Raw genomic sequence first — 144,179 nt, 5'->3', positions numbered from 1 at the left:
GCCAAAATCAAAATATTGTTGACTCCTTTTTCTCCCTTCTTCATTTCCTCGAAAGCTGCTTGCATGCTACTACAATGCCCTGTTTTCTCTTATATTATTTATGAGGCATTTTGGTCGTACCAGTAACAACATATCGGCCGTAGGACGTTCACTGTTGGGCATAGGCCTCCTCAATATACCTCCAGTTGCTACGATTGGAAGGGACCTGCATCTACCGCCCCTCTGCAACAAAATTATTCTTTATTTAAAACAAGTTGAGGATAGATGCCCATAGGGGCATCTATGGCAATTAAAAAACGGGGCAACTATACTTTTCGCAGAGGAGAAGTAATGATAAAATCAGAAAAAAAAACATATTAATCCATGTAGCTTAAGCTTCAGTACTACCAAATCAATAAATGAAAGACAGAAATTATAAGCGAGTCAAAAGTTATTCTAATACAAATACTTACGAATATAATTTCCACGCTCTCTGAGGTCCCGCCGCGGAAGGTTTTGGCACTTTATGACAAAACGCGTGCGCTCTTGCTCCCGATGGCAGCAGCACCGAGGTTTGCGGATAAGGCGCTTGCTATATTATGTGGTGGAATTTTAGTTCTGCTATTGGCCGAAATTAAAATCGAGGCATCTATCCTGGAATTACCCAGTCAATGGTGTTAACTAGGCAATAGTTATTTGTGCAACAAGAGAGTAAAGTGGTTTTTTGTTGCGAGTGTTGATTTTGAATCCTGAGTTAGCGAAGGATTCTAGGTTAGAATCATGAGAGCAGCAAGGGATTCAAACACATGAGATGCAAAAAAACTTTGGTCTCGTGTGACACATACAAAGAGTTGGAGCGTTGTAGTAGCATGCAAGCAACTTTCGAGGAAATGAAGAAGGGAGAAAAAGGAGTAAACAATATTTTGATTTTGGCTATCGCCATAACATAATTTTTTTTTTACCTCAGCAGCGAGGACATAATTTAAATGTAGCATAAGAATAAAACCACATAAACCTACCTGTTTACAAAACAAACACAATTTTTTAAACTAAATCCGATTATTAAGAAACAATAATAATCACATTTAAAACCTTACTCGAAAATGATACGTACATCGTACATCTTTAAAAAGTCACCAGAAAGTTAAGAATGCTAAACATTGTTCAAAAGCGTGAAGTAGAGAGGTTTTGAATTCGGAACGAAAAAGTGTCCAGTAAGTAAGTACAATACAAATCTCATACTAGTCATAACATACATTGTAATTTGAACTTAGAACTATTACTTGAAAATTATGTCATACCTATTTATTTTTCAATCCGACCGCAAAAAACCTCATCTTTGGGTCATTAAAAAGGTTGAACAATAAACGTATAATTTATTATAAATATTATTAAACCTTTAAATATGATTTTATTAAGAATTCTATTACATAAACATAAATAGATTTGTTTTAAATTCATTCAATTTGACAAATATTTGATTTATTCCAACTGTAGAGGCAGTAAGTATACGGAATTGTTGTAAAAAAACAAGAGAAGCGGCTTTCGTGCAACGAGGTTGCATACTTTATTAAAAGAGCGGGAAAATTTACATTTTGGAAATATTTCGTTGTCATATACCTTAAATTACCTTAAATACACATTTGATCCTAGTACTTATAGTAAAGTGACAGGTCAAAGTAAATTTCAACTATTTGGAATACGTGAGTAGACTCAACACTGTTCTCAGCATTGAATAAGTTACTTTGTCTCACGGAGTGAGCAAAATGCGCTTTTGCTCACTGATTTCTCATAGCAAAACTGGCTGTTTGAGGTGCTGAGACGAGAAAAGAGACGCTAAACGAGATAAAACAAGCACTAGGAAATAGAAAGTACAAATCCATACCTACCTATTAAAATTTGACATAATGTAATAAATTATTAATTAATACGTAGTTAGAATAATTTTGAATCACACTGTTTAAACGTAATAAAATTATTTGACCCTTTTATGAGTAATAAATAAATTTAATGATCTCGGGTATCATTGCGATGATTGACATATATCGCAAACCTTCGGACTTTAATTATAATTAATAGTTATTCAGTTTCAGTCTTCGTCTCAATAGGTTTGTAATTTATAATTTCATATACAAGGGACAAAGGTAGATAGGTACATAAATAAAAAAAATCGGTCAAGTGCGAGTGCGAGCGACTCGCGCATGAAGGGTTCCGAACCTCCGTACAATGTTTTAAAAACAAATAGTTCAGTAATATTTTTTTGTAAAAAAATGTAATACAAGCTTTTTGTTGGCGGTACTTTTAGCCTCTGAGCCTAGCCTTCGAGATTCGCAGTAGCCCTGCAGGCCATTTTTGCTTTTATTTAGGCGGGTATTAGATAAATTTAATATAAACCCCCAAAACGCTTTTACGCCAGTAACGTGTACCGCTTTAAAAGTCCGAATTTAATTTGATTAAAACCGTGAGCACGGGAAGATCATCAATGAGCTCCTGTTTAACGGTTCGTTGCTAATTAGTACCTTTAATCGGTGACTTTCATTTTTTAAATTAATCGAGCGAGTGGCATCCGATTAGGTTATTATGCGTCTTAATTAAATATTTTATTTCCATTAAGTTGCTACAGGAATTGTTGTTGGAGTCGTCCCACAGCGACAGCAGTGAAATAATAAAAAAAATATTAAAATATCATCTTATAAACTTCAGGGCAAGCGCTTTAATTTAAGTTCCTTCGTGTTTTTATTGTGAATATGAGACATTTAAAGATTTATCCTGCTAATGTGAAATCTACACTATATATCAAATTCTCAGGTCACAGTGTTTGTGACCAAATTCCTCCGAAACGGCTTGACTGACTTTTATGAATTTTTTTGTGTATTCGGTAGGTCTGAGAAGAGGACGTTAAAAAAATGCGGGTAGTTGTGCGCCGCTGTTAGTTTCGTCGGGCAGTCGCGCGAACAGAGCGGTGGCGCGTAGTATGCGTGTTGCGGCAGCCGCCGAGTCGCGTGCTCCTGAGAAGAAGGGCTACGAAATAGCCCGAAACATGTCGAGCTAAACTCGGTTTAAGACGTGAGTTATCCGTTACAATATCATTTAATAGGAGTGAGTCTCGGGCGACAGGGAAATTAACTGCTGGGCTACTACGCAACTCGAAAATCTAACTTCGTGTCGTGCGGTCCCTCTTGCTCTCGTATTAAATAGTATAAGTATCAGAGGGACCGCACGACCGAACTTCGAGTTTCGTAGTAGCCATGCTGCATCGCTATTTCGTACCACGACGTTACTTTTGCGATTCAGTTCAAGTGCTGGTTGCGCCGTATTGCCATGTGCAAGGAGGTGGACAAGCCTAGGCAACGCTGGCCAAACCTCTGATGCCATGCGGTATTCTTTCATTGTCATCTTGTCGTCTGTCTGTCATATATAAACAAATCATTCCGCTTGACACGCATAATAAAGAAGTTATCCTCAATAATCTGTTAGGATTGAGTGATAATACAGACAACGACGTGCACGACCTTCAAAATCATCATCGCAAACCCGTGGCCAGTCAGAAGGACGGCGGCGAACTTGGGTAAGTCCACCTTCCTTCGCCAATTTGGCACGGGCCGCATCAAGTGCGGTTCAAAGACAGCGATACAGACATTTTTAACCGACTTCAAAAAAAAGAGGAGGTTATCTATTCGGTTGTACTTTTTTTATGTTTGTTACCTCAGAACTCCGTCATTTATGAACCGATATGAATAATTTTTTTTTCGTTCGTATAGGAATGTCTTCAATTAGGTCCCATAAGCACCAAATCAGGATCCGATAATTGGGTCTTAAGCAATTCGAGGGAACTCTTCAAATGTTGTAGGGACACCTATAGTAAATTCGATATATTTAGCAGTAACTCGTGCATTTGCTCTTGAAAATCATCATTTGGTGAAGTGGAACTGATGATGAAGACCACAGTTGACCATCGGAGTTACTACTCAATTACAAGTATTTCTCGGGTTGAGTTTTAATTACTTTGACACAGTTGCTAAGCAACTTATGCTCCTCGTAATGCATATGGTAAAACGGGTGGTGAAGCATCAGGACTCCTTAATAATGAACGTCTCAGCATCGGTAAAAGCAATCTTTCGTAAAAGGTGACGAGCAGAGCAGTTAATATTAAAAAAATATACTAAAGAACGTAAAAAAAATATTATAACAATAAATTTAACCGACTACAAAAAAACATGAAAATAATTTTCTAACAGTCTGAAGTCGGTCGGTGCCTCAGCACGAGCCAGCAGAAGTGATTGAAGCCCAATATAAAGTGCGTAGGCGAGGTAGATGACTATATAGGTCCACTCCTGCTGGCTCGTGGTGAGGCCCCGACCGACTTCAGACTGGTAAAAAAATACTTTCATGTTTTTTTGTAGTCGGTAAAATTTTTGTTATAATTTTTTTTACGCTTTTTAGTACAGCACCAATATCTGACACAACAAGCGTGTATAAATATCTGATACGACTCTATTTGTAGGGCCGGAAGGACGTGTCAGATATTTTTGCACGCTCCGCTGTGGCAGATAATAATGCTGGTGACTGTACCAATTTCGACGATTCAGTTTAGTTGCCTTGCGTTTGGATCGTTTATGAAAAAATCGTGGTAGGCCCAGCTAATAATAATATATGTAAATACGAAAGTTTCGATATTTAGATAGTTTAAAATGTTATTTACATCATCTCATCACGCATAGGTAAACGGCTCAACAAATTTGGGTGAATCTTGGCTCAGTGATAGTTTATAAGCTGAATTAACACAAGATAATTTTGTACCTACCCCGGAAAATTGCTTAGGTAAGTATAGTTGAACGCGTCGCGAGATAAACGAATTTGTCGCAGATGAAGTCATAGGCAGTCGGGCAATAGCTAGAGCATAAAAAATATTATTTGAATTATTATAAAAATTGAAATGTATTTAAAATACCTTTTCTCAAAAATGTCCGTAAAAGTTGACATTATTCTTTACATATCAGAAGGTGAAGTGCATAGTTAATGGTCAGCGAAAAATTAAAAAGTTAAAAAGATTGCAGGCGCGCTAGCTCGACAATAATGAATTAGCGCGCCTGCAATCAGTCACTTTTTTTTTAAGTTAAAAAGGCCATGGAAATGTTGGCATAAGTCGTATACAGCCAAGTCTAATGACCGGTATCAGTTATTTGTTGGAACTACGGACTTTTTCTATTGGGTCTGAAATAGCTTGTGGTGTTTTCGGTGGAAAAATACACCCGCAGTTTATTTTTAATGAAAAAAGGCGGGAAAGCATAAGAAAAATATTGGATTAAATTTAAATTTTATAATATATTTTGAGAAAAAGGTTATTCTATTTCAGAATTATTCACCATTTTTGAGAAAAGCTTTATATTAGTCTCGGCTGGAATAGCAATTGCCTTCTTCCAGGCCACGACAATAATCTACTAATAAAGCCTGGCCATTATAGTACATTTTTTTGTGTTTATTGCCATTATAACTATACCTACAACAAACTTATTACAAGCACAAATACTTAAGTACGTAGGTACAATAACCAGCACCAATATCTGACACGTCCAAGCGTGCATAAATATCTGATACGACTTTATTTCTAGGGCCGGAAGGACGTGTCAGAAATTTTCGTACGCTCCGCTGTGGCAGATATTATTGCAGGTGACTGTACCTATCTACTCTATATATGTCATACTAATTGTTGTTTATTAAGTGTTTTTATTTATATGTTATATAGGTAAGTACTTACCTATTCCTTTCTTCTCACTGTGCATAAATTACTGTTCGCCTATCTTTAAGGTTAGCTTGCAAAGATCCCTTTTAGGGATAAGTTCACCTTTGTACTCTTTTGTTTTGTTGTTTTCTTTTTGTATTATTTTTGTGTTTTATGTACAATAAAGTATTTACATACATACTCTCGCATTGAACCTTTACATATGTTAAGGATACCTAATAAAATAAGATAGATAAGTAGGAAATAAAACTTACGAAATTGATGACTTACTATTTATTATAAGTACACAATATTTTAACATCATTACATTTACAGTCTTATAAAAAATAATGTCATTTTAACTAGGCCGAGTAGCTAATTAGGCAACCAGGAGGCTCGAAACATTAATAAATTCAACCATTTGTCTTTTTCGACTCGGTCATAAAGATCCAAAATGGCAATTTTAAGCCGGCACAAGTTTGGGTTCCGTAGTTTCTGCGCACTCGGGGTCAGGGTGAAACGTGGCTTGAAAACGGTAGCGGTCGCGCCAGCACCTCACCTGGTCACAGAAAACATAAAAACTAGGCACTTGCCTATCCAACAAAAAAAAAATGCTAAGTACAAAGTCTAGCGCAAAAGTGGGTCTTTACATACGCTTTCATCATGCTTACCTACCTGCTGATCTGGCAACGTTGCATTTTTGATAGTTCTCTCGATTATTCCATAAAAATTGAATGAACATTAAAAATGTGGTCTGATAGCACTCTTCTTAATATATAAGTTAATGTGTCTACTCGAATAATTATTCGAAACCAACAAATGTTTATTAACGGGTTTTAAAGAAAATAAAAGTCTATCACGAATAATTATTGGAGTAGACACATTAACTTATATATTAAGAAGAGTTCTATCAGACCACATTTTTAATTTTCATTAAATTTTTATGGAATAATCGAGAAGAACTAACAAATATGCAACGTTGCCAGCTCAGCAGGTATAAACGCTCTTTCATTTGATATGAGGAATCTGTTAGTAGGTAGCTATAGCTAGGTGTACCTATGCTGTTACTGTGCTATATAAGTATGCGACAGCTGCATGGTAAGTAGGTACATTTTTTTCATCAGGATAGCAACTTCAGTTGCATGGTATGTAGCAAAATTACACAGACTGACTCCACAAAATCGACACATGATTCGCGTGTTTCTGCCATAACCCCCCCCCCCCACCCCCTACCCCTGGCATTGCAGATATTTATGGGCGGTGGTGATCTCTTACCATCAGGAGACCCACCTGCTCGTTTGCAATCCAGTTGAATAAAAAAAAAAACTTTATCACATAAGTTAAGTACCTAGGTATAGGATAGCTACCTATAGATATGATCGGACTACCGGCAAACCACGCTTGCTTAGCTAGGTACTTAATATGTTATGTACTCTGTTGCGTATCTAGCATATATAAACGATTTGACGGTTGATCCAACCGTCTGGCCATCTTCAAAACCCCTTTTGAGTTTTGAGACTTATTACAGTGGACTATTAGGTTTAAACCTAATTGATGTCGTAATGACACGACTTAAAAGTTTCAGGAATATGTTGTCAACGTTTTGTACCTACACAACTAAACAAGGCACATTTAGGTATGTATGTATGTGTTTTGAACATGAACATGAAACTACCGTGAAACTCACTCATATTAAATGATATTGTAATGGATAACGGAGCACGCCCCTGAGAAGAAGGGCTACGAAATAGCCCGAAACATGTCGAGCTAAACTCGGTTTAAGACGTGACTTATCCGTTACAATATCATTTAAAATGTATGTATGTGCCTAACGGTTGCTCTTTGTCCAACTAACTACACTGAGCACGTGAACTTTAACTTAATTACCTGCGTACTACTCAGTAAAAGCTTTTAATTTCCTACCGCGTAGGTGGATTGCTAGTTTCAAGAGAAAGAGAGGAATGAAGCCAGGTTTTTAAAATCAATATTAAACCAAAATCTCTTTTCACCGTAGCTTTTCACCGGGGGGGGGGGGATTATTTAGTGTGCGGTAAAACCTTTGCTTTATAAAAAGGCATACTTAAAGATACGAGTATCTAATGTGTTGTGTCTTTTTATCTTGTTTCTTACATAAGCTATGGGGTAGGTATGAATGAGTGACACAAGATAAGCCTTACTTGGTTGCGAATGCGGGAGACATCAGCGGCGTAGGTGCGGCAACAGCCACCAACGTAGCGAACGCCCAGGTCCAACCATTCCTGGACGAACACTTCAACCGCTTCGCACTTGTCACGATCTATCCAGCTGTAATAGTACACTGTGTCTTAAGGGCGGTAAATAAGGAATTACGAACGAGAGTCTATTAGAAGCCCGAAGTCGAAGACTGAGGGCTTTAATGAGTCGATGTTCGTAATTCTAGTACCGCCCGTGCGACATACCTACAATGTTTTTCATCACATTTGCGAGTAAAATTTTATATTTGTTAAAGAAAAAATATAATTCTTCCAAATATTGGCGATACCTTAGGCTGTGCTCTTGGTAGCGCCGCCCTCTACCTCCCTCAGCATGCGCCGCAACGTGCGTGTGCATGTGGTCCTGCAGCAGGAGCGCGCGCACGGGCGCGGCGCAGCGCCATCAGTACGGGCACTGACTCATTGACCGACCTTGGGCTTCATGACAAGAAAATGTGTACGCGCAATGACTCATTTACCGACCACGGGTTTCATGAAAAGCACATTAAGGTCGAGGGTTTTATTTGGGGGGTTGCAACCAAGGTAGCCTGCATGTTATGACACTGTTTACGAGCAAGTGTGATGAAAAAAAAAACGGGTCTAAGCAGAGAAGGATCATAAAACTATATAGTCCGGTAAAAATATTGAGGTAAGCAACAGCCGAGAATATGTAAAAACTGGTTGTAAAACGATCTTAATTCAAACTTCAGTATTTACTTGGTACCTATTTACATATTTATATTAGCCTTGTTACACTCAAACACTGCAGTTAATATTAGTATGATATGATGACGCTCAATGATTCAGCTGAGCGATGGTACATATTATGAATTTTACCAATTTTTATCGGTGGACTTCTACTGCTGGCTGGGTGAGAGAATTACATCACTTAAATGTGTAGGTATAGCTGAGGTATAGATATTTTTCACGTCTTGGTAACATATGTATATTTATGCTTTTTTCAGTACCTACCTAATAATAATCTGTAAAAACCTTTTATTAAAAAAAATACAAGACTTATATGCATAAGCGCATTAGTGCGCAGCTACGGCAAAACGTTTTGAAATCACTGAACTGATTTATTATTTTCTCTTTGTGACCTAAATCGGCTGTGTTTACCTAAATCGCTAAATATTTACTCAGACGACCGGATGGCTAAGTGGTTAGAGAACCTGACTACGAAGTTTGAGGTCCTGGGTTCGAGATATTTGTGTGAATAACACGAATGTTTGTTCTCGGGTCTTGGACGTTTAATATGTATTTAAGTATGTATTTATCTATATAAGTATGTTTATCCGTTGCCTAGTATCCATAGTACAAGCTTTGCTTAGTTTGGGACTAGGTCAATTGGTGTCAAATGTCCCATGATATTTATTTATTTATTTACTGACTTTGCTGTAGGTAGTTCTGATAACGAAACATATATAAACCTACTTTTATTTTAAAAATACTGACTACTCGTATCGATTTGAAATAGTACAGACCTATATTTATATCAGTACTCAAACTCTAGGTTGAATACGAGAAGCATAGTGGACTTGAGCACCTTTTCAGAAATGATCTGAAAGACACTTAAAATCAAATTCCAAGGCATTTAGCCCCGCAAGCCCAAGGAAAAGGGAGGGTGACGAAAAATCTGAAGGGGTCGAATGGAAAGAAAACTACAGCCCATAATAATACAGTTTAACTGCCCATATGCGTCAAGTCATAAACCTGGAGAACCCTTGCTTTGTACGTAGACACCTACTTAACACGTAGGTAGGTACCAAAGTGTTGAGCACTTAAATGGAATAGGTACAGTCAGCTTGAAACGTGATCTATCACTATTACGACGTCCGTTCGCTTGATAAAGGAATTCCGTTCCCCAGATTAAATGTAAATATACAGTACCAATTTTCGTTTTAAATTTAACGTACGTACCTACTCACGGAACAGAAAAAACAATACCTACACTAAAAATATTTTGACGTAAAGTGAGTTACAGGAAAGCCTAGTAAGAGTGGAACTCGCGCCCGGGAGTCTACCATTAAAAAAAAATATAGCAAAAAATTGAGCCGACTACAAAAAACCATGAAAATAATTTTTCATCTCTCCTGTTCGCAAAGTTTAATTTTCATGGGTAGATAGCCGGGTGGAAAATTGCGTTTTCATATTATCTAGGGTGGAAAGTTTTTTTTTTTAATTTTTCGATTAGCCGAATTCGACGAATTTCGATTTCGAAGATAATTGAGTTACGTCAATGTCAACTTTTTTTCACGTTTCGGCATGGCCATCTAGATACACGTCGTGAGCAAGGAGCTTAATATACAACACTGGAGGCTGAACGCCGAACATCCGTTTGAAACAAGAAATTTGATCTTATCACGTCACGAGCATATTACATCTCTTTCTTTAGTTAGGTTAAGAAAGAGATGGAAGTTATTCGTGAAATGTGAAAGAAAGAGATGGAATATATAAATAAGTAATAAAGGTCAAACTTCTTCGTTCGGCGTTCAACCTTCAGTTTTGTATATAAGCTCCTTGGTCTTGACCAACTCGATTTTTTTTATAGTCGGCCATGGCAGGTGGCCATTCGAAAAGGTACCGTTGGAGGTTGGATATAAGTAAATTCAATTTATTATTATTCTCATATTTTTTTTAGTATTTTACTTTCCTCATAGTCGAAATGAAAAGTAGAGTGTAACTCGGATGAAATTACCCATTCCCCCTCGAAATATTGGCGCTCTCACTTCGTTCGAGCGCTAGAAACAACTCTGGTGAAATGGGTCACTTTCCTCCCTTGGTTATCAATCTACTATTATATCAGTCTGAAGTCGGTGCCTCAGCACGAGCCAGCAGGAGTTAAGCTATAGTCGTCTACCTACAAACATTGGGCTTCAATCACTCCTGCTGGCTCGTGTTGAGGCACCGACTTCAGACTGGTAGAAAATAATTTTCATGGTTTTTGTAGTCGGTAATTTTTTTTGTTATAGATTTTTTTTCACGATTTTTAGTGTAAATAATCTAAGATAAATAGTTTTACGTCAACTGCTCGTTACCTTTTGAGAAAGATTGCTTTTCCCTCTACAGAGTGGTTCGTTATTATTCGTTCGTTCTGGTGCTTGAATACCCATTCCATTTCACCATATGCATTACAAGGAACATAAATTGCTTAGCAACTGTGTTAAAGTAATTGAAATTCAACTCGTGAAGTATTTGTTACTGAGTTGTAGCTCCGGTGCTCAAATGTGGTCTTCATCATCAGATCCACTTCATCAAATGATGATTTTCAAGAGCAAATGCACAAGTTACTACTAAATATATCGAAATTACCATAGGTGTCCCTACAATATTTGAAGAGTTCCCTCGGTTTCCCTAGGACCCAATCATTAGATCCTGATTTGGTGCTTATGGGACCTAACTGAAGGCATTCCTACACGAAAGAAAAAAAAACAAATTGGTTTATAAATGACGGAGTTCTGAGGTAACAAACATTAAAAAAAACCTTTCCTGAGAAACCCTTTGGTTTTGACCCTAGATCTTGGCGGACAGACGAACTAAATACACAGCGATTCTTAAAGATTTATTGCTATTATCAGGTAGGTTACGGAACTCTAAAAATAGTTCAAGTTTAGATAACAGATGTTATTGAAAATACGAGACTGATGGAATTCCAATAATAGGTCTTATCATAACATGGCCCGCTTAAGGTCAAATGGGCCATGACTGAGACCGAGAATAATAGTTAAACCCTGTTCAAACCAATACGTCTCAGATGCCTCTCTAGCAAACCAATACGTTTTGATACGTTAATGCAATTGTCGGTAACGAGTCAGAAATAGCCTGCCTAGATTTCTATCGTCGGGAGTAGAGGTACCTACTAAATACGTCCTCCACTATCGGCATTTTTTCACGTCGCTACAATCAACCCGCCGTCCGGAGCGTAACCCGTTTCTGCCCCAAGCTAGCTGTGTCACTGATTCGCAATTCACAGTCGCACTGCTTTGGACAGATCTTAGCCTTATCAAACAGCAAAATCTTACCCGATTTCAGGGTTGTACTTTTCCCCGGAATTGGGGTAAACGATAAGTGGAATGGGGTCGTGTGGTCGGTCGTCGTTGAAGCCTTTGAAGAGATTCGTGACGTAGGAAGGAGCGCAGCAGTTGACACCGACTGCTACCAGCTGCTCAGGATTAGATTCCCAACACTTCTTCGCCACTTTCTGGAAACTTTCGCCGTGAGCTATGCTTTGATTATCCTGTAAATAATACGTTTTTTATGTCGGTATTTTTAAAATAAAATTTAACGATTGTTATTCTGAAGCTGTATCAAGTGTGTGTGTTAGTAATGTTAGTTTTTATTCGCTGCTGAGAAAATAACTCAGAAAACAATGGTAAATGAAGCTGATGCCAAAATAAAAATTTGTTGTGAAGATGTACCTACAGCAGAAAGTAAATAAAAACCTTGCAAGTGAAGACAAGCCACGCCTTCATGTGAGGATAGTCCCGGAGCAGTTCGCACAGCATCTCGGCTTCCTCCTGGCAAGGGATCGTTTCCAGAGCCAGCAAGTCAACTCCCGCTTCCACTAGTGCCTGGATACGCGGCCGGTGCCATTCCCTCATAGTCTGCAATTAACAACTCAATTATTTTCGACTCCGTGGCTAAGCATAAAAATTAAAAAATTAAATACTTTCCCCCCTAGAGATGAACATTGTGTCTTAAGGGCGGTAAATAAAGAATTACGAACGAGAGTCTATTAGAACTTAGGCTTTAATGAGTCGATGTTCATAATTCTAGTACCGCCCGTGCGACATACAATGTTTTTCATCACATTTGCGAGTAAAATTTTATATTTGTAAAAGAAAAAATATAATTCTTCCAAATATTGGCGATACCTTAGGCTGTGCTCTTGGTAGCGCCGCCCTCTACCCCAACCCCCCCCCCATCCCGCAGCATGCGCCTGACGTGCGTGTGCATGTGGTCCTGCACGTGCACCCGACTTTGGGCTTCATGACAAGCGAATTTATACGCGCAATGACTCATTTACCGACCACGGGTTTCATGACCAGCACATTAAGGTAGCCTGCATGTTACGACACTGTTTACGAGCAAGTGTGATGAAAACACAATATTTTCTACCCGGCTATCTAACCATGAAAATTAATACACTTTCCGAACAGGCTCTCCTATTGTATAAAAAATAAAATAAAATGTATGAAAAATAAATTTAAGAAAATATTCAAATAACAAATGAAATAAAAACACATCTTAAAGTGGTTGGTTAAAATTAGTTTTTCGGCGTTTAAATTTTCCACCATGGTACTGTACTGTCGATGCAAAGGTCCATTTAAAACGAGACATGTTCGAAACTTTAATGGGTCATAAAAATAAATTAAAGTTGTAAACATTTTCGCTACATCATGTTTGTTACTGATGTTCGTTGGTTCTATCTTAGTACCTATCGTTAATTAACTGTCCGCCCCAGTCAAACGCCGGTCCGGTTCAAAAAAAGAGAGAAATGGAGAGGGACTTTTTCATATTGCCGATGTAAATTTTAATTTGCCGGCAACTTTACGGCCCTCTTTACGATTTAGCTGACGCTTTCAACCTTTATTAGGCTATGCATTCATGGCCCTGGGGGTTCTGTAGAAACGATCTCAAGAATCTCCGCTCTCGTTGACAATAAAGTTAATCGTGGCCCTGTTTATGCAGGACGTTGTTGTTGGATGAAAATAAGTAGTGTTTTAGTAAATAATGATGTGCTTTGACCAGACAGAATTACTTGTACTTACCTCATTAAATAATTTTTGAAATCAACTCGATCCAGGGTAGTTTTAGAAGCAGTGGAATCAACTATAGTGTTACGCGAGGCACAACTGTATTGGTATAATAACTTAATGTAAGCAAACTTCAGCTGCCAGATTTGGTACATTCAAGGATTTTAAACATTTTACTTATCTATCATTGTAATCCAAACTAGACTAGTGTAGATAGTTTAATGGGGGGGATTTCAATATTTAATGCACCATTTGACGTTGTTTTGTTTAGGTTAGTTAAATACCTATCCAAACCAAGTATAGATACATGTAGTCATCTTGCGAGACTTGCGACTCTAGCCAGGCAGATCAAAGTAGAGAAGATCGGGGAAGGTATAGAGTAGCTACATCTTTCGGTAGTATTATAGTAGCATGGTATTTAATTATTAGCAAGGATTAAAAATAAATGAAAAGCATCAATCAAAATTCAAGAAAGTAATGAAAGCAGTATACTTGTAACGCCAACTATTCATCTAGCACGGGAACATAGTGCCACGATGTAGTGAGCTCTTCTTAATCAATCTATCTATCTATCTAATACATTTAAACGAGCAATTCTTATAAATATATTTCGGGGATCTCGGAAACGGCTCCAACGATTTCGATTAAATTTGGTATGTAGGGGTTTCGGGGATGATCAATCGATCTAACTTGGTCTTATCTCTGGAAAAACGCTTATTAACGAGTTTTAGCCCGAGCAAAGCTCGGTTGCCCAGGTACTTAATTATATACGTTAAAGGACGAGAAATTTTATACTCAATCATATATGATCATTATGAACGTCGAGCATGCAGGGCGAAAATAACGACGCTAGAAAAATCGAAAAAGTTGATTTAAAACCTAAGTAATATTCAGGTGATACTTGTAGGTATTAGGTACACATTTTTTTAACTGTTGTTAGTTAGATAATAATGCTTGAATCATCTGTGACAGAAGCAAAAGCCTTTGATTGATCGATTGATTGTTAGTGAAGTTTAAAAAATTTTTTTATCGAGAATTGTTATTCGACGCTTTATCGCCACACCCATCTTCGTTGTAGAGTAGAGCTGCTACGCGCACATTACTAGGACGCATTTTGTGTAGTTTAAAAAATGATGTCGGGTGCCATAAGTAACTACAATTCTGATGATACCCACAAACAACATTGCTTCCATGGAATCCTAAAATGTTACATCGTAACTTAAGTACTATATAAAAATACTCATTAAGAATTTACAACTTTTAGTCGGTGAAATTCACCTATAACATTTAGGTATATAAAAGCTATTTCCCGATCGCAGTGCCGCGGTCCTAAAAGCATTCTATGACGTATACGGGCTGAAATAGGCCATGTGCACTAATGAGCCGGTGTTGCGGTGAAGTTCATCTATTATTAATACTTGACCTGCTAGTTTACTGATTGTAGAATGGTGGTATTTTCAATCCTTCCAGAAAAGGAGAGGTATTGTTGTATTCGAGTAGTAATTTCAATTAGATCAAAGAGAAATGAAAACTAGTAGGTACGCGGCTCAGTTTTTAGGGTTTCGTTTTCTTCCAAGGAACCCTTGTAGTTCCGCCATGTCCATCTGTCTGTCCGCTACTTAGCTTAGAGATTGTTACTGCATATTATGCATGGATGTAATATATACTAAGCTCACGGGCAAAGTGGTAAAATAAAATTGTAAGTAAATAAATATTTTTAGGGCCTATGATATGAGGACCTATATAGCCGTCTGCCTCACCTACAACTTATACTATCTATTGGGCTTTTTTCATTCCTGCTAGCTCGTACTGAGGCACTTTAAACTGGTTGAAAATTATTTACATTATTTCATGGAGTCGGTTAAATTTTTTGCTAAATATTTTTTGTCGGAGCCAATAGGTACTGCTCTTTGTGCTAGCGGTACGCCAAAAAAAAGCTGCACATGGTGTTAAAAGCATGAAAATTGGAACGATTGATCTTTAGGCCATGCGAATCAATTTGACCCGTAACACGAAAAAGAACAAAAGGAGAGAAGTTATAACGTCATCTGTTTTTTGCATGGATTTTTTTATGTGTTCTGTAACCTATCGTGTGTGGTATAATGAAACGGCTTACTAAGCTGATTCTAAAAATATATCACATCATTATGTTTCAGTCACTTTTTTCAAATTAAAATAAAAATCATTTTCAAAACATATCTACCAAGTTTGGGCTCCTCTAAATATGATACGGTTGAATCATTATTTGTAAAATATACCTAAAATTATATTTAATAGCCTCATATCCAACCCTAAGAAAGCAATTTCGAAAATATTTACATTTAGCGCGTGAGTGACTGAGTGCGCCGCCGGCCGCCGAGCGAGCAAGAAAGGGAAGCAGGCAGGGAGCGGAGGCGGGGTATACATGTACCATGTGACAAACATTTGAATCAAAAGCAAACCAATAATAATAAATGGTAATAATGAGCAAATAACTTTTTATACCTGTTTCAACTAATTTTGATTTAATCCATTTTGTAATATAAAAAAAAATACTAAATGTAAATATTTTCGAAATTACTTTCTTGGGGTTGGATATGAGGCTATTTCATATCATTTTAGGTATATTTTACAAATAATGATTCAACTGTATCATATCTGGAGGATCTCAAACTTGATATGTTTTGAAAATGATTTTTATTTTAATTTAAAACAAGTGATTGAAATATAATGATGTGATATATTTTTAGAATGGGCTTAGTAAGCCCTTTTATTAGATACCATACACGATAGGTATCAGAACAAAAAAAAATCCCATAATAAAAAAAGATGACGTCATAACTTCTCTCCTCTTTTTTTTCGTGCTACGGGTCAAATTGATTCTTATGGCCTAAAGATTAATCGTTCCGATTTTCATGCTTTTAACACCATGCAGCTTTTTGCTGAATTTCGGGGTGTTCCGCTAGCACTCTACAAGAAAAACGGTTAGCTTGAAAAATGTGAAGAAACATGTCAATACAGTACTACGAGTATATACTTAGGTGTAATAACGAATTTAAAGGGAAAACTATCATACTTAGCTTAGGAGGCTTTGCAAATTAAAGAGTAATTAATTTTTTGACGACCAGATGGCCTAGTGGTTAGAGAACCTGACTACGAAGCTTGAGGTCCCAGGTTCGATTCCCGTGTCGGGGCAGATATTTGTATGAAAAATACGAATGTTTGTTCTCGGGTCTTGGGTGTTTACTATGTATTTAAGTATGTATCTATCTATATAATTATATTTATCCGGTGCTTAGTACCCATAACACAAGCTTTGCTAAGCTTACTTTGGGACTAGGTCAATTGGTGTGAATTGTCCCGTGATATTTATTTATTATTATTATTATTTAATTAAAGTACCTATATTTAAATGGCGATCAAAACTTTGTACTACATGTACCAGGCAATGGGTAAACACACTTAAATATAGGTACTTTTTTTTCAAAAAGCTGCATGGTGTTATATATATATTTAAATACGTAACGTACCTAAACACATAGGTATTATGGGTACGTAATCAATACAAATATTCTTATTTTTCATATAAAGTTCTGCTACGACTTGGGATCGAACCCGGCACCTCAAACTTTCTAGTCAGGTTCTCTAATCACTAGCTGGTTATCTGGCCGAGAAACGTCTTCCACGCGCGTATTTGCAATAAGGTATTTATTCTCTAGTTTTAAATAATTTTTGGTACTTGAAGGAGACGATTGAAAATAAGTTTCTGTTAAAATTTTCATTTTTAAATTGCTGTTTAGCTGACTATACTTTTTGTTGGCTGTACTTGCATTGTCATTCGACTTACGTATGTATACCAAATTTCGAGTCATTCCGAGAACAGGAAGTATGTCAAAATGAACTTGCAATATTTGACCCGAACAGAACAAACAGTAGGGCAAGTTAAATAAAAGCTTATATATAAAAACTCACTTCAACTGGCGTAGTGTCGGCGTAGCTACCATCATACTCTGAGCCATCATGGAGATGCGCTCCGTAAGGTCCCACAGACCCTACCACCAGCGGCACGTGATCTAAATCAACAAGTTATTATGCCATTGTCCAACATTCACCAAACACAATATGTGTCAACGGCTACACTATGTTTCAAAGGCAACTTGCCAAATGTCGTGACCCTTGCAAAACGTAATTAAGGCATGCTTGCACCCGTCCCTTATGGGATTTTGTCCCGAAAACCTTTGTTTAGAGTTAAATTCTTGTAATTTAATTGTCACGTTTTTGTGATAAATGATAAATACAAGGGCTGGGGTGATAAATAGCTTCTCTCTTCGTGTCGCCCAGAGATATTTTTTGCCCTAAATTAGATACATAAATATTTCAACGTTTCAGCACCATTTGTATAGTTTTCCTTGATGTCCCATTGAATTGATTACTTAATGTTGTGGTTCACGGTCCTGTAATTGTGTTGGGACACAATGTTTTTGGTTCATTTAATTTACACTTGGTCATCTTGTGTAGGCCTAGCCTGTTTCATTCGTCGCTACGTCAATATATGTGCAGTCACAACACGGCACGGGATTGTTAAACCACTTGCCACTGGTCGTAATTTGGCCGTGTAATGCTAATGGGTTTATTAATGACAATAATTACGACGAGTATGTATTACTCGGCTAAATTATGAACAGTACACCTACCTGCAGGTGGCTTAACATTCCCGTGTTGTAACTGTACTTGTATCGTTACATTATCGCTGTTACGCTTACTGAATGTTACAATTTTAATAGTCCAGGTAAATTTGCATTTCATAATAATATTTTTTGATATACTTTATTCAGAAGTTGTCTAATGCCCTGATTACAAATATTAGGCAAATATTCGAAATGGTTTAAGTGGACATCGACCGTTTATTGTGATGTAAAAATTATATTACCATTTTGCACCAAATGCTGAAACTCTTCTAGGTATAGTGTGCGCGCGCGCTTGGCGAGCTCGACGGCGCGCGTGATCAGTTTGTAGCCTTGCTCCGCAGTGACCCCTAAATGGTCCACGAAACCCCCCAGCGAGGCCTGATAGGTGTTCGTGATTATCAGCTCTGCTCCAGCTGTAATTAGATGCAATTGTTTAAATCAGATTTTTGGGTCTCATACATACATATCTATATAAATCTATATAAATCGTAAAATGTGTTGCTAAGTGCAAAACTCGGGAACCACTGGTCCGATTTCGCTAACTCTTTTTTTTTGTGTTCGTTACTGTCTGGAGAAGGTTTTTATCGAAGAAAATACAGAAAAAATACAACGGGGGCGAAGCCGCGGGCAACAGCTAGTATAATATATATATAATATCTACCAGTCAATAATAGCTATAGATATATGTATTTTAACCTACCCAAATAATTGTGCCTAAGTATCGACTGCCATAGTTTTTGATTTGATTTGTCCTTTTAAACCTAACTTTCTGGATTTTTATACGCAAAACTCAATTAATCTAACTTACTGTTTTCCATCAGAATTCTTTTAAAAATATTTAGAAAACCACACACACGTATATTTTAAATATTTTATGACAAACTTTATTTTAGAACTATGAAAAATGATGAACAGTAGGTAAGCTAATATTTACACAAGATTGACGACCGAATAGCCACGTGGCTAGAAAACCCGGCTATGAAGCTTGAGATCTCGTGTTCGATCCCCGGTTGGGGCAGATATTTTACGAATTCCCAAAAATATATCATAACTGTGCCAAAGTAGATATAGAATATAATATTTCCAAAAAATCAAAATAGGTAGGTAATTAGATACGTTTCAGAATAAGATTAGAATCAACCTAGATATTTGTTACCATCATATACAATGCGAAACAATAAGTCATTTAACAACTATGGGATACAACGGGTCGTGTTAAGTTATCGCCCCCGGTTTAGTCGCCATGTACGAGTAAGTACATACCCAATTCTTACCCATATTCAGAATAGGGAATTAAAAGCTTGAATCCTGTTAATTGGTGAGCTTGTCCGGCTTGTCCGGTCCATCCTTGAATGCAACTTGCTTGAATACGTACCGCAATTTAATTAATAGAAATGAAAACCGACATTAATCTACATATCCACATATCTACTCCGCCTCTTGTCTAAAATAACCATACCGTATAAGTTTATATTAGTAAACTAACCCGATAAATATGAAACTTCCACGACCTGCTAGTATTAACTGGGAGCAGGGTGCGGCTAAAAGGCGTAAACAGTTAATATTATTAAAACTTAGCAATGGTAGAGGGTCGAGTAGTTCAGTAATAAACTGTTTGGCAAAAGGAGCCAATACTGGCAAGAAAATAATTATGTAAATAGAAGACGGCGCACGGCTTGCGAATGAAAACGTATTAGACAGACAAGGTGATTAATGGCGGCTTGTAGCCCGGCTCACCAGCAGCTACGAAGCTCGGCTGCGGGGCGTTACTCTGCAAGCCCTATAGGTAGCTACGATTCACCACTCGGCTTTTCTCTCACTACTCTAACAGTATGCAAATGAGAGGCAGTTAGCGAATGTGGGAGAAAACAGCGGCAAGTCTTGGCAACTGTAGGAAGCGTCAATCATAATAATCACTTGAAAACAGCTGGGTATTACAACACAAAGTGAGCTTTAAGAAAACCCTTGCTAATTAACTGTGTTATACTTTTCTCGCTTTTTCGCTAGGCTCATTCATTACTATTATTCAGGCAAAACTGAAGTTTTGAGGAATTAACGATTAGGTACCTGCGAGCCGAGGGTTGTGGTTGGGAAATGTAAAAACATTAGGTACCTACCAAATGTGGAAATAAAAATTCTCAAGTTACTTAAATCTTAAAATTTCGCAGAATAAGAGGCCCATTTCGTGTCTTTTTCATAATGATTACTACTATAACGCAGCAAAGCGAGGCAGTAGGCTGTCTCCCTCTTGGGAGTTATTTGCATGGAGACACTTTTCAGCTTTTCCTTATGAAAAGAAACGGTCCGTTTTGTGGCGAAGAAAAGCGCTTTCAGAGGACGATGACACGACGCGAGGTCGCACTCTCGCTGTTAGCTGCAAGGAATGACGAGCTAAAAGCGACCTAACGTGTAATTCGTCAAAACAAGCATAGGTTCTTATGTATGCGAAAGCTTAGTTGTTTGCGGGCTCAGTGCGGAGTACGAATTCATTCAAACTTTGCCTTTGGAATGGAGAACAACGCAATTACTTTCCAGTTCAAAGGGGTTAGTTGTGCGTGTCAGTGTCACGTTCACGTTCAGTATTGATACGTGATGTGATCGAATTTGACGAGATTGGTGCGAATACTACCTACGTAGTTCGTCTGCAATTACGCCTTTGTACTTTGAAATCTTTTGTTCTATGTTCAGATACGTGTTTCAGTCTAGATTGAGTTTGTAACATAGATTTAAGTGTTTCATTAAAACAGATACTTAAGGAATTTATTGAATCAGGCGTTACTTTGCGGAGGTCCATATCAATGAACTAAAAGAATTTCCTTGCTCACCCGCGACCTTACGATAGCTTAGCTTACCTATGCAAAATATGCGTGTGCATGCAGTTCCTCAACCTCCACACTGTAAGAACACACACAAATCACACAAACCCATCTATCACCACCACCACACTACACTGACACGTTTCGAACTCAACCAGAGCTCATCTTCAGAGTGTCACAACCGTACCAACTCTGAAGATGAGCTCGAAAACGCGTCAGTGTAGTGTGGTGGTGGTGATAGATGGGTTTGTGTGATTTGTGTGTGTTCTTACAGTGTGGAGGTGGAGGAACTGCATGAACACGCATATTTTGCATAAGCTTAGCTATCGTAAGGTCGCGGGTGAGCAAGGAATTTCTTTTAGTTCAAAGATACTTAAGGAGCAAAGTTTTTGTTTTCTTTTGTCACACATGCTACTGAATTAGTAAACATTTAGGTAGATACCTACATTTTGTCACAGTGGACAAAAGAAATAAATAAATAGATACCTATGCCCAGACCCATGAAAACCGGCCACGCCCAGTGTAGGATTCCGTACTAAAATGCGACAAATATTCAATATTATTAAGTTAATATCAATAAATAAATAAATATCATGGGACACTTGACACCAATTGACCTAGTCCCAAACTAAGCAAGGCTTGTACAATGGATTCTAGGCAACGGATAAAAATACTTATATAGATAAATACATACTTAAATACATATTAACGGTTTGCGATTTTAATGATGTTTTATAAAAGCTTCGATAATATAATATAGTGACTGTCTGATATTGTGGTTTACTTATTCGTTTTTGTGCAAAATTAATAAAGCAATTTGTGAACCATAAACCTCAATGGAGCCAACTTTGATAAAACTCTCGCCAAATCCACACCGTACTATTACTATGTTTACCGTAGATGTTTACCTATTGTTTTTTTACACTAAAAAAAACATACTAAGTATTTAACACTATTTACAAGGTTTATAATACCTACAGTTTCAAATTTATTCACACTTTATTATTTAATTACACAACATACGAAGTCCGCCGAATTTCCCGCGAATGAACCGCGCTGACAGCCATTTTTTTTTCAATGGTTCAGATGCAAATAGCCAGAACCAAAGAGGATGAGAATTCAAATTGTTTTTTATTCGAAATACTTGCACAAAAGTGCTTACATTTCGGCGATATTTTTAGAAGCTTTTATTTAGCTTGCCCTGTTTGTTTATTTATTTATTGTTTGTTTGGGTCAAATCTTGGAAGCTAAATTTGACCCACTTCCAGTGGTCCGATCGACTTGAAATTTGGCATACTTATGTAAATTTGGTGACAATACAATAATCTGGTAGTGACATTTTGGTGGTCCTGCCACGATCGTCTCTGCAGGAGGGAACTCCTCAATAGTTAATTAATAGTACCTACCGACTTGAAACTTGGTACAGATATGTAGTTTAGATGACAATGCAAGTACAGTCAAATTAAATTTTGACCAAAACTTATTACAAGCATTATATATTTATTTGCAGTGTACTATGTAACTATGTTTGCTCGGGTGGAATCTTTCAACTCAAATTTGAAGTGGATATCTTCAACCAATTGAGCTAAAATTTAACACGCGTGTATAAATCCGATGACAATGCAATATTATTATAACATGGAGTTGATCTGATGATAAAGCTAGCGGGTGACCATAGGAACTCTGTGATAAACGACACGACCGCATCGAGTTTGGGACTCGTTAGATTCGTCTTGACTTTGGTAACCAGGGGCATAAAGTACAGTCAGCAAAAAAACTTATATTAGAAGAATTTTAAGAAAAACTTTTACTGAACTGTTTACGGAACCCTTCATGTACGAGTCCGACTCGCACTTGACCAATTTTTATTACATTTTTAACGCCAACGGTTTAGCTTGTAGGGGGAAACTTGATTCATAAAAAATAGCGTAATTCTTAAAACCCGACCAGGAACTAAAAATCTTCGCCATATTGCGGAACACTACTGGAACTAATTTCTTCATCTGGCAACAGTAAATACCTAAAGACGTCATTAACGCCTAAAATATCTGTCAATTGCTGTCAAAGCTAAGTATGGATTGTGCATGGTCTATTTCTTGGATATTGTGAGTTATTTCTGCGATGAAATGCCAAAACTATTAAAAGTTACTTAAGAAAAGTTTTTTTACAATATGACGAAGTATTTTTCGGACAGATATAGGTAGAGTCATTCACGATGACGCCTGCGAGTACTGCCTTTTCGCAACGTAACGTTTGGCAACCTGTTTCATTTCGCAACTTTTCATTTCGCAAACTTTAAAACTGTAAATATTTCAGGATTTATTTCAGGGCCATCGTGTAGAACCCTTTAGGTTAGGTTAGGTTAGTTTTATAAAAATCCTGAAATATTTACAGTTTCAGTAATATTAAACAGTTGGGAAATGAAAAGTTGCGAAATGAAACAGGTTGCCAAACGTTATTCGCCGAAACATTAGTAAACCTGACGCGTGCCGTAGTTCTTATTACAATGTCATTAATGTCTAATTTTGACAAAATCACGCGTCTTCGTGGACGGCACTAGGTATAGTCTGAAGGATTAACTCTATTTCCTCTAAATAACATCACCGACCTTGTTGTACAACATGACTTTATAAGTACATCATATAGTGTGTATAGTAGTATAGTGGAAATTGGCTAATGTGTGAATAAATTGGTAAAAGTAACAGTATTTATTATTTTATTTGAGGTATATCTCGATCTTCCGTATTAATTAAAATACCAAGAGCGCATCAGACGTCGCCTAAAAAATATAAATATATAAATAATGTAAGCATTACTTACCTAATGTAAGCAGCAGTGATAGAAAACATCTAGATTTATAACTGACAAAGAGTTCGATATATTTGTTACTGAACCAGCCAGTAGGTACAATCTGATCATGGGTTAGTAGCAAAACGAAACGCAACAGGTCCACGGCATCAACGCGCCTAAAAATCATCTGGCTAAATTCACAGTTAGTCGAATACACAAGACAAGGAATTAATATATTTATAGGCAGATATTTGTATGAAAAATACGAATGTTTGTTCTCGGGTCTTGGATGTTTAACATGCACTTAAGTATGTATCTACTTATATCTATAAAATTATATTTATCCGTTGCTTAGTAGGTACCCATAACACAAGCTTTGCTAAGCTTACTTTGGGACTAGGTCAATTGGTGTGAATTGTCCCGTGATATTTATTTATTTTTAATGTTAGTAAATAATAATAAATAATTAATATTTGAATGGAAAATTAGTGGTTTTATTTATTTATCTTATTGTATGTATTAAAACCGGACTATAGGTAGTTTAACTGCAATGAAAAATATTTTCATTATAATTTTAAACATGTATGTAGACGTTGTAAATTAAACTTTATTTTATTTCATCAATAATCTTATAATTCCCTACTCTGAGCCAAAACTGAGCTAAAACCGAAACTGAAACCGAAACTTGTATAAACGTGATTAAAACGTTGAATAAAATGCCAGTGGGTCGTTCTTTCCATCTATATCATTTACATATTCTGCAGATATAATGCATAATGAAACATCTCGCTGACCTATAGGTAATATTACAGGGTTCTATGTTTCTCTTTTACTGAATTGAAATTTTAACATTGTCGTAGTGACACTGGGTCTAAATTAATCTACCCTAAAAAGTACGATATATGAATATAGATTTATCTACACCCATATCATATAGTAAATCCTCCGTTATGCGTTCAAAAACCATATATAATGACCAGCATTACGACATTGGATTCTTATCGTAATGGTCATTACACTCGTGTTTTAAAGACCCATTACGATACAGTTGCATGAATAACTATTGCAATCACCCCTAAAAGTTTAAATAGCGTACTCTTTCTAAATTAATTACCTGTTATCTAGAAACCCTAAGTCGTTTCAACTAAAGGTAGGCTCACACTGAGTGTACTTTGTCCGTTGTCATACCTCTTAAGAAGTCCAAATGAGCGTTGACGACCTCGTCAGGGTGCGTGTGAAGGAAACGGGCGCTCCACAGGGGATCTCCGTCGATAACGTGACCCACGTGGCATGACAGCTGCGATGAGAAGCCTCCATCTAAGATCACCACACGAGGAGGCTCCATCGCCTCACCATTTGTTGGAGTCATGGCTAAGATTCACACGAATTAAGACTGGAAGAAAGGAGAACGTAAATTAAATAAAATATACGCCGTTTTAACACATCATTGGTTCGGCTAAATGCGCCAAAATTTGACAGATTGTATTGATCTACGAGTATAAGTATTTTTCATCTAACAAGAGAACATGATCTAGCTAGGTAAACTCGTCAACGTTTTGAATTCAAGCTTCTGTTTACTTCAATCGGGGAAAAACAATGGACATGTTTTATTCCACAATTATTCGACAAATTTTGACATCCTGACAAGTAACTATTATAAATCATCCTCTTGGTAAATAAAGTAGGTACTCAAAGAAGCGAGGAAATTATTACTATATACCCAGTAATGTTAGCGTAACTAGTTGTGCCTAAATATTTTGTGCCAGAACGGATATTCATCACTAGTCAGCCACCCCATACGTATGGAACGATAAAAAGCGTTAAAGAGTAGTTTCCTGGTATTTTCTCGCGCCAGCAGGGCTACTACGAAACACGAGACTCCCGATCCCTCTGACACATACTATTTAATACGAGAGCGAGAGGGACGGTACAATACGAACTTCGAGTTTCGAGTTTCGTAGTAGCCCTGCAGGCACGACCGCCGGGGAAAGTGAGTGGAGATCTAGAACTGGACATAGAAATGGCGGTAAACCACTCACCCGATGGCCCGATGATCTGGTCAAAATTGCGGAAAGGAGTGGATCAAGAAGACAAAGCAGGGCTACTACGAAACTCGATACTCGAAGTTTGTATCGTACCATCCCTCTCGCTCTCGTGTTAAATAGTATAAGTGTAAGAAAGACCGCACGACACTAACTTTGAGTTTCGTAGTAGCCCTGCTGGACTGAGAGAAATGACGTGCAGTGCTGGAGACCTACGAGTACACTCAGCATTGGGTGCAAAGGGGCTGAAGAAGAGATTTTGTTGAATAAAATTGACCATTGTTATTGCAGTTTCATTCTAACAGACTCGTAAAGCTGAAAAGTAGATCTATATCTAGGTGAAGAAATTAATAAAATCAGGGGAAAAAATCCGTGTAGTTTTGAAAATTGGTACAGTTGTTATACCTTGCAGTATCCAGATGAACATACTAAAAGTTCTCAAGGGTGGGGGGTGTGCTAAGGGTGTAAGGGGGGGTTGAAGGTACCTTTTTTAGATTTTTGCTGATATCTCTAATATTAGTACGAATAGCATTATGATTACTTTGGACAAAAGTTTCTACATAAAATTTCCTACAAATTTAGTCGTATTCATTTTTGCTCTACGATCAATACTTTTGGAGATACAGGGTGTTTATGTTAACAAAGAGATAAAAAATGCACACTTTAAGAAATTAGTAACGAAGTGGGTTTTAAAAAAATATTTCAAAATAGAAAAAGCAAATTATTTCATCTTTATTATGTTACTCATCGTTTTCTACATCGACATTACCATCTTCTCCTTATATGACATCTACGGGTACACCATTTGTACATGAGCCCAATACCGGCTTTACGATTTCCTACTATAAATAGTCTCGGAGATTGAACCATCCTGCTCATTTGCTCACAACAAACAACAGAATATAAATGTTACCTTTACAAACACTGGATTGATTGGTTATCATTTGTCTAGGACAGCCAGAAGGTACCTACTTTCGCTAATGGTCATTGTCCTTTATATCTCTTAGTAGTCGATTTGTCGTTACAGGGAGTCCCTGATGAAATAAATGTGCCCACCTTTTCTCTCAAAGCGTAATGCGCACAATATCATTAGGGTTCGGAAATGTAAAGGAAGGAAGCCCGGCGTTATTGACAACGGTAGAGAATAATTTAATGTAACGTAGCTATCGCTCACCTATATACTATAGTACGTTTACTTATAGAATGATGTTCAGTTTAAATTACACGGTTCACAAAACTTCCAATATCCCGGTAATATTTTAGTAGATAAGTATTAGAGATAGCTTTTAAATATAAGTAGCTCTACATTCTACTTGTTTTAAGTTTTCTTAAGAATGTCTCAGGCTAGAAGTTAATGTCAGTTAAGTAGATGACAACGATTAGATTAGATTTTTAGACAAATATGTCTCTGTCCATTGTAGGACAATTTTGCCAGTGTCTAGTAGGTTTTGCCGTTGTACGGAAAAAAAAATCTAGAAAACGAAATATGCGACGTAATGGTTGATGAACGGTGACATTTTTGATCTAGATGACAAAAAAAAGCTATACTTAATAATAATAATAAGTAGGTGACAACTCTTTTTTCTCAAAGTTTGTTCATTGTATTTTGTTTCTTTTCTTTTCTACAATAAAGAGTTTACATACATACATACTTTTATTGTCATCTGTGTAGATAGATTTCTTGCCGTGGTGGCCTAGTGGTTTGACCTATCGCCTCTAAGATAAATAAAACATCCCTTAACAGTAGGTAAAACAGGAAACCAAAGTACATTGTATTTTTTAAAGTATTAACCTTAGCGGTCCCCTGACACCGATGACGCTTAGATAAAAAAATATTACTAGATACTTCTCGTAAATTAACTTTGCGAATTTTGCGAGAAATCAGCAGAATCCCCGCGGGATAGGGATAAGCGAATTCTTCGCAGATGAAGATGCGGGCACCAGCTAGGTAGTGCATAAGTAATTATTTTTTACTTTTTAGTTGTCTTTTTCAGCGGCGTTTTTTTTCTTTTTGCTGGCGTTTTTTTATGTCGGGGGTTTTTAAAATGTTTAATTTAATTTTTTTTATTTCATGTTTTTAAACTGATATTTTTTTTGAAGTGTACTAGTGTGTTGGATATCCTGGCTGCAGCATCACCACTGCATGCATTGTATGTAGAATCAATTACTGATCAAAACGAATCCAAACACGACATATGTGCTATTATTTTTTATAGAGTGTATTAGTGCGCTGGATATCCTGGCTGCAGCATCAGCTCATCCTGTTGCCACCATTGCATTGTATGTAGAAACAAATACTGATCGAAACGAATCCAAACACGATATATCTGCTATGGTTTTATCAAGACTTTACCTACTAGTGTTCTGGATATCCTGGCTGCAGCATCAGGCCGAGAATTCCATAATCTTGCATAGTTATATAGCATATACTCGTATGGGTGTTTCAAATTTAAGGTCCCAAATATTTTTGGAAGTAAAGTAAATACCCGTTATGCGTCTTAGATTCCTACCGCAGCGAACAAAAGAGCTGATGATCTTGAAACGGCTGAACCGATTTTGATAAAACATGTCTAAGAACCATCGCTAGAAAACCTGCTTTCAAATAAAAAAAATCTGCATTCAAATCGGTCCACCCGCTTAAGAGCTACGGTGCCACAGACAGACACACAGACAGACAAACTTATAACACCCCTCTTTTTGCGTGGGGGGTTAAAAAGACTCATGAAGATTGTTTACCCTTTTTCTAACGCAAAAAAACGAAGTTTAGTATTAGGTAAAGATGACTGACGGCTGCTCTTTTACATAGATTTCGAGTACATATTTCAAATAAAAATTTGCTTGGATACCTATTATGGTATTTTTTTTAGAGATTCCTATAAGTACATAGGTACTTGAAATCTGCGATGGCCAAGAGCGTGAAAAGTAAAAAATAAAATACAATCTGTACCTAATTTCTTTTATTTCGTAATTACAAAATTTCACACAAGTTTTTCAGTACAAATTATGCTTTCATGCATAGAAAAATAAAATAAAATGCACTATCGTAATTTCCACCATTACTTAATTATTTTATATTTCGTTTATTCGGGTCTCCGCCAGAGTACATATACTTACGTTATGTCAATCCAATTTAAGGAAAGTGTAAACAAACCGATTTCATCAAAATTCTTATATAAACACCCACTGGATCGAATCAATAACACATTTATCTATAATTCGTGTCTTTTAACTTTTAACTAGACGTCTTCTCTTCAGCCACAGAATATATAATAGTACTGACGTACTGCTTCAGCTCTACGTTCCGCTTCGCTCCCGCCTTAGCCTTCTGAACCTAACCTATCCGAGTCGCTTCTGCTCCGAACCGTCTTTCTTGCTCGCTTCGCTCGCTCGTACATACGCCTTGCCTACACCTACACCTACACCTTGACTTTACTACATGACTTGTTGCGGTATTCTGAATGCAGCACGCTCATTGGCGGAGCCGGCCTGTTCCCGCGCAGTGCACCACGAGGTGTGTTACTAATTTTCATTAAAAAGAAAACGAATAAATACTTAATTTAGTTGCTAAGTCGTTATTTCTGATGCTCTTCATTGGGGGTTGATGTTGATTAAATTAGTAGACAGATAAGGAAGCTCAAAAAAAAAGTAGCTGACTTACAATATTAGCCGTCAAGTCATCAATTTTGGAGATAATATATTTATTGGTAAGCCGAGTTACATTAATAGTTGTTTGTTTGTTGCTCGATTTTGTATAATTTGTGATATTGTAAAGATGGCATATTAGTTTAATAGAAGCCATTCTATTAACCCGTTGCTTACTACAAACAAATAATAAGTCAGGAATTGTAACTGCGTCATAAAAATGAAAACTGTGTCCTAAGTGTGTCTTGCGCTAAGGTGCGCATGCGCGTCATTTAATTTTGACTGCCATTTATTTTGCAAGTTTAGTGAGCTCACGTCAAATTTTCGCATTTTTGATTGTGAACAGCTCTAAATTATCATGTCAACGTGTGTTATGAAGTGGTGCAAAATTAAAATGTCCAGGGATCACTTTCCCCACTCGTAAGTAGTCGCAAAATTATATTTATATTCAAAAATGTTCCAATACATTATCAGTTGGAAATGGTCAGTAAGTATTATGCAAAATCAAGTCTGTGGTCTATGGCTCACATAATGTAATGATAGTTTCCTCACCCCTCTTCATACTTTCTTCTTTCCTGTATCGCCTAAACAATAGGTACAAACAGTCTTTGTATTTATTACGATTTTTAGCGTGAATAATATAAGATACTTACAATAGTTTAATGTCAACTGCTCATCACCTTTTACGAAAGATTGTTTTTTAGGGTTTCGTACCTCAAAAGAAAAAAACGGAACCCTTCTAGGATCACTTTTTGTCCGTCTGTCTGTCTGTCTGTCAAGACCCTTTTTCTCGGGAACGCATGGAGGTATCAAGCTGAAATTTATATCAAATACTGAGGTCTACTGTCCCTTAGAGTTGTGAAAAAATCAAACTTCTAAGCCAACGTAATCAAAAAATGCAGCCGTTTATGCTGCAAATTTCCGCAAATTTTCGAAACTCGCAAGGGAATCAAAACCTACAGGGTAGTTCCCGTGAACTCAGAATCTTGAAATTTGGTATGAAGCTAGCAATTATAACACAACCAACTAGAAAAGTGAAAACATGTTGATTTTTATGTCTGTCCGTAATATCATGACCAATATAATCTGACCCCACACTGCGTACATTTTGCGTAAGAGTAGGGCTCTGCATACACTGGATATGTTAAATCACTCGGAAAAAGCGAGACATCTTCAAGACATGATTCCCGTTTACTTACATACCACATACCTATAAATGTGTACGGGACCCTCGGTGCGCGAGTCCGACTCGCACTTGCCCGGTTTTTTCCGATGCAGAGACGTTCATTATTCAAGAGTCCTGGTACTTCACCACCTGTTCCATTTCACCATATACATTACGACGAGCATAAATTGCTTAGCAACTGTGTTAAAAGAATTGAAATTAAACCCGTGAAATACTTGTTATTGAGTAGTACAGTCACCAGCATTAATATAATATTTGCTGACTTGCTTGATTGCTTGCATCTTTGAAATGTTTATGGTTCAGGCGAGCAAAGCCACGGGTAAAAGCTAGTAGGGTTATATTTGTAATTTAATTTGGATTGCAGTCAGCAAACAGAATAATTTCTACTAAATTATTACCGAACCTGGATGAGGATACTTCATCACTTTTGGGAAGTGCTTCAATCGTATATGTATATGTAAACGCATGATTGTATAAATGTAAAGAAAGAGACACAAGTGACAAACATTGAGATACATGTAAAAGCAAACTTATCCCTGTAAAGTGAGTGATCCCTACCAGTGAGTAGAGAAAACACAGGCGTCATATTTTTTAAATTCGTGTATATGTATTGCGCCCGCGGGAACTATACATATTTCTGGGATAAAAACTATCTTATCTCCTTCTCAGGGTCTCAAGCAGCGTTTCCACCAACAATGTGCGAGGATGTGCTGCGAGGGATGTGTTTTTCATTAACCAATAGAAACGCTTCATTTTCACATCCTCGCACAGCACATCTCCGGTGGCGAGCCGAGGTAAATGAAGCGTTTCTATTGGTTAATGAAAAACGTATTCTTCGCAACACATCCACGCACATATCTGATGGAAACGCTGCTTTAAACTAACTCCATACGAAATATTATCACGACCGATTGAGTGTGAAAGCGTAGTAAATAAATAACTTTCGGATTTATAATGTTGGAGGTAGTAAGGATAGTATTATCTAAGTAAATATTAATACATTTTGTTTTCCAGACGTGCATAAGTTTACCTACGGCATATATAAAGAATGATAAATCTTTCTGACCTATGAGAAACGTGACCTGGCGACGAGAGGGGGTCAGGATGATGATCCAAGAATATTATTATCATATTCTTATTATCAGACACAATTAACTCGTAATAAATCGGTATCTTGCACTTACAATGTTACCATAGTGTAATAGTTTATAGGAATTGCAATATTAATAATGTAATAATCTCTATTAATTTCGTTCTTCAGGGATAAAGTGCGTTGGTTAATGAACGGTGAGGTGCGAGTGGTGCGATGGCATTTAACACAGTTTTTGTTAATTTCTGTCATTTCTTTCCTACTTTTCTTTACTTTATATTACTCTAGCTTTAGAATATTGTTAAGAATAATTAAAAAAATGATATGTAATAATGATATTATTATTACCAATAAAGGAGTATGACTATGAGTATTCCTAACTCAATAGTTGCTAAAAACATGGACAAACAACCTTTATGGCAAACAAGAGATAAATAAGTAGGTAGTAATATTTTTTACATAGGTAACTTTTATGATACCTACTATTAATAAAATGTTTTTTTTTACATTTTCAAATTACTTTTGCGTAAATGGATAACTTTAGAATTCTGCATATTCGATACCTTGGGGCTCAAAGAGCGTAAAGCACAAAACAACTTTTCAGGAGAAGCAAAAAAACTGGAAAAAAATAGTTCTGTTGTTTCTAACGTTACATAAAATTCTCAAATTGACGAAAAGCTTAGAATTTCTTGTAGTTTTTATTAATATATATGCTAACTGTATGGTTATAGAATATGGAGATACGTGTGTCGTTCGTGTCGTGCGTCTGACACTTATACTATTTAATACGAGAGCGAGAGGGACGGTACGATACGAACTTCGAGTTTAGAGTTTCGTAGTAGTCCTGCTGGTGCGCTATAACACAAGTATTGAATCAGATGTCCTTTAAGACCTAGTAAACCTGGCTTATTTTGGTTCACAAGAATGTAAACAAATTTTGCTTTCACTGGATCGTATAGGAAAGTTCAACTTATTTTTATGTTATTAAATTAGGCCGTTTCAAAGATTTAAAAAATCGTATCATTCCATACTTTTGGTTATAATAGGCTGCGGTCTTAAGAAATCAAATTTGACGGTGCAATATTTGGTAGTCGTAAAAGGACAGTTGAATAAATTACAGTTTTTAAGCCGTATGTCTTACATTTTTTTCGAGGCAATAAAGGTACTGTAAAAATATGTGTCGCTTTAATACCGGTGTTTTTTAACATACTAAGTATAAACTTACTGCCTTGATGATTATACAATGTTATTTTTTTGTTCTTTGGATATAAATATCCATTTTTTTTTTTAAATAAATGTGATTAGGGACTAAAATAGCACAGACCGTAAAGGAAATTTTTTGAGCGAATTCCCTTACGTGGATTATACTGATCGATAGAAAAAAAAACTGTTAACATGCCATAGAGAGTGCCTTTACGCCCAAATGTCCTTTACGCCCTTTGAGCCTCAAGGTATCGAGTAATCGTACGCTAATAATCTTGCTATCATAGTAATTTCCCAAAGCCAATGAAATCTTCTTTTTCTGGAATGTACAAGACTACTGCACGAAACAAAAGCAATGCATACCTATTGCAGTAGGTAGGTATGTTAGGACGACGAATCATCAAGTACGATTCGACATCAACGTCTTTAATTTAATTAAAGAATAAAGAATCGATAGGTGAATTATTATTATGGTGGGCAATGGTTTTACATGCTTTTGAATCGGAAAATTTATTCCGGGCAAGTGTTATGAATAGGCAGTAATTTTTCGCGAAGCCAGATTATTCTACAGTCGCCGCGAGAACTTCTTAAATTGGGGAGTAGCGAATGACACAAAAATGTGAAGGACACTCTAATTAAACATAAATCACTACACGAAAAAGTTGGGGAACTCGCTGCAAAAGACGTCGAGACGTTTTTACTGCTTAAGAAATATTGTTTTCGTTGATAACGATATTTTAAGCGGCTCGACATCCCACCTGAGCGCTAGGATGTTAAAATGAGTTACCGTTCACGTCGAACCCGAACACAATGGCTGTTTTACGCAACTAGGACAGCAGATTATCCTACATGTAACAATATAAGCCTCCACATGGTTCCGGAAATCAACTGCGAGTCAATGAATTTTGGTTCCAGACGCGTCGGCAATCTATCTCCTATCAAAAGTGTTTATTGTTATTAATTGAATGCTGTATCTTGTTGGAATTGAACAATTTTTAATGATAAAATATATGTTTATATTAATCTAGGTTGTAAAATTTCCTCAGAATCCGTTCAGTAGTTTCGTGTAACAGAGTAACACACATCCGAATATGGATGTGTGTTACTATCTGTAACATAAATGTGAGTTTTAATTATCTTTATCTATATACCTATGGTAGTTACTCCGGACACATTGATACGTGTACATATAATAGGTACTGTCTAAGTCTCAAATATACGCCGCATCAATCATGTTTTTGTGACTTTTAGACACAGGCTACATCTACCTAACCTAGGTACCTACACCTTTATTATACCACTTTATTATATAATTGCGCTCTCTATTGAGCAGTGCGATTACAATTTTGTCAAAGATCAATATTCTGACAAAAATGAATGTCATTCAAAATCAAAATATATTTTTTAGTCTTTTTAGTTTTTCTAAGGATTTTGTTAATAAATTACGTATTTATTTTGTACAAAGAGTTTGCATACAAGCAAAAGCTTTTATAATTATAGCTTTTATATTTTATCTCATTGTTTATTAATTTGGTGTTTATTTATTTTAATGCGTAATAAGTCGTTAGTTAACTGTTTTACGAGTTTACGAGTATCTTTGCCAAAAATCCATCATAAGTACCTAATTTACTTAATTACCTGTGTCGTTCCGAATTTAACTTCCGCAGGTTGAAGTTAATACGGTATTTGACTATTTTGTATATGTCTTATAAATTAAAACTACACAATGCCTGTTATCGAATAGAAAAACAATTTTTAAGTTACCTTTACAAATAACAAAGTTATAAAGGTTTGAAATTCAAGATTAGACAGAGAAAGACATACTGGCATGTGACGTCACACGCCAATACCGCCATACTTGCTGCATAGAGAAAAGCGTTTGAGAAAGAGACAGGTATATAGATTTTTCAAAAAATCACTATAAACCCAATTTTCAACCGATTTAAATTTTCTCTTCGCTTAACACTATCTGTATATCTATATTTTCATAATGGCAAAATCAGGAGTTGTCAAATACCGTATTCTGTCATAAAAACTACGACCAATGTACGAAGCTACGAGTATAAGTCACAATCCTACAAGTGAAAAGTGGTTCCATTAATCATCTTGACCCCTACAGAAAAAGAGGGGTGGTAAGTTTGTAACCTTGGTCTGCCGGTCTGTATTTTATGTCGGTCTCTGTTTCTCGTACGACATCGTAGAGTTCAAACGGATGTCACTATCAATGTTTTTTATTAACAAACTTAATAGCAATGTAAACAATTATTTCAACTAGACTTTTATCCCCTTCTAGTATTGCGATTTACCTGAAATGTGGTAGGTCGAGCTCCAATAGCACTCCGATGACAATTTAATAACGAGTACCGTCAATAAAAATTCAAAAAGTTTTTCTTTTCAGAGAAACTTGGTAATTTAAAAAGCGAACTTGAGTTATAGCTGGAATAAAACTATTCTACGACCTTCCCAGAGTATCAAACTATCCCCATACAAAAATTTATTTGCATCGGTTCAGCGGTTAAACCGTCAATAGGTAACAGAAGGACAGACAGAAGTTAACGGAAATAAAAAACAGGGTTTATATTATATACATTTACACCAATTTAAACCACTTTGGAATAGTATCTTCGCGGATATGATTCTTAAAATTGCTTCCTTGTTCTACTATTAAACACATTCAATTATACCAATTCGATGAGTTACAGTAAAATTTACAATTGTGTTGAATTTAACACAATACTCAAAACTATTTAAAACTAACTAAACTAAAACGAGAGTCATTAAACTATTTGGATTCCTCTATTTATAAACTGGTTTATAACAATAAACCTGGTATCTTTGCACGTAGGTATTTATATTTGGCTACTAAAGAAAGCAAGAATAAATTTATTTACTAAAATTCGAAATACTAAACACGCTGTTGGATAATAATAACATTTATTATTTTAACCGAATAGTTTAACAGTAATTCTAGCATATTAAATCAACGATAGAATTAGGAGCTATTGGCACATCTATGTAAATATTTGAGATGCCAAGTGTTAATTAACCAAGTGACAGATAACTAAATAAGTTAATGCGGTAACACCAGCACGGATAGCTGATAATTAAGATGAAGTGGCGTGAGAGCGAGCAACCAATGTAATACTTGGTACATACACAGTAGGTACTTATTTACTATAAGAACCCAAGTAATTCAGTGCCATCGATTTGATTTGAGATAATATTTAAAAATAGTTATTTGTGCAACAAGAGAGCAAAGTTGTTTTTTGCTGCGAGTGTTGATTTTGAATCCCGAGTAAGCGAAGGATTCTATAATTGAATCACGAGCGTCAGCGAGTGATACTAGGTTAGAATCCTGAGAGCAGCAAGGGCTTCAAATACACGAGATGCAAAAAAAAATTGGTCTCGTGTGACACATACAATTTTTCACCTCAGCAGCGAGAAAATCATTTAAATGAACCGCATATACCTAAAAACTACATATACCTACCTGTTTACAAAACAAACACAATTTTTTTAAATATAATCCGATTATTAAGAAACAAATATAATACTTAATCACATTTAAAACCATAAAAAAGTTTCCAATAGATACAATACAAATCTCATACTCATAAAAGTCCATGCATTGATTGAACTTAGAACTTCTTGTGCTATATGTCACACTTATTTTTTAATACTGCAAAAAGCCTCATCTTGGGGTCACGTATAATTTATTATAAATGTTATTAACCTTTAAATATGAATTTAATTAAGATTTCTATTACATAAACATAAATAGATTTGTTAAAAATTCATTCAATTTAACAAATATTTATTCTAACTGTAGAGGCAGTATACGGAATTATTTCATAAAAAAAAAACAAGAGAAGCGGCTTTCGTGCAACGAGGTTGCGTACTTTATTAAAAGATCGGGAAATTTTACATTTTGGAAATATTTCGTTGTCATGTAATTTATTAGGTATCGATATATTTTTAAACTCAAAAATTTAATTTAAGATTGTAATCAACACATTTGATCCTATCTCTCGCTTTTTTCGTGTAAAAGTGTTCAAATATTTGGAATTCAGTGAGTAGACCCAACACTGTACCCAGCATTTTAAAAAAATAATTAAAAAGTTACTTGTCTCACGGAGTGAGCAAAATGCGATTTTGCTCACTGATTTCTCATAGCAAAAGCTGCCTGTTTGAGGTGCTGAGGTGAAAAATATTTTAAGCACCTTTTATTTATAGGTATCTATATAACATACTTAGTTCAAGCAAAAACGTTATAATCTACAAATTAGTAATTGATTGAGTGGTACTTACATAAACACTGATAACGTTTTTAATTTGTCTATGAAGCTTCACGGAACTATTTTTAAAATACGAATATAAATGTTTGCTAGAGACCCAACATAGTATAGCGGCGGACAAACAAATACTATCGCGAACACGCGCGTATCGCAGGATTGTGCACAGTGGGATCGCACACAAGGTTAATCTATGAATATTTCTGTCCAAAAAATCAACATTATTTAACTAGTCGCTCGCTCGACCGCATAGTTCGACGATCAATAAAAGATTGAACATGAAACAAATGTGCTCCGTTAATACAAAACAGTAGGTGCTAGTATTAGCATGTAATGAATAAATAATGATCAAAGTCTGGATTGCTGTCAACAAACACCAATCTTCCGAAGCAACAAGTTTATTAATAGGTAGCATATTACGAACGAATAAGGAACCCAATTTAGCAACATGATTAAAGTTCAATTGTTTATGAAAAATTCAGGATTGAAATAATATGAAATGCAAATATATGTGCGTGTTTGTGCGTGCATGTGTGCGTGCGTGTGTGCATGTGTGTGTGTCTGTATACTATACATGCGTGCTACGCACTTTTTGACCAAACCACTTTTTGCATGCAATATTATAACTTTACTGGCATTATTAAAGGTCAAATTGCAAAATTCCCACTCTTGAGGAATGACATTGACGTGAAACATTAGAAGGACGTAGAAAAACTCACTTTATGTGATAAACTGTGTGAATTAAAAACATTTCAGTTACAAACTTTAAAAAATAGTAATAAATTAACACCTACCACATAATAAGTAATAGTACAAGTACTTCTACACAATTTTAGTGCGTATAATGTTCGGATTTCTAAACCTTTTCCCGCGCAGAGAAGAAAAAGCGTTTTCCACGCAGATTTCGGAGGAAAAAGACAGTTTTTGAGTTAATGAGGTGAAATGATCAATAATCTTACTAAAATATAATTATACACTCAGAACAATATTGTTTATTCGGATTGCTGTTGTGCCGAAGGCACAACCTTTTTTAAGTGAATTTATGTTTTTATACTTTTTTTACCAATTTTGAATAATTTTGTATGTTCTATTTGGCAGTCTGATTAAAGATACGTACGAGTTAACACGTGTTTTGTATGTAGTAGGCTCGCAGACCCTTAAGGCCCAGTTTTAGCCCTTAAGGCACCAGACCGTAACATTTGGTCCTTCAGCTAAAGTGAGTGAACTAGTGAATCAACAAGCCCACCTTTCGGACGAAGAAACAGGGAGTACACACGAATAAAATTTATTTGGTGAGTAAAAATGGTCGTAGAAACGCGCGCTAGCGCTAAGAAGCTCGCTGCAGCCCCGGAAGGTTCGTCGAGTGCGGAGAGGGAGGATCAGCCGTCCGCACCTAGCGGCCCTCTCGCCATGTCGGCGACCGCACGGCGACCTAGCGGCCCTCTCGCCCGTCCGCATCTAGCGGCGATGTCGGCGACCGCACCGGCGACCTCCCGGCCCGCGAGCACGACCACGTCCCGCTCTTCTACGGAGGTACTAGTACAACCGTCCGCATCTAGCGGACCTGTTGCCATGTCGGCGACTGCGCCCCGGGCGACCTCCCGGTCCCGGGCCGCGAGTGCGGCCACGTCCCGCTCTTCTGCTACAGTGGTGGCCAGGCGGTTGGCCGCGGAGGCGCATCACGCGCGCCGCCTTGCCGACTTCGAGGCGCAACAGGCGCAACGTCAGGCCGACTTGGAGGCGCAACAGGCGCAACGCCAGGCCGACTTGGAGGCGCAACAGGCGCAACGCCAGATCCAGCAAGCACGCCGCCAGGCCGACCTAGAGCGTGAGGCTGCGGAGGCCGAGTTGCGCGCAGAGCTCGCTGCTATAGACGCAGATGAAAGCCGGCGCGGCTCAGTTTTTTCCAGCCGCATATCAGTTCAAGATTGGGTCGACAACAGCGTAGGTCATCGTGAACGTGGGGAAAATCTCGGCCATGATTCTGATTTCAGATTTGCAGACCCTGAAATCGGGCAAGATGAGCTCCATAGTGCCATGTTCGTGCCTAAACGAGACCCGCTCGTGCAGGCCGCCGGCTCTACGCCGCCCCACAAATTCCTAGTAAACGCTGCACCACCCGGCGGAGGAAGCTCCGCGGCCCCCGCCGTGGCTGCCGCCGCGGAAATGACGCAGCCCCCATCGGACGTACCGCAGCTTATAAAATCGTTGGATATTTTAATTTCAAATGTAAATAAAGTTGTACGTCCTGATAAAGCTTGTATAAAACTGCCTCAATTTGACGGCAAGTCACATTTAGACTGGTTGACTTTTAAGCGTGTTTATGATTCTACCGCGAGCGCTTATAGCCCGGTCGAGAATCTAGCGCGCCTAGGTGCTGCGCTGCAGGGCGCGGCGCGCTCGGCCGTGGGCGCGCTGCTGGTGTCGGCGCGCGAGCCCGGCGCCGTGCTGCGCGCGCTGGCGACGCGCTTCGGTCGGCCCGAGCTCGTGGTGCTGCGCGAGGTAGCCGCGGTGCGCGCGCTGCCAAAAGTCAGCGATGAAGGTAAGGATTTCGCTATGTTTGCCTGCCGCGTCCGTAACTGTATAGAAGTAGTACGTTTGCTCGAGCAGCAAGATTATTTGCGCTCGCCTGAACTTTTTCAAGCGCTGATTACTAAAATTACACCACTGTTACGGACGCGGTGGATTCAGTACGCTGCATATCATGATGCCAATGGCGTTAGTAAACTAGAACTTTTTGCAGATTTTCTAGAGTACGAAGTAGATTTGCAGTCAAGGTACGGCGTTATTTTTGAGCCGTCTGCAGTCCCGACTGTGGCGCACGCCGCAGATAACAGGCGGCCCAAAGATCAAATTCATGCTGTTGTTGAAGGCCAGCGCGCTAAGTCCGCGTCATCAAGTAAGGACCAGCCTTCAACGGCAGCATCGAACAACGTTTCTTGCTGCATTTTATGCAGTCAATTGCATAGTTTAGTTGACTGTAATAAATTTAAGCATATGTCAATCGATGACAGATGGCAGTTCGTCAAAAAGAATAGAGTCTGTCATCGTTGCTTAAAGTTAGGTTGGCATAGATTAAATTTTTGCAAGGCGAAAAGTCAATGTAGCATTGACGGCTGCACTTTCCGTCATCACGTATTGCTGCACAACCCGAATCTCGAGCGAGCCGCAGCTGCACATGTCGGGGTGGAGGACGACGACGAGCCGTCATCGTTGGCGGCCGCGCGCCGCGCCGAGCCCGCCGCCGCGCCTGTCGTTGTCGAGTCTTCTGCCGCGCCCTACAGCGCCAAACCTCAGTGTGATGAAGTGCTCACACATACGTCAACTTCCTATACCTCCAGCGCTCCTTCTGATTTGCGACAGTTTTCACCTAGGCCGTTGCTGAAAGTAGTCGCGGTTACTGTGTCCGGCCCGTCTGGCAGCGTAGACACCTACGCCCTATTAGATGACGGTGCCACAGCCACTTTCATTGACACAGAAATCGCGGCCAAATTAGGTGTCACCGGTCCTCAGAAGACCATTCATTTGGACTGCGTGGGTGGCTTACGAAAGGAGACGACGGCGCAGTACGTCGATTTTCATGTGAAAGGTCGCAGCTCAAACGAGATTCATTTCGTTCGCAGGGCTAGGGCAATCGCAGGTCTAGGTGCTGCCGGTCAGTGTGTTCGACAGCAGAGCGTAGCCAAATACCCTTACCTTTCCGACATTGCCGATGAGTTTTGTTATGGTGACGTAAAGCCTACTATTATTATCGGTATCGATAACTGGTACCTCACTGTGGCAAAGGCTATACGAAATGGTAGCAAAACTCAGCCGGTCGCTATTCGCACGGCTCTAGGTTGGGTTTTATTCGGTTTTGGCTGTAGTACGACCGCACCGGTTGACTTTGTCAACCACACTTCTCTTTGCGAAACCGAGCTCGGGCAATCGTGCGATCGTTCAGAGTTAGAGCTGTTAATTCGAGAGCAATATAAACTCGACTCTATCGGCATCTCCAAGCATGAAATTCGCTGCGCTAACGACGACCGCGCCGTTGAGATTGTCGAACGCTCAGCTAGCCGGTTGCACGACGGTCGGTTTCAAGTAGGGTTGCTTTGGAAGTCTGACAAATTATTAGTACCTGACAGTTACAAACTTGCTTTCTCTAGGTTTTTAAATTTAGAGAGAAAGATGACCAAAGACCCTGCCTATGCGCAAAGGTACCGACAGAACATACACGACATGCTTCGGAAGGACTATGCTGAACTGTGCACGGAAGTGTACAACGCCAAGTCAGTAGTTTGGTACTTGCCTCACTTCGGCGTAGTCAATCCGAACAAACCAGGTAAGTTGCGTGTCGTGCATGACGCTGCGGCAAAGTCGCAGGGCTCTTCACTAAACTCATTTTTATTGACGGGCCCAGACCTATTGCAACCCCTTTTGGGAATTTTATTGCGGTTTCGGGAAGTCGCATTAACCGCTGATATTCGCGAAATGTTTCCACAGATAAAAATTAAACTTGAAGATCGAGATGCTCAACGGTTTTTGTGGCGCGACAACCCAACCGAGCCGATAAAGGTCTACCGGATGTCGTCAATGATTTTCGGTGCAGCGTCTAGTCCTTTTACAGCTTTGTACATTAAAAATAAAAATGCCACCGAATTTCAGGACAGCTACCCTGACGCAGCCAAAGCCATCGTTCTCGATCATTACATGGACGATTATATGGGCAGTCTAGATACGACAGAGCAGGCGGCACGCCTAGCTGCTGATATCTACGCTGTCCATAAAAACGCGGGCTTTGAGATGCGCAGTTGGGTTTCAAACGACCTCGAAGCACTGTCGTTGTTGCCGAAGGAGAGTTTGCTAGAGTTGCCTGTAGCAAACGCTAGTTTAGGAGTAGATTTAGGTAGTCTAGCAACGCCTGTTCGCACTTTAGGTCTTATTTGGAGGCCCGCCGCCGATACCATCGGTTTTAATATCGGAACGGAACAGGAGTTGCCCACAAAACGTGAAGTGCTAGCGCACGTCATGCGAATTTACGACCCACTCGGCATCCTTGCGCCAATCGTTGTAAGAGGCCGTATTATGTTTCAAAATGCATGGCGCAAAGGTCTCGACTGGGACGAGAAGCTCTCTCAAAGCGATACTGCCGCGTGGAGCCTCTGGTTTGAGGATTTATTGTCAATCTCCGACTTGCAGATCCCGCGCTGGTACTCCTTGAACGAGCTTCAAGTAGAGAAATGCGAACTTCACATATTTGCAGACTCTAGTGAATCTGCCTATGCCGCAGTTGCGTACTGGCGATTTCTTTATACTAACGGCTCTGTGAAACTCGCACTAATCTGTAGTAAAGTACGTGTAGCGCCTTTAAAACCAGTATCCATACCACGTTTAGAGCTCCAAGGCGCTCTTATTGCAGCACGCCTTGCGACGTCGATCTGTGAAGCACACCGATTAAAGGCATCGCGAAGAGTCTTTTGGTCTGACTCCATGACCGTTCTAGGTTGGCTTCGCAGTGACGCACGTTCTTTTAAACCTTTTGTTGCACACAGAGTGGGCGAAATTCTTGAGGCTACTAATGTCAAAGAGTGGCACTGGGTGCCCAGTCACTTAAACGTAGCGGACGACGCGACTCGATTGAAACGCACGGCGCTAACTCAAGAATGTCGCTGGATCTCAGGCCCTGAATTCCTGCTCTCTTCGGATTGGCCCAGCGAACCGCACGTTGCCCAGACCCTTGGCCAAGACGAATTGAAGCCATCTTTTGTAGTGAATTTCATTAGTGATGTGAACATTGCAGCACCAATTTCAGCCAACCCACGACGTTTTAGCTCTTGGCTTAGGTTGGTGCGTGCCACCGCTGTAGCACATCGCTATTTAACATTACTTCGTAAGCGTAGTCTCCGTCAAAGGGGTTTAGACGTAGCTAACTTAGTACGATGTGAGGGGGGTTTGTGCACCTTTATGTTTCAGCCCATGAACGCCTCCTCGCAGGCACCACCCCTGGTAGAGTCTGACGTGTTGACGGCAGGCGACATTCGCCTGGCAGAGGCACACGTTCTCCGACAGTCTCAGCTGGACTCGTTTTCGGATGAAGTAGCGCGCCTACGTAGTCAAACTGGCCAACACCTGCCACGTACCAGTCGTCTAGCCAAAAGAGCCCCCGTAATGGGTGATGATGGTTTACTCCGACTGTCCAGTCGCATCGCTGCAGCTTCTGGAGTATCCGAGGATATTAAACACCCTGTCGTCCTCGACGGTAGACACCCTTCTGTTCGCCTTCTTGTGGAGCACCATCACCGTCGCGCCGCCCACGCCAACACAGAGACTGTCGTTAACGAACTTCGACAGCAATTTCACTTACTCAGCCTACGAGAAACTGTCCGATCCGTTGCCTTTAAATGTCAACTATGTCGCATACGTCGTACTGTCACATTCCAGCCGCCAATCGGAAATTTACCTGAAGCCCGACTGGCCCATCACCGACGTCCGTTTACCTTCGTCGGACTTGATTATTTCGGCCCAATTCAAGTCGCAGTTGGCCGCAGGCGAGAGAAGAGATACGTCGCTCTGTTCACTTGTCTAGTCGTTCGCGCCATACACCTGGAAGTTGTTCACAGTCTGTCTGCTGACGCAGCGATTATGGCCCTGCGCAATGTCAGGACTGCTCTTCGAGTTACCCTCACCGAGCGCGCACCGTCAGACGAGGTACTGCGCACCCTGCTAGCTGAGGCTGAGGCGCTGGTGAATGCGCGGCCGCTCACGCACGTGTCTTCCGATTCCACCAGCGAAGAGGCTCTCACCCCTGCCCACTTCCTGCTTGGCGCGTCATCTGGTCGACCGATTCCTGCGACGATGACGGAAGCAGATCTGCTGAGCAGGAGCAGCTGGCGCAGAGCAATGCGGTTGACGGATCACTTTTGGCGACGCTGGGTCCGTGAATATCTACCTACTCTAGTACCGAGATCAAGCAACGGAGAAGCTCCGAACATAGCAGTAGGAGATCTGGTCCTCATTGCCGATGGCAATTTGCCTCGAGGATCATGGCCCAGAGGACGAGTGACGGCGTTGTTCCCTGGCAGAGACGGCATAGTCAGAGTGGCGGACGTGGCAACCACAGCAGGCGGGGTTCGTCGCCCCCTTAAAAAGTTAGTTCGGATCCCGGCTAACTAAAAGGGGGACAAATGTGCCGAAGGCACAACCTTTTTAAGTGAATTTATGTTTTTATACTTTTTTTACCAATTTTGAATAATTTTGTATGTTCTATTTGGCAGTCTGATTAAAGATACGTACGAGTTAACACGTGTTTTGTATGTAGTAGGCTCGCAGACCCTTAAGGCCCAGTTTTAGCCCTTAAGGCACCAGACCGTAACAGCTGTCTTACGCATGAAAATATGAAAATAAGAATAGTACTTAGTGGCGTTTTGAACTTGCAAGATGAATCTACTATTGATCAAGCTCGCCTGATACGAGTATTTGTGGTTTCAAATGCCGTAGCACCGCGCACTGCGCGAATCTTGCAAAGACTTTATTTTTCAGCAATGATGATTTCAATGATAATAAATAAAATGTTGGTTAATTCTTGTCCCCAAATTCCGTTTCGATTAAACACTGGGCGCCGTGCGTGGCGATGGCTCGCGGTACATAGCTCGAGACGAGATAGGTATATAGGTATTAAAAGACTTATCAGCACAGAGCAACGCACTGGCGGTTCACCAAACACCACTGACAGTTTAAGCGATAATAAATGAAATCGTAGCGGTTTTCCGAAATACAGTTGAATAAAATCATAATTGCGCGCTAATCAAAAGCAAATATTTTTTTGCCAGCGGTGTCGTCCGCGTAGGTATAAGTAATACGTTTAGTGTTAGGTATCATTTGGGCCCCGGCTATTTTTCTAAGATGAAATGGCTACATGTTAATCCACGACAGTATGTGGTTTCCCCTTTTACTACGAATTTGGATGTAAATTGTCAGATATCTTTTACAAGCAGTCAGCGTGAGACTGCAAATTTTTGAGTCTCGTCGCTTCGGTCGACATAGTAATAATTTTACTACAAAGTGCGCTAGCCCGATTACTAGCAAATTATTATGAGTATACTAGCTTTTTCCCGCGGCTTCGCCCGCGTAGAATTCGACTATCGCGTGCTGTTCCCTCGGGAACTGTGCATTTTTCCGAGATAAAAAGTAGCGTATGTCACTCTCTGGCTAATAAACTATCTCCATGCCCAAAATCACGGCGATTCGTCGCTCCGTTTCGACGTGAAAGACGGACAAACATACAAACACACACTTTCGCATTTATAATATTAGTATGGATTTATTAAATCTGTTTATTCATATCTTCCATATGTAAAACAAACTTGAGTAGGTATGAATTTACCGGTTTCATTCTTTTTTTTTAAGTTTTTCAATACTCTGTAGAAGATTTTTTCGGTAAAAAAAAATAAAGAGTTGCGCCGAAATTTAGAAAATTTAATAAAACTTCATGGCTATATAAGCTTTATCTAATGTAGATAACCTCAGCGACAATTACCACTGCTAGGAATAGAGACATGAGAGTTCTTTTATGCAACGTAAATGAAATTCACGATGTAATTTTTAGAAATTACTAAGTACGGATTTTTTTACGAAATTCCAGAATTTCAATTCAAAATTGCAATGGCTACTATTGGCTACTAAGCACGCACGTAAGAAATAAAATCAAGAAAATATTCAAAATGGGACTTTGTCCAGTAGAGTCAGTTCACTAACCATATCGACTAATTAATTCATTCACAAGTTCAGCCGCAAAGCCACCACGGAATTTTCACACATCATCGTGGTCTTATGAAAATTTCTGTCTTTCGTTTCTTACAGATAGTATCTTTCTTTTTTCCAGATAGTTCGTTAACCTTATGCCAAGTAGGTGTAGAAAAAAATCTATTGATACTAGTCTGTTCGATATAGGAATGGACACAAGGAAAATAGGCTTTATAGTGGACACTTTAGGAAGTCATTTAATAAATTGCTTTTTTTTAGTATGCGGTCTAAACTAAATTCTAATAAAAATATCGAAGACGTCAATAGTAGTTTCAATTATTCATTAACTAACTGTTGCCCGTGACTCCGTTCACGTCTAATTCGTTTATTGCTATTTCGCGGAAACTATGCAATTTTCCCGGATAAAAACTATGCTATTTCCTTCCCTGGGACTTTTAATAACTGTATACCGAATTACCCAAATCGGTTCAGCGGTCTTAACGAGAAGCGTTACAAATAAACATAGGTACAGACTTACAAACTTTCACAATTATAATTAATATTAGTGAAATTAACTTTGCTTTTTTTTTCATATCATAATTTAAAAACAATTGTTAAAAACGGAAAGGTCTTCCTATAAAATACCTAAAGAGACAGAGGTAAAGAACATTATGCAAGAAACTGGACGTTTATAAAATATTGTTCACTCAAGAAATATTCTGTGCATTATTTATAGTTTTTAATCGCCAGTTTGGATCAAAATGTCATGACCTTTAATCAAATACGATTACTAGTTAACTTTTCACAACTAAAGCACTGCACCAAATTGGATGAAATTTGGAATGGAAAAAAGTTTGCGCTTCATAGCAGTAACTACGAGTAGAATATTTTTAAACAGAGAATGAGAGCGGATGAGTCCTCGAAACATAGTTATTAAATTATGTATAAATATAGATCGAATTAATATTACGTAGCAAATTACGTATTAATATTGCGTTATTTTGGAAAAAAAATTATGACTTCATCTTATTACTTTTTGTATTCGTCATCATCATCATCATCATCGTTATTACGACTTCACAAAAAATGTTTAGAATCCCTTCTTCTGTGACCTTCTAGAGTCCAATGTAATGTATTGTATTGTTAAACTCCTTAATGTACATAAAAACACATGAAAATAACAGAACACAGGATAATAAGATGTACAAAGGCGAACTTCTCCCTTAAAGGGATCTCTTCCATGGATGTTTCAAGGGATCTTCCTTCGTTCTTCAATGTTATCCTGAGTGGACTATAGAGATGTAACTACAGTAGACGTCAAACTGCGACCATGACTCTCTGGATACGTGAACATGTAACTACAATATATCAGAACATACCTATACGTTACATATTAGATTTATTATCCTCTCATGACTTACAAGTATTTTTAGTTTTTTTTTGCCTAGACAGCAAAAAAAAATATTGATAGGTAAATGTAAAAAAAAAACTGGACAAGGAGCCATATTTTTTCGTTTAACTATTATCATTGTTTCAATTGTTGTTTTTCGGTTTCTTGTTTCTCACACGTATTCATTCTTGCAAAATTATCTAAGGAGTTTTTTTACTGGATTTTCTACTATTCATTAACGTGGAGCTCCAGAATGTTAAAAAACCAGTGTCAACCTTATTTATTAGTCTGTTGATATGGATTTTATTACTGTCTTATCAAGAAGCCCAGACTTATCTTATCAGATTATAATCTTTTGCATGTACATATATATGTTAACCATCATAATATACTTATCCCAAGCCGGCACGTGGCGAGTACCTGTAATATTTATTTATTAAGTAAATGAACTATAAATAACGGTTCACCATGTATATCAGATGTTACGTTGTGTGGCTCTAAGGATGAACTCTGGTTGAGTTCGAAACGCGTCAGTGTAGTGTTGTGGTGGTAGTTGGGTTTGTGTGATTTGTGTGTTCTTAAAGTGTGGCGCTTGAAGAGCTGCATGAACACACATTTGTTCCATAAACGTAGCTATTTCAAGATCGCGGGTGAGCAAAATAACCTTTCATATTTCCCTGATATGGACCTCCGTAAAGTAACGTCTGATTCAATAAATAAATTACTAAATTATCAGGTAGGTAAAATAGGTTATGTTATGATAGATTCTGTCGTGCCGTGTCGTGTCGTGTCGTGTCTGGTTTAATTATGGACTAATATTCAAATTGTTGTTGTTGTGATGTTGTATTTTGTGTGTTGTTGTTGTGTTAGGTTAGGTTAGGGTAACACACGGTCGTTCCAAGACTAGAATGATGTCTTTCTGAGTTACAAGACCTTGCGAGTTTTTCAAAATGGCTGAAATTTTGATTCGCCATCTTGAAAAAATTCCAATAACTGAATCGATAAAACAAATCCATATAAGTAGCGAACGGCTCACAAAACTTCACGAGAATCGGTTGAGAAATACGACTTTTAGAGGTGGGCAGCACATCCGCTGGACAGACATACGAAAGCATTTTTATCCAAACTGAAATGGAGACATTTCGCGCTCGCTCAGTCAAAAGATAAGATTCCACTACGAGTACGTGCTAGGTGGATAGATACTTCTATTTCTATTAGGAGTAGTTGGTTTGAAATATGTATAGCGTCCAAGCGATTGGTGCTATTATTCTAGTTTAATCTTTTCATTCTCAAAATTAAAAGACATCTGACTCTCTCTAGACATCGCGTTTGAAATTTTAATCAGTTTATGAACCATAAAATCCCGGTAGCATGCTGGCAGCAGCAAGTAGATAATTCTCTTTATTACTGACTTAGCAAATTATAAAACAAAACGAGTATAATTTTCTATTTATGACGTACATATTATTAAGATGGTGCCCGCCCATGAGCAGAACTGCCAGTAGTAGTCGTTAGCGTAGATATTATAACAATTTATATATAACCAGCGTCGATTCGTTGTCAGCCGATAAAGGGGTCATTGCCTTTTCTTAACGGGTGTAAAACGCGACTCGTTTAAAAATCATGTGTGCGCTAACACCGTAATAATAATACTTGGCACGTATTCGATGCTCTCATGCAAACTATAGAAAAAGAAATTTGACCCAATTTTACTTTATTTTCCATTATAGAATGTTTCACTTTGCTATTACAGTGAAATCAGAGAAAGCATTTGAGTTATCATTTGTATTATTTACCTACTTACATACAATTTACAGCACTCTATAAAGAAATAACGAGACCCCAGGTTGTTCAATAGTTAGACATTGGCATGTGACGAAGGCAGGCAGCGCCGGCGGCGCACCTTAAACGCACCCGGCAACAGCAGTAGCACGCCTAGCGTGTAGCTGTACCTACCTTTACAATGTATGTTTAATACATGCATTGCCTCCTATGACTAATCGGCATTTTTTATTAGCCTGTTATGGTGTCCCACTGCTGGGCAAAGGTGTCTCCTTTTGACCTCCACAACTCCAAATATGTGGACCATCAGCCAAATATGTGGTTTACCACCCTAAAGTTGATAATCTTTTGCATGTCACAAAACAATAATGCCATTAGACGTGGACATTGGATTGTCAACCTGAAAGTTCGACTTTAGCGACATATTCATTTGATAGGAACTTGTTTATAAATTGATAGAAAACTTATTGGGTACATCGGCATTATGAGTAGCTTATTCAGATGCGTTAATTCAACTGGAAACATCCACCAACTAGATGTCATGTCCAAGCATAACAACTAGATAGGGCAGAAAAACTATAACTACCTACCGTTTGTGGCCACTGGACCGTTTATGGCCATTTATTGTTTAAATATACTTACCTACGTTTGAAATAATTATAGTAATTATAAAATATTACAATCTTTGTTCGTTTCAGTATAAACTTTTGAAAACTCACTAAACATACCTATTGTTTTAATAACTATAATATTACTTCAAATGTCAACTGTCCAAAAACGGTGCTAAGGTGGCCAAAACGGTACTTCTACCCTACCTGGAAATAAATCTCTCTTTAAGCGTGTGTTACTCACGGAGGTTCTTCAAATGTAAACGAAGTCTTATTTATGTTTTTTTTTTAATATTCATAACAAAAAACTACAAAAGAACCAAAATACTAAGGCGATGCAGAAGCGGGACTAGAATCAACTGAAATCACAATAGCTGCCTCATGCAAGTCAATTACGTCTATCCGCCGCCTGGTTAGTTATCTGAAGCCACTGATACAATATGAATTTGGTTCGAACGAAAACTGTTTGATGGAAACAGTTTAACACGATTAATCCATAGTGTGGAATAGAATTAAAATCAAGTTGTTACGTCTATAGCGCAGTAGAGTCTAGACTAGACACTCTCGACAGACATTAAGGCAGCGAGACATAATATGAATCCGCCAGACGCTTTTATCAGATCAAACTAAATTATTCTGTGATAACGTTTTAGATAAGTACCTATGCGTGTTAAACGTAGTGTCTGCATGATTCTATGCATATAAGTAAATAATTTAAGTAAAAATGTAGAGTTAACCCCTCTGCTGCATCGTGTACTCACGTAATGGTATATTCATGTACCGACTTACTTATAAACCTCAAAATATAGGTAAATTTAGTCAACCTGAAACCTAAATTGCAATATATAATACCTTAAAAACTTCTGAGCGATGCGATGTCCTGAAATGCTTTACCGCAATGCTGGATTCACTTTATATGAGTATAAGCATTCCTTCCGCCAATCCAATTTCGTTGCTTAAACAATGGAATTGAATATTGAGAAAATGCTGCAAAAATCTATTCTGAAAATGCTATTGTGAAAATCGAGCAAGAGGCCAGCTTTAGCAAACATATTGAATAGTGCTTATACATACATTATTTAATATGATGACTGGTGGTTATGTAATCCCAAGGCGCTGCGCATGCTGCAGGCGCCGTATGCTGTTACACGTATGTACCAGGGCCATACATCTTCTACTAAGTACGAGTATACTATTGGTATGTTTCCATCAGGTGACCCACTTGCTCGTTTTCCATCCAGTCGAATAAAGTAAAATAAAAAAAGTTGAATCTCAAATGATTTTTAATCGCTTGCCTTTTTATTTATGTTGTCGTTACGCCAAATTACAATCTTAAGATTTTCACTTTATTACTTTCAAGAAAAAGCAAGAGATTCGAATTTCAAAGTCTAGTTGGAGCGAAGCTAGGCGACGTGGTTTATGACTCACAGCTGAGAAGGAATCCTCTAGTGCGAATTGCACCAATACCGATTCAGTCGCACCGGTGATAAATATTATGTCGGAGGGGCAAAATCTTCCTTTCTTATTTGGAGCTCTATCTACACACCTGCAGGTGAAACAAGATACGAAACGTGTGCACGATATTAATGAAAATTTATTGATACCGTAACTTCTGTTTACAGAGCAAAATTGAATTAAAACTTGCAAAAATGGCTCTCAGGCAAAATGCCCTAAGTGTGCTTACAACATCGGGGCAGACCAGCCCAAATAAAAATATTAATAAATTATTATGCACTCCAGTGGCCGGCTTTGTGAATTCTGTATTTTATTTCAAGAAAGTCTTAATTAAGTAAATTTTGATTCTTCTCAGTATTTACGTTGAATAAATTGTAGCTATTTAGAAACGTTTTATTACCTATTCCATCTATTATTTACTATACCGGCAGTGGGTTTTGCTGCACTCAGCCTGTCTGTTTTGTTTACCTAATTTAACTTTATGTTCGGATGTTTACCGTGTGCAATACTTTGTTTTGATTTAGTACTACAATGAGTTTATAAACGAAATAAGATAATATAAAGCAAAAAGTATGACCAAAGAATAAATAAAGAAGATGGAGTATAAAAAAAAAGATAACTACAATAGTTCGATCATCTATTACCTAAAGTGTATTCGCTGAGAGTTAATAAGTATAGGTAATAATGATACCGTTGCGGAATAGCAACTGACGCGTATTTATCGCAAACTGCTGGACGGGCGTCGCTTGTTACTAGATAAGTTTCGTAGTACCAGACGTAGCCCTTATCAAACGGGCGGCCCAGGCAAGCGAGGGGACGCGATTGCCATTTCGTTATGAAGTGTGTCGGTCAGGCGTTCGCGTATTGTTTTCTGATCTATACATTTTTATCAGTAAAAATAACTAGAGGGCCGAATTTGTAACATGTTAAGAATCCCAGTTTTTTTAAACTATCAGTGAACAAACTACAAAAAAATAAACGTTGCTAGCATGAATTATCTGGAGTTGAATTCAGATGTCCGTAAATTGATTTGCTAAACTCTGGCATTAAAGTGACAATTCGCCATACATGCATCGGTAGCCGTATAACACGGAGCCATTAGTCATGCCTCATACCTAAATACACGAGTAAGTTAATCCTTGGATTATCTGCGCGCATATCGAATCTGTGCTGCACCGGGCTATATAAAGTCGTGTAGGTAAACAAGGGAGTGAAATTGCCGGCCGAATGGCACAAGAATGTTTACGTGGATCTGGATATTTGAAATTGTTTTGTGCAGCGCGGTGGCGCAGTTCCCAGCCGAAGAACCCACAGGGGGCTACGAGAACATTACCTCTTGCGAGGAGTTCGAACGCGACGCTCATTTCCACCCCCATGAAGTCGTCGATTCAATGTGGGGAATATTTTATTTCTGGGCTGATAACACCGAAATGACGCCGATCGTGTTCTCCTTATTATCGGCGAAGGTGAGGTAATGATTGGTTCTATAAGCTCATCTTGAATTAAATTTCTTCGAACGCCACACTTGCAATGCAAGGGGAGCGTAACTGTGTCATCCCCCTTCTTATTTCGTTTGCATACTTGAGCAATCGATTGAGTGCTATGTAATCAAACCAGCATCGGTTCTGACGTACTGCACTCAGAGACGACTATACCTGTTAATGGATTTTAAATTCGTTATATTATAAATATTTGTATGGAATATTAACTAATGTATTACCTATTTATAATCTCGTTTTTGGGGTGCCGCAGGGTTATAATGAATTTTATTCTTGAAATCTATGACAACACGTGTGTCTGGACTATGCTAATATAAGGTAAACAAAAAAAAATTAGGTAAACAATGCCATCAACATTATGTAGTAATTATAATTATACTTATGCTTACCTACTTAGTTTAATTACGAGCATTTAAATCTATTTAAAAGTTGCAAATTATACGACTAATAATAAGTTTCTGTATCTTCGTTTGACAGCTTGAAGTGTTGCCAACAACAACTTTCTTGTTTTCTTGTTTGTCTTTACGAGTACACTTACCCTTTCGTGCGCTATATCATACCATTTACTATTTAGTGGAAATGCAATTGTCACCTAAATGAACTAAAATAATTTCCTTGCTCACCCGCGCCCTTACGATAGCTAAGCTTATGCAAAATATGCAGTTCCTCCACCTCCACACTATAAGAACACACACAAATCACACAAACCCATCTATCATCACCACCACACCACACTGACGCTTTTCGAACTCAAACAGAGCTCATCTTCAGAGTAACACAACCGTACACCATGCTACCAGTTGTTAGACTAACAAACCACAACCACCGTTTTAATTTGTCACTAAAACTCCCCAATTACCCACATATATTTTATCAAACAAAACAAAACTACCCACAAATTATTAATAATTATTAACCGTCCTTCAAAACTACCTTTATTTTTATTTAATTAACTACCATTGCTGAAATTAGATCCAAGCCGTAGCAAGGGAGATGAAACTAAATTTACCTGCTCATTAATAATAGACCCCATACTGTTGTATCTAATTATCTCCATGCATTCTAAAACATCGAGACAAACCCCTTGCCACAATAATGTAACACTTCATACGAATCTATCCATATCTATCTATTCTAGCTATCGTTAGGTCGCGGGTGAGCAAGGAAATTCTTTTAGTCCATTGATATGGACCTCCACAAAGTAACGCCTGATTCAATAAATTGTCACCTAAGTTAAGTAAATTGATAATTATACATATCTATAATAAATACAAGGGAGTTATACAACAACGTTCAAAGATATTGTATTTGTAAACTTGGGTCCTCCGCTCTGTTAAGTATCCTGTGCTCTCCACTATATATTATCTAAATTGCATCAAATGTAGGCATTACACCTTAAAACGCTGTTGTAAAGATAAGACGCTTCGCAGAATTCATATTTTGTCTGTGGCAAATACAGATATCAATTCGTTCTTTAACAGGGAAGAGAATATAAGTATATGCATGCATAGGTACATGGGTGTTGTGCAATACCGTAAGTACTTCAGTGCTACAAAAGATATTAAAAACTATGTACATCGAAATAGGAAGTCGAAATTTACCTTGTTAGAATTGACATAGTACATGAATGCTACGGCACTTATGAGGATAAGAAGTTTCGACGGCTTTCCATTTTCAACATCCCGGAGATTTTTAAGATTGTGCTTTACTTTGCATAAAAATCGTCCATTGATTAGTGTTGTTCCAGTTTCCAAGATGTGTAGTTTATTTAAAAAATATTTTTCACCTCAGCATCTCAAACAGGCAGGTTTTGCTATGAGAAATCAGTGAGCAAAATCGCCACTCCGGGAGACAAAGTAACTTTTTAATTTATTTTTTTAAATGCTGGATACAGTGTTGGGTCTACTAACTGAATTCCAAATATTTGAACTTCACTTCAACACGAAAAAAGCGAGAGATAGGATCAAATGCGTTGACTTAAATCTTAAATTAAATTTATGGTATTGAAAATATATCGATACCTAATAAATTACATGACAACGAAATATTTTCAAAATGTAAATTTTCCCGCTCTTTTAATAAAGTATTCAATCTCGTTGCACGAAAGCCGGTTCTCTACATTATATACGTATACCTACTGCCTCTACAGTTGAAATAAATATTTGTCGAATGAATGAATTTGTAACAAATCTATTTATATAATGTCTTACTTTCGTGATTTTCACTCATAGTCAAAATACGCACAGGACTTATCACGCTAACACACACGAGTAATATTTACCTCGACGTTTCGGCAACATTACAGTGGCCGTGGTCACGAGTAGACTGAAGTGTGAGGTGTCAAGGCTGCCTAGCAGCGCGAGTCCTTCGAACTACCCGCACTTGGTCATGTTTATTTGTCATCCCATCACACCGACACACAACACTAACAACGTCCGATCGTCCCTCAAAACATTCATCCCGACGCTGACACTTATTTATAACATTTGACTTTGAATCTATTTATGTTTATGTAATGAAAATCTTAAAAAAAAACATATTTAAAGGTTTAATAACATTTGTAATAAATTAAACGTTTATTGTTCAGCCTTTTTAATGACCCAAAGATGAGGCTTTTTGCAGTATTAAAAAATAAGTTTGACATATTTTACAAGAAGTTCTAAGTTCAAATTACAATGCATGTTATGAGTATGAGATTTGTATTGTACCTACCTACTGGACACTTTTTCGTTCTGAATTTAAAACCTCTCTATTTACCGCTTTTCGGGTGACACTATTTACCGACACGGATATTACCGACATGGAAATACCGACTCGATACTTCGTGTACTGTACACGCCCATACAAACTGGTGTCAAACTTACAAAAGTTTCTATGGGCGTGTAACAAAATATCATGTCGGTATTGTACGTCCGGTAACTAGTGTCACCCCCGCTTTTCAACAATATTTGGCATTCATAACTTTCTGGTGATTTTTCAAAGATGTAATAGCAACTGTTCATATACCTAACTTTTGAGTAAGGGTGTCAAATGTGATAAGTGATTATTATATTTGTTTTTTAATAATCGAATTTTATTTAAAATATTGTGTTTGTTTTGTAAACAGGTAGGTTTATGTGGTTTTATTCTTATGTCACATTTAAATTATGTTCTCGCTGCTGAGGTGAAAAATTGTACGTGTCACACGAGACCAAAGTTTTTTTGCATCTCGTGTGTTTGAATCGCTTGCTGCTCTCAGGATTCTAACCTAGAATCACTCGCAAACGCTCGTGATACAATTATAGAATCCTTCGCTTCCTCGGGATTAAAAGTCAACACTTGCAACAAAAAACAACTTTGCTTTCTTGTTGCACAAATAACTATTTCAAAATAATTCACCATAACAACATCCATCCATCTTAAGTATTTCGCTTGTTTGTGTCCATTCATTTTTATACGAGTAGCCACTAGTTTTTCTTACAGATATTTCTAGTTTTCTAGGCAGTGACAATGACACATAACAAAAATGTAATGGCTTTTGTTTTTTTATTGTTTAATTACGTTCTTTTAGCTATAACGGACCATCTGTATTATTTACCCGACTGCCCGAAGGAGGGTTATGTTTTTCGAGAGTATGTACCTATGTATGTATGTATGAATGTATGTATGTATGTGGGTATGTATGTCCATTTCTTTGGTCCTCGCTGTTTCTTCTTTTTAGTTTTGGCAGTTGGGTTTTTTGATTTTTTTCATTTAATGTTTTATTTGGACTGGCAACATTTTGCCGAAGCCAGAGACGAGTGGAAGGAGAAAGGGGGGAGGCCTTTGCCCAGCAGTGGGACACTATATAGGCTATTAAAAAAAATGTTTTATTTAAGTAAATATAATAATAAGTAAGGTATTTTAAGGCAATATTTTTTCTAAGAAAAAAAGTATAAAATTCATTTTTTATCGGAAAGCTGGCAAACGAGCAGGCAGATCACCTGATGGTAAGGGATCACCGCCGCCCATGGACACCTACAGCATTATTAGGACTGCTGGTGCGTTGCCGGCCTTGCAATAGGCGATAAACTATTATTATTTAATTCGCATGAATAAAATAATACATATACCTATGTTACACATAGATCGCATATCATCGGTACGGGTATCTTGGAATTTGTGTAAACAAAACTACTTTACACGTTTATTCGTGTCATTTATTTTATTGCATGTTTTTATATTGTCTCATGAAATATGCACGCGAATCAATTTGCTTGTTTAATAGCCTATGCTCTCCACAGTTCCCAAGTGTTATTGTGTATTTATTTTTGCATCTGTAACTAGCAGGAATATAAACTAAACAAACAGTTTGACTTTCTTCATAGATTGTTTCAAACTTAATCCATCAGATTAAGTTATTACAGTTTTTCCGTTTTTTGTTTTTCCTGTAAACTTGATGTTTTGATATTACACGTTTATTAGCGGGGACCGTCGCTGTATTTTTGGAAGCTGCTGCTGTAATTCATTGCCGTGTATTTTTAGTAGGCGTTAAATTATCACGTTTTTGAACGGCTACCAATAATTTACTAACATAAAATTGCAAAATGGCAAAAACGGAACCCTTATAGTTTCACCATGTCTATCTGTCCGTCTGCGGCTTTGCTCAGAGACTATCAGTGCTAGAAAGCTGTTATTTTGCACGGATATAGGTATGTAGCATTCATGCCGACAAAATGGTACAAAAAAGTTAGATTTAGATTCGCTTATCTAGGTATTTAATCATAAACATTTATAGACGCGCGAGCATTACTTATCTTTGAAGAATTCCATAGGCCATCTATGGTCTTCTTAATCAGGTCCAGTTTATCAAATGATACTTTCTAAATGTAAATGCTTATCTTAATGCTAATGCCAAAATCGCCATAGGTTTGCCTATAAAATTTGAGGTTTGCCCTCGAGTTCCCTAGGATCACATCATCATATCTTAACTTGGTGACAATGGGACCACCTCAGAAGAGTACTCTTTCGATTAAAAAAATATTTTGAAAATCGGTCCACAATTTACTGAGTAATCAGTGAACATACATAAAAAATATAAACATCGGAATATAGAATTTCCTCCTTGTTTGAAGTCGGTTAAAAATTAATAATTACCTACATATATTTATCTGGTCGGACCACATGAACTTCACTTTCAGATTATTGTATCAATTTGCCTAATTTCAGCTTAATCGCATACCGAAAGTGGTCGATAGGAATGGTTTATAAATTTTGAAATCACAACAAACTAAATGCATACGAATGTTGTAAATTAAATAAAAGCTCGTAAAACCGGTCAATATTGAGTTACTAAAAAACTAAATCGCAAAATAGTCTTCGCAAAAAAAAGTTTTCGGAAATATCTAACACTATATGGATTCAATCGACAAAAGAAACAGGTACATGCTTTAGTATTGCTTTTTTTAGATACCCTAAAAAAAGCAATATTAAACCCACTCGTGAAGATCCTAAAATAAGTAAGCCATTTAGAACAAAGGAACGGTAGATATTTTAATTGTAAATTTAGTTAAACTGTACATTTTAGTACTTTTTTAAAAGGAGGTCGTTAAAACAAAAAATAAACTCCATAGCTCTTTTTTGCACATACGAACTTCACTGAAATAGTAATGGAGTCTGTAAATCGGAATGTGTTCTACATTATTTCGTGCGGCCATTTGTACCTACGCGGACGTTTGTTTTGGTCAGTTTGAGCCGGTGATAATTTATATGGGGCCACAAACTTTACATGCGACTTCGTCTGCGTTGCACTATTTAGCACCTATGACTTCCGGGCAAACAGAACGTGAAAATAATTGATATGATATAGCATTATATAATAATATTAAGGTTAAAATAATCTATTGGGATAAAATAACAGAAATGTTACATGTCAGAATCTTAACAGTAAATTTGTGGCCAACATATTATTCTTATTCCAAAGTATAGTCAAGTTCTTAAACTTGTGAGCGAACATTTGATTAAAAATATGTACAACTCTATTGTTAACGGCGTAGAAGCGTGTTCAGATATTTTTGATCATGTTTTTGCTCAGAAGTTTACATCAAATTAGGAAATAGTAATGTTTATTCCTTGTATAATCACCATATTAACATCTGCCGGAGCGGAGCGTGTAAAAATATCTGACAAGTTCTACCGGCTCTAGATATAGAGTCGCATCAGATATTTATGCGCGCTTGGTTGTGTCAGAATTGATGCTGGTGACTATACCTACATATAATACTTACTAAATAAACTTTACACGTTTTTAAATCTTCAATGTACAGACGCATTTCTGTTGCAGCGTTATAATAGAATTCATAAATCTGATTTAAGCGATTGAGGAAACTTAGAGCAGTGATAAACGCCATCGACCCATACTTGGGAGTGGAGTGGCACCGAGCGTCCCTGTTGATGGAGCCACGCGCGGGGCTGAGGATCCTTCTGCTTCATCAGGACACGCCAGGCGCCTACCGTGCCCTCATCATGAAAGAACAGCGCGACAAAGGTACAAATACCCACAAAACTTGCCCACCCGTGCGCCATTTCCGCTCTTAACTTTTCCCGCCCGACTTGGCACATAATGATAATAAATAGACCACATTTTTGTACACTTTTTCCTTTACGACGTCTCGCTAACGACTGTAACAGGTTTACTCGTTAGTCAAATAATAAGTTCACCTGAATTAGCCGTGTGGCAGAGACATGGAAAATAATTAATGTAACACGGGCCTTCTTCCTGGGCAGGTGAGATAAGGCTTCGTAATAAATATGTGGTTGTGTTTTAGCTCGTCCGCACCCGAAACCCTGGATAAGTTTTGCAGATGTGCGAATGAAGCAAGTGGGGAGGATTATAGGCATGATGTCTTGTGAACGACTGACGGCGTACGCGTTGGCACGACTGCAGGAGATGCCGGTGACGGAAGCGGACTGCGTTGCTGCGGCCAATCTCCTGGGCTACCAAGCCCCTGATGGGAAGTCGTATCTTTACGTGAAGAGTCTGCAGAAAACAGATTTGTAATTATGGGTTTTCTTTTAAAAATACATCCTAATCAAGATATATACCTACTTTATTTCTTAAAGTCAATTGTACCCAATGAGTGTACCTACACCTTCGACATAATATAAGTAAGTACATATGTAAGTACTTACTTACTTATAAACATTAAGGGGCTGTTTCACCATCCATTGATTAGTGTTAACTGACGGTTAAATGTGATGCCGTCTCCGTCTATTCGAACAAAACAAATAGAGACGGCATCACATTTAACCGTCAGTTAACACTAACGGTTAAATGTGATGCACACAAAATTATTCAGAAACACTTATTACATTACTTCGGCTGTGATAACAATATATTTATTAACCAATAAATATGTATATCCTTCCATAACCAAGGAATTCATAACTCTATGAGCTCCATAAAATGTGTAGTGATACATAATATATTCCCATTTCCTTCCCGGGAATCCCGGCACCATGGTGGTGTGATGTTTTTAGTGAATAATGTGCGAGCCCGGGTATCTCAGTTCCCCGATCTGCCAATAAATCAATAATCAACAAGGCATGCTGTTCCTTGTAAGCATTTCAATATTTTACCCCGAACGCAAGTGGTTAATGTTTAAACAGCTTAAATGTTTTAACAGATGATTGTACTGGTGGAACATAGCGTCTCTGTGAATCACAAAATAGTTTCCGCTCGGAGCGTCAAATGGGCAAAATTACTTAACCTTTCTCCTGAATATATTACCTGCCAGTAATATTGCTTTCAGCCCAGCCTCAAAAAAAGAACGACGAGTAATAAAAAAATAAATGACTGCAAAAATAACGAAAAAAGCAACTAAAGAAAAAAAACTAACGCTGAAAAAAGGACCAAATTAACTCGTTACCTATATATTTTATACTCGTATGCGCTGTCTACTGAACTGTTTTATTTTTTAATATGACTGGGATCGATTCCCGAACTGAGTACAAGTATTTTAATCTATGTATATGTATATACAGTTTTTTTTCACTAACATCGATTACATGAATATTTGACCCTTAAAACAATGTTCATTATGTTCACTCGGAAAGATCATTAATTTCGAGATACCAGCTTTTTTTTTTCAAAGTAGCGACGATATGTACCTATTATACCTAGTGTGGGGTATCTTTTGATAAGTCTTTCAAAAACATTGTAAATTTGTATTGTATTGTATCATAAAACCACTATTGATTTAGAATACGTTCGTAAAATATTTGGCTAATATTTCTCAGAGGCAAGTATTGCTTAAAAATCTGAAAATTATCCAGATGGTGGTATAGGTAAATACATTACATAGATATATGTAATGAATTTAAAAGAAAATCTATTACAGCTTACACTCGGACAGGCCAAGTGGCCAGTGTTTTTGGAGTCAGTTCAAAAGGTTTTAAAAGTACAACTGAGTCACTTTTGTAACTTACTTATAACGGTATAAAATATTCATAATAATATGCGCACGTTATGCCCGCTGGGGTACTCAATCCGGGACTTAACGTATTTCTGTCCTTTCTCTTTGACTCTTTAAACAAGACAGTTCCTGTAAATATTTAATCTAAGTATCTTAGTTATATTCAATACACGTTAAAAAAGTAACGATTGGCGATAATTTGAAAACCAAAGTTTTATTGCAAATTAGCCTTAGCCCGCGACGTCGCTTCCGTAGAATAAAAATAAATAATTTTCACAAAAGTTCTTATTTATGCTAAAGGTATATTTTTGCCAAATTTTAAGTCTCTAGCTCGTGATTTAGGCTACAAAAAATTTTCTTAGCAACCCCCCCAATGGTTTTAAAAGACCTATCCAACAATACCCCACAATACAGGGTTAGTCGAGAAAATAAAAACACCCTCAATTTACGTCTATGGGAGGTAACCTATCAATGGATGGTGAAACAGCCCCTTAGTGGTTAAGTTAAGGCTATGCATTATCTGTCAGTCAGCCAGTCACGTAACTCTTTTATATGCATAGACTTCTAAAGAAATAATATCCATGTATTCCTGATATTTCTATGTACCTAGGTTTCTATGTACCCCACTTATCAGAAGAGACTCGTGGTATAGGTACCTACTAAAAAACTCTCAGCGGTGAGGTGCGGTAAAAGCTTCATTTAGTATCCCACTTGAGGAAATACAAAGACACTGCAATTGTATCAGAACAAAAGTAAATAGGTACATGACAAGGGATTTTAAATACCCCTTTCAAAGCAGGTAAGAAGGGAAGTTGTCTAATAAAATTGGACCCTTTTTCAATTCTACAATCAATAACCCCTACCTAATTTGCAATCCGAATTGACTTCCCTCTTGCGAATCCTATTTTCTGAAAGCATTTTCGGATACTTAGTTGTATTATTGTGAACTATGAAGTAATGAGGGTGGCTAGATGGAGGTCCAAACAAACAATAGCTTTTGTAATAACTATAAAGGTAAGTATATTCAATAAGATATTGTTGGCGAGTGCTCGGAGTCTACCCATATCCACCAGAACAAATTTATTTTCCTCAGAAGCATACTAGACGTCAACAAATAAGGATTTTTATTCAATAAAGAGGTTATATTCATTCTTTACATGTTCTCTGAAGGTTGAGATTTAGAAGAGCCCTTTTAGTTCTTTATTTTGATCGATGGCCCGTATATTTCGATTATATGTAGTTATTTTGTAGGTTTGTTTTCCCCCGAGAGTGGAATGCGGCGTATTGCTGGTGATTTATAGTGCTGACTTTGTTTTATGCTGTATACAAAACGAAATCAATTTTACTAAAGCTATCTAGTCTACGCACGTTATTGGCAACCAGTCATTAATTAATTCCTTAAAAAAAACCTTTACTAATTTTTCCGTAACAATTACAATTAAATATATAGCTAGAAAAAAGTTATGCCTTATTCTAATGGTACCAGTAGTAATAACATGCAATACAATTTCATCGGGATTGTTGTGTTTCCTATTTTATTTTTTTCAAGGCTTGATGGCTTTTGATATTATAGATATATATGAATCTAGAAATCCACGGAAATCTTGCGCCAGTGTACATCGTTCTTTTAGTCAGTAGTGGGCAAACTTGGTTATTCGTCAGAAAAAAACTAAATCGAATAATGGAATACATTATTTCTAAAGCAAACATACTGTAACACTATACTCGTAGCGTACACATTTTCGCCTACTTGTTCCGACTCATTTTCTCAAATAGATATAGGACAGGTTCCCGACTAAATCCATTGAGTCCGAAACGAAAATATGATTCGGATAACACCCTCTCTCAGCACGTCCCTCCATTTGCAGTGTAACGAAGGAATTCCTATTAGTAAAGGTTGTTTTCTGTCTGACGGAACCATAAAAAGTTCCGTGTTAAATGAATGTTTTCTCAGTCGCCCAAAACAAAACTCTTGAGAAGACTATAAAATCAAACGTAGCATTTATTGTTATGACCGATCGATGCCGGTATATAGGTATCTATGTAGAGCTACAAAACTATTTAAGACAAAGTGTTGGATAAATCGTCTTTTACTAAAGCAAAGTAAAATTAACACACAAAACATCATACGTTTCTTTTATTGAACACCATGACGATTTTAAAATATGTATTTTAGGTAATTTTAATTCCATTAAGTAGGTACATTGAAGTTTTTGTGAAATCTTATTTTATTTTTCTTTTAATTTAGGCTGCACGTTAATAAAAACGCTCATACACAATCCTAAAACTTAACTTCCCACTTTTAAAAATAACAGACCCCATAAACATATGTTGTGCCTACCCTGCCATGTCCCGCTCTTTACGACCGTTATCCCACCATATCGAGATATCTGTACCACTACCATGAGTTTACAGTGACCGTACTCGATAGCGACGGCGCAAATTATTTGTATGGAGAATTGTTCAGCGTCTCTAAAAATAATTTACGCCGTCGCTATCGAGTACGGTCACTGTAAACTCATGGTAGTGGTACTAGAGGGAACAAAGATAAAGTTTCCATATACCTTGCAAGCGGATCGTGAGATATCTCACTTTAATCGGTTTGAATTCTCAGACTATCAGGTAACTCACCGCTTGAAACTAGGCGACCAACTTAAATCCAGTAGGTGGCAGAGATTATTGTGGAGTCTGCAATTCTATATCTAAGTATCACGCAGAAACTTTTAATAAAACCGGTCAAGTGCGAGTGCGAGCGACTCGCGCATGAAGGGTTCCGCACCTCCGTACAATGTTTTAAAAACAAACAGTTTAGTAATATTTTTTTGTAAAAAAATCGAATACAAGCTTTTTTTTTTGGCGGCACTTTTTGCCCCTGGTTACCAAAGTAGGTAGTCGTCAAGACGAATCAAATGAGACTAAAACCAATGCGGTCGTGTCGTTTTATTACAGAGTTCCTATGACCAACATCTAACTTCATCATCAGATTAGCTCTACGTCATAATAACATTGCATTGTCCTCGGATTTATACATGCATGCAAAATTCCAGCTCAATCGGTTGAAGATATCCGCTTCAAATTTAAGTTGAAATATGAATTCCACCCGAACAAACATAACTACTAGTTGTTACATTATATTACAAGTTAATAAAAACATATCACCAAAATGTAAGCATTTTGCAAGTATTTTGAATAAAGAACAATTTTAAATTCTCATCCTCTTTGGCTGTCGCCCTGTCGGAGGCTGAATAGCGCTTTAGACTCTTGCCATACGCTGCGGCGCCCGCGGCAGAAAAAATTAAAAGTGGATGAACGGCCGCGTATTTATTATGAATTAGTGAATAAATCTTGACCTGATTTTAAATTTTGACCTTGTAAATAAATAGTGTTACTTAGTATGAATTATAAAAGAACATTTTTTTAATGTAAAAAACATTAAATACAGTAGCTGTGAGTGCTTAATTGAAGTTGGCTTTTGTGAAGTGTGTGTCGGAGGTTAGTGGATCATAAATTATTATTTAGTCTTAATGCTGCACAAAAAAATAAACCACGGTTTTAGAGACAATTATTATAGTTATCGAAGGTTTTATAAAATAGCACTAATAAAATCACAAATTAATAAGTAGTTAAACATTTATAACAACATAGGGTCACGGGCGTTGCCCCTAGCAACTGACGGCCGTCAACTTGGCAGCGTAGCAACCAAATACCGCTGAATGAAACACGTTTCTTGTATGACGACCCCTTTAATTTGTAACTTTATTTTATTTTTAGTGTTTGTTGTTGTAGCGGCCACTGTAATACATAATCTGTGAAAATTTCAAGTGCCTAGCTATTACGGCTCAAGAGATAGAGCCCTGTGACAGACGGACAGACAGACAGACAGACAGCGGAGTCTCAGTAATAGGGTTCCGTTAGCACCCTTTGGGTACGAAACCCTAAAAACGAACTAACCACAAGTATCACAGTTAACTTTCGAATGCATTTCATTATCACAGGATATGTAGGTTTGTGCATGCGCATGTCGTTATCAGAGGGTATGAACGTATCCCTCTTACGTCATCCATCCCTCAAAAATTAACACACGCTTAAGCCAATAAAAATACGAATAGATTTGAATCTATAATATAATTATATAGTCTTAATTTTGGGTTTGTTAACCTTTAGTGCTTCAGTAAGAATCTGCATAGTTTACAGCCTCAGAATGGTAAAGACACAAACAAGCAGCAGCAAGAGCAGCCGTTTCGATTTTTTTACCGTTTAATTTGATTTCCAACCCGGCATTTAAACTCGAACGGGGCCCTAAATATGAATATTGCCATGTGTGGCCACGGGCGGCGCGTCAGCGTTACTCAGTAATTGGACTTGTAATTTATGTTTATTTAGGTATTGTAAAGGTCCAGAAAGCAAAACACGACCAAAACACACTTCAGCCAAATTATGCAAATACTGTTTAATAGTAATCTTGCATATGCGTCAGAATGGTGGGCAGCACATGTATTGTTTTATGGCGTAAGGGTGAATGATTAATGTGGTCCCCGCGTGGCTCCCGTACGAAGAAAAAATTTAGACTGGTATCCAAATTATTATCAGTGAATCTTTCAACATATTTTTATATATAATATATATAAAGGCAATATGACAATAAAATTTCGTCCATAAATTCCCATGAAATCAGAGGCCTAACTACCATCCATGAAACCATCTACCGCAACATTGTTATAATTTTACCTACTACCAAATTATCAGGGATTACGTGCCCGAAAACTCATTTGTAGGTATGTGAATTGAGGCCAAAGAACAATTACAATTCAGAATAATTTGTTTCATTTACTAATGGAAAACAAAAACTTTCACGACGCTAGTCAGTGAGTTAACCTACCCTATGAAAGATAATGAAGTTAAGGTAATTGAGCTAGCAACGTAGCTTTCAAACTATAGGCGATAAACGTGGAATACAATATTCTCTTGATAAATTTACTGCTAGGCTTACGGGGATTAGACAATGTACCTATAAGTATCTATAGCCGACACGACAAAGCCTTCGCTTCTAATAGAGTTCTGGGAAGCACGAGTGAGAGCGCCATGTCTTAATATGCTTAGCACCAGTCTGGACGAGGAAGTTTCAGCTAGTTTTAATGTTTTAAGTATAATACTTATTAAAAATAAACAAATCATAAGAAATAATAAATATTTTTAGGTATCACTATACCATATGTATTGCGATGATCATAAATTGCTCCGCAAATGTGCTAAATTATTTCTCGGTTATTTTTTAGTTAGCTATTTTTTTTACATTTCAACTGTTCCCACTACTTACTGCTTTTAGATAATCGGTGAATCTAAACTTTGTCACACTGGGTTGGGTGGGTGAATTTTCAAAGCAATTTATTTGGCCGTCCCAATTAAGTCAATTAAAAATTAACTACTTAAAAAAGAATACCACACAATTTTATATACGTTGTATACAATACAAAAGAGAAGGTTTAACATTGTTGACTTTAATTAAAGCTGCATAAAAAATATCACAATCAAAAACAATTACTGCAATAAGTCTGTGAGGCCTGTCAAACACGCGGTTTTGTTGAATCAATTGAGCATACCTTTGTGTCTAGGAGTCATTTTCCTAATAAATATACATCAAAATGAAGCTAATTAAATAGCGTATTCTATTATAACTTTTTCATACTAAATAAAATTTGATTTAAAAATAGGTTGACTATTTTGTGATTGTCCCACGTCTTAGCTATAGCATAGCTACCAATATCGCTTTGCGCAAATACTTGCTTATTGGTGAAGGATCATATCGCTATGTTTGAATTTTTGTGGACATTAGTTGTGCTTTAGTTATCACGCAGGGTGGACGTCCAAAAGTAATTTCTGTGTTTTCCTGTTGTGCGATATAAAATAATTTTAATCCAATGTTTCTATTTTGGTTTATTAGTTGAGTTTGTTCATATTTCACCGAATAGAGCTAATATTAATCATGTAAATAATATAGGGATGTACGGAATCCTTTACTTACAAAACTAAAACTAAACATGTAACTATATTTACGTTCGGTGGAAGTGTAGAATGCCTCCACCGTAATAAATTAAAAAAAAAACTGAAATATACATTTCAGGCTAAGTAACCATCAAGCTTTTGGATTCCGAAGGCAAACTCAAGCTTGCCGCCCCCAAAGTTAGATAATTTTTTCTCTCACTACTTTTTTTTTTCAATGTCGCATAGCTGCATAGTCATTGAATTTAACTAGGTTCCACTTGTATTATTGAAATCCTAATCCAAAGGAGTATCTCAACGAATGATTATTATCACAAAAAGTTAAAAAAAATTGGCCACCGAAATATTTCAAAAATTCACCCGGGTGCTCTCTGCGTCCTGTAGTCCGGTCCGTCCATAGTTGCTAAAGTTTAGAGCTCTTCTATGAGCTAACCGGACCGAGCCTTAAAAGTAGCTTTGAACAACGTTCACTCGTATTTAACAAGTTACAGCTATGGATATAATAACTTTCAATTCGAAATATTCATTATTTTTCACGACGGCAAAAATGTGCGAATGTCTAAACTTTTTCAATTCATTTATATTCCCCAGAAAAATGATTTTCCATCACTACGTATCTGCTTACATTGAAATAGATATCTGCTGTTTATTACATCGAAAACATCTCTAAAATATTGCTCTGATTATTTACAACATATTCACATACTATTTACTTGAAAAATATTATAAAATAAAATTAAAAGACTAAGACTTACTTAATATAAATGAATACTACAAAGCAAGGACGTATTATAGATATCTATCACAACTTTCCTATTTTAATTACAGGTAAGACATACGTAGTTGTAGATATATAAAATATCTGTCAATAAACAACACTTTATTTATCTCCTGTGGTTTACGTTAGGCGGGTGAATAATTGAAATGAATTGTGAGCATGCCATTGTACGTGTATGTATACCTATTCGCAATCGGTCGAGGAATACACTAGTTGTATTTGCGTTATGTAACATGGTTTTGGAGGTTTACGTAACACTGAAGTTATAAATACAATGCCAGGCAAAGCCTATTATTAAAATATGTGTTTCCCACTTCCGGTCGTTTTGTATTGTATGTTTGTAAGTTACTTCTTTATAAGTAAGTTATATATTTTATGTCACTTTGAAAAACATTAAAATTAGGTAAGTTCCGAGATGATGTACCTACATACAGCATATAAATACATACAAGGTAGGCTTAGTTTTATTAAATGATATTTTAACGGATAACTCACGTCTTAAACCGAGTTTAGCTCGACATGTTTCGGGCTATTTCGTAGCCCTTCTTCTCAGGAGCACGCGACTCGGCGGCTGCCGCAACACTCGCACTACGCGCCACCGCTCTGGATTTAATATGAGTGAGTCTCACGGTAGTTTCATGTTCGAAAGGGTTTAGTTTCTTTAAATACACTATCGAATCCATGAATGTGCAAAAAACATATAATATGTAGGTAGGTATTTACTATATACGCTCTCAGCGGAATTCAAACTCCTAACCTGTAATTCCATGGTCAGATTTACTCTATTAGCGGCGGGGGTCCGATTTTTAAAAAATCTACTTAATTTGAAATACGAGTAGAGAAACCTAGTGTTACATTATACCGCCAAATAATTTTATCAAAAAAGTAATTTTATCAAAAAAGTCCAAAATTTAAATCCGTTAGTAATATCGTAGCCATTCATAGATCATTAAGTATTATTTTCGAGTAGTATTTTTACAGACATGATCCAAAAATCGGCTTTTACACTACCTACGAAGCTAGAATAGAAAATTTGTCTTAAATTCGCCTACGCATTATTTTTCTTACAAAAAGCTTGGGAATAGTTGAAATGACACATTTCATCCCATCTAAGGCAAAATTAGTCTACAACTTAGAATTGTGATTAAGATTTATGAAAATCGTTTAATTGTAATGTGGGTAGTATAGAGAACAGAATCTAGGTTAACGTGTGCTGATTTCTACTTATAGTTTTAATTTTAATGTGAGTAGTATAGACTAGTATAGAGAACAGAATCTAGGTTAACGTGTGCTGATTTCTACTTATAGTTTTAATTGTAATGTGGGTAGTATAGACTAGTATAGGGAACAGAAACTAGGTTAAAGTGTGCTGATTTCTACTCATAGTTTTAATTGTAATGTGGGTAGTATAGACTAGTATAGAGAACAGAATCTAGGTTAACGTGTGCTGATTTCTACTTATAGTTTTCCAGCACAGTACAAGAATCTAATTTATTTTTTAATTATCATGTACAAAAATTCATTACTTGAAAATCAAAGTAGGTAAACATTTCAAGGAATGACTCATTTAGCTAACGAAGCATCCATCATATAAGCTTCGTAGCTTTTTCCACCGGAAAATTCCAGAAGTGAATCCCTCGGGATCTGAAACATTTCTGTAATTTACACCATTACGTGATATTAAAAATCTGACACACAACACACAATGTACATAGCTGTACATACTTATAAGTTCGTCAGCTGGGTACAGGCTTGCTGTCACAATGACAAAGACGAAATAGGACCTACTTCGACCTTATGTTTTTAACCTTTTTTTTTAGTCGTCATGAGCTTCCATACAATAAATTCGGCGTCATAAATTAAATGATGTCTTTTGCATCGGTGTAGTCCTTAGTTTTCATAAAAATTTAACCCCGACCATTATCTCTTTTAAAAATACTTGACGAATCAATAGCAAGGGACAAAATGCCATAAAAACGCTGAATACCAATTTATTGTTTTCTAAGAAAAGTTCAATTCCTCAGAAAAAACGCTTTAAATTAAAAAATACTCGATCTTAGACTTTTGTCGTAATCCGCTCTATAAAGAATTAGAGCAATATATAAATACTTTATCATTTCCCGAAAAACTGTTTTTTTTTTTTTAATTTAATGCTCCTTTTATCGGCTCCTAAGCATAATACCTTCTTACAACTTGCGGCGCGCTCCACGTTATTCATAGAGCCATACTCATAACAAATGGCGTAATACTCGCTATAATAATGCGGCGGTTCGTGTACTGTACATGTAGATCGCTAATCATAGTGCGAGCAAATCTGCGCCCTTATTGAGAAGGGTACGAAGCTTTCATAAATGTACATGTCAGTTGACGCGACCCAAGCATCTTTTACTTTACTCTCGAGAGATGTAGCAGCCCTTCATCCACTTTTCTTCTTACCTTTCCGCCTTTTCTCTGAGTAAAATCCCGTTACATTTATATAATATCCTGATAAAGTTTCCCCCGCAATAAAACTTGGAGCTCCACAAGTAGGTAAAGGAAGGTACGAACGATTATCATTCCAAACTTTTTGATCAATGAGACAAAAAGTGTATTGCCTAAAAAGCAGACTTTACTGTTCTCTGTTTTAACAAAAAGGAGAACCATTAATTTACTCCATAAATAAAAATCTATTGAAATCACCCGAACGAAGTACAGGAGTATTAAATCATTCTGGAAAGCCATTTTAACACAAAGGATATGGTTAATAAACAAATGGGACTCGCTACAGGCACCGGCGGCGAGCCGTGGATGTATTTAATTTTTACATTACGGACTACCTTTGTGCGGTATATTTCCCAAGAATCTCATTTAAGACCCTAAAGGGTCTGCAAGAGAGCGCCAAAAATCAGAAATCTTGTTTCCTCCGTCGACCACCTACCTAAATGCGCGACTAATAAACTGGTCACGTCAACGTTATTTATTATTATCGCAACAGAGTAGAACAAAACATCCAGGCCCACAGTCTCATTTTATTGCTCAATTCCTATTGGATGAAGCGTAAAACATAGGTAGCTACTCTGAATTTTTCAACTTTATTACTCTATAGCTCCCAGCTAAACGAATAAAGGGCGAACGGAGATCAAAGATTGCAAATGGTCGCGTTGGAATGGCTAGAAACAATGCTTATCAACAAAATTGATCCTTTGCTATACTTATTTTTCCTTTTTTTTTTCTTTTATCCTTTTACAAAAACTTCCTTTCTATACATCTAAAGTAATTAGTCTACACAACAAACAGTATTGACAATAAATGTTTGACAGAAAAACTTAGTTCATTACTTACGGTAAGTTAGCAAGTTTTTAGGGCTCCGTAGCCAAATGGCAAAAAACGGAACCCTAATGGATTCGTCATGTCTGTCCGTCTGTCTGTCCGTCCGTATGTCACAGCCACTTTTTTCCGAAACTATAAGAACTATACTGTTGAAACTTGGTAAGTAGATGTATTCTGTGAACCGCATTAAGATTTTCACACAAAAATAGAAAACAAAAACAATTAATTTTGAGGGTTCCCCATACTTAGAACTGAAACTCAATATTCTTTTTCATCAAACCCATACGTGTGGGGTATCTATGGATAGGTCTTCAAAAATGATATTGAGGTTTCTAATATCTTTTTTTTTCTAAACTGAATAGTTTGCGCGAGACACTTCCAAAGTGGTAAAATGTGTGTGTCCCCCCCTGTAACGTCTAAAATAAGAGAATGATAAACTAAAAAAAATATGTGATGTAGGTACATTACCATGCAAACTTCCACCGAAAATTGCTTTGAACGAGATCTAGTAAGTAATTTTTTTTAATCCTACTAATATTATAAATGTGAAAGTTTGTGAGTGAGTGAGTGAGTATGTGAGTGTGTGAGTGAGTATGTTTGTTACTTCTTCACGCTGAAACGGCTGGACGGATTTGGATGAAATTTGGCGAAAAGTTAGTTTATAACCTGGATTAAAACATAGGATACTTTCTATCCCGGTATTCCCACGGGATAGGGATAAAATCTCGAAATAACAACCTCTGTGTATGTAGGTAGCTGGACCTCTGGAACAACACACAGGCTCATTTTTATCCCGATATTCCCACGGGTTAGGGATAAAATCATGAAATAATAACCGCTGGGCTTAGAGTCATGAAATTTGGTATGTAGGTAGCTAGACGTCTGGAATAACACATAAGCAACTTTTTGACCCGATATTCCCACGGGATACCTAGGGAGAAAATCTCGAAATAACAACCACTGGGTTTAGAGCCATGAAATTTGGTATGTAGGTAGCCGTATGTCTGGAATAACACATAAGTACGCTACTTTTTATCCCGATATTCCCACGGTATAGTTTTGTAACTATGGGACCCCATACATCCCTGTATTATTATTATTATTATTTCGTATTTTTTTCTTTAATTGTATACTGTAGTTTTTAAGTATTTTATTTGTAATTATTTTATTTTGAAAAAAATACTTTCTGCCAAGTTTCTTGCGGCGCATTCTTCTTGGCAATGATGGTCTTTCCGAAAGCGCTGGTAGTATAAAAATGACATGTAAAAGTGCCCATTGTGGCCTATTTACTGAATAAATGATTTGAATTTGAATTTTGCATTTGAATTTGGATAGGGAAAAATTTTGAAACTTCAGCACTGGGTTTAGAGTCTTGAATTTTGTACAGTTATTCACAACACAACCTTAATGAAGACCACGATATAAATATTGGAAATTTCCAGGGGAATTTTGTAAAATCCCGAAAATTTCAATTGCAGCTACCACACCGAATAGTTTACGCGTGCGAAGCCGCGGGTAAAAGCTAGTACGTCATAAATTGTAAAGTAAAGGAAACTTTTATATTATATTACTTGCTGCTACGGAACCCATCATGGGCGAGTCCGACTCGCACTTGGCCGCTTTTATTTAAGTATGCGACATGGACATACGCTTATGTAGATCGTTTTTAGGCCACGATCTCAAACACGTCTGATAATGTAGATATAATAGAGGAATCATGATACATGGCGTGAAGGAACGCATATTGCTGCACAGATTCTAAAATTATTTGAAATTGTGTCAACACTATGGGGCGCAGGCGGCGGGCGGCAGGCGCGGCGGGTGCAGGGCGCAGGGCTCGTTTCGGAGCAGTCGGAGCCGGCTCGCCCGACCGCCCTCCGGTCCGGTAAATACAGCCTCCTCGCTGCTCTGGTATGGATTATTCGCGCGTCGCGGCTCGCGGAGGCAGTGGCAGTGCGACCCACGCGCTCCCGGCGGCTGCCCGCCCGCGCTCTCCGGCCTCCCCCGGCGCCGGATCCGCACGCCGAGCGACTCTCCGCGCGCCGTTAAAGGCATGCCATTAATACGGACCTCGTTGTGTTTAAATGACGAGACTAATGTCACATTACTATATCATGAAAAGCATCCGTAGAGCAATTAATTTATACGACTTTTGTGTGAAGTTATAGTGATTACTGAACATTTCCTTCGTGTGAATTAAAGGTATTTATTATTGATGTATGTTATGTCATAGTATTAAATAGTTAAACAAAGTTTGAAACTAAGTAAGTTGTTGTTTAACGAAAAGTAATGGCAGTATTGAAGTTTGGCGAAATCAGATTTAACTGACTTAGCCAGTTTCTAATATTCCTAACTTGTTATTTTTAGTAAAGGTAAAAATGTTTATTGAAATAACTGCATGCTGTTAATTATATATTTCTTAACAATTTTCTGTCACTCAATTCATGTTCTTGTTTTGATTTGTTACTCGAGGTATTTATTTGATATATTGACATTTAATAGAGCTCATCTAATTACTCGTAAATTCACCCCACATACTACTACTGCTACACTAAAACGTAAAAAAAATGATTTAATAAAAAAATAAAAATGGAATAAGTTTCGCTTGAAACTGCGTTGTCCCATCGGCGTAGGCGCAGCGTAGCATGTTCGTAGCACAATAGCGACAAATCCGTAGCACTGGATTTTCAGTAAAGCCTGACGTTGAACATCGTTGAACAATACTTTTTTCACTTCTCACGCTCGTAAAGTTCGTATTTATGCTAGATCTAGGCGACATAAAATGACTTTTTATGCTCTAGTGCATAAAGTAAAGTCTTTGTCTAAGACCAAGGCAATCAGGTGTAAACAGCCACAAACACAGAAGTTACTACATATTTTTATTAATAATTTTTAATTTATATAATACTTAAAATCAACCAAATCAATCAAAATAGATTAATAACATTAAAAATGTTTAATTATATAGTAATGCATGAACAATAAAAGGTACATAGAAAGTGAACAAATTGTTTCCACTATTTTTATTTCATTTCCTCGCCATCGAAGTGAAAAGCAAAGTGTAAAACTCGAGCATTAAACCCGTTTTCCCCTCGACGTGTCTATCCGCCCACGCCGTACCGGCTCGGGTGGCTATATGAACGTCTCGGGTAAAATGGCTCGTTTTATGCTCTTGTTGTACAATCTACTATTTATTCTACGCCTACGCCAAAAAAAGAAAGAAATACGTACTAAATTTTGTTTGATCCGTAAAACTCTTCAAAGTGCATAATTTGCTCCACCCATTAAGCAATTTGCTATCTAATCGCGTTACCTCTACTGAGTTGGGTAAAATAATGGCAATGATTATTACTCATTCCGTTTTATATTAACCTGGTGATGAGCTTTTAATAATCTCGCCTTTGTATTGGGGGCCCCAAACTTTATGAAAGGGCACTGATTATTTAAGCCGTATAAATACTCGTACTTCGGAGATATTTCAGTAGTGGCTTTTATTCTCAATGTTTCTTTAACTTTAAATTAAAGCACAAAGGATGGTAGGATTTTAATTTGTTTAGTATATATTATTATTACGTCTTGATACAAGTAAACATGTTTGTGTTCTATAAGCGCAGACATTTAAATGAGCCTCGACTGATGCAAAATAAGGCTTGTGAAAATACTTTTATTTCTAGTGTTATGATTGAAATATTAATGGACTAGCCTTTACTCGCCGCTTCGAACGTGTAACCAGTTAGGTACCTATAGCAGTTGAATATTCCCGTGGAAGTTCAATTTCCAAAAATTAAATCGTTGTCCTCACGTTGCGTAAAAAACGCCCACGACAAATTTCGCGATTCTGACCATAATATAAAATTTAGGGATTTAACCCTATTCCGTGGAATAAAGGAATAAAAAGTAACCTATATTTTTTTTGACGTGCAGCTATCTACATACCAATTTTCATCAAAATTTGTGCAGCCGTTTTAGCAAGGAGTAACACGGACGCACGCATGCACATACTTAGAAACTTCCATAATTTTACTAGTATTAATAGCACTAGTTAGCAAAAATATGATCGATCACTCTTACATATTTCCTCAATATACTAAATTGTTGATATAATTCAAGTGCTAATTCTGTTGCTCATGAGGCAAAAAGCTTTAAATATCGCAACTGAATTTTGATGCATTTCCAGCGGTTGAACTGATGTGAAATTTGGTATTTTGTTCGTTTAAAAAAAACTACTAACTAATATGTCTATAAACCAATCTAATATTCTCGCTCATATAAATTAGTGGCTAAACCGACAGGCAGGTTCGCAGTCACAATTCCAACACTGCCTCGTAATACCTACACGATTTCTTTTATCCATCTAAAAACTGAGTATAAAGAGAAAAATAATTTACAAACATTTTATAATAAACAAAGGATGTTCTTTTGAAATGATGATGATAATAAAACACTGTTCTTTTCTTATTTAGGAAAACATAGTGAAATATTTATATAGCTTAAATTCAAAAGGCGTCGCTGAGTTAGAGTAGCTGTCGGGTCAGAACCAAATTCTTTGCATTGTCGCTCAAGGGGAAAAGGTACAAACAGAATTAATTACTTCTGTTCTTGATTACTGAGATATGGCAGTGGAAAAGAAAGAATAGGCATTTAATGGAAGCCTGCTGTTGAACTAAAAGAAATAAAAATCATTTTGAACTAGATATCGACGAACAAATAACAGATCACACCACACGGGATACTCATGATCGTCAGTGTTTTTACGTAGTACCTAAATCTTATTCTAACCTAAAAAAAAGTCAATAAACAAGTATGAAATCGCTAAATGAAAATATGGGTTACAAAAACGTTATTACCTACTGCCGCCTAATTAATAAGTGTGAACCACAAGCACCTCATATAAAATTAAAAAACCAAAATCAAGTAAATATAAAAGCACGCACCTACTGTCTTTGGTCGTTAGGGTGACTCAACCCAAAAATAAAATGAAAACGTGTGAACACTAAACAACCGCTGTGGCACCGAATTTATCATGACTTATGTTATGATACTGGTTGATTGAACAGAACATATGAATCCGTCCTTTTTGTAATCAAGTCCATGAAAATTGTACCTATGTAACACAAATCAAACAACACATACCTGAATTTTATTTTCAAACGCTATGGTTTCTACATTCAACGATCTTGTTAATTTAAATAGGTACCATCTCAAAGTAACAAAACCCCTTAAGTTGCTATCTGTAGCTGTTATACTTATTAAATTTAACCGATCAACGGTCTTTGGGTACATTTAAGCCAAACATTACTACCGACTTTCATTGGAAATTTACTCTTCTCTGAATCTCGACTGCTGTCGTTTTTCCCAAGAGGCGAGTTGTCTTTTGACGACGGAGTTTCTTCGAACAAATTGTATTTGCTTATGCCAAAACGACGCGGAATATATTCTGAAGGCATAGTATTATTTATACAGCATAAATGCATAATATCATTTCAAATTTTTGTTATATGACTCGATTATGTCAATCAAATTAAAACCTATCAAGTGTGAGTCGGACATTGCGTACCGAGGTTTCCGTAAAAAAATTTCGAGTAAAAAATTTAGAAATTTAAAATTTAGTTTTAGCAGAATCCTATAGTTATAAGAAAATATGCGCAATATCGAATCATTTTAGACTAATTACTGACACAGACGCACACGAAAAGTTAAAACTCTCTGACTTTTCTTATTGGTTGTGCTAGGAGCAGGTACCTTTCTTACCAAATTTCAAGTTTGTAGGACAAATGGAAATACCCTATATGTAGGCTTTGATTCCTCGGTAATTTGTATGGGAACACCTTATTTAATGATTCTTGTATCTTCTGATTGTATTGACTTAGAAATTTGGTTCTTTCGCTGCTTCAAGGGTTAGTAGACCTGAGTAGGTATTTGATATTAATCCCAACTTAATACCTCCACGCATTCTTGAGAAACGGATCTTGATAGACTGCCAGACGGACGGACAGACAGACGGAAAACATAGTGATCCCATTAGGGTTCACCTCAGATAGCAAGAACGGAAACCTAAAAATCGAATTTGGCATAGACATGTTTGCTAATAATAATATAGACTATAAGTAAAATCAATAAAACGGTTAAACTAAATATAAATACCACAGGTAGATAATTACGATACAGGGACAAAGTAACGTGGCGTTGTTAAGCATTTCCGAAATACGGTTGTTTTGATGAAAGCGAGGTCGAGCCTGACCGCATACGAAGTTTCCGTACATCGATTAATCTGCGTATCCACCACGTATCCCTGTAAATACTTATACACATAGTACTCACAAACGTACGAATGTGGATCGAGCTAAGAAGTAAAATTGACTTTCAACAAATAAAGCCTTTGCACATGTATCTCAAAGTTTGTCAACTGTATTCTGCTTCTTTTCTTTTGTACAATAAAGAGTTTACATACAAACCGAATTTGTAAAAACCGCCCAAATGCGAGTCAAACCAAAACGTAGTGGTTATATGCTCTTTGAGTCAAACTAGCGAGTTGAGGTCCATATATACCTTTTTACACACAATATTGCGACATTTAACGTGTCATTACTGACTTAACAAACTTCTATGTCAACGCAATCTTAAGATATATGTGTAGTTATTAAAAAACCGGCAAAGAGCGCCCAGGATAGCGTTCCGTAGCCATGAAACCATACTATCCGTATTAAACAAGTAACATTTGTCTAAGGATTTGTACAGATTTTTACATACAGATTAAAGGTCGCTCAGCGAGCTATGGAGAAAGCGATACTAGGGGTTTCTTTGAAGGATAAAATCCGAAATCACATTATCCGACAAAGAACGAAAATCACCGACGTTGCTCGAAGAATTAGTTCGCTGAAGTGGCGGTGGGCTGGCCACGCCTGTCGCAGGACCGATGAACGGTGGGGTAGACGAGGCCTCGACGGACGGGAAAACGCAGTGTAGGGCGTCCTGAGGCACGGTTTAGAGGGTCGCTGGCGGCGGATGTATGCGAGGGGCTGAAGACAAGAGTATTGTGAGAGAGGCCAGAGGCCTATGTCCAGCAGTGGAATGCTGTAGGCTGATGATTGATTGATCTACATACAGGTCTGACACATAATCCTCTCTTTGGGCTTCACCGCAGTAAGTACCTATGGGTAAAAAATACTTGACAAATACCTTGGCTCTCGCTTCCATTCCCATGAGTTTGAATTTACGATAATGATGACTATGAGGACTTACTGAAGAGCGCAAATGTTGATTAAATTTCATCAACAACTTATCACAGTCTTAGTGTTTGTGGTGTTGTTTATTACTCGTAGCAGTCCCACAATTCATATAAGTACCCACATTTTTAGACATAAGTATTTAAAAAGTCGTGGTGGCCGAGTGGTTTGACCTATGGCCTCTGAAGCAGAGGATCGTGGATTCAAACCCCGGCTCGCACCTCTGAGTTTTTCTGAATTCATGTGCGAAATTACATTTGAAATTTACCACGAGCTTAACGGTGAAGGAAAACATCGTGAGGAAACCTGCACAAACCTGCGAAGCAATTCAATGGTGTGTGTGAAGTTCCCAATCCGCACTGGGCCCGCGTGGGAACTACGGCCCAAGCCCTCTCATTCTGAGAGGAAGCCTGTGCCCAGCAGTGGGACGTATATAGGCTGGGACTATTATATTATTATTATATTTAAAAAGTAAAGTAGGTTAACCGAGGTTAATGAAACTAATGTACACGGTCATATATAATAAGATTTTATCCTAAAAGCTCTGTACAATAAGCTCCAGTTCACCTGTATTCCAGTACAATTTATTATTTTAGCTTTAATTTTTTGCAACAATAACCGCGTTTTGAGGTTCTGAAATTGTTTTTAGATCTGGCGGTGGCAGTTTTTAATCGAGCTTTTTTTTAAGCTGGCTGAAAAGGGGTTTGTTTTTATTCAAAGACTAAATTAATAACTTCTTTTGTAGTATTTGATTTTAAGAAACTCTTGATAGGGATCATTGAATATAAAAGGTGTTAATCCAATAACTGAAAACCTCAAACACCCCCAAAATACAAAAATATGTTTTTAGGGTTCCGGAGCCAAAATGGCAAAAACGGAACCCTTATAGTTTCGTCAAATCCGTCTGTCTGTCTGTCTGTCTGTCCGTCCGTCCATATGTCACAGGCATTTTAATCGAAAACTACAAGATGTATATCAATGAAATTTGGAGTACAGATGTCTTGTCAAATCCAATTGTAGTTAAATTAAAAATATAAATATTTATAGGGGGGGGGGTACTCCATACACGTAACAGAAATTGAAAAAATAATTTTTTACTCGCATCAACGTGTGGCACATAGTTCGACAGCTCTTTTGAAAAGATAGTAAAGTTTGTCAAAAACTTTTTTGATCAAGTGAAGATTTCCGGAAATAATCGCTCCCAAAGTAGCAAAAATTGTGTCCCGTTCCCCCCCCCCCTCTATCTTGTAAACTGTTTGTCTAAAAAATATGGAAAGGTACCGCTTTATAAATAATTTCAACGAAAATCGGTTTTTAACATGATCGGATATACCGTTTTTGAGTTATTGCCGAAAAACTGCGCTTCTCAACAAAAGGACGTAAGTGCCGCGCTCTTTTTCTGGTAATAGATTTGAAGACTGTAGTAAGTGTTTTAACTGTGTTATAACGTACATAATATTACTTGATTTTTTTCGTAATGGCTACGGAACCCTATCTTGTGCGTGTCCGACACGCTCTTGGCCGGTTTTTTTAAATTTTAAGTTAGTTGTTTGCATTTATTTTATTTATGGCCAAAAATATTCGTCTGATTTGCTTAGTTACTCTACGCTCGTAATCCGTAATATGTCCAGTTGCGTTTCGTCGTTTTTTAAAGAAAATCAAAGTGACAGCAAAACGGCTGGTATTAAATTATCTAAATAGTATGCAATCTCGCTAAAACATTTAATCGAGGTATGCATTCGTAACATTCAGACGGGCACATTAAAAAGAGAATTTATAAACACTGACACAAAACATAGTGAAATAAAATACAATTGCAATGTTTCGAATATTACATTAAGGCGCGTAAGAAGGGGATTACTAACGAGAGTCTAATAGAAGCCCGACGCCGGAGGCGGAGGGCTTTTAATTACCCGAGTTTGTAATCCCCTTACGGCCCTTAATGCACAATGTATTACCTATGTAATGTATTACCAATATATTACCTCATAGACACAAGTAGCTATAAATAAATCAAATTACCTACGACAAGTCAAATAATAAAAATAGTTACGATTTTACTTAAAGGGATTGCAAAAACACACGCATTGAATTCCCAACGGGATAGTTCGAGAATCACCGAATGTTAATCGAAAGTCCCGAGGTTCTGCTGAACAATTTTCAAAAATGAAGAAACCTGTCCACCACGAAGAAACCAATTTCCTGCAAATGATCTTATTGTTAAACTTTTGTGAACTTACCTTGAAAAGAAATGAAGAAAACTAACGTAGAATAAAATACTTGGTGGTGAAAATATTAGAAGACGTGATAAATGTCAATTTTGAGTAGGTAGACGCTTTGTTATGACAATTCGGGTAAAAAGTTACGTGAAAGGGTAAAAGTTTGTTTGACGAGTAGGTTAGCGTGCCACATCATTTTGTTATGTAAAGTAATCCACACCGTCGTTTCCATCTTGCCCCATTAAAATGGGGGCCGCTGTAACATCGGCCGAGTTGTTTTGGCTCAATCTGTTTTGAATGTGTTAGTCTTGATAATAATTTAGTAATAATAATATAATATTATAATAACACCGTACTCGTAATAATATAGTAATCAAAAAAGTTTACTAAAATCACCTAATATACTCAGCGGCACAAAATTTGGCCCACCAAAATTACAAATACCTCTTACTGCATAAAATACATTCAAGGGCCAGATTTTTTGCCGCTCAGTAAGTAAGTATATTTTCATTTTCAGAATTGCATTTCAATATAAATGTCCTATAGTATTTTTATTGACTGTTATCACCAGATTTACACAAATAATTATTTCATGACAATGAAAGACCAGGAAGATCAACTTGCAAATTCATTTATCACTATTAAGTCAGTTATTAAAATACAAGACTAGATGATAACGGAAAAACGAGTACATTCTAAAAGCAGACTAAATTTTTACTTGTTCAACCAAAAGTCCCGACATAAAGGTGCTCGTCAGCCTGCGACCGTTCTCTTGGAAGGAGTTGGTTAGAACGGTATCAGGGCAATCTTCTTAGGGTTCCGTATCTCAGTTGGCACTTTGTTGCTTGGTCATCTGTTTGTCTGTCCATTTATCTGACAAGAACCTGTTACTCAGGAATCAATGGAGGTATCAAGGTGAATTTAATACTCAGGTCTGCTGCTACCTCTTCTTGTAACAGAAAAAAAATAAAACTTCTGAGTCAACGCAATCAAAAGATACAATCATTAAAAAACCGGCCAAGAGCGTGTCGGACACGTCCAAAATAGGGTTCCGTACCCATTACGAAAAAATAAGTAATATTTTTCTAAGGATTTCGTATTTTATACTTCGGCGGTTTGAAACTAGATTTAAATATAACCTAGCACCACCACCCACCAAATCCAAACTTAAACTACACAAAGAAAGTCCAAACGGGATGGCAGTGAAATTATATAATAAAATTAAGGATGATATTAAGAGGATTACAAGTGAAAAGCAATTTAATAAACAATTGAAGAGCTTTTTTAGTAAATAAATGTTATTATGGTCTTAATGACCGCAGTAAGTTTTTTCACAAATACCTTGGCTCTCGCTTAAATGATAATTTACGATAATGTAATTATACTTAGCACATCAACAACATATCACAGTCTTAATTCATTATCGCTTTGTGCGAAATTTAATTTAATTTGATTAATTTAGCTTAATTTAGTTTAATTTAATTTAATTAGATTTTGTTTCATTTAATTTATTTTTATTTAATTTAAATTTTGACATTTAACTACTACTAATATATTATTTCATTTGACATTATTGTAATACAATTTCCTTTTTTTATTAATTTGTATAAAATTGAATGATATTAAGTTAATGCACGAGTTAAAATTTAGCACATTATACCTAATAAACTCTTTGCATTGTAATAATCTAATCTAATAAGTATCTACTGTAATTTTTTGTACGTAATTATTATTATTGTGTGCCCTTACAGGGCGTCATGGACTGACCGATAATAACTGAAACACCTTTTATAACTATGTACATGACTTTACAATGAATAAATGAATATGAATATGAAAATTTCTATGGCACCCTCGGTGCGCGAGTCGCACAATAAAAATTACACAAAACAAAACATTGAAAAAATAAGACCCATTTGCATAATTCGTTTCGATGTGCGACGTTCAATTGTTCGGAAAACACGGGAGTTTACATGGCGTTTTGCAAAATGGCGTAAACAAGGGTGAGGAATGCGTGCCTCCGGAGTAGGTACGTCGCTAACCGTTCCCGATTATTTTTTCTGGACGAAAGAGCATTTTTCTCGGCTGCTTACAAATGACCGCTTACTTACTAAGAAATCTTTCTCCCACATTTTATTTTCTCTCCTGTATATACTTGCCTATTCTTTTAATGGAACGTTGTTGGGAGATGCCCAAACAATGTTACACCTCATAGAAAGGATGAATTTCGTAACATTTGTAATATCAAATGTATCTTTGTAGTAATAGGCATTTTTCCTTCTAAATTTCCTGTGCCCTTACCCTTACTTGTCCCTAACTAACAATCGTATACCTAACTAACAACAGTTGAGTCGATTTCACCTACATCCAATGGTCCAAATATCTTTAAAAACCGGTATTGTACCGTCAGCAGAAAAAGGTTTAAAAATACATTTTATTTTTGTAATCATTAAAATTGGAACAGAAATAAATACAGTCACTCAGATTCTAAGTTCTACGAGTATTTTCAACTTTCGTTAAAATGGGGTCCTCTAACTTTGTGCCGCCGTAAGACCCTCTTGGGTCCAAAATAAAGTTTTTCTTCAGCGTAAAGCACGTGGTAAATTTCAAATGTAATTTCGCACATAAATTTCGAAAACCTCACACAGGCGCTAACCCGGATTTAAACCTACGATCCTCTACTTGAGGAGCTATAGGTCAAACCATTCCACTAACACGCCATTTTTGTTACCATTAAACCTTGATCGAACGCAATATGTAATTACAAAATTTTCATTGCCATTGCACCCTCATTGAAGGGTACGAGGTCACATTTTATGAGGTCATAATTTTTTTATTGCCCTATTATGGGGCATCAAATTTGGATTTGTTGACAGTGTCATCACATTTTTAGATACTCAGTGTAATGCAAACTGTATTGGTTAGGTAGCATTTATTTATTTATTTTCACCGACATTAATAGGCTTACAGTATACGGCAAAGCGCCTATTAAGTGCATAATATTTTTCCATCGTATTTTATAGGAAAAGTTCGTATTTATCGTGCTCTTGTGTTAGTTTCTGTACACATCGTACAACCACACATTGTTATTTTGATTGCCGTTAGACACTAAATAATAAAGTTAAATAATTAATAAGAAACGTCACTAATTTAATACAATAATTGATTGATTGACGGGTGCCGTCGTATTCCGATTGCGATCCAACTTTCCCTGGTAGAAAACTATTATGCAGTATATCTAGAACTTATCTAGTATGTATAATCTATAAGTACACTTAAGTATACGTGGCTGTCGGAAATAACGAATACTGAAAATAAGCTCCGATATCTGCATTATCAGCCAGCGGTAAAAGAAGCACAAAGTAAAAATGGCTTATCCTCTGTAGAAACATCGCTGTATCTGCTCGTAGGAGCGTCTGCCCGTCGTCTCGGGATCTTTCAACCCACCCGACTCACCCCTCCACGATCTGTGAAGACATGTCAATGATTATTCATACGTCAACGCGGAACACATTCATCCGGCCACAGACAAGCTTATAACAGTGTCGTGAGGGAGCTGACACACAATGCGAACCAGAAAAACAAATGCAGTTGTCTTTTAAAATGTTGGTAGAAGTATTTTGTGAAGTACCCTGTTGCTGTAGCTCAATCCCTTTAATAAGTAATGTTTACAAAAAAACCGGCCGCTCGCGCACCGAGACTTTCCTTCAAATTCGTAGGTAGTTATAAGGAAAATGTACACAGTGTAGGGCAATTTTAGATGATTAGCGTAAAATGGAGTGAGTATGGACAGAACAGAGTGACAAACCTCGATTATCTTTACATGTGGCACGTTGATTTTTATCTTTATGATAATAGCTTGACTTGTCAAGAGAATATTTTATTTATGTAGCAAAATTATGTTTTATTTATGCTCCTATACAAAACGATTTAATGTTTTCTGTGAGTTGTGATCAATGCTTTTGTTGATTAAAAGTAGTTATGCATAGTAGCTTATGTATGTTTATTTAATTTGCAATTTCGTCAAGTACTTCAATATTTTAAAAAAATACCTTTCATTACTATTACTAGTACGAGTAGGTATAATTCAATTTCAAGTAACGCACGCATACGCAAGATAAAAGACAGCCTTCACATGTAAGAGACTTTTGACTACTCATTTAAATTAACAACCCTGGGCTCCAAACACCAACTCCCCCTGTATCATCCCGGTACACTCCGTTCGTAAAAACAAATCTCCCCATTCATGACCCAACTGTCCCGGTCATCGTCCCAACTCACCCCTGAGGATAGTTTTTATTCCAGTAAATTGCATAGTTCCCGCGGGATAGCGATAAACAAATTCTTGGCAGACGGAGTCGCGGGTAGAGGCTAGTTAATTTATAACATTAGTAGGATAGACATCTCTCTGACCAGGCAGTTCAAAACATGATTTGTTAGGTACCATGATTTAGAACAGATAATTCTATTGTTTTCGTATAGTATTTTATGCAACAGTATAACAGGGTTCAAAAAAGGTGAGTGGCGTGAGTTACGATGTGAGCTTCAGCGAATGTCGTAAGAAAAAGACGCCACGAGCTTTTTTCTTACAAAATTGCATACAATACTTTTTCTTCGACTGGGTAACAATACAATGCAATAACTCTTTATTGCACACCAACACAGTAAGCAGTACGGGTATATCCATAGAGATTTTGTAAGGTAAGCAATAGGCGGCCTTATTGCTTCAGAGCGATCTGTTCCAGGCAACTTTTACAATGGACAGAAATAAGGAATAAATTTTAGCAGGTGCTCCAATTTACAGTAGATTAGAGCAATATCAAGAATACATAAAACTAACATACAATACAGATACACAACAAATCTAAACAGATAGATAGGTAGATAGATACCATAACAACATATATAAATAAGCTAACTATAACATTCATACACAAAATGACACTACTTACTAATTATTGGATGATTTGTTTTAATTATAATTTTAATATTGTTTTTATTTAATTGGGATAGTAAAATTACTTAGGATAAATAGATAAATATTTGTACACCTGCATTTGCGGGTAAGACGTATAGCAACCAAAATGTAAAATACCACCATCCACTATTGAACCTACCTATGTTCTAGCAAATAAAGTTACTGATTACTGATTACTACATTAATTACAATACAAAATTAGAGAAAAAGTAAACTTAAAATGTTTTCATACTTTAGTAACAAGTATGGCAAACGCAAAGAGAAGGTAAACAACAATAAACAAGTGAGAAATATGAAAATGACAAAATTTGTCTAAGTTAAATTTCGTTTTTTATTAATGTGTGCTTGCCTGTGACGATGTTTAAAATATGCGTTACTTATGTTGGTAGGCTATGGATTATGTTCGGAAAGTTTTTTATTCTGTATAATAACCATATAAAATAATGTAACTGGCTGCACCTTAGCCTGTCCGATCCAAACGTACGAATTAAGAAAAAAAGTAAGTGGTTGCAGTATCGTTTTAGCAACATTAGGTACGATACAGTGCTGTTAGGGAATAGACAATATAGATTTTCCAGTATCTTGTTATGTATGCTGTTATATTACTTTAAGTAAATCACAAGGTATACCTTTACTTGTCCGAATTTCATTTGCCCGAATTTCATGTGCCATAATATTCAACCGCGTCATAATATTGTTTCTTATAAATTCATTTTCACTACTCATTGTTTACCATATTAATCAAATGACAGAATCTTTGTTTCCCATAGTATTCATTTCAAAAATTTCATTTTTCATAATCATTGTAAGCCATAAGTTTCACATGCCATAATATCATTTGCCATCCATGTAAATGGTGAGTTTCGACCTATCTATATTAATAATTTCGTCAAGGGGTACGGTAGACTCGAACGAAATGCACATCAAATTGAAGAGCGTAAAAAATTAGTCAATCCGAGTCGACAACTTGCAGGCGGAAAATTTGGATTATCGAGTATTTTCAATATAAACTTGAATAAATTACTAAGTATATAATGGCGTTGCGAAGTAAACATGTCAATGTCATCACATCAAAGTGGCGTTAGTGTCACGTCATCACGTGTTACAGGTGTCACAGGTTCGTATTTCGTTCTCCATTGTGACCTCTTAAAGGCCCCACACACGGTACGATTCGTCGATTTTCATCAGATCGATCGTACAGACGAATCGTACCGTAGGTATGTACATGGGTTGATTATGAGACATCATAGTTATTTGGGCAAATAAGATTTAGGAGAAATATCAACGTGAAATATACCGATACGTAGGTTAGCTGTGAAAGTACGTTTGTGATAATGTTAAGGCTGGGAATATACGTCAGATTTTTCGATAAGTACGACAGTCTTTACACTGGCAAATAAAAAAATTCAGACAATATTATGAGTCTACATTTTACCCGAGCGAAGCCGGGTTTTCATCTAGTATACTGATAAATCTCATACGTCAAACAAGCCTTTGAATTAGGTAAATTTTAATCACAAAGATTAGGTTAGGTAAGAATTGCGACATTTGATTTGTGCGAGCGAGTGAAGCGAGCAAGCAAGTCGGTTCGGAGCAGAAGCGACTCGGATAGGTTAGGTTCCGACGCTAGCCTTCGATGTTAGGTTTTTTTTTTATATAGCAGCCCGAATAATAAAGATAATAGATAGATTAGTAATAGAAAAAAACAATTTTAATCAATCATAATCAAAATAAACACTATTTAGTATGGCGTTTGAATATTCTATTAAATAATATTATTGCACTTAATAATATGAAACACAATACGTATTTCATTCGTATCATTATGGCATCTAAATTTCGGGAATATAAGATTATAGCAAATAAATTGTCTAGTAAACGAAACATTCGGGCAAATGAAATTATGGCATATAATTTTCGGGGAAACAATAGATAACCAAATCACAAATGACAGTAGGTATAGAAGTAGAATAAATAACAAATACGAACGCGATCAGTCACTCCTATTTTCTATTTCGGGAAAAAATGCGAGCGCACGAACCCCACAAATCACAGCACTGAACTTCAATCTACTTACATTAACTACGGCGTGGGTCGTGAGTAGGTGGCGGTACGTCTGCGCAACCAGGTCCCACATCTCGCGCCTATCTGCCATTTCATCTGCCACTTGTAGATTTATCGCTTAGCTCACTTTAACAGCTGCATGTTTCTGGATGCGTTAAATAGGTACCTACGTAACAGCTATGATGCATGTTTGTTTGTCAATTGTGTTTGTTTACTTATTTTGTACCTACAATAAAGAGTTTACAGAGATACATACAAACCTAATATTAATTGAATGCCAACAAAAACATACATGTGAAAAATACGCCCTGTTCTCCTGTGGCACAAAAAGTAGTTTCATCTGAAAAGGTGGCACAGATAATAGTATTGTATTGTACAACTCTTTATTGTACATACTTACATAAATCACATCAAAATAACAGTTTTCTTTGAGAGATCGATGTACAAAGGCGAGCTTAATGGAATCGTTCTATAATTAACTTATTTGTAAAGCGTTTTAATGTAGAAGGACTATTATTTTATAATATGCTTTTTTCTGAACCCTTTTCCAGGCCCCGCCAATTTAGATAGGTACGCTACCACAAAGTTAATCATAGTTTTGTATTGTTTACCTATGACGGATTAACTTAAAAATGAATAATATTTTTAGCGACTTCAATTGAATTAGTAACATATTGTAAACTTAGCAAGGTCGAATATTTGTGTAAATGGGTCGCTATATGCAGTATGCCCTATGCCTGGAAAAGGGTTAACTTTATTAAAGGCAATTAGAGTGAGATATTACATATCCGCACTATAAAACTCGTTTCTGTGGAAGGCAGGATATATAATATATTTGTACATAGCATTTTTCTTGGCAGACTAGAAGTCACAGATGGAAAAAGGACCTAAACCACCGTTAACCTTATTAAGATTCACAGATAGATTCAAGTAAACGACCGTAGCAAACATATCTCAGAAAATATATTGAAATATGTAAATAAGGGTACAACCATCAAGCAAAAAATTGAAGCTATAAAGTTTCTTGGAGTGAAATGCAGATAAATCATAAATCCGTCTTGCAAAAATATAACCGCAGCTTATTTTGAGATTTGGCAAACGAGCAGATTGGTTTTTAGGCAGTCAATTTAAACTGAAAAAAGTACTCGTAGGTTACGAAAGCTCATTAATGAAAATCTAGTTTGAAATAGGAATTAAGTTTGATTTATTTAGCTAGAGCTTTTATATGCCTATTTGTTTACAAAAATCATAAGCATTTCAAAGAAGCAAACACGAAATTAGGTCAGCAAACATACAAGCAATTCATCATCATCATCCCAGCCTATATACGTCCCACTGCAGGCCTCCCTCAGAATGAGAGGGCTTGTGGGCAGTAGTTCCCACGCGGGCCCAATGTGGATTAGGAACTTCACACACACCATTGAATTGCTTCGCAGGTTTGTGCAGGTTTCCTCACGATGTCACCGTAAAGCTCGTGGTAAATTTCAAATGTAATTCTGCACATGTATTTCGAAAAACTCAGAGGTGCGAGCCGGGGTTTGAACCTACGATCCTCTGCTTGAGAGGCCATAGGTCAAACCACTCGGCCACCACGGCTTAATACAAGCAATTACTAACAGAGGTTTATTATAATTTTGCTTCAAAATGGCTTTATCAACGTAACTACAATTTAGGTACTAGAGTAAATTGAAGCAAATTTATAAAAATCCTCTTACAGGACTACAACAGGGCTACTACGAAACACGAAACTCGAAGTTCGTATCGTACCGTCCCTCTCGCTCTCGTATTAAACAGTATAAGTGTCAGCGGGACCACACGACACGATCTTCGAGTTTCGTAGTAGCCCTGTAGTCCTCAAACTTGACGTGCAATAGATTATTATAACCAGTGATTATAACAGCTAAAAACTCCCTTGTCGGTTGCAGCAAAATCTATGTTCAGTAAAAGAGCTAAGAAAGCTTCACCACGAATTTGATTTCCTTCTGCGCCGACGTTATAAGCCGTAGTTATGTAATCTAGAGGTAAATAAGTCTAAAAAAATCGCCCAGCAATTGGCGTTAACAATTAAACACATTTTTGATCGTAATCACAAACTATTTTATAGGTAATCATGAGAAATATTTTCTAATTCAGTGAGTAGACCCAATTTCTTCAGCATTAAGTGAAAAAAAAAACTTGTGTCAGGAAATCCCGTTCTTCTCACAATAAGCAAAATAAGGTATTCAATAAATATTACCCGAAGTAGACGTAAATAACATGCATTAATTAGTTACATTTAATTTACAGATTTATATGATATTTTTCTTTAATTATTTATATTTAATCTATATTCTATATTATACTTATTCTATATTCCTATTTATTTACTATAATAACTGTGGACATGTTGTTTTGTGTGTGTGTGTGTGTTGTGTGTGTGTTGCGTGTGTGTGTGTGTATGTGTGTGTTTGGCGCTAACTATGTTCTTCTATAGAACTTCTGTTTGCTCATAATTAAGTATTTTTAACATATCTATCAAAGTATATTTACAGTCAAAAAGCGTCATCGAGTAAATGTTGTTTTCTTTGTTAATCTTTTGTACAAGTAAGCTGATTGATACGCGAATTGTCTTTTTGCAAAAATTGACCGACATGTTGGTGGGGAGCAACTGTAGGTTTTCTTCTACGTTCATTGTCATACCTTAATATGGCAACGTTTTGTGTAACCTCAGATAGCATTAGGATATATAGCTTCCTCATAGTCAGCACGTCGCAAGAACTATACAGATCTATGGTTGGGTACCGATATGGTTTGAAGTACATTACTTTTAGCAAACACCGTTGCCCTCTCTCCACCTCCAAGAATTTAGTTTTTCCTGCACCTCCCCAAACTGGAATACAATAGGTCATAATGGACTGTGCCAGTGTCATGTAAAGTTTGATTAAGGAGTTCTTTTGATGTGATATGCGTAGTATTTTAAAATCCAAATTAGTTTTCTTACTCTATTGTTTATATGTTCTATATGTTGTTGCCATGAGAGTCTCTGATCTATAATAACTCCAAGGTATTTTGTGAAACTTACCTTATCTATCAGAGGACAATCACAATCACAAGGGCACGTGTTCATTTTGACATGTATGTATTTTTATTTTGCAGTTTTGAGGTGGTTTGGTTTCTACTGTATTCGAAAAACATATATAATTCGTTTTAGCTGTGTTTAAAGTTAGAAGATTAGACGCGAGCCAAGTAGAGATTTCAGCAAGTCCTAATTCAGCGTCCCTATGGATTGCGTTCCAGCTAGTGCCTCTGAATACAATTACGGTGTCATCTGCATAAGAAAAAACTCGTCCATTCCGTATGCTGAGGTTTGTTAGGTCGTTAATGTAAACTAGGAACAGGGTTGGGCCAAGAACACTACCCTGAGGGACGCCAAACATTACCTGAGTCTCATCACTAACGTAATTTCCTATTTTTACTTTTTTGGGACCTATTTAGCAAGTAATCCTCCAGTAATTTTTAAAGCCTTGCTCGCACACCAATGCGTTCTATCTTTTTAACCAGAGTAGGAAGAGAAACCGTATCAAAGGCTTTTTTCAGGTCGAGAAAAACCGCGATACATTTTTCTCCTTTGTCCAGGTTGTTAGATATCAGAGTAGTGAGTGCCAGAAAAGCGTCCTCAGTCAATCTTCCTTGACAATTAAACACATTTTTGATCGTAAGTACATGGGTTATAGGTAAACTATTTGTAAATATTTAACTAGATCAAAGTGAAGTTCAAATATTTGGAATTCAGTGAGTAGACCCAACATTGTCTTCAGCATTTAAAAAAAAAAAAAAAAGTTACTTTGTCTCACGGAGTAAGCAAAATCCGATTTTGCTCACTGAATTTCTCATAGCAAAACCTGCCTGTTTGAGGTGCTAAGGTGAAATCGTTATTTAATTGGAGCTTTCTGAATTAAATTTCCACATTATAAAAACCATACGTCACTCGAGGAAGAAGGATGTATGTCATTATGACTTATTTACATCTTTTTTAGGGTTCCGGAGCCGAAATGACGAAAACGGAACCCTTATAGTTTCGCCATGTATGTCTGTCTGTCCGTCCGTCCGCGGCTTTGCTCAGAGACTATCAATGCTAGAAAGCTGTAATTTTGCACAGATATATATGTAAACTATGCCGACAATATGGTACTTACAATAAAAAATAATAATAAAAAAATTTTTTAGGGTACCTCCCATAGACGTAAAGTGGGAGTGATTTTTTTTCTCATCCAACCCTATAGTGTGGGGTATCGTTGGATAGGTCTTTTAAAACTTTCTCATCCAACCATATAGTGTGGGGTATCGTTGGATAGGTCTTTTAAAGGAGTTTGCTAAGACGATTTTTCGATTCATTGATTTTTTTGCGAAATATTCAACTTTAAAGTGCAAATTTCCCCCCCCCCCCTCAAAAAATCTAAACCGGTGGTAGTTTTTTTTTTATTTAGGATGGTAGTATATCAAACTTTCAAGGAAAACTATAACGGCTAAGTTTGCTTAAGAATTATTAGTAGTTTTACTCTTAAATAGCAGCCTAAGGTATAAAATATACCTAAACTTGGAAGATTCCGTATAATACGAAATCCTTAGAAAAATATTACTCAATTTTTTCGTAATGGCTACGAAACCTTATTTTGGGCGTGTCCGACACGCTCCTTACCGGTTCTTTTTCAAGTACGATTTTACTTCTAGCTGACATTTTTGTCTGAACGTTACAACATGTTTGTTTACAAATTAAGTGTTCAGTTTGTCGATTCATCTGAATTCAGCTAACTTGGTCAACGGTCAACGGATTGACCGTCAGTTGTCAGTATCATCCATATAGTTTGTTAGGGTTTAGTTAGACTGAATTATTCAGCGGCTTTCGTGAAGCCTTCAGACGTATCAGATTCCCAAGCCCGCCGGGCACATCCGGACAGCCGGAACACAGACTTTTATGTAACTGAATCGGAGAGGCTTTTACAAGCTACGTATTCAGGGAAAGGTTTTAAGATGATAAGTCATCGGGAATGTATCTATCCGCAGAGCTGATTTGTCGGGGAAGTTGCCTAAATTAAAACAGAATTTAATCAGATGCCAAGTATAGTTAATTAATGACTACGATAAAATACCTCAACTTCAGTAGAAAAGACCAGACACTAGATGAAAAGAAAAAGGTCCTAGCTTATATATATTTTTAACGGTTATAGTTTTCCTTGTAAGTTTGATATACTTACTACCATCCTGAATTATTTCAATTTTTTTCACTCACCGGTTTAGTATTTAGAGGGGGGGACGCTCGATTTTAATGAAAATTTTCACTTTTAAGTTGAATATTTCGCAAACAAATCCCTGAATCGAAAATCGTTTTAGCAAGCCCTTAATGGTTTTAAAAAACCTATCCAACGATACCCCACACTACAAGATTTGATGAGAAAAAAAAATCACCCACACTTTACGTCTATGGGAGATAGGTACTCTTAATTTTTTTTTTTTATTTTTTTATTGTACCATTTTGTCGGCATAGTTTACATAAATATCCGTGCAAAATTACAGCTTTCTAGCATTGATAGTCCCTGAGCAAAGCCGCGGACGGACAGACAGAGAGACAGACATGGCGAAACTATAAGGGTTCCGTTTTTGCCATTTTGGATTGGAAAAGCAGATCTATACATTGCTCCTGGAACTGATTCCGTGTTATCTTTCTCAAAATATCTAAATTAAATACCTACACAAAATAGCTGAACCGTTTGACTTTTCGTGTTCCCTATTCATTAACCGCACTATGGGTAGTGGATGATTATGGAATGCCAACATATCCGGCTTAATTGATTTACATCATACCTGTGTCAATATTTGTCTACCCTTGTTACTTGCTATAAATTGTTTGAACGGGATTTATAACAAAACACAGATTATTTGCGAGTTGTCCATCGTAACGATATTTTAGGTGCCTATTTAGAGGATCAGACAGAAACCATTAATAAAACTGTTAAATTTCAAACATGTGAAATATGCCTTTAATTACATCAGAAACAATAGAACTAACATGATTTCAACGGAAAAGTTTTACGGGTCAGAAGTTAAGCAAATGCGTAAAGTTTAATTATGAAATTAAAGGCATAATGATAATTTTATTTGTTTAGGTGCCAGAGGGTAGAAGTTGAAGACTGAAACATGCTCCAAGTGGACGGGTTTAAGCGTCCGTCGCCGTCGCCGTCGCGGAGCTCCGTGAGGAGTGACAGCCGCGTGTTCCGTCAGCCGCGAGTCATCCAGGTCAACCGCGACGCCTCCACCATGGTCGAAGACGAGGCTGGCGGCGCGGGCGGCACCTGCGTGACCGCCGGCGGCACGCTACTCTCCGACTGGGAGAACCTCGACCCAAACCCGGCCAACTTCCGCTCACGCACCTTCAGCGACGGCTTCATAAGAAACACGAGTCTTGAACTACTCCTTGGCGTTGACTGCGAGGCTTGCCTCGCCCTCGCCGCACAACGACAGTGCTTCAACAAACACATATCAGACCACGACTTCGACTTAGTCTGTAATTGTAGTATCCAACAGAACAATTACCTCAACTGTCATCGTGACGCCGTAGACCATCGCGGCCACACCCTAAACATCTATGATTTAGAACGAATCAAACGGGGCACCGCTAGAAGTCATCTAAACATAGGCTCGCATCGTAGTCTAGAGAGAAAACACACAAAAAACAAAAATATTGGAGTTTCAAATTACTTTTCAAAGCAATTAATTTCATATGACCCGACCAATACTCTCGTTCAGAAAATAAAAAGAAAGTTGTCGAATTTAAAGAAGATCGGCGGCGAAGCGATGTCAAAGAAAAACCCAAACTCGGTCCAACTAGCCGAGATAACGTCGGGCTCGACGAGCTCTCTCAAGAAACTATCAATGATGTCCGTGGTAGACAAGTCGCAAAGGAGAGTCAATAGCCAAAGCTGTATTTTCACTTCGTCGGAATTTCAATCGAAAGACGAATCAAAAAACAACGTTTCGACTTATGCCAACTTTTCCGGGAACGTAGACCAATGTTTTGATAGACTGAGAGAGTGCAATATGAATGCAGATGTAAATAGGCGTGCAATTCATAAAATGGTAAAAATGCGAAGTTTCGACAATAACGATGAAACGCTAACGAGACGCTCTCCTGCTCCAGAAAGGATGAAATTTTCCACTCTAGATAACCGCAGTCGATGTCGGAGTATAAGAAGGCAAATGTCATACAACGATTTTCCAAGTGACCGGTTCAGGGATAGAGGGTCCGATCTGTGGACGCGTGATGAGAGCTTGGAGGGGTCAAAAAGTGCTCACAACGATTTAGTGGATGACGAGGCACAAAGTTTCGTGGAGGCGGACAGGACGGGCATGGGCGGCCTTCGCAGCGCGCGCTGTACCTGCGAGGCGACCCGTGCCAACAGAATACCTTCCATTTTCTACGATACTCATGTAAGTTTTAACAAAGATCTAAGACTGCACCGAGCGTATGGCGGCAGGATTTTAGACAGTCTTTAAATTTTTATTAACTAATCGAACTACTTATTTCATTACTCTAGATAACTACTTATTCAAACAATTAAACCATCAAGATAATAATAATAAAAACGCTTATGCTTCATACCCCCTTGATATTCGATTTCATTAATTCGTATATTTTTCACTCGCTGTTCTTATAATTTTTAAAAGGATAAAAATAAATTTGTGGGTAGGTAGACTCTCTCTCTCTCTACCTCTACTACATGTACAAATTTATACGGAACCCTCAATGCGCGAGACCGACTCGCACTTGGTTCGTTTTTTCAATAATTGAAATAAATAGGTAGTTTATATTATATTACTAGGTAGGTATATATATATTACTAGGGACATTTATGAAATTGAACTTTAAATATCTTTTTACCGAAGCTGTGCTAAACATACCAACTGAGTCAGATATATATCTAACACTTTCAGTTAACTTAAAATAAAAAGTCTGTACCAAGTCTTCAAATGGAGCCCTATTGTTGTAATACTGTCTATCTGCCCATCCGCCTGACAGAGGTTTATACCAAACTTATAAAAGAAATAAAATTTCTTTCACATTTTTATCAAGTACGCCGTTTTGTACCTTTTTAGGCCAGCAAAGATGTTGATGTTGTCAGTCAAAATTTTATATTTTTACTAGTAAGCAAATTGTCTGTTGGCGTACTCGTAAATAGTCACTGAATGGTAAAACAACTCGCGCACGAACGATTCCGTACCATTATCTATACAATATAATATTAGAAATTTTGAACATGAAGCTACTGTGAGACTCACTCATATTAAAAGATATTGTACCGGATAACTCACGTATTAAATCGACGCACGTACGTGCATGGGTGGCGCGCAGTGCGCGTGTTGCAGCAGCAGCCGGTTCGCGTTGCTCCTGAGAAGAAGTTGTGTTGCTCCAAAGGGTGAATTCGATTCCCGATCGGGCTACTTTACCTTTTTCAAATTGTCTCGGGACTTTGTGTTAGGTTAAACCTCAGTTCGCTTGTCAGGCAAGGATTGATAAAGTACTCAAAATTGTATTTTGTGCTTTAATTATAAACAATATCCAGCAAAACTGCTGATAGACTTACTCCGCTTGTTTACCAGGGAGACCTCATTTTTTTATTAAATAGGAAGGAAAACAAGCAAGTTGGTCGCCTAGTGTTAAAAGAGCAGCACCACCCATTTAAAATACGAGATGATTGCCGATGCGTTGCCTGAATAGAGTAGCCCAACATAGAACACCTCTGTGCTAGTAATTTTACCGGCTCTCTCACTCTTCGCCGGAACACAGCCACCCACGAACGAGATTTTATGTAAAGTCTTCGGACGTTATTTATTATGATCGTATTTCTAGCGACACCTAACCCTATTTCTATTTGTATCAGATACCTACCAAATAAAGTATCTACGAGTATAGTATGTAGCTGACTCCTGGTCGATGGCGTGTGCGAGTTACGTAACATTGATCTGCATGCGGCTAGAAATATGATGACTAGTTACTTCAGCATGGTAACTGGAATTAGTACGATGTATTTAATATGAAAAAATGTGAATCAGTGCAAAAGACACGAGATTATCTAGGTAAAGTAGGTACTTAGGTGGTTTAGTATTTTGGTTTAGTATTTCACCATTAAAGCTAATTGGATCACATCTAACGATTCTGAACCACACATCAAAATGTATTAGGTAGGTACTGGATAAAAAAGTGAACGGGATTCGCACACAAAATACCCTTTAGCTATTCAAAAATAAAGCACCATTAAAAACTCTTAAATATATATTTTTAAATTTTTCATATAATATAGTAACTATTTTTTGTGGTCTAGGGCAAAAGGAGAGCGGCCCCCGCACCCGACGTGACAGAGCGCGGTGGCGTGCACACAGCGTGCAGTGCGTGCAAGTCGCCGCAGTGGGTGTCCACTGGCAATACCTCTACCACAAGCCATAGCTCCACCACTACCGGAAACTCTTCGCGTGAGTACTACTCTACCCATAGATCTGTTCACTCACGAAGACTTACGCCTCCATAGTGAATCGTCGTAGAAGTGAAATTCGTGGTTGCGAGGACAAAATGACTTATTGTGCGTGACTAACGGCACACGGTAGGTAGGTACCGACAGAGACTAAGGGCTTTATTATTTACATCACTGAGGTCAATCAATTTTATGCTAAATGGAAAATGCCTCTTTGGAAAAGACTATGCATCATTCCTTACAACAAATTCTCATTTACGTACCTAAAGCAAGTAAATAGTAAATACTTACCTAAATCATGGGATGATTGACACCAATCGACCTAGTCCTACACTGAGCAAAAAATATGGGTACTCAACGGATAAACATACTTATACCGTAGATACATACATACTAAATAGCGGCACAAAATGTGCCCTACTCTTCTTATATAATTACCTATTACTGCATACATATGAGGGCCAGATTTTTTGCCGCTCAGTATAGATTGATACGTACATAAATATTGAACACCCAAGACTCAAGCACAAACATCTGCATTTTTCATATGAATATTTACTTATCTCAACCGAGATTCTCTAACCACCAGGTTATCCGGTTATCAAAGAATAACTAAGTACTAGAGTTTTCAATCTACCCAAGATAATCTGTATATCTGCGCTGACACTCACATGTGAGCAACTCAGGCTTTATCTACATAGCTTTCGGATTTACGTTAAGGTTTCGTTCGTTACTTTTAGCAAGGTATTGTTGCGAGTGCCATCTGTCGGCGTTCTGTGGCTCATTGAACCGCGTGAGATAAATTTTAACGAAGCCAGCCGGTGGTTGACCTGTCGAACGAAGTGATGAGAATATGAATAAGTACTTATTATGTTTTAAACTTTCACGATTTTCACTCATAATTAATTTAACACCACACCTGGGGCTTAACCACAACTATATAATTGACTATTTCCTTTTTGATTTATTTATTGTGTAGGTTTATCTCGATATGTAGGTATTAGTTTATTGTATTTGTTATAGTAGGTATGTATTAGTGTGGACCAATTATATCTGTTATGGACCAAGTTATTAAAAAAAGGTATTATTTATAATGCCCGGGCATTATGAATAATGACAAGCTGTATAGGGCAAATTATCATTTAAACTAAGTCTAAACTTCATTATTTATCACATTGCCCGGTCATTATGAGTATTGCTACATGATCGTTGGGCAATTTAATTAAAACTCATTTTTGGCCAACTGAAGTCTGATTTAATCAACCGGAAAGTAAGGAGCGACGACAAGCGCAGCCAGGGGGAGCGTGTTAGGTTCAACAACAGCCACCAAAACAGCCGAGTCGAGCCGAGCGAGCGAAGCGAGCGTGCCACGGCAGCGGCCGGCGAGTGCCAGAATTGAATTCAACCATTAACGCATTCACTGCCAACGACGCATATATGCGTCTTTGGAACTTCCCCCCAGTGCCGCTGTCATAATTATTCATACATTTTGAACGCACATGTGCGTCGGTGGCACCTGTGGTCAGTCAAGTCAAGTCAGGTGGCAATGAATGCGTTAAAGATAACTTACTTTACAGATTTTGATAGATATCTTTTTATATATATAAAAGAAGAAACTGACTGACTGACTGACTGACTGATTTATAGATCAACGCACAGCCCAAACCGCTGGGCCTAGAAACTTGAAATTTGGTACTAGGATTCTTTTTATGATGTTAGTGAGCACTAAGAAAGGGTTTTTAGAAATTCATCCCCTTAGGGGGTGAAATAGGGGGGTGAAGTTTATATGGAATTTTCTCATTTCTGGACTTAGAAGTATGAAAATAGGTGTATAACTTCTCGATTACAATAAAAAAATATCTATTTAGGTAAAATGGATAAAATTCCTCCCTAAAGGGGTAATAGGGGGTAAAGTTCGTATGGAAATTTTCTCATTTCTGGACTTAGAAGTATGAAAATAGGTGTATGAGTTTACGATTGCAATTAAAAATTGTCTGTGTAAGTGAAATGGTTAAAACTCCCCCCTAAAAGGGTAAAATGGGGGTTAAAGTTTATATGGAGATTTTCTCATTTCTGGCCTTAGAAGTATGAAAATAGGTATATAAGTTCTCGATTAGGATGAAATATTATCTGTGTAGGTGAAATGGATAAAATTACCTTTAAAGGGGTAAAATGGGGGTAAAGATTGTGCGATCTCTGGTCTTCTCGATCTTTCTGTATGGCTCTGAATCGTGGTCTATTCGTGCGGCTGACCGGAAAAAGATCGAAGCGTTTGAGATGTGGTGGTTGGAGGAGGATGCTATGCGTACCGTGGACAGCAAAGAGAACCAACACATCCATTCTCGACCAGCTGAATGTCAGAACCAGATTGTCTACGAGCTGCTACCAGTGAGTACTCGGCTATTTTGGCCATATCGCTCGAAGGGAGTTAGACAACCTCGAGAAACTGCTAGGCAAAATAGAGGAGAAAAGGCCCAGAGGACGGTCACCAACCCGATGGTCGGATCAAATTAAGGAGATCACGGGGCTCACTTTGCCTGCAGTATACTGATACAGGCCGAGGACAAAGTGGTGTGGAAGCAGTTCGTCAACGTCTCCGTAAAGGCTTTTCAAGACGGGCACGACCTTCAGGAATGAAGACCACGACGAAGAAGAAGAAGAATTAAAAAATATGCCCTGATAACTAAAGTACACGCGTACGAAGTCACGGGCAAAAGCTAGTTTAATTATATAGGTAAACGCATCTATAAAACGAAGAAATTGTATGTCGAAAATATAAATAATAGTAATGAAGCACATATTTTTATTACTTTGCCCATTAAGTGATAGACATTATGTATAATGCCCTGCCAATTTAATGAATTGAATAGTTTTTATCAAATTGCCATCTCATCTTGGTCATTAGTCATAATGCCCGGGCATTATGAAAAATGACCGATTTATCACTTGGTCCACAACATGGACAAAGCATATAGACTTTAATAGATATGCCCGTAGTTTATATAGTTATGTAAGGAAAAGTCATTACAATTTTCATTGTTAATTAATGCGATGTCACATGACGTTTACTGTGAAATGGTTCCATGGTGGCTCATGACTTAAAGTCCTTGACCGTACAAAGATGAATTTATATCGAATACCAAAAGTGATTACCTGTCTCTGAGTAGGTACAGTCGATGAAACTGAATCAGGTACCAAGGTGGAACCTTTTCAATAGTCATCTCGCTATGATTTCTTTGGGATGAAATGTATGGAATGTTTACATGACATTAGTAGCACCAATGGTAGGTACGTGGTTCAGTTTCCTTGACTGTACCTACACACACTGCAGTGATTTTTTGAACAATTTTATCTGACAAAAAAAAATGTGGCCCAGTCGAGTTCATCATAAACTTGTGAGCAAATTGTTGATCAAAAATATCTGAACACGACTCTATTGTTAACGACGTAGGAGCGTGTTCAGATAGTTTTGTTCAATTTTTTGCTCACAAATATATGAACGTGACTGTACCATAAAATTATTCAATGTACTCATTCGCTCTCAAGTAATACATTTTCACGTTCGATTTAGTACACGGTACAAAATAGGTTACATGTACGAGTATACGAAACATTTCGCGAAACCAAGTCAATTATCAAAGTTCAATGGGACGGCAGTAACAACCAAGGCATTCTATTGATTAAAAGACATTCGCATGACCGGCGCCTGAAGTGCCATACACGACCCGTTAGAAAATTGCTCACCGTGACTGTTTGCTATCGCGAGGGGTGGGCGGCAGGCGGCTACGGCGGATCGCTACACATCTCCATCCGCATCTTGCATCCGCAATAATTAAAATAATAAATATCACGGGGCACATGACACTAATTGACCCAGTCCCAAACTAACAAGGTTATTAATATGTTCTGGGTACAGGTAACGGATAAACATTCTTAAATAGGTACTAAAAACCAGAAACTCGATAATAATAATTTGTATTCACTGCATATACGCCTACGCCGTGTTTTCCTTGGTTTCCGTTAACTTTCACAGCGCTTTGGTCTATAACTCTAATGCTGTGAAATTCTATGAATTAAAATAAATGAATAAAACTTTGACAGGATGCCACTGACTATTGATAGAAACTACCTAGTAATTAAACTTTTTGGTCTAATATTTTTTTTATCCAACTGCCCGAAGGAGGGTTATGTTTTTAATGCACATAATATAAGTTTAAAATAATTATTAAAGTAAAATATTAGGTAGAAAATGTAACATTCTGTCAGTACATATTCGAACTATGAATCTTATATTGTTATTACCACAGATTCCTTTATTAATCAACTAAGAAAAAACACACAGGAATCAAGATACTATTTACTTTATTGTACATAAAATTAACATTAAGTACCTAATTTAGTGAATCCTAAAAATGTCTTATTCAAAGGGAATAAAAATGAATTAGCGTATTTTTTTTATTCATATAATTATCTAATCCAAGCATCCGCATCCGCATCTGCAGATATCTATACGTGAGCGCGACCCCTACCCGCATTCCCGGGCCGCGTCGCCCCGTGCCAACAACCGCCGGCCGCGTTACGGTCAGCTGTAGTGGGCGGCACTATCTAATTGTATAATGTCCATTTATCTGTGTTACTTTTTACTGAAATCGACTTCCCTATCTGTCAGTTGCAAGACCGCATTTAGTATTGATTCGATTAGGGTAACGTTGGCCATATAATTCCAGGATTTCAGCTTCAATGTTCAATGCTTTTATTTTATTTTTGAATTTAAGGCAAAGATTATTTTTTCGAATAATTTTAGTGTTTTGCGAAATATAACCTAAAAAAAAAATCTTTAGAATTTCAATCTAATTTGAAAAGTACCGTGTTGCTATCCCGCTTGCTCATTACTTTAAAATCTAGCTCTTAATTAGGACTTTACCAGAAAATATTGTTGTTTAAAACACGTGAAACTATTGCCTTTGATTGGATCAAAACGAATGTAGTTCCCAAGCTGGCGTAGTATAAAAACGTTTCACCGTACACATAGGTGTTGTCAACTGGCACATCAAAGCCACTTTATCACCGAAGCTCAGCTGAATTCGTGCGTTATGAAATGCTGTTTATTTCCCGCGGTACGCTCCCCAGCCAATTCTGTACGTAGGTACGATAAAATTAAGCGACATGCGTAAATTGATGCAATTTGGTACACATAAAAATAACAGTTCGTCATAGTATAAGATCTGAATATACCAGGTGTTAATGAAATAACTGAAAACCCCAGACACCCCAAAAATGTTTTTTTTTTGTATTAAATTATCGAAGTAGTATGCAACCTCGCTAAATATGTAATTGGTACCTGTTGCAGTTTTTTTTTGGATGGTTATTATAATGTATTTGATAATATAAGACTATTTAAGAAACTAATTTCTGGTATTTTTTATTTAAATTAATCCTATCTACTATAAAAAAAATATATCAATTTATTGCTGGCGTGACGTCATCAAATCCTCCAATGGATAGTGTAGTCTTGACTGCACAAAAAAAAACATTTCGTAACGTCAAGTATTACGTCACGCGGACTGCTAACCTCAAAAAAAAACTTGAAATCGCTTACGGAACTTGTTTAAATGGAAGGCTACAAGTGTTTCGTCCCTTTATGCTCGAATAACAGCCGGGATAACCCGGATTTGTTATTTCGTACCAATCCAGAACGACTGCAAGAGGAATGGTGTCGTAAAGTGGAACAAAAATACATCAAAAACTATTTGCAGTTTTGTTGTGAAGATCATTTATATGTATGTACTTATTTTAAAACAAACACATTACTTTACCACAATTATTTTATATAACATAGTCGCTATATTATAATAATAAAGTCTTGACCATTGAGTACTCGTATAAATTAGATGTATTATTAAATTATTATAAAATTGTTTTATTTTGCAGCCGAGAAGATATCCAAAATTATTAACAAATGTAAGCTGATGAATGAAACCAGTAATGGCACGAAATGCTCAGCTTCGACGCGTTCCATTAACTGTGGGTCAGATAGCGATCTGTTTGTGCCTGATTACTACGATGCGAGGACACACAAGAAACACCAAAGAAACAAAAAGTTAAACAAAAATATAATTACCAGTACTTCAGGATCAACATTCCAATCAAAGTGAATGCTGCAGTGCAGTGTGAAAGATTGTGTGTTTTATAAGGGAACAAATACACACTTTAAGATGAAGATATTATGCCAAAGTCAAGAAGCAGTACCTCACTTGGGAGGAAGAAGTTGTCAATGTACAAGAGCATCTAGTCCTTCAATAATAACTTCCTTCAGAAACAGAAGTGAAGAGATTGTTTAACTAAATCTAATTTGAAAAATCTTTTTTTTAGCAACTAATTCTATAAAAACTCAAACAACTTATTTAGCGTTTTCCTCAAATATGTTGCGTTAATAAACACTATAGTAGAAAAAAGTGCAATAAAACAAGTATTATGTATCAGTTTTATATCCAAGGGATGGTGGCGGATTCTGATAAGCCTTGTGGAAAAGAGTTGCCTGATCGAATGTCTTCCTGTAACGCGTGATATTCCGAATAGAGGCTTCAAGAAATTAGTCTGCATTAGATTGCCTATACGTCTATAAGAGCCTTATAAACTAATTGCGCTAATATCCACCTGAGCGTTTAAGCAAGAATTCAGAACGCTACAAACAATTTAATAGAAATTAAAAGACCCTGATGATTCCTTTTAATAGTGAAGTTTTTCTCTATTCTCAATTAACGGGGCTTTCCAAGACTTTCTCTTTAATAGCCTTTGTTTCGGGTACTTTATATCACCAATATTCAAAAATCATGATTACTTTCCTTTTCAAAAAAAATCTACCGACATGTCAAAGAGATTAAAAGTTTTTTTTTTTAATTGTTGTTGTAAATTACATATTAGTGAACCTTTTGCATCTCTGCACACATTGTTCATAAAAAGTTTGTAAAATTGTAGGATCTCTTGGAGCCATCTTAATTTTTTCAACATTTTTGTATACAACATTTCTGCCAAACATGTTTAGTTCGTTCAGATCCCAAAGTAGGCTTAATCCAGAAGCATTGTGTAGATGTGCAGGAAGGGCTCACAACTCTGCTTTTCAAGCCAAATAAAAAGCAGTAAAGAATGCTTGCAGCCACCTTAAAAAGAAGAGGTTGTATAAATAACTGATTATTTGAGGTTAAATTGGTAACATCATGCCTATTTTTTTATATTTGTAGTAAAAAGTAATAAAAAAAACATTATAAAAAACTATAGTTACAAAAGGACTTTTTTTAAATCAATCAAAGTTACGCAAGATTTAATAGATCTTACCTGCAGAAGCTGCACAATCAGAACAGTTTGACTCTAAGATTTCGGCTTCAGTTTCCCTTATTTTGGCCATTACAGTATATGACTTTTGTGTTCTATGCTCTGGTACAATTCTGGCTTTGACAATACAGATTCCCAAGCTTCTCTGCACTTCCACATATCCCACAGCTGAGGACAAGTAAAACTATCCGGATGACCTAAAAAGGGGAGAAAATAAATTCAACTGTAGTACTATTTAATTTGGTATTCAAATAATAAAGTTGTTATTTTTAAGCCAGGAAATTTACTTACATAGCTTTAGCTCCTCTTATTTCAGCGACTTGTGGTTGCTAGAATTCGTCAAACTCCAGTATCATAACATTGTCCACTAGTGGCAAATTCCGGGAATCGGCTTTTTCGAAATTAGCCGTCCTTTTGCCATTTCTGTTCCGTTAGAGGATAATAAACAAACAAACTACAATTACTACAAAACGAAACATACGTCAACGTCACGATTGTGTTTGACTTAGACTAGACAGACGTCGGTGTTTTTTTTTTGAATAAGGCATAGGAATCATTATCCATTGTTCATTTGATGACGTAGAGAAAGGTCATTTGAAGATCAAAACATTTCAACGAATATCTTAATAATGTATGTGTTTTTTTTTTAAATCTGATACATAGAAGCTGTACCGAAGCTTGTTTCTCGAAATGGTTTTGAGATTTCCCTACATATTAAAAAGTTAGCATGGCTAATTGGTACCTGTTGCAGTGGTAACTTTTAGACTGGGCACAGTAAAAAAGGGATTTACAAATACAACCTGATTTAAAACATAGTGTCATGGATTCTGCTCTCGATTCTGAGCAAACTACTTTCTGGTTTTCAGTTATTTAATTAAAACCTTGTAGAGTTATCAATAGAAAAAAAAGTTGATATGTTCTTAAAATGAAATAGTAACATATTTGATTTTATCTCCTTCTGGTTAGGTACTATTAAAGCATTAAAATAACGTATTGTGTTCCTTTCTTTATGACTTTGCTATTAACTGAAATTTAATATGCGCGCGCGATAACTCTGTTCCCAGTTCCCATAACAACATCATCATGAGTACAAAATAAACATCAAATTAAATTCATCATACTTTGTCTTATATCATATATCATCATCATATAGAAGATATAAAAGGGGAGAAAAAGTTTGATAAGAATTTTGCAATGTTTCATATTATAGATGTACCTACACGCAATTTACCTATTTCGACGTGGCTAAATTTCGAGAGAAAAATGTTATCAAATACCTACTTACTTATTCGTTATAACATCATATTATGAAGTGGTAAGTAGTTTTTTTTTTAATGTTAATCGAAGTATTTATTGATGCTAATTATAATAGGTTTATTCTTCTAGACCTAGATTACCTTTAATGAGATGCCAATATTTCGAGGCAATTGCATATATCATTATCACGGGTAGACTGAAGAATTTGTGGGTGTATGTTTATGTTGAGTAGATCATGTTTTTTCTGCCCTCACAACAACCAATGTGTATACCTATACATATAGTGTAAATAGTTGTGAATGTTTAAAAAATGAGGAATTTTATTTAGGCAAGAACGTTATACTTATGCAAATATTAGGTACATTTCTTCACTACTTCAGAGTTGTCGCGGTTGTTGGTTGAATTTTGGCATGGCAGCGTACCCTCATGACAACTTTCTTGGACATATAGTGGGTTGCCCATTGCCTTTCATTGCATCCGAATTTCGTAGTTGGCAATAAAAAAAACCGCTACTCATCCTCATGTCGAGTCCCTCAAAGTCCTGTGTGCAGGCAGGACTCCGCTTGCAGTACCGCTGCAAATTGTATAATGCAATAAGTATATTCTGAGGAGTTGTGGTTTTGGCGACGATACTCACGTTAAAACGATGTGGGCCATCCTACCCTAAACCCGGACATAGCACAGTTTTGGTAATTGAAGTAATACATTCAGGTGCAAATATTAACAGATTTTTACCATGCATGATATTGACCATGCCGTGCAGTAACGAGTATTGCAGTAATAAAACAAACCGCTAATTGACGATGTACAATTTCCACACACGTAGGTATCACATGCAGCACTGTGCTCGCATGCTTGGGTTTGACAGCAAGATTATCGAGGCTTCTCGATACGACCGATTGCTATGACCCGAATGGAGTTTCATTTTGCAGTAAATTTATATTATTTCCTGCAGTGACTTGCTTCTTTAGATACAGATAAGATCAATCTTAATTGATTACCCGGGTGATCATCCGGTCATTTAATCTCATCAGCCCTCTTTTGCAGTTCATTTAATATTAAAAGATTGAATGAGAACTGGAATTAACCTCTAACAAAAACAAAAATTGTCAGAAACTTCGAAATAGCGTCAGATTTCGTCAAAGTTTACGTTTGTCTTTGGTCAATAATTGGGTTAAGCTTAACTCAAAGCACGATTGCACTGCTCTACCGCAGAGTTCTATTTTAGTTTACGTGGCCAGGAGACTTAATTCATTTAATATCCTCTGTTTCACCCCTCTGCTAGGTTCCTGATGCCTTATGTTGCAGATATATGTGATGACATATTTGTTTAATCAAACAAATAAAAAATCAGTCACATTGCAACCATACTAAATAGGTACTTACTATAAATGTGAAAGTAGCATTGTCTGTCTGTCTGGCTGTTGCTTTTTCACGGTTAAAACACTAAACCGATTTAGTCAAAAATTGGTATTAAGATAGTGACCCAAGGAAAGACATGGAATATTTTATATCCCCAAAAATTACATGGTTCCCGCGGGATAGCGAAAAAGAGTCCTCGACAGTCTTTATTTTATTTGTATATAAGTAGGTATGTTTATCCGTTTTATAGTGAACATTGTAGAAACTCTGCTTTGTTTAGGGCTAGGTGCTAGGTCAGTTGTTGTCAAATTTTCCCATGATTCTAATTTTTTATTACCAGAACTTTCTTATACCCAAGTTCACAAATAATAAAGTAACCAATTAAGTGCTTAACAGTTGTCAAATCTACTACTAAATCATTAATGAAAAATTTACTGCCTATTAAATTTCGCGCTTAATCCACTTTTGAGTTAATAAATAATCAGTTCATTGAGATACAATCCAAAGGGAACAGATATGTAGATATAACCGATTTATTTTTTCTATACATTTAATAAATAAACATGAGTAGATAAGTATATTGCACGAAGATGATTGATATCCTGTAGTAACTAGTGTTGCAAGAATTAAACAAACGCGAGGATGTAGTGGTCCTTCTGTTGATCTTCTATGAAACATGTCAAAGTAGAGCCACGCCCTTAGCGGTATTTTTATTAACCCTTAGGCGAATTGTGATTCTAATTTGTGATGTAATTCACTGTAATTCTCCCAAGTCTGTACCACGAGTTTTATTTAAAAGCTATTTTGGTATCGTTATCAACCTGACAAGTACAATAATATCTGTTTTCTCAAATGTGTTGACAAAATTTTATAAGCTAAACATATGTTGGTACATGTGACGTTCCTAAATTGATTTATTTCAAGCTAATTTAGCATTATATCAATGAATTACAACTTTTGGTTCTAATATTAAAGCACAAACAAGCTTAGCATAAAAAGTTGTATTCATAAGACATCTTTTTAAGCTAACTCAATCGTTTAACTAATTTATTTCAAAGCTACTAAACAATTTAATTTATAACAAGTGTAACGGTTCGGATGTGTCACACGACCGTCACTGGGAATAAATTAGTAGAAAATTGTTAGTGGGGCCATCTATGAAGGTTTGATGGAAACTCGAAACAAAAACATGTCGACAAAGACAGTTAAATAAGAGTAATTGAGATTAGAATGTCGATGTAATTAAAGCAGGGATAATTTAGCAGTCAATTTAATGAGTAAATGTTAAATTTAATTGGAGATTAGAATTGTGTTGTTCGGGTATAATAATTAATGTAAAGAAACGCCATCTATGGTCAATTAAAGGAATTAATGGTAGGCGTCATGGAAAATAGTGCGCTAATGCCGAACTGGGTTTAGCGGCAGATTAACCTGGGAGGCTATTTAGTTAGTTTCACGTGGGAATTATAGAGGTCGCTTTAGGTAATGGAAATGTAAATTTTATCTAAAAACAAGAAATATGGTCACAAATTCATCAAAAATAGACTTGATATAGTAATAGAATCATTAGTATTAGTCTACAGTAGATCTTAGATACATTTGATGTTAATAATTATGTTAATTTAAAGAAATATCAACGAAAGCATCATGGAAACGGCAAGTTGTCGAAATTAGCTAAATAAGTTAAGAAAAACCGAAAATGCAAGCATTACGTAATCGTAGTATAGATCATTGGTTCATTATCTATTATAAATTTAAGTTTTCATTCAAAACGGAGTAGTATTAGCAGAGTAATTACACATTTAGTTAAGACGAAATTACAAGTACTCTGTCGCACTGATTAAAGTAGGAACGTGGCGAAATTATAAGCAAATTTGAGTAGGCGTTAATTCGACAAAGGAAACTATGAATAAACGGCGCGAATTGGGGATACCAGTTAATAATTGTAGGCAAATTAGCTATTTTATAACGAACAATAGAAGTATGTAATTGGCTATTTATATTCAAAGAGTGTAGGGAGTAATAAGTAGAAAATTATCATTAGAAGTAAGATTATTGTTAGATAGGTTAAGGAAATTAAAACGTTGAGGTAAAATTGAAGTATTTGACAAATACATATAAATATTTATTGAAAATTATTGTTGTAGCACAATATAAAAATGAAACGTATTTACTAGAATAGTTAAGCTAGGATAGTGTCAAGATAAATAGGAAATTTTAGTTCAAAAATAAATTTTACGGATAAAATTTGGCTATTTTGAGATAAGGATTTGGCAGAAGAAAAAGCGAGGCGGGCAATGTCAACGTTGTCGACTTTGGTAAGCTTGGCGTCGTTTGGTCGCTTGGCGCGAAAATACCAGAGGTCCCGGGAGAGAAGCTATAAATAGAGGTGACACAAAAAGGGCGGGAGCCAGATGGATTTAGGTTTCGTAGAGTCAACATCGTTATTTTGCTAGTCGGGGGTTTAGTTTCTGTGCGCCATTTTGTTAACAAATTAGAGTCAATAGTATCGGGTAATTTTATTTCATTAATTTTAATTGGGGTTTTTGATTTTATTTAATTTGAATTACTTTTAATTTACAAGAAATGTGAGTATTTCTTCAGGAAGTAAAGTGTCGGGGTCTTGATCATTAATCTTCGGAATAATGATTAACTCTCTGGTTTTTAATTATTTGTGAAATATTTAGTGCTGATTTTCATTCGGAAAATCTTTGTGTGAGGGAATCTTTGCGGTCTTGTGGCGGTGAAGTCCTTTATTTGTTCTTGTAGTGTGGAGTGATCGTTTTATAGCGTTTCATTTCAGCCTACGTATATTTTGTACTAACCCATAACTTTTCTGTGTTTTTCCCAACTTAATGGAAATGACTTTGGTTCCTCCATAACGTACCTTGGTTGAGCTTTAAGTCCGTCTATATCGTCTGACACCTAACGGTGACAACCGTGGACGAAATAGGCTTCCACTTCCTGAAGCTGTGGCGGCTTCAGCGGCAAATTACTGTCGTACCAGCCACCAGTGGATTCTGTTTGTCTTTTGTAACGACTAAGTAGCGCTCGTCGAAGTGAATGCGTGTCTTGTTGACGCTTGGTTTGTACTTAAGAAACTCAGAATTCCTGTCCCCTATTTATTTACGTATTTATGCACAACGTTAGGTATTCTGCTGTTCCGCGGGGCTCTCCGTCATAGGGACTTTCCTTCGGGAAAGTTGAGAGCTCAGCACCATTTAGGGACCGATAGGGCTTTAGGTATACACACCATCATTGTTGATAGGAGATTAGAAGAAATTCATTGCACCGTGAATTTCTACATTACACTAAATGTACATGTGGGATTAATTCCCTAGTTTTGCTAATCACAGACAGAGAGTAGGGGCCTCAGGCAAGCTTAAAGTACAATTGTAGGATTTATTAGGGCTATATAGGTAGGGAAGTTCATAGGGCTTAGCTAGAGTAGCGTTTCCTTACACCGGGAAAAGTTACTATTTTAACTCACCACACAATTAGTTCACCTATGAGGGTTTTCCTCCAAATTGCTAAACTTCAACACAGAGCTAGGGAAAGCTTAAACTCGCACACACATAGTTTTAAGGCATAAACTAGATTTTAAGAAAATAAAATAAAACATAAAATTTATTTAAGTACTTACGTCAAAACTTCATTATACAAAACTTAGTTCATAAGAACTTGACTACGAATAACTTTATTAAAATTAGTAAGTTGACTTCAATTTAAAACCAAAATACGGTTTGATCATTTTGTTAAGAGTAAATAACAATAACATATTTTAGCTGTCTTTCCTATAATGAATAAGCGGGAATTGATATGACACGATCTCATAGCTAAGTGGACAATTAAATGCCAGATAACTTACTGAATAATATTTAACACAATTATCATCTAATTTCGATTTGAATTACGATTGCCAGCTAAAATAAGCTTTGTTTTGATAAAATTAATATCAAACATCATATTCATACTTTTGATTAAGATCTCATCAAATTATGTCTAGTAATAAGTTAGAGATAAAATCGTAGAGGGTTTTGGACCATCTATCAATTAAAATACAAAAGTCTTTCGTGTTATAAATACATACTATCTGTTTTAGTTGTCGTACCTACTTACATTGAGTGAACGGATGTAGAAATCCTGACTACGGTCGATAGCTTACGTTGACACATACCAGGCAACAGTCTATCTGGAAATTTACGTACTTTTCATTCGATCTCGATTTAAACATAATTGATTAAGGATTGATAGTTGAAACAGTTTATTGTTCATTTAAAATATATGAATTGAGACAAAACTAGTCATAGACGAGTCCAAAACCTAATACAAAGGTTATCTTGAATACCCAGGGTTATCTAGTTATAAGCTAGTTAGATTATTATTAACGCTTGTGTTCTGGGCGTAAAGTATAGAAATCGGTACTTACTTTCTGCTTTACTCTGGTAACGCCAAATGCTGGTAGAACTAGAAAATTAGACTAAGTAGATAGCTCATTAAAATAAGTGAAAGTCACTATGAGATTAGTAATTATACCAAAATAAAATTATGTCAAATTAGACATTCCATATATCTAAGATAGATAAGACATAATCTAAATTAAGAGATACTAGTGCCTATAGTAAATGAATAGCTGTAGTGTCTAAACTCATTCCTGAACTAATTATCAAAGTTATAATTAAGCATCTCATAGAGTATTCTAATATAAGCATAGAATAAGTAACCATAAGTCTAAAATTAGATTCAACTTGTTACAAAACATTGTGTTTGTATTTCCATACTTTGATTTGAATGCACCGAAAGTTAGTGCTTAGTCTAGTAAAATCACAACTTGACATATCCATAGAGATATATTGCTCTGGAGTGCGAAAGGAAAGGGTCGGGGTGGAGGAAGAGACCCTCCGAGACCTCAGGTCTCGGTATTAAACTTAGTTTTAAGTCAAAATAGATTCAGAAGTAATACAAACACAAACACTATCCGTAGTAGAAATATTTCCTCTCATTTTTCCAAACTGATTATTCTAGGTAACCTGAAAGATCCATTTCTAGAACTATCCAGTCTAAACATACTAGTATATCTAAATTCACATCTCAGTAATTAAAGTTTCACCCTAAAGTTCAGTAGAGTTCAATCTAGAGTCAAAATTATCACGAAGTTAGGTACTGCTTAATTAATTATAACATTAGAAACACAACTGTAGGCTTTTCAAATTAATTCTCAAATAAAAGCACTTAGGTTATTGCTGGGCATAAGGTAGGTTCCTAATCCACTAGACGATTCACGATCACAAGGCCATAAATTAATTTAAGTTAAATCACCATAGCGTTACACAAGTTAAGTGTGAGTATTAAGTAATTTAAGAAGGGGTACCAAGTTATTTTAAAATCTTACATATAGAGTTACTCAAAGGGCAATACAATTAGTTAAGCCATGAATCAGGATTCTAATTTTTTATTAGTGACAACAATCTAACGTTACAGTTTCCTTGTAGAAATCCGTTTACGGCGTAAGGGACATTACCATTTTTTTTGCTGTCCGGATGGGGTTGCCTCACGTAAGGCCGCGTTTCCACCAGAGATGTGCGAGTATGTCATGCGAGGAATGTGTTTGTCACAAACCAATAGAATCACTTCATTTACCTATCCTCGCTCAGCACATGTATGTCAAAGTCAAAGTCAAAGTCAAAATATCTTTATTCAATTTAGGCTATAACAAGCACGTATGAATGTCAAAACTACCACATCATGTATGTAATTTCTTACACACACAACATAACATAAACAAGAAACATACAACATATGTATATAAACAACACACAAACAACATAATAATATGGCACATGAACATATGTATATGGTTTTCCCACTAACGTCGATAAGCCAAAGGCTACTAGAAACACAGGGAAGCTTAAAGTTCCATCTTACAGACTGGCTAAAACCAAAAAGTCTATTCTGGGAAATTGCATACCTACGTTTTTATAATAAAATTCCAAAAAATATTACAAATGAAACGGATAGAAAATTCAGATCTATTGTCAAGAAAACATTAATATCTTATGCGTATTATAAAGTTAATGATTATATCATGGACAGGGGTATTTGGAAATAATTCCGATCCGCATTAGCGATCCCTTCAAATAGCGAACCTACTGTGTTAAAAATAAAGTTGTGTTAAATACTTGTGATGTATAGATCATTTAATGATATTGTAAATCTGTTTAAAAATATACCTCGTTGAGTTTCTTGCCGCATTCTTCTCCACAGAGGTTTTTCCGAACCGGTGGTAGATTTTTTTGACATTCTTGTGCTTGTTATAGCCTAAATTGATTAAAGATATTTTGACTTTTTTGACTTGACTTTGAGCACATCTCAAGTGGGAACAGCTCAGCGGAACGATGATAGGTAAATGAAGCGTTTCTATTGGCTCATGACAAACACCATTCTCGTACAGGTCGATTCACAAGAGCTGGCTCGACTAGATTGAACGAAAGTAATGTCAGTTAGAACTTTTTTGTACAAAAATTACACATGCATGACATTTTCATATTTGTGTGGCTTGTATTCTAAAAGGTAGCACACGGATACTTTCATTCACTCATTCAATCCATTCGTGCCAGCTCTTGTGAATCGATCTGCACCTACTTACATCTCCGATGGAAACGCAGTGTAATGGTTGGAAAATACTGCCCTATACAATTTACTGTTCGCTATAACTGGTCCATGGTGTCGCAGGGTTCTCAGTGTGGCACCGGCGCTGGTGCTGCGTGGCGATCCTCGTGCTGGTGGCGGGCACTGCGTGCGTGGCGGGCCCCCTCGCCCTCCGCGCGCCCCCCGGCGCCCCCCTGCACGAGCGCCTGCGCCTCGCCGAGAGACTTCTGCATGACACCCCCCTCATAGACGGACACAACGACCTGCCATGGAACATACGGAAATTCCTGCATAATAGGATCAAGGATTTTCGGTGAGTTACGCGTATTCCAGTAAAGTGAATAAAAGGGAATAGTGTAGTAGGATAACATTAGGTACTTACTGATATGATAGTAACAGTGGATGTCTACAAATCTATCACTTGGTTTACTAATATGTTGCATAAAATCGAATCTCATAATTTCGTTTCTCATAACAACCTTTAGAAGTACCCTTAGTGTAAGTTTTCGGTTACGAAATACGTCTCGATCGCGTTCGGGTTAAAAGCTCAAATTGTATGAGAACACGCACGGCGCCTCTAGCGGAACGTTTGCGATGTTCGTGTTTCCATACAAATTGAGATTTTAACGCGAACGGGATCGAGACGTATTTTGTAACCGACAACTTACACTAAGGGTCCAGAATCATCATTTCACGGAATTACTTTTCGAATATATTTTTTCTCATACTATAATTTCTCATAATTTTGTAAAGCAGAATACTAACATCACATAATTTTGATGAGAATAATATTTATATGTTCGAACAGTTGCTACGCAGAAAAACATATCTCATAATATTACTTTTCACTTCTCATGCTCTAAAAGTAGGTCAATATAGCCTTATGAGGCGGGTGTAAAGTGAGTACTTTAGTCCCTAGGGAGTAAAAGTAATTATTATTTTTAATTTACTTCGAGTGGCTTAAATAAACTAAAACGGCCAGTACTTCCTTAGTTTTTGGAATAAAATAAGATTGTGTGTGGACCATTTTCAGGACGAAAATGTTACGTTCTTAGTCTACGTGATCTTAGTTCTATGCTTTTTCCGCATAGAAAGTTGCGCCATTCAATTTATTCCAGTTTGTGTATGGACCATTTCGCCGATGCGATTTTGTTATATCTATGTCTGGTTGTAAAAAAATACTTACCGCGAAAACTTTGAAATTGTTGTAGAGCGTAAATCATAAACGATTAAAATAAATTGATTGTTCTCATAATGTCGTCAAGTGATAGTGAAAATTATGATATCAAGCAAAGAGCAAAAGACATACCTTATTGATAATCCTTTGCCGCCGGAATCTAGAAAGATTTATTTAAAAACCTATGAAAGTTTTGTGGACTGGAGGAATAAGAAACGCATTAATTCTTTCACAGAAAGCGTTTTCTCGCAACCGAAGTGAAAAATAGAGTTTTCACCTTGAGACTAAAAGTCAATATGAACCCTCGGATAAATAGACACCCTCGCTAAAGCTCGGGTGGCTAACCACCTCGGGTATATATTGGCTTATTTTAGTCCCTCGATAAAAAATATACTATTGCATAACGATAATAAAAAGCAGAATAAAATTTTACTATACATTCCTTGCAATTAAATTACGGTTATTATTTAAGAAGCAGTAAGATTCTGACTGCGCTGTGGTCGCAGTTCTAACCTAACTCAACGTACTATGTAGATGCTGTTCTGTTCTGGTGCTTTGCCCGCTGCTGTAACAGCACGCTTACTTTGCTGGCCTTACTTTAACCTTACTTAACCCATTCTTATGGTAGCTGTTAGTTCCTTTAAGTATGTCATTTTTACGCATGTAAAAGTCAGCGTCAGCGCTATTTAAAATTCCAAACTAGTATTTTGCTACGCCATTATGCCATATAAAAATCGGCGATACTAATGTTCTGCTATTTAATGTTCTGCAGAAGTATATTTGGCGATAAGAGTGTTCTGCTATTTAATGTTCTGAGAAAATTACTATTATCCGAACTGACAATTAAGCAAAGTTATGATTATGCAAAAGTATCATTCGGCTAAAAAAATCATGAGATACCTGTTATGCGAAGTGTACTTCGGAGAATCGATATTATGCAAGATAAAGAGAACACCTATCACTTATTCGTTTACAGTGTAGTAGCACTTATATCCAAAAATCATTCAATCCATACTAATATTATAAATGCGAAAGTGTGTGTGTTTGTGTGTATGTTTGTCCGTCTTTTATGTCGAAGCGAATAGGCGGATCGACGTGATTTTTGGCATAGAGATGTTTTATGGAACTACATAGGTGACTTTTTATCCCGAAAAAATGCACAGTTCCCGAGGGAACAGCACGCGATAACCGAATTCTACGCGGGCGCAGCCGCGGGCAACAGCCAGTAGTTTTATAAGTTGTTTTTGTTTTGTTTCGTTTTCTTATTTCATTAAGCTATAGAGACTTTTGAGTAAAAATTAGTTTCTCATAATTAAATAATTTATCATTATCACCAAGTAGGTGTGCGAATTTCAAAAATCTATTCCAAGCTAGCGGATATAAGAGCTTTCACGCGCAGATTTCGAATGATGTAGAAAACTTTCCGACCTATTGAGTTGAGAAGTTATATTCGTAGTGGCATATTTAATGTGGTGGCATTTGCAGTCTATGAATAACTAAATTGACAAAACTGGATAAGTGGAAGTCGGACTCGCATAAACTTTCCGTACCACCGAAGGTACCAATAAAGCCGTTTCTTGTAGGTATATAATCTCCCTTATGGTTCAGAAGATACAGCCTTACGACTGATAGACAGACAGATAGCAGAGGCTTTGTAATAGAATTCCGTTGGATACTCTTTACGTTTCATCTCACCCAGCAAAGGCTGATTTACAATTACTTGTTTTTGCCGTTATGTATACAAAAGCCACCAAAATACGTTTTGTTCAATGGCATACCTATTTCATAACCAACCTACATAAGAAAACACTTTTGAATACATAATTATGGATAAATATCTACAATGAACCTACGTAGGTACTAAATAAAAATACCAACGTAGATATGAAATAACGGAAACCAAGTAAAAAGAAACGCGTTACTATGCTCTCGCATTTTAATCACAATATCAAATTACGTGAACAATAATTGCGAGTAAAATATATTATAGCCTAGCCGTAGGAACATTTCATTAGTACAAGTACCTACTTAATCAAATTTGTTTTTCTGTGCCATTGCACAGTAACTAATAAAGACATCAAATTAATCGCAATTTTCGCTATTTCCAGTCCCTTCTAGGGGCGGTTCTAAAGATAACGAGTAGATAAACGTTATTAAGTCGACTTTCATCTTTCCGCAATCACATTCTTTTCAAACACTGAGAGCGAAATTACCCAGAATTTTACTTACAATCCGTTAAAAAAAGTGGAAATTAAACGCGGGTTCAGTTTTTTCTTACACGTAGCTTAGTCACAATTTTGGCCAAAAATACTTGAATATCGCTACAATATTGTATAAGAAATGTTAAATCCAGTTAATTTCCTATTCCTTTCTGGGCAGTCTGTGAGTATCTTAAGCTAGTCGTTTGTCTGCTTTCGAGAGAAAATTATGCAAGTCTTTTTCTAATTACACATTCTCTTTTGCTAATTCTTCCCAATTACTTCGTTCCTATTGCAACGAAAGCGACAAATTTACCGTTTCCTTTATTTGTTTTCACCCGCATAGTAAATTTACAGTCCTATTATCGACGTACCTACCCATAGAGTATAATAGGTAGATCCAATCATAAAGGTCTTTTTTTTTTATTCGACTGGATGGCAAACGAGCAAGTGGGTCACCTGATGGTAAGAGATTACCACCGCCCATAGACACCTGCGACACAAGGAGGATTGCAGATGCGTTGCCAACCTAAAGGCCTAAGATGGGATAAAAATTCAAAATTCAAATGATTTATTCAGTAAATAGGCCGCAATGGGCACTTTTACACGTCATTTTTTTAAACTACCAGCGCTTTCGGAAAGACCATCATTGCCAAGAAGAATGCGCCGCAAGAAACTTGGCAGAAAGTCATTTTTTCATAAAAATATAATTACAAATAAAAACTTAAAAACTATATTATACAATTAAAGAAAAAAAAAATACAAAAAATAATAATAAATACCTCATATGCCAGTAATTTCACCGGCTGTCTTACTCTCCACGCCGAAATACAACAATGCAAGCACTGCTATTTCACGGCAGGATTAGCGAGCAAGATGGTGGTAGCAATCCGGGCGGACCTTGCACAAGGTCCTACCACCTCTGCAAAAGGTGTGACCAAAATGAATGCACCACAAAAATTTGGCCTGACTTGCGTTTGCCGTGGTGTGGCAGAGACAAATCATTTGTGTTTTTATTAATATAATATAATATCTGACAAACTAATTAAAAGTTTTTAATGACTCACGGTTATTTACACTTTATATGTTCGTTACGGGATGTATGAGATCATTCTGCATGCAACTGCATCAAAATATCTGGAACTCATTAATGGTAATCACGTCAACAACATCATCTTTCCAGCCTATACAGTAACTAATATACGTCTCACTGCTGGGCACAGGCCTCCTTTCAGAATGAGAGGACTCCTTTATATTACTATAAACATTTAAATATAGGTACAAAGTTTAGTGAAGAAAAAAAATTTGGTAGAAAATTGAATTTATAGTGATTGTTCGAAAAATCAAAACATTGTCTTTTTAGAAAACGTTTTTCTTTATGCAGCAAGAATGTCGCTACTTGCATGTGACTTCACATGCTAATACCTATGTCTTTCTCCGTCTAATCTCGAATTTCAAACTTTTATAATTTTTACTCTGTTACACGCATTGTCAAGATTTAATTTCTAAAATACATAAAAACTAGACAAATGCCGTATTCCTCTGAGTAAGCCGTTGTTTGATATGTACAAGAATGTACTCACTTGATTACTTGTAGGTTAGGAAAGAAAGAAAGGATATCTGTGTCTGTTGCATGCAGCTGATACCTTCTTTGACAGGGGCCTTCTTTTCGCTCCTTAACTGTAGATTTTGTTATAGATTCGATGAAGATTTGCGGACGATATCGCCGTGGGCTACCAGCTCGTGGAGCCACACTGATTTACCGAGATTAAAGCAGGGGCGAGTGGCTGGTCAGGTAAGGGAACCTATTATCATACATTCTCAGTAACAATGATGGTAGGCCAAGTGCGTTTTAAATATCGATAGATACACTAATACGTCCAAAAGTTCTGATTTCCTTTTTGAGGTGCGGAACCCTTAAAAATTATGTAGCAAACGTATTATGGTTTTAAAGGACCTATCCAGCGTATCCCACACAATAGGTAGGTATAAATGACACAAAAAAATCATCCCCTTTTTACGTATACGGTATTTTTTTCTGTTAAATTACAGCTTTCTATATTCGGACGAGCAGACGGACGGACGGGAGGACATTATGAAACTTTAAGGGTACCTTGTAAGACTACAGAATCCTACAAAGGAGCACGTTAGGAGATAAGGCACCTTGTAGAGTAAACGGTCATACAAGATATATTTTTTAAAGAGTTATTTAATATGATGTTGAAATGAGATGCATAGGTACTTTATTCTTGCGATATCGGTTCGATCGATAACAGTATTACCTATAACCTTTTCATTTTCCAACTTTCAACTTCATTTTCAAACTTTTCAAGCGCAAAGGGGTGATTTGAATTTTAATCATTTGAAGTTCCGTTAGATAACGAATTCCCCAAACAAAGAAGAGGCGTGGGATTATGATCGTAACAAGGGTGTTTTATTTCTTTGCTGTAAAATCTGGACCACAATCCTAAAACCCAGTTCAAACTTACAAAATAAACTGACGAGCAAAAATAAAGGGTCGGTTACTAAAATTGTAATAGGTCCTAAACTATTAATAGATATTTTTTTATTTAAAAGTACATTGAAGCTAGTTTTACAACGCATACGTTAACTTAAGGGGATCCCTGTCCCAATGACCTTCGATCGGAATGCCTTAGTTTTCTAATGTTTTTTTTGTAGCTTATTATATGAACAACAACGGCTTTAAGCAATATAGTATCCCATATTTACTTTAAAGTTCATTGTCTTCGAGATATTTGGCATCAAAGTTGAACACAAAACTGGTTTTCTGGCCATAACTTTTGTGTAAATTAATTATTCAAATGAAAACCCTCGACCAGTTTTTAGATACGTCAAAGACGAACCCAAATATGTAGATTTCGTATGTGTTAGATCTTTCACGTTAATAGAGATACGAAATAAGTGTTTTTCAGACAATGTTTAAAAAAATCATACAAAATTAAGTATTCGTTTTTTTTCAAAATCTGGTAGGCAAAAATGGAGATAAAAGATGAAGAAAGAGCCGTTTGACTTATAATTCTATCTGTAGTGCAAAAGTAGGAGATACGATTGAAAACTTGTCAAAAATCGATGAAAATCTCGGGTAGCCCCTGAACAAAATTTTTATATTACACTTTAAATATTATACTAACAAATAAAAATTAATTAAAAAATATCTATGCAACTCAAATATACTTACTTTAACAACGTAATATCCGCAACAGGCATCGTCAAAAAAACTTAACTAAACTCATTTTACTCAAAAAAGCTATCACAGCGGGTTTTGTAGTTATCATCATATTTTGTAACAGACCCTTTATTTTTGCTCGTCAGAGTCTATATGGTGCAACTTGTATGCAGCGCACCAATGTAATACTACTTGCACGATTTTTCTTGCGAGTCTAAACAGGGCTTAAGGAAGAAAAATATACTATTTTTTTAAATAAACAAAAAAACCGATGGTTTGTTATATACAACTAAACTTCTTCAAAAACAAGGTTCGTAGCAGGTGCTACGCCGTAGACCTCTACGACTTTTGAGCAATGAGTCTATCTTTACCTGCTTACATGCATAAAGATATTGTTGTTTACTAATCTCCCAATAACTGAAAATTAGCTTTTCTGCTGCAGCATTCAGGTTTAAAGACTGTATACTTTTACACTTTAAAGTAATAAAATATTTGACTGTTATACCTGGGCGCCCAATCACAATTATTAAAGCGCACAACAACGTCGTAAACGCAAGGATTTTATGCCAATTTGGCCGATTTATTAATGTCCTGAAGCACAGGTACACTCCCGGGAGTTAAGTGGTAATTTCAGCATTTAAAATTATTGCTACATGTTAAGCGGAATTTTCATAAATAGTTTCATATTCATGCCAACTCTCCATGAGCATGCAGAGAGGTGACCTGTTTGGTTACTTCTCCTTTAGTCGTTACTCGTTACTGAGACGGCATATACCTAATGTACAATTCAACTTTACGCATGCATAGAAAAGATACATACGTACTTGATCAGAAAGAATTAGTTTTCAATATATGAATATGTTAACAATACATTATGAACCTAGGCAGTAAACACTGTACATGGATCTCAAAAATGTAGACAAGCTACAAACGTGTACGAACGAGTATCGCTTTAGAATATCATTATCGTTTCAGCTTCAAAGGAAGCAATTTAAAATTTTCCCGCATTTTCATGGAGAATAAAGAATTTCCATTTTGTCGCATTCTTATTCGGGACGATGTGGCGTCGTGCGTGATATTTAATCAACTTTGTGTCGTACTCGCAGTTCTGGGCCGCGTACGTGCCTTGCGACGCGCAACATCGCGACGCGGTGCAGCTGACGTTCGAACAGATCGACCTGATACAACGGCTCACGGACAAGTACCATCCACAGCTCACGCTATGCACTTCTGCTGACGGTATTTACATATCCACTTAATCGTTCTTAATATATTTGCCACGGGGACCGTGATCTGAAATAAAACAATTACCTTGCTCACCCGCTACCTTCTTTTTCTTTATTTTTGAGGTCGCGGGTGAGCAATGTAATTGATCATCATCATTATCAGCCATAAGACGTCCACTGTTGGACATAGGCCTCCCGGTTTACTAATGTTTCGGCGAATAACGTTTGGCAAACTGTTTCATTTCCCAACTTTTCATTTTAACTGTTTAATATTTCTGAAACTGTAAATATTTCAGGATTTTTATAAAAACTAACCTAACCTAACCTAAAAGGTTCTACACGATGACCCTGAAATAAATCCTAAAATATTTACAGTTATAGAGTTTGCGAAATGCAAGGTTGCGAAATGAAACAGTTTGCCAAACGTTAGTTGCGAAATGAACGCATACCAGGCCTTCCCCTTAGACCTCCAGTTGCCTCGGTTGGAAGCGGCTTGCATCCACCGTGAGCCTGTGACTTTAACCAGAACAAAGTAATTATTTTAGGTCATTAAAATTTAATCCCAAACTCTCTGTATGGAAGCCGCTTATCAGATCAGATCTTCATAACCTGTGACCTTTAATAAGTTCCCGATATTTGGACGCAGTACGGTCACAGACTCTTGTACTTAAGCATATTCTACAGTCTACCTGCAATCATGACGCATGCAACTATCGGGAACTCATTAAAGATATCACGGTCTACATTCTGTAACAATAGTAGATTGATAACCAAGGGTGGAAATAATTTCATTAGTTTTCATAGTTCGAGGGGAAATGGGTAATTTCACCCGAGTTAGACACTTTACTTTTAATTTCGACTATGAGGAAAGTAAAATAGTACAAAAAATAAGAATAACATTCAATTAAATTTCAGTATTCAGTAAATTGAATTTACTTATATCCAACCTCCAAGTACCTTTTCGACCTGGCCACTTGTCACGGCCGAGTATAAAAAAAAATCGAGTTGGTCACGACCAAGGAGTTTATATACCTACCTACAAAACTGAAGGTAGAACGCCGAACGAAGAAGTTTGACCTTTATTACTTATATTCCATCTCTTTCTTTCACATTTCACGAATGACATCCATCTCTTTCTTAACCTAACTAAAGAAAGAGATGGAATATGTTCGTGACGTAATAAAGATCAAACTTCTTAGTTTTAAACGGATGTTCGGCGTTCAACCTCCAGTGTTGTATATAAACTCCTTGGTCACGACGTGCATCTAGATGGCCACGCCGAAACGTGAAAAAAAAGTGTCATTGACGTAACTCAATTCTCTTCGACTCCGTGGCTAATCGAAAAATTAAAAAAAAAATACTTTCCACCCTAGAGATGGAAACGCAATTTTCCACCCGGCTATCTACCCATGAAGATCAAACTTTCCGAACAGGAGAGATGAAAATATATGTAAAGTAAATAAATGCGAACCATGAACAACTGTTAATCGTTTTATCTTTACTTGTTACACAATCAAATGAGGTACTAAAATTAAAAGTTCAAGTACTTCCAGTTGTGTTGCACATAGTGTTCAATACACAAGTATGAAACTTATATTCTAGTGCAACGTTCTACAAAATACCGGCCAAGTATAAGTCAGACTCGCGCACCAAGCGTTCCGTACATATAAATAAGCTGTCGGAATGGGGCAGTTCTGTATATTAGACCGGAAAATTAACTTGATATAATAGTAATCATGTTGAAAATAGCTTGAATGGCTGCGAGAAAAGTGTGGTACGGCCGTGCCTTTGTTTTTGTTTTGCTCGACTTGGCGGGGGCACTCCCGTGCCCCCAGATTAATGTTTATTTCAGACATATTCCATATACATACGTTAAGGCAAAACGAGAGGATTTCAAAATCATTTATCGATATTTTTGGTATTTGTGAGTAAAACCATATAGTAAAATACAATATAGACAGTATATAGTAGTATATATTATATAGTAGTATGCTTTGTTAAAGTAAGCTAATTTCATATTTTTCTTGATAAACGATTTCAAAAAGTCCGTATTGTTGAAAAATATGCTTTACATTAAAGATATTCCTTTTATGTAGGTACTTAGTTAGTCTTCATACTCGTAGAATTGCTAAAAAGGTGCCAGGCTAGGCAGCAACTAAAAAATGTTAATGATGCTGGCAATTTGTACAAAATTTGTCGACTGCTCGTTAGTGAAAATGCGCGGCACAAAAGCTATCTACTGAACGATCGCACAACAATCCTCGTTTCTGTGTAGAGTGATCAAGAATTACCAGAACATGTAGTCTCAGCACGATCCAATGGCTCGTTAACAATACAAAGAATCCGGAACAGCTAGATACATGGCTTAACTGCCTGCCTGATAATTTATAATACACATAATATGTATAGTAGTTTGAACCAACAAAGGCATAACGATGTGCGTTTTATGCATGGTTATTAGAATAGTAGATTGTTAATGTCTGCAAGTTCCTCTGCTTCGGTTGCGATGAGGACATGAAACAAAAACAGTGAAAATAAGTGTTAATTTGCAACCTTTTGTTTTTCATGTACTTCTATTTATATAATAACATTACTACTCGTACTATTGCCTCGTTTAATTAATTAACTTAATATTATAATAGAACACGAATTATATATAAAAAATCTTTTATAAAGTAAGATGTTTGTGTCTGACTGCCGTGGTCTTAGTAGAAGGTTTTACTATACATATAAATATTTACTTACGCACTAGAATGTTAAAAATTAATAATTATTTTATGCAGCCTAACCTGCATCCAGCTTTAATACGAACTTTATGTTATGAGAAAGAAGAAGTGAAAAAGTTATGTACCTACTTACTACAACTCTCAGAACTCCTGTGTAATGTAAGTGTTACACACGGATTTAAAAAAAATAGCATATCTGTGTAAGTTGAAGATTATAATAATAGCGCAGCTGTAGAATCAGATGTATTTTTTGTAATCTACTCTTTTCATTTCAGAATTTGCATGAAAAACTCATTGTCTTGACTGTGTGACTTAAAAAACCCTAAATGGTTTTAATTAATTTCCATCGGCGAGTTTCTTTTTGTTTCATTGTTTAGGTAGTTTAGGTATTTAAATAAGCTCAATTTGAATTAACGTTTCCTTGGAGTTGCTAATTAATATTTTGTGCCAAAATAATAAAATTTAGGTGCAATTAATAAATGTTAGTTAGATAAATGGAAATTTGTACAAACAGATATTTGTAATATGTTAAATCTAAAAACATAATGCCTATTGGATTAAAAATATAATAACATTGTTTTACTTAACTTCCTCCAAATGCAAATTAACATAAATGTTTGATGACTGAACATTATTACTTTGAGAAAGTCGACACTTAAAAGTTAAGGCACTTAACACCCAGTGCTTCCCCAAAAAATATGTTCTGTGCGCTGTGCCTCGCTTTTAAATTCAAGCTTGGGGCGCAATTTTCATTCCGTGACGGTGTAAGTATTTTATTTAAAATCAAGCTCAGACATTCTTTTTGCCAAATTTAAATAACACTAGTGGGTCCTTTATTGTGCAGCGGGTAGTTTGTTGGCTCTCGAAATAATGTCCTGAATTCGAAAGCTACAGAAGCGCTTCACCGCACAATAGCATAGGGATGTTTTATCGGGGCGTGTCGTTATTTATCCAAGTTTTTGGTGAGTGTAATCATGTGTGATCGCAGATATAGTATCGGCGCACGCGAACCACCGCATGTGTTCACTGGTGGGGGTGGAGGGGGGACACGCCATCGGCGGCTCGCTCGGGGTGCTGAGGACGCTATACCAAGTGGGGGTGAGGTACCTCACGCTGACTTCCACCTGTGACACCCCGTGGGCTGAGTGCGCTTCTACGGACCGCGTCGAACCTTCGCCACGCGGTGGACTCACTCCTTTTGGAAAGGTAATTGTTAGTTTTTTGTTTACTGGTATGGCTTTCAGTGACTTGGACAAGAGAGAGAATGGTACCTACTTCTTAAGCTAGCGGATCATCTAATTCGATTTTTTCTCATGTTAAATAGGGTAATGAAACTTGAAGCAACCCAGTAACGGCTTTGCGTGATAACATTTGTTCACGATTAAAAACGAGACTACCTAATCCGTTTTTATTACTATTATGAAACTTTAATATTTTATATTCTGAAGAAACTAAATTTTTATTCCCGGAATGTTCTAAGAAAGAACCAATTTACTTTTAATTTAATTCCTATTTTAACGACGGAACTTAACGAAATGAGTTTTGTAATTTTTATTACATTAATATTTTGCTTTTGTACCGCGCCAAAATTTCGACTTATCTACTCATTTCTGTTTAAGAAGTTGTAATCTCTTTATTCTTAAAGGAAGCTCGTTAGGACTGGATTTATCGTCCGATCCCTTTTATTAAAGACTTTTCTGCCATTGGAAAGTTCTTAACACACCAAATAAAACGTTCAATTTTGTTTATGCCATTCTCCGGCCAGGCAAGCCGGTCAACAAGGGGGGGTCATCTTACCGATATATCTATATACTTTTATAAAATTCAAAGTCCTGATTGACTGACTGACTGACTGATATGTCAACGCACAGCCCAAACCGCTGAAGATAAACGCTTGAAATTTGGCATACATATACCTTAAGTGACATAAAGGTACACTAAGAAGGGATATTTCGAAATTCCCACGGGATAGGGAATAAATGCGATTTACATTTTCACTTTAAAATGGCCCTATTTCCGTAACTATAATTATAAGAGACTTCAAATTTGGCATGCAAGTAAGTAATACAAACTGCTACAAATGGTTTACAGGATTTTTTGAAATTCCCATGGGATAGGGAATAAATTGGATTTACATTTTCTGAATAGCTCTATTTCTGTACCTAACTATAATTATAAGAGACTTCAAATTTGACATGCAAATAGGTAATACTAAGTGCTAAAAACCGTTTTCAGGATTTTTCGATATTCCCACGGGATAGGGAATAAATGGAATTTATATTTTCACTTCCAAATGACCCTATTTCCGTAACTATTATTAAGAGACTTCAAATTTGGCATGCAAGTAGCTAATACTAACAGCTAAAATCAATTTTCATAATTTACCGAAATTCCCACGGGATAAAGAATAAGGCGTACTATTTTATACTAGCCAACTAGTTGATTTAGAGACTTGATATTTGAAACATATATTTCTAGAGAGTCATAGAGGTAGGTAGGTAAAAAGCGATTTTTAGAAATTCCCTCGTGATAGGGAATAAATGGGATTTATATTTTCGCTTCAAAGCGGCCTTAACTCCGTAATTATAAATATGAGACCTCAAATTTGGCATGCAGGTACCTAGATAACACTAACAGGTTAAAACTGTTTCAAGATTTCCCAAAATTCCCACGGGATATAACGTTTAAAGAGGATTAACTAACTGAATCATAAAACGCACAAGCTAAACTAATTAACCTAAGGACTGCAGATTTGGAATACTTATGTAAATCTGGTGACAAGACAATACAATAATCTGGCAGTGACATCCAGGTGGTCCGCCCAGGATCGTCTCCGCAGGAACGAACTCCGTGTCATTAAAACACACAAGAAACTTTGCAAGATTATTAAATTTCTTTCAATGACAATTCATATGATAGACACCACCTGATGCTATAGCCAAGGTCGTCTGCTCATGAGGGAACCTGGTACGTAATTTTACAGTGATGTACGTTGAGTTTTGATGATACACACGACTTAATGAAAGACTGATATAGCTATAAAGATAAAAAAAATAAAAGCTGTGTAGCTTTCTATTGTATTTACTTATTCTTATCTCGCGGGAATTTTATCTAATAACTATCGTGCACGAAGTTGCGGTCAAAAGAAACACGTAGGCACTTTAACGTTTTTCTAAATTCTACTCCTGAATATGTGAAACAGCTGGAGTTCAAAGTTGGTATGAATTATGATTATGTAGTTTGTTCGTAGTTATGTAGGTCGATTTTTTAATTCGAAAATTTGCACCATCTGTCTCAAATGTCTATCTGTATTTGTATTTCCATATAGGTAATCTTCCCAAAAATCAATCAAAACACGAAAAAAGATTCGTAGAAATTAAATCTTTGTTACCCCAAATTTAACGCGAGCGAAGCCGCAGGCAAAAGCTAGTACCATTATATAACATAACCTTAATATTATAATAGTAAATTATTAAAGCTTAGAAGTTAAAGTATGAGATTAGATACATAGTGACTCTGATGCGACTATTCTTTTATCTCCATATCGTATAACTTATTTCTAAGTAAAACTGAGTAAAATAATCCGTATTCGAAGTCATATTAAAGCAGGTACTCAAAAAGAAACCGTAAAGATTGAGACGTCGAGTAGTGAGTATGCCATAATCATAAACATCCTGCCTCACCGCAATATTTCGCTTTGTATCAACTCTGGCTGCTTGCGAAGCAAACTCTTTGTTTTCCATGCAACGATACTTTTCGAAATATTTTCTTTTGTTGAAACCACTCACTGCGTGTAACACAGGCCCTGTGAGCATCACTTACGAACTTTACAAATGACGAACATCATTAGATTGACAACAAAGAACTGCAAGAGAAATGTTATTTTTTCAAGCAGAATGTTAGGGTAAAAAATGCTTGCAAGTTAAATATTTTCATTATATTTACGGTTTTGGCTGTAAACGTGTTTTTTTAGCCGATATTCATTTATTTATTTGCATTAAATTTGGTTAGCAAAAGGTCTGAAATATGTATTATAATTTCCAGGACACATTTAGCTAAATTACAGTATGCAAAATGTACACCTTAAATCTAAATTTATTACAGCATGCAGCATGTACATAATCTTGCTCAATATAAAATGTCTGAATAAAGAAATGTCTGAGAGTTGATTGCTTTCCTGCAGACAAGACGTAGCATACACGTAGCACCAACGTTAAGGGTATTTAGTAGGAATACCTAAGTCTTTTAGTAAAACAGAAAGTGCAAAAAAACAACTCTATTTATACAATGACATAGTTGAAATATTTAACTCTTAAAACTTTTATTAGGTACAATAATAATTGTACAACTTCAATAAATTTTCAGTGAGTCGTGCGTCAACTATAATCGCGAATAGTAAGAAACGGAAGAGTATAAAAAATACTGATAGTGAAGAATTACGAATGTGATCAAATGCATATGTGTAGAATTAATATTGTACATAATCGCAACTAGGAAGAAACAATAATGGCATAAACGTAGAATAATCTTTATTGACCTTAGTAACTGGGCGACTGAAACTCGGTAAAAAGCGTTTTCCCAGAGATAAGACCAAGCTAGATCGATTTTTCATCCCCGAAAACCCCTACATACCAAATTTCATCGAACCAACAATGTCAACTAAAATTAAAATAAACAAAATAAAATCAACTTAAACCTTTAATATAAACTACAAACTAAGACCTAAACTACAAGCTAAAAACCACCATTCCGCGTCGTACCCGGCTCAAAGGTGCCCATAATGCCAGCCGCATTTCCCCGCTGTATGGCCAGCGCCACCTGATGAACCAGCTACGACCCGGAGCGGGGGTCGCAAGAATCGCTCATTTAAAAATATTATATATTAAATAATATATATTAGATAAATAGATATATTAGATTTCGTGATAGGTATGCACATTTTTATTTTATTTTATTTATTTATTTTTCCTAAGCATGTTGTCAGGCATAAATCTTTTCTTCTGTATTTCAAATTCAGATCAATTTATCACCATTCTCGAACAGGTTTTTTGCAGTATGATATGTTTATAATCGACTCCCTGTGTACTGTTTTCAATTTACTGTGCCTTTGACATGATGGAATAAAAGATTCCACTTATACGATTTCCCCCTCTGATAACCCTAAAAGCCACGCTGCCGCTTAAAGTAACGTTACCAATAATAGAACAGATGGAGCTTTTAAGTCTGCGTAGGTGCGTAATAGGCCGGTTAAGTATTTAAACTACTTTCGAGAACATTAGTATGATGAGGAGGTACGTATGAGTATAATAACATCGAGATTATTGAGAGCATATTTGATAGTATCCCGTAGAGATTTGATGTTTTGTTTTGGCCATTTCTCTGTGACGCTTACATAAAACACTCGATATCTAACGTCAAATTTTAAAAGAAAGATCCATGCCCTCATACATACAATACACATAGTTTACATAAATTTTATAAAATAAATAGTTATATTGTTTTAGTCAGGGTCGCCGTCATTGAACCCGATGTGGAAGACTATCCATAATAGTAAATTATTACACCAGACGCAAACGCCATGGAAATGCCTGCGCGGTTGGCAAATGTACCGCGGGCTGTTTCAGACTCACCGCTTCAACGTCCATTTCACCTCATTGTACCTACGTATTGTATTCGACGAACGCAGCCCAGCTACCTATTAATTAACCTAGGCAAACTTTCTTCGAAACGGAAGGAAAGAACAATAGCTTGGTTACCTTGCAGTACATTAAGCATGTAAAGCAGACGAATGAAATGCAATTATAATTTACTAGATATTGCCCGGAATTTGGTCTGCATCTCACTGGAGCTTTGTAGATATATTCTCTCGGGATAAAAAGTAGTTTATATTGATAAAGATTAGTATATTTCTTGAGTACCTACTAAATCGATTAGGATAGGGAGGCGTACCTTGAAAAATGTTCTCTGAATACCTGTTTTCTATATTGTTTAGGTACTATTGTGGTGTTAATAGTATATACAAACAAAGAAACATTAAGGAGTTTTATACAATTAAAAATTATCATAACGACTACTAACTTATGTAGTTTATTTTAATAGATACAATCAATAAATAATAAATAACATATAATAGATATAAAAGAATCCTTTGCGGCCCAGAAAGCAATTTTATGAGATAGATAGAAATCAAAAGGGAGGGCAGTTGGTAAATTGTGAAAAGCTATTAAAATATCAATTGTTTAAAAGGATGGCTGTCCGCATAATATCAACCAAAAAGATCCATCATAATCTTTTTGATATCCATTTAAATACAGTATCTAAGTGCTACGTGTAAGTAAGTGAATCGGACATAAGCCGGGTTTTATCGTTTTGTGTTATTTATCCTTCAGTTTGGGTTTGGTACACTATCTTAGGATTCATTTTAATTTAAATACCTGTGTCAGTTAGTGGTGTCAACATCTCGATGGGGTATTTGATAACTCTTGAAGTTGCCATTTACTTTTATAGAATTTTGAAAATATAGATATATTCCATGTTTAGCGAACGTGAGTTTGTCGAGTTTAGTGAACGTTTAGAAAATTTAATTCAATGTGATTTAAAAAAAACTGAAATATCTCAAAACATACCAAGCAAAAACAGAAACAAATACTGTATTGTTGCGTAGGTGGTGGTGAAGGAAATGAACCGGCTGGGTATGCTGGTGGACCTGTCCCACGTGTCGGAGCGCACGATGCGGGATGCGCTGGCCGCGTCGCGCGCGCCGGTGCTCTTCTCTCACTCGTCTGCGCGCGCGCTCTGCAACGTTACGCGCAACGTGCCCGACACAGTGTTGCGCCTGCTGGCAGCGAACAAAGGCCTCATTATGGTCAACTTTTACACTTCTTTTCTGACCTGCAAGGAAACTGCTACTGTTCAGGATGCTATAGGTAAATAATGTTAATGTTATTTACATCTTGCCGTATTAATTTCGCACCTTTTCCGTAATAAATAATATTTATATATATTTTTTTAAATAGAACCTTGTTCGTTCCACAGGTGACTATAGGGCTGGCTCTTTCCTCAGTAAACGTATTGGTATTGCCATACAACAAGGAAATGCAGCCAGCCTTATGGACACCCTGCCCAATAGTAGCGATCTTGGTGATATTTGTACAAATACAGTTTAGGGTTAAAATAAGTCAGTTTTAGTTTTATATTTATTTCCTTTTGTGATAAGATAACCAAATAAATAGTTTATATTTCTTTGGAGTCAAGAATAAATTTCGGTCATAATAAATTAAATTAACAATTAAAGGTAAACCCAACACAACATACCTAGGTATAGGTAGCGCCATGAGAATTGAAGTGAACACACACAGCTACATACAACATGTCGTGTAATGACAGCAGGATTTGGTATATGTACCTACTCATTTATTTAATTCATTATCCTTTTGTGCAAACTGTTCTTTTTGTAGCTGTGTGTGTGTAATCATCCACTTCAATTCTCGGAGCACTACCTATACATGTTTTTCATCCGGACTTGACAATGTCAACTATAAGTTGGTATTTCCGAACACTTTGTGTGCGCAAGTCCAAAAAGAGTTGCAAAATTTAATTGCAGGATACACGACTTCATATTATTATAGAATAACTAGCCGTTACCCGCGACTCCGTCCGCGTAGAATTTAGTTTTAACTATCCCGCGAGAACTATGCAATTTTCCGTGATTAAAACTATCCTATGTCCTTCCTCGGGACTCTGTCTATCTGTATACTGAATTTCATCTAAATCGGTTTAGGGGTTTAGAAGTGATGAAATAACAAATAAATAAACAAACGAACAGACTTACAAACTTTCGCATTTATCATTCAGGTAGCGGACAGCTAAAGCTGGCTTCATTGTCAAACCAAACAGTGGAAAGTGGAACCACTGTGCTGCCAAATTGAAATTGAATAAATGTGAGGATTGTAGTTTTGTAACCTACCTACAAACGTAAAAAATAGTTATATTTGATAAGTAGGTACTAAATATTATCGATAGTGATAAGATGTACTTATGACTATTTATTTACAATAGCGAGAAAATTTTCGATAGACTACCCGAAGCAAAAAAATGAAACTAATGAGTTGTGATCGAGTGATGAAAATATAGAGAACCCATCCGGAATCGAGTTGTTATGAGAACCCGCCACAGCACATAAATGTTTTTTTTTTGTTTGCAGCTCATATTAACCATATTCGCGACATCGCTGGAGTTGAGAGTGTAGGACTCGGTGCAGGCTATGACGGCATTAACTAGTAAGTAGTCACAGATTACCCCTTTTTAATCTATTAATTATTAATTAATCTGTGTTAGAAGTGCTTCTTTTGAGTAAAGACAAGTAGTTGCTATTGGTTTTTTTTTAGTTAGTCCTTTTTTTAACTTGGTACGAAACAACCCAATAGGGTAGGTACTTGAGAAAACAACCGTTGTCGAGCTTCAAATTTACAATCTATAGGACCTATGACCTATAGTATAGGTAAATGCCGCGTCCACATGTTTATCAAGTGCCGTCACACACGTCATATGTGCACGGAACGGAACGCAGTCATATGATAGAATAAAATGGAAATAGCCTTTGCTTACTCTAACATATAACTGCGTGAGAGAGGCTACCTAAATGGTTCCATATTTGAATATCGAAAGTTAAAATATTATCTACGGGTAAAATTTCGATTTTCAAAATATCGAAAATTTTAATATTGATTGTATTGAATGAAATATCAAAAATTAAAATATCGTACCTAAGTTTATATTATCGAATGGTTAGATAACCTACGTCCAGTACATATATCGAAAATCTAATTATCTACAAAAGTGGCATCGAACGATATAAATATCGATTGTCATAGGATGAACTATCACGTGACGAGGTCGACGGAGCTCCGTTTCGGCGCAATACTAACTTAACCTATATTGACCTTTACAGACATTTTGGTAAAATGATGAATTACGAAATATTTGGTTCGGTTAAGTTAGAACCGTGACCACAACAACGCACATGCCGAGCGGCCGGCAAGTGCTAGAAGTATTCGTTATATTTTAATTCTTGACATTCAAATATAGACACAACTTTAAAAAAATCTCGTACCTCAAAATATATATTTTTCCGAGTGAACTGTATATGAACATTATCGTCAAGGTTCAATTTTGTCGACATACCTATTGATTTTAGATAGGTACGAGACTTTTTCAGAGTAGTGACGATATGTTGACATGTATCACATCTTATATTTAATAAATAAATAAATATTTATATTATTATATTTATTTGTCCCGTGATATTTATTATATTTGACAGTTATCGTCATTTTTAATTATTCGATATTTTGAACATCGACATTTTACCCGTAGGTAGATATTTTAATTTTCGATATTCAAATATGTAACCTACCTATATACCATACCTACTATTAGCGTGAGCGGGACGGCACAAAACGAAGTTTGAATTTTGAACTTCAGCTTTGGTTTCCTAGGATCAGAAGTGCAGTCATATAGCGGCCGTAATAAAACGGTGCATGACGTCACTAGAACGATGTATATGTAATCAAAATGGCGCGGTTTCCTAGAGTGCGGTTAATGACACCGCAGAAACAAAATCTTTATTGTTAGTAGGTATAAGACCTGTGCGTTAGCCAACCTATGCATTGCCAAACGTGTTGATGTTATGGACCAAGTGATTAGTAGGTAAGGACATTATTTATTTTTAGCATTAGTTATAATGTCCGGGCAATTTAATTATTTTGAAAAGTTATTATCAAATTGCCATCTCATACGTATTGGTCATTTTTCATAATGCCCGGGCACTTGGTCCACAACATAGACAAAGCATTAGACTTTAATAGATATGCCCGTAGTTTATATGTTTATGTGTATCCCAAAGATGGGATGGTAGCCCTACTAAAATTAAATATTTGAAAATCAGTATATCAAATTATAATTCTACTCACAGTACGCCACAAGGGTTAGAGGACGTATCGTCATACCCTTTACTCTTTGCCGAGCTGATGGAGGCAGGCTGGAGCATTGAAGATCTAAAGAAGCTGGCTGGACAAAACCTTCTGCGCGTGCTCGGTGCAGCAGAGAGGGTGGCGCGTGAACTTGCGTCGGCGCACGTGACGCCCTACGAAGAGGTGCCACCAAGAGCGTTTGACACGCACAACTGCTCCAGTCAAGACCTCTAATCTTTATACTATGATGGCCTTACCAAAAACTCGTTAAACATGTTAAAAACAGCGCTTTTCAACGTGTAGGTCACGAGCCTCTGGGGGGTCGTAAAGCCTCTGTATGAGGATCGCCAGGTGTCAATATGAAAATAGCAAAATTAACTAAAATAATAGTAGATTGATAACCAAGGGTGGAAAGTGACTCATTTCACCCGAGATATATCTCACTTCTTCGGCGCTCTCACTTCGTTCGAGCACCAATAGTTCGAGGTGAAATGGGTAATTTCACCCGAGTTAGACACTCTACTTTTCATTTCGACTGTGAGGAAAGTAAAATACTACAAAAAAATTAGAATAACCTCCAACGGCCGACTATAAAAAAAATCGAGTTGGTCACGACCAAGGAGCTTATATACGGAGCTTTAGGGGTCGCGCCATACATTATACAGGTTGAAAAACGCTGTTTTAGATAGGTCTAACATGGCAGTTTTCTGTGCTACAGACATGCAACACATATGTTCAAGGATTATGGTTACTAGGACTAAGCTTTTATGATAACCGGTAAGAGTTTTGACCTCTAGTATCCCAATCTTGTCAAATCTCCACAAGCATGTAGGTCCATCTGGTTTCGTCACCTGTTGAAATAAATAGAATAACAATACAATCGTGTGTAGACAAGTTAAGATCAAGATAGAGACGCTTCTAGGCAGGGTCGGTTCCCTAACTTATGTATCCACTTTTTCATACTAGTTGTATAAAAAAGTTCATCAGGCATTAAAAACAGTTTTTTCAACCATAGAAACAACAGTGGTTAAAACGAACTCGGATAGTTTTGATATAAGCGGTGGCGACCGCGTGTTCCAAGCTTTAATATTTCAGTAGGTTTACATATAATTCATTATTAGACTAAGCATTATGTCATGTAATTTTATCCCATCAGCGTCCGATTATACATATTTACCATTTAAATATTTAAGATATAATGTTACTTGTCATTAAAATTTTAAATTAATAAGTTAGAGAGTTTAATTAGTCCTAAGTACCTATAACTATTTCTCGTTCAGATTGTTTGTTTACATCATAACAAAATTTTATTTATCAACCACTAATAAAAATACAGATTGAAATCAAAACCAAAAGATTTTAAAAAATCGTGGTTTCTGTGACTACTACAAAAGGTCAAGTACCTATTAGTCTATTAATAGGTATGTTAGATGCTTGCTAACATTTTAATTGGAATGTTACCTGACATCGACTTAATAAATTATAACTTGCTTATACTTCGTTTTTTTTAGCATTAGAAAAAGGGTAGACAATCTTGACGAGTCTTTTTATCGAAAAACGTTTTAAAAAACAGTAACTGTTACTTATGATACCAAAAGCATGTAAATGATCATAATGTCCTTGCTAATTGTTACTATTTGCTGTGACTTATTTTTCAAAAGTGTTTTTCAATAAAAAGATACGTCAAGATCGCTTACCTTCTTTCTAATACTAAAAAAACGAAGTATAAAATTTATGAAATAGGTACGATCAAATTAGCTTGTTATTTAAGGTAGCTGCTTTTATATGGAATATCATCCCTGGATTAAAGTGTAGCTTTACAATGACCAAATTTAGGTTTAAGTAGTAAAATAAAATATGTAAATTGACCTTTTTTATATGTATTATGTGATGTACAACTCCTGAAATTTATATTTATTATCTCTTATAGAAATTCTACGATGCCATTGTTGATCCATCGTTTTCCGGTAATAATAGACGAATCTTAAGACTGGCGCCGGATCTTAAAACGATTATATTATCGAATGTTGCGAAATTTATATTTTGTTCTATGTTTCGTTGTGTGCTAAATCTCTTAAGAGGCGTTTATTATTCCTTGTAGGTTTTACACTGTTTTAACTCTAAATATTTGCTAAACGTTATTTCACCGCTCCTTGAGCTAGAAAACCTGCAAAACATATCTGTTATTTAATATACTTACTTATGTACTTAGTCGAATTAAACAAATAAATCAACCATTTTTTTGTAAGGGAAATATAATTTTATAGCATAATTAAATTAGTCATAGAACATTTTTTTTGTGAGCTAAGTAATTACATATAGAATATTATACCCACCTTAGATTACCTTAACAGAAATTGCTTGTGACCCAGCAGTTAAATATGAGTACGTAGGTAGGTAGGTATACGTTAACCATCACAAAATGGGACTGAATACTGAGTCAATAGGGACACAAAAAATGGTATAACTATATTTCAGAAGTTCAGATATTCTAATTTTAACACTTACCTACTTATTAAAATACTAATATTGCGTTTCGTAAAGTTTAAATAATAAACCCTATTTTTTAACGTTCTAAAATGAATGGGTCTTTAATTATTTATGAAGCGTTCTGTGCTTTCCTAAAGATATACATATAATATTTTCATACAAACCGAATATCACCCCTACCTACTACCTACCTACCTACCGGATAACCCAGTACCGAATGCCTACTTAAGTAAGTACCTATATATCTAGTCGATTCCATATATAAAACCATCATCAAAAACCCAATGATCCAAGATTTATTATGACCACTTCATGTCAACTTTGTCAGATGGTATATAAACTGATAACACCTAGCTCCAGTAGGTACACCTTGTTAATTAGGTATTAAGAGGGTAAAACTAACTTTATTGAACCTTTCGAATTAGGTCAAATATTTCGGAATTAGTTGCCAATTCTATAAAAAATAAGTTTTAAATGAAATTATGCTCATATATACTTAATATATTTTATAATTATAAACCATAATTTAACACTTACACCGTCACTCGGATTTCAATAGCCGTAGAATGAAAATCGAAAAGAATTATACGGGTTAAGTGCAGGTGAACACTTAAGTATTTATCTAGGTCGCTCTTATTGTAGAAACTAAGTAGATACCTAGCGCCAAAATTTTGTTTAAATTTAAAGCGGTCCGAATTATTAGACATGTATTTTGGTCGCACGGGTTCGTTGATTGTAGATGTGTAAGAGACTACAAGCAATTTTATACCTACCTTGGAAATAATTGCAATAATATTACTCATTTTATATTACAAGTACCTACTTAGGTAGATATAATTTAAGATGGTAACTATCATTTTTGAAACAGGTTTTGCATTGTTTACGTAGACTAGTACATTTTGTGTAGACGCATTACTGTAAATTTTACAATATTTTGTCCTAGTTTTATGTGATTTTTGTAACTTATTGCCAAAGTACTAAAATAAAAACCCTCGCACCTGCGACTTGTAAAAAGCCTACTTTTTATTTAATAAGCTTAGTCTGTCAGGAAGGACGATGACCGTGTTCTAAAATGTTAGATAAGGGTGAGTGACGCTTGCCTTGCTGCCCTTACTTTTACGGATTAGGTAGGTACGTACCTTTTTCAGGCATTTGTGACATGACAAGGCATGTGTGATAAGCGTTTCCCCGCTGCCGGACCCTCCGGGACACTCACCTTGGATCAAACACTATTCAAGGGATGCTTTACTTAATGGGTGTCGCCATCATAATTATAAACGACTAGGAGCGGCAAAAAACTGTATTTCATTTCTCGCTCACTGTTTTTATCACTTCTTATAAGTTCACGAGAAGGAAAAAACACCGATCGACACTAACACAAAAGGTTACCAGAAGGTATGACAAAGGTGAAGAAGAAGGTGAAGAAGGAGAAGATGATGAAGGTATGAAAGTATGGTTCAACTGACTTTGAACTAGAAATTATTTAAAGTGATATTTTTATATCCCTCGGCATCTTTACTGATGTTTATTGAGTAGTGCTTTGAATAGTTGGTTTATTATAAAAACAAAGTCACTATTTTCCGTTATAAGCCATCCACACGTCATATGTAAGTATATTTACTAGGTACTATCCGTATACGATTATACCATGATCGCGTTTTCATGATCGTAATACATGTCGCGGGAGCACGCGATGGAGATAGCGATATACTTACTCACCGAAATTACCGAAACGCTACAAAAATGGCTGGGAAAACAACAAACATTTTATTATTATGTAGGTAAGACGAGAGGCAGCCTTGCATTTTTTGACAAATTTCAAACCGAATATAAATCTCATTCTGGACTGCTATTTAATGTAAGTACTAAAAATTTACGTTAGCTGTTGCACTCGCGTTTGAGAGAACATTGAAATATGGGAAAAAAACCGGCCAAGAGCGTGTTGGACACGCCCAAAATAGGGTTCCGTAGCCATTAGGGAGATAAGGAATATTTTTCTACGGATTTCGTATTTCATACGGAATCTTCCAAGTTTAGGTATATTTTATAACTTCCTTAGGCTGCTATTTACTTTTAAACTACTAATAATTCACAAGCAAACTTAGCCGTTATAGTTTTCCTTGAAAGTTTGATATACTTACTACCATTCTGATTTTTTTCAAAATTTTCCACCCACCGGTTTAGATTTTAGAGGGGGGGGGAACACTCGATTTTAATGAAAATTTGCACTTTAAAGTTGAATATTTTGCAAACAAATCACTGAATAAAAAAATCGTTTTAGCAACCCCCTAATGATTTAAAAAGACCTATCCAACGATACTCCACACTATAAGGTTGGATGAGAAGAAAAAAACATCCCCACTTTACGTCTACGGGAGGTACACTAAAAAAATTTTTTTTTGAATTTTTTATTGTACCATTTTGTCGGCATAGGTTACATACGTATTCGTGCAAAATTACAGCTTTCTAGCAAAGCCGCGGACGGACGGACAGACAGACAGACAGGCGAAACTATAAGGGTTCCGTTTTTGCCATTTTGGCTCCGGAACCCTAAAAAGTAGTTTCACTATCTACCAAAAATTCATGACATGTACGTACCTACGTATATGATGAATATACATACACATTTGAATCATATATTCTTAACAATTTTCACATGCTGTAATTTTTTGCTCTACTGCAAATGGAGTGGCTGACGTTCAGAGCCTATAAGTATTAAGTGAAAGTTATCATTGTAAAAGTATAATTTTCTATCGTTAGGAAGCGGCTTTAAATTAAACGCTGCCTCCCGTGCTAAGCTTATACACCCCTGAGACAGCTAAGACGAATATCGTATCGAATAAGCAAGCGATAGATTACCTAGTAGGTAATTTTCTTTCGAAATGAGAAAATAATACAATTACTTTATAATTTAACTGATCAAAAAAGTTTATGCTTGTCACAATGTAATTAAGTTAAAAAATATATATTTTTGACCAGCAGTGATGTAGCGGTATAGCACGCGGTACGGAATACCGAGGACCTGGGTTCGATTCCCAGTGCTGGTCTTATTTTTCTGGTTTTTCTGTGCATCTATATTTCAGTTTGTATTTTCAATTTAAAAAATATCTGCCAAATAACGCAAGTTGCAAGTTGTACCGCAACTCCGTTTTATAATAAATATTTAATAGATGCTAGCTTTAATGATTACGTGTAAAATATAGTAATAGTAAATTGTTCAACAAGGGACTAAAACAGGTCATGATGACACTAGATGTTTAGCAGAGCAAGGGTGGCTATAGTTCCAGTGCTGGATTTATATTTTGTATGAGTGTAGGCTATTTTTTTTCCGCCGCCCCATGTACCTATCTAAAATAATAATTTTCTGGTCTTCTGAAATTTGCCTCCCCTAGGCCGCTGCCGCCCCTAGGCCGCGGCCTATACGGCCTATTGACAAATCCAGGACTGTATAGTTCGAGTAGCATTATGGTTGTTTAGTCTTTTACTTTTCACTTTGAATGCGAGGAAAAGAAACAATGTTTTGTTTAAAATTACAATACTTATTTTTTTTTTAAAAAACGTACGCTCGACCAATGGACAGGCAATCTGTTCAAAATTCAGATAGCTTTTTCTTTTCTTTTATACGAAAATATGACGCTTTAAAAGCTTGCGCTTTAAAATTGAAAACTGTTTTAAAACTCATTGCACTATGCATAATAAAATGAATTAATCCTTAATATAATTTTACTGAATAGAATCATATTAATAATAATAAATAATAATAATAAATATCACGGGACAATTCACACCAATTGACCTAGTCCCAAAGTAAGCTTAGCAAAGCTTGTGTTATGGGTACTAAGCAACGGATAAATAAATATAATAGATATATGTATCTATCTATATAATATATATATTATTATCTTAAAACACCCAAGACCCGAGAACAAACATTCGTATTTTTCATACAAATATCTGCCCCGACACGGGAATCGAACCCGGGACCTCAAGCTTCGTAGTCAGGTTCTCTAACCACTAGGCCATCTGGTCGTCTAAATCATATTCATAGTCATATTCGTAGTCATTAATTGTGTTTCACGAAATTAAATCTTTTTTTTACATTTTTGCACAGTTGTCATTTAGAGGTTATTTCTACGCCTAAAAATCCTCCATTCGCAAACACCGTGTTGGCTCTTTAGGGGTTTCCAACTTAAATTAAAAAAAAAATAACTTTAATCCCTAGAGAGTTTTAGTCCCGATATGCAGAGACTAAAGTAACATTTTAAGAGCATGAGAAATGAAAAAATATAAATAACTATAAGTATAATATGTGTCTAGCGCTAGCGGTACACCCCGAAATTCAGCAAAAAGCTGCAAATGGTGTTAAAAGCATGAAAATCGGAACGATTGATGTTTAGCCCATACTTTAGCCCATACGTTTCAGAACATTTTTTTTTCATACAAAAAATAGATGACGTCATAACCTTCTCTATTCTTTTTTGTTTTTTTTTTTCGTACTTCGTATGGCCTAAAGATCAATCGTTCCGATTTTCATGCTTTTAACACCATTTACAGCTTTTTTTGGCGTACCGCTAGCACTAGTCATTCAACTTTAACTTACGAAGCCCAAGATTTGTACGATAATTCAAGAAATGATGCGAAAATTAAAAACTACACATTTTTCTTTTACCGAAATAACTACTTAGTTCAATTAACTTTTTTATATGTACATACTAGCTTTTGGCCGTGCGTGGCTTCGCCCGCGTGGAATTCGCTTATCGCGCGCTGTTCCCTTCTGTACATTTTCCGGGATAAAAAGTAGCCTATGTCACTCTCTAGCGCATAAACTATCTCTATGCCTAAAATCACGTCGATTCGTCGCTCCGTTTCGACGTGAAAGACGGAGAAACATACAAACACACACACACTTTCGCATTAATAATTTTAGTATGGATGGTAGGCAGACCAGACTATCGTAAATAGGTAAATTCCGTCAGCTTGATCATCGACTAATAATTCAATTTGTCGCACAGCCCCGCGTCGACGACCATCCCCGGAAAATTAAATTACTTCGTAGGTAGCTCAGAGCTCCACACCTACAAAAGCAGCTCCGAAAAATCGTATAATGCTCAAGCACGACGATTTGCTTTATTAGTTTTCTGGTTTTATCGTTATTTCTGAGATATTACAAATGTTTTCCGGGAATTTGGTATAGGTACCTCTTTGCGTTTGAATAATAAAGAACACTTTGCGTTTGTTACTTCCTTAGGAGACGACAGAAGATAAGTTGTTTAATACATTTTACAAGATTTCTCAAAATTAATCCGGGATTTTTCAGCAGGTTGTTGGTTAAGTTTGCCTGAACGCCCCAGCAGGTAATAAACGTTTTTCAGGATTTTGTTCAATATTATGGTTGACAAATGGTATATACATTGATCGATGTTTACATATAAGTGTAGGTACCGCGTCAAAGAATATCGGTCAAAATAAGTAGATATGTAACAGGGGACACACACATGCGCGCAAACATTCTTATATTGTACCTACAAAATGAAATGAAAATGAACGAAAAGAGACAGCATGGAATTTATTCTTGAAAACATTGGTTCTGATTAATTCAGAATGCCGTAGTCAGGCCATAACGAGTTGGACGGATGACTTGGTTAAAGCCGTGGGTTCACGGTGGACGCAGGCTGCTTCCAACCGTAGCAACTGGAGGTCTATTGGGGGAGGCTTATGTCCGACAGTGGACGTCCTACCGCTAATATGACGATGATGATGATTTTCGGCACTCTGAAGTTATTCTTATTTAACAGCCCAAAAACCTTGTTTTCCTTATACAAAAACTTATGCCAATTTGGTAAATTTGACAATACATTAGGTTAGATTAGAATAGCCTAAAGACGCGAAGCGCCTCAACTAATCTTTACTGACTGAAATTCACAATCTGTGCACCTGCGCGTGAAAACTAATCTCAGCCCATCTTAGCCTGCGGCCTGCAGGCCTGCAGCAAGGCAGTCCAATTATTAATAATGATGCTGAGACAACTGTACAAGCATCTTTCTTGGTAAAACCTACCTACTGTAATAACTTGTAAACTGTAGCCTGGATCGGATCAATCTGATTTTTTTCTCATTATTTATTTATTAGGTAGGTACAAGCCATAAGTGTCTGACTTGACTCCTATCTCAGCTGTTGGTAAGGCATGGGATGCGATGGGGTAGAGGCCGAAGATGTAGCTTACTGGTTTAGTAACAGCCTATTCACCGGACTGGAATAAATATGCACATTGATCGCACTCAGACATTGTTAAACTACATTATATCTACCTATGTTGAGTGATGATACATACATTTACCTGCATTAATTAATATCTGACACGTCCTACCGGCGCTGCAGGGCTACTAAGAAACTCGAAGTTCATGTCGTGCGGTCCCTCTGACACTTATACTATTTAATACGAGAGCGAGAGGGACGGTACGATACGAACTTCGAGTTTCGAGTTTCGTAGTAGCGTAGCCCTGCTGGAAATAGAGTCGTATCAGATATTTACGCACGTTTTGTTGTCAGATATTGGTGCTGGTGACTGTACATCATGACACTCTTAATCTGTTACATCATGCGTCATGGCCTTAATCCCATAAAAAATAACGTCATCCATCATGCGTATTTATCTCTTAGGGGTAGAAAATTATACCTCGTGTTAAAATGACATGGCAAGTGAGAGGCGATTGTGATAGAGCGGTGGTCTTGGGTTAGAAAGAGAAAACACAAAACACGTGAAACACACTGTACCTACAAATTGAAAGGAAGATTAATCATTTAATAATAGCATTTAACCATTAAAATAAATCTCGGTGCATCTGTCTATCATAAAAATAAATAATTATAATGGACACCCTATGTTGTTATACATATAATTGGGTTGGTTCCGTACAAATTTTTAGGCGTTAGCACAACCCCTCTAGCCCTCTGAAGCAAAATGTAACTACCTAGGCAGTGTGGGTTAATTTTAGATGGTTACTGACACAGAGTAATTTACTAATTATAAGTATGTAGGTTACTGATATAAACAGTCAGACATAAAATTTCAAGACTATACTAAAAAATCATACCATAAATTGAGGTTTCTAGGACACCTGGAAATACCCTATATGTTTTGATTTATATGTGGTACGGTACGGAACCACTTTTTTAATAACAAAAAAAAATAGTAAAAAATGAAACCGACTTCAAAAACCTT

General features: G+C 36.6%; 3 protein-coding genes across 3 annotated transcripts; 2 read left to right on the top strand and 1 right to left on the bottom strand.

Annotated features, from left to right (window-relative positions):
• Positions 1-5,980: 5,980 nt before the first annotated feature.
• Positions 5,981-37,676, bottom strand: LOC141426618 (betaine-homocysteine S-methyltransferase-like). The gene is made up of 8 exons (XM_074085645.1): positions 37,433-37,676; positions 25,150-25,354; positions 18,598-18,768; positions 17,640-17,740; positions 12,375-12,536; positions 11,955-12,169; positions 7,879-8,005; positions 5,981-6,260 (listed from the first exon to the last, which is right to left on the bottom strand). The coding sequence occupies exons 2-8, from the start codon at positions 25,328-25,330 to the stop codon at positions 6,165-6,167; spliced, it is 1,053 nt and encodes a 350-aa protein (XP_073941746.1). The 5' UTR covers positions 25,331-25,354; positions 37,433-37,676; the 3' UTR covers positions 5,981-6,164.
• Positions 37,677-44,040: 6,364 nt separating this feature from the next.
• On the top strand, positions 44,041-59,931 carry LOC141426100 (uncharacterized). The gene is made up of 5 exons (XM_074084964.1): positions 44,041-44,526; positions 52,478-52,569; positions 52,655-52,841; positions 59,208-59,379; positions 59,660-59,931. The coding sequence occupies exons 1-5, from the start codon at positions 44,041-44,043 to the stop codon at positions 59,890-59,892; spliced, it is 1,170 nt and encodes a 389-aa protein (XP_073941065.1). The 3' UTR covers positions 59,893-59,931.
• A 13,328-nt stretch (positions 59,932-73,259) lies between these two features.
• LOC141426622 (uncharacterized) lies at positions 73,260-137,965 on the top strand. Its single transcript, XM_074085658.1, has 10 exons — positions 73,260-73,595; positions 94,024-95,344; positions 97,237-97,384; positions 114,067-114,295; positions 119,056-119,152; positions 121,651-121,783; positions 125,485-125,702; positions 131,161-131,422; positions 132,700-132,775; positions 134,470-137,965. The coding sequence occupies exons 2-10, from the start codon at positions 94,055-94,057 to the stop codon at positions 134,699-134,701; spliced, it is 2,685 nt and encodes an 894-aa protein (XP_073941759.1). The 5' UTR covers positions 73,260-73,595; positions 94,024-94,054; the 3' UTR covers positions 134,702-137,965.
• Positions 137,966-144,179: the final 6,214 nt, after the last annotated feature.

This window comes from Choristoneura fumiferana, chromosome 3 (genome assembly GCF_025370935.1).
Source record: "Choristoneura fumiferana chromosome 3, NRCan_CFum_1, whole genome shotgun sequence".
NCBI lineage: Eukaryota > Metazoa > Arthropoda > Insecta > Lepidoptera > Tortricidae > Choristoneura > Choristoneura fumiferana.
The sequence above is the reverse complement of the archived record's forward strand: the minus strand, read 5'-3'. Positions and strand labels throughout refer to the sequence as shown.

Excerpts from the sequence above, each read along its gene's own strand:
- LOC141426618 (XM_074085645.1), bottom strand. The coding sequence starts at position 25,330 with ATGACTCCAACAAATGGTGAGGCGATGGAGCCTCCTCGTGTGGTGATC. Across the intron at positions 12,170-12,374 it reads GGCTTGTCTTCACTTGCAAG|GATAATCAAAGCATAGCTCA; the intron begins GTTTTTATTTAC and ends TATTATTTACAG. Across the intron at positions 6,261-7,878 it reads TCTCCCGCATTCGCAACCAA|GTGAGGTGCTGGCGCGACCG; the intron begins GTAAGGCTTATC and ends TTCTGTGACCAG.
- LOC141426100 (XM_074084964.1), top strand. The coding sequence starts at position 44,041 with ATGGCCCTGCGCAATGTCAGGACTGCTCTTCGAGTTACCCTCACCGAG. Across the intron at positions 44,527-52,477 it reads TGGCAACCACAGCAGGCGGG|TCATGCCTCATACCTAAATA; the intron begins GTTCGTCGCCCC and ends CGGAGCCATTAG. Across the intron at positions 59,380-59,659 it reads GAAAGAACAGCGCGACAAAG|CTCGTCCGCACCCGAAACCC; the intron begins GTACAAATACCC and ends GTTGTGTTTTAG.
- LOC141426622 (XM_074085658.1), top strand. The coding sequence starts at position 94,055 with ATGCTCCAAGTGGACGGGTTTAAGCGTCCGTCGCCGTCGCCGTCGCGG. Across the intron at positions 114,296-119,055 it reads AATAGGATCAAGGATTTTCG|ATTCGATGAAGATTTGCGGA; the intron begins GTGAGTTACGCG and ends ATTTTGTTATAG. Across the intron at positions 132,776-134,469 it reads GGCTATGACGGCATTAACTA|TACGCCACAAGGGTTAGAGG; the intron begins GTAAGTAGTCAC and ends TTCTACTCACAG.